Genomic DNA, 144,179 nt, shown 5'->3' with positions numbered 1-144,179 from the left:
CTGTTCAGGGTCTTTAAATGTGGCCTTCAGAAACCTGTTGATAAGCTGCATTATAAAAAAAGAAAAGAATGCAACTTTATAAGAGATGCTTTATCATGCTTCATCCTGTTTGTGTGTCTATCTCTTTTACTTACATACTTTTCTTTAGTCTTTTCATTTTATTTATTTATTTTTTCTTCCTGTCTGACTTTTATTAACTCATGAACCTCTCTATCTTACTGTACTGGACATTTTGGAGGCGGGGGGCGTTTAATGTTTGATGCTGTTTGTATTGTATCTTTTTTGTGGGGGGAAAAAAAGAAAGAAAGAAAGAAAGAAAGAAAGAAAGAAAGAAAGAAAGAGAGAGAGAGACACTGAAAGAAAAAGTAACTCAGGCAAAACAAAGATCTGTTTGCTGCCATCCAAACCTGTCGTCAGTTATTCACTCTGACAGTCCACAACCCATCTGATCTCTGATTGGTCGGCTTTGTTTGCCTTTAACAAACCATTGTGACTGGTGGGTTTTGTTTATTGAGACTGACCTGCTGTTAACATCTGTCACCTGTCAATCAAAGGCCTGGCCCCATGATGGCGGAGCCAAGCTCTCTGTCGAAAGATGTGTGTGTGTGTGTGTGTGTGTGTGTGTGTGTGTGTGTGTGTGTGTGTGTGTGTGTGTGTGTGTGTGTGTGTGTGTGTGTGTGTGTGTGTGTGTGGTGGGAAAGAACAGCAAAATAGAGAAAGACAGGATGACAAGGAAAGAAAGGAGAGCAATGATGGAGGAGGGAAGGGAAAGAGAGAGGAAAGAAGAATGCAGGAAGTGACAAAAAGTAAAATAAGATGATTTAGGATGAAATATTTGTCTTCTTGTGAACTCAGTTGCACTTCTCATTGATCTCATTGTGTTTTCCTCACAGTGTTCAGTAACATTAACATAAATTAGTACACACATTTGTGAGGTCACCTAAATTTTAGGAAGGATAAGAAGAATAAGAAGAGAAGAAGAAAGTGTGAAGGAAAACAATGGAAACAGTGATTGAGGGGGAGGGAATAGTCGAAATATCACATGGCTCAAAGCAGGAGTGGACGAAGAGTAAAAAAGAGAAAGAAAGGCTGACAAGGAGGAGAAAATGATCATGTGTGAGGGTGTGAAAGGAGAAAAATCATGGAGTAAATGGAAAGAAAAAGACGAGAGGAAGGAAAGAAGAAGGCGGGAAAAGAGATTGGGCGTTGAGGGAACGAGGGAGTGACAGAAAAAGTAAAACAAGAAGATTTAGGATGAAATATTTGTCTTCTTGTGAACTCTGTTGCACCTCTCATTGACTTCATTGTGTTTTCCTCACAGTGCTCAGTCACATTCATATAAATCAGTATACACGTGCGTGAATTTTAGTAAAGGATAAGACGAATGATCAGAGCATGATAAGTCTTGTCAGGGGCGTTGGAAAAACATTCTGTGAAATGTAATATATTAAAGGTAATGTAATAAAACATTACTGAAGGACAAAGGTCTTAAAGCAGGTTTGCCAAAAGCTGTTAATCACACTTAAACTGCTGGAAAGAAAAGCTTCATTAATAAGATTTGCTATCGTTTTTCAACTTGTCACTTTCTTTGTTTGAAGTAGATTTTCTGCTTAAGTAATTCGATTTGGTGAAAAGAGACAATCAGCTGTGAGGCTTTAGCTTTAGGCTGATATTCACACTCAATGATCATTATCACACTCGTTAATCATTCTGACAAATTCACCTTTTCTTCTTTTTTTTTCTTCTGATGGTAACCCACTACAAACATTTTTAAATCTTGGTGGCATGATTGCAGACAAAGTTGATGGAAAGATGTTAACATTGAAGTACATGTTTTCAATGTCTTTATCTTTCTGATTCTTCAAACGTTGGTCATTTAACAGTCTTTAAACCTTTTAATCTTGCCCTCACAGGTTCTGTTCTCCAGCTGCAGAAACAGGCATTAATGTGAGCACATCTTTTTGATTTACTTTGACGTCATGATTTAAAGTTTGGCTAAGTGCCTTCTAACAAAGCTTGTTAGGGCAGCTTCAATCCTGTCAAAGCCAAACAAGCTGACAGTTAAATGGGTGAAAACATTAATATGAGCCTCCTTTTTGCCTTAGTAGAGTACATCAACTTAAAAAAAAAAAACCTCAACAATAAAGTGACAGTGACTTCCTGCTCACAATGGCAGAACAAGAGGTCCTCAGCCTGCTGCTGCCTGTATGATCCTTATCAGTGTGCTGTTGGGCCAGGCGTTAAGTGAGGTGGGGGCAAACACTGTAAATCAAAGCTCATCCCAATGAGGGTTGTTACTCCACAGCCTGCAGGGAGCGGAGGAGGTTACTGAAATGTGAAAGACACTGCTGATTAAATTCCTTCCCTGACTTAAAGTTTTATAAAAAATTGACTTGCAATTTAATTCTGCTTTACTTGCTTCTGATATGAAGTAAAGCCGACTTCTTGTTGTTTTTAAGGGCTTTTGAAACACTTTAAACCTATTGCATAAAAAAAAAAAAACTCACCTGCTCAAAGTTGTATTTCTCATATCGTTTTCTGCGTTGTGTATCGTTGCATTTTATCTGAGTTTATTTGCACAGTGACAAGACCTAGAAGTGGTAAATGATAAAAGCTCTAAGCCTCGACGACTGTGACCCGTCACCGATATGCTGTTGTTTGGAGGAATTCAGGCTAACTTTGACTTTGATCTTTATCAATCTACTACTCATGGGAGTTTACAGTTGACTTATCACAGGAACTTAAATAAATTGTGCAGGATACCGCGCGTCATTTAGCACAGAAAATGAAGGAAAAGTGGAGTCTTGTGATTGAGAGGACGACATTGTTTGATTAGTGCGATTGATTCATTATAAATGTCTCACCTGTGCAAGAAAACAGACTCAAGATCTTCTTCGCTTTCCGATACAAACTCAAAAACGTGACTCGGTTGCACAATTTTCCCAGCAGTGTCACCAACACACTGCTGTTAACAGTTAGGACTATTTACTTATTTTCTTCTCTTGTCCTTCTCCCGACCCCAAATTCCTCGTCTTCATTATCATCATCAGGAGAAGCAGCGAAGAAGTGAAGCTGTTGACAGACACTTTGACACGTTTAGAGAAAGGTCAGCTGAGGACCGTCGGAGGCCCTGCAGCCGCGCTCCATTAACGCACCTGCAAAAAAACTGGCGCGGTGGACATGTGGCGACAGTTTTCCTTTCACTAGCCGTCGATCCGGAGGCGACGGGAAGGAACGTGAACAGGACGCATAGCTGAAGCGGTGAACTCGGAGTCGACCTCTGCTTTGGGATGACGGGCAGCCCCCCCCCCCCCCCCCCCCGGTCGCATTTCTGAGATGGTCTGTCATCCTGAAATAGTATATGCTGCTGCTCTGAGATAACCTTTCATAACATTTACAGCTTAACAAATTACCACAACCAGTTATTAAGTACTAATTGGAAACACTTCAGAGAAACACAAATCACTACAATGTACAAGTTCATCATGTTTTTTGTTTTTAAAAGGTGTTAAATGTGTCTTGTCTTCAAATATGCGCCTGATGTTTTAAATGTGAACATCTTGATCTTTCATGAATTGCATCTGCTCCCATGTATTATGCAAGTACCAATACAACTGATTCTGATTCATCAAATAAAAAATTATAATAATAAACTTTATTGCTATAGCACCTTTTCAAACTAAAGTTACAAGATGCTAATATAATATAATATACACCATTTAAGCATGATAAAATGAACAGAATATCATACACAAACTGTTAACCCTAACCCTAACCCTAACCCTAACCCTAACCCTAACCCAAGCATAAATAGATGACCAAAAAAAAGATTTGATTTATTTAAAATGTTTTGTGGTGTCAGCGTCAGTCTCAGCTGGTTGTTTTGGTCCATAATTAAATATATTGACTATTGGATCCTATTGGATGGATTCCCATGTAAGTCAGTACATTCATTGTCATAATTAACCCATAAACCTTTATTTATTCAGGGGAATTTCACTGAGAGCAATGTTCTGCTTTTAAGGAACACCCTGATCAATCAATCAATCTTTACTTACAAAGCGCCAAATCACAACAAAAGTCATCTCAAGGCACTTTACACATGGAGGAGGTCCAGACCCTACTCCTGGTCACATTCACACATCCACACCTGGAAGCTGCTCAGTCTGATCTGCCAGTCACTGAGCAGCTCTACTGGAGCAGGTGAATTTAAGGGCACTTCAGTGGAGGTAATGAAAGGGGAAAGTGCTGCTTTTTCACTTTTCCCACCCAGATTCATCCTGCTGGTCTGGGGTTGAACCAGTGACCCTCCGTTCTCAAGCTCACTTCTCTAACTTTTACGCCGCCATCGCCCCCTTCTAAACTAGCACTACCAACATGTACAAAACGTCACTTGACCAACACTTCAATTCAATCCAAAACTCATCTAAAAATGTATGTTCTCACCCTTTGAAAAATAAATCTTATCTTCTACTGTAGCAGTGAACAAGCTTTCAGCTGTTACGGAGACACTCTCGTTGTAGCTCCTACATGGTTTTAATGCACTTTATATGTTCAGTATATATCATTTTGGACACAAGCCAAATGTATGTAAAGTAGCTTAATGCTTTTTACACATAATATTAGTATGATGTCATGTTAACTGCATCCTCAGCTCTCCAAAATAGGGGGTGAAGCAGCTGTCACTGAACATAATGGATAGTCTTAAGTCTGGAGCCAGGATCTGCTTCCTGTATTATATAATGCTAACATGAGCACGCTAACATTTTGAATGTTACACGCCAAATCACATCAGTGTTTTCAATCCTTCTTACGACTCTAGATGAGAAGCGTTAATGGTTTGTGCTCTTATATCACGATTAATGGGACAGAATTAAAATGGTTCACGGTCCATCGGTTGGAAAAATGACAGCACTTGTACAGACTGGATCCTCCATGTTTTACAAATATTTAATGACAGATTTGAGATATAATGATTATTTTCTTCAATATAAGGCTGTAATTTAAAAGAAAAAGAGTGCGGGGATATGCAAATCTGACAGTCATGCCTCAACCTGAAGTGTAATGTGTTTGGATGCCTGCAAAAATACTAGTGTGTGTGTGTGTGTGTGTGTGTGTGTTGACAGCATGAATGGTGGAGTGAGGTTCATTATAATTTGCAGGGGCTTCAGCGACCAGCAGCACTGTTCTAAGCTATTATTTAGAGTGCATTTCTTCATCCACAGTTTTCATATCTGTCTGTGTGTCTGGCTATTGGTGATAATGCAGCTTTTATGAAACACATCACACATTCCCAATGTGTTTTTAAAGTCAAATACATGATTTAATCCACATATTATCTTTTCCAAAATGTACTTATTTGCTTTATTGTTTTGTCCTGTGAGTTTAATTTAACTGACGGTGCAACAGAGGCTTAACATTCAAGCATCACAGCTGATTTTTGACATTAGTACCCTCAGGGGCCCCTGGGAACTGAAGTTCATCTACTCCAAACAGCTTTGTTTTTAGGCTGTTAGGATAACGCTACTGTCTACTGGAAACCTTGTTACTCCGTGTTTTGTTTTGGACATACTAGGTTCAACAGGTGTGATGTTATGTGCTGACATTCAAATATTCGAAATGGTTTCAAAACAGTATCCTGACTAAGCTTTGACACATGCCAGTTGTAATAATCCATCAACATAAATTCCTCTGACCTTAAATTCAGTTAGAATAATTAATAATGTCTGTTTTTTTAACACAAACATTTGGTATAGTTTCATTTAAATGACCATCATTTCCAAAAATATGTGTAAAACATGTGATAATAAGTTGGAATGAAGCTGGCTAAAAAGATTTAACACAGAATTGGGTGATAATGTATGATTCATAAAGTCAAACCAGCCAAAATTGACCCTGGAGGACAAAAATCACATGGTCAACTGGAAGACAACAGAAAAGTTATGACAATATGAACATTACGTAAAGAAAGCTCACAAATCACTTATACACTTATAATTCTGTAAGTAAAACCAAATGTCAGTGAATTTAAGCAACAGAGATGTAATTCGTTGAGTATTTCCTGCACCTGCGGCTCCAGTAATTGGTCTCTAATTGTTTTCTTCTTCACTCATGGATTTATCTTTACACGCCTGTTGAATATACATATACAGAGAGTACTTTCTGTCTTTTTTTTTGTATAATGAGGGATAAATAAACACCGTCTGACATTTACCAGTTGACATGTTTTTTTTTAAATTGCCGAGACATTGTGCTCCTCGTCGTCCTCGTGGTGGATGTAAATGTGGAGCAGTATGGATCAACAGCATGAGACAGCAGCAGCAGCCGGTTACATAAGGTGGATTTTAGCTTTCATTTCCTCCAGGCTCTCCTGCTCTTTGCTCAGGTTCACCTGCTGCCGGTGGCGTCATGCCCACCTTCTGTTGGTGTTTATTTCTAGACCCGACCTCCTCCCCTCCTTTTCTCCTCTCCTCTCCTCTCTTTCTATTCATCCTCCACCTCCCACCTCCCTCTGTTCACTTCCTCCCCCCTTTTTTAAAATTCATTTCAATGGTCTCTTTATTTTTTTCCATACTGACCCTCCTCCATCTTTTCATATTATCTCCTGCCTCTCCCATCTATCTCTTTCTCCTCCTCCTCCTTCTCTTGTTCTATTTTTCCCTCCCTTCGTAACCCCCCCATCCCCTCCTTTTGTTTCTGAATGTCAGTCTTTTATAATCCTGCATTTGCTTCCCTCCTTTTTTTTGTTTTCCTTTATCATCACCAACATATTTTATTGTCTCCTCCCCTCTGCTGCTCTCTCCCCATTCCCTTTCTCTCTTTATTTCCTTTTTACCGATCCTTTTCCATTTTTCTCTTACCTTGCTTTTCTTTCTATTCATCCCATCTTTCAGACCACTTTTACACTAAGGAGACTAATTTTAATTATGTGAATGTTTTGTTCAGTAAGATCTGTTTGTTTGATCTGTATGTCTTCTTATCTCTCTATATCATCGCCTATACTGTGATTTATGCTTAGTGTTAGTTGCATGCACTTGCATATTTTTCTGTTTATGATGTTTGACCTGCAGTCAAGTGTGCTTTGATTGCAGCTCATAAATATTCTCTTTTAAGCACATGAATATTAATCTATTATCAACAAAGTCATCTGAACAAGCATAAAAGCAACAAGAATTATCTTTTTTTAAATTTACAACCACACAATCTTTAACAGACTCTTCAAAAGGATTTCTATTTAACCCTCCTGTTGTCCTCGAGTTAAGGAAGGAAGGGAGGAAGGAAGGAAGGAAGGGAGGAAGAAGGAAGGAAAGGAGGGAGAAGGAAGGAAAGGAGGGAGGGAGGAAGGAAGGAAGGAAGGGAGGAAGGAAGAAGGAAGGAAAGGAGGGAAGGAAGGAAGGAAGGAAGGAAGGAAGGAAGGAAGGAAGGAAGGAAGGAAGGAAGGAAGGAAGGAAAGGAGGGAGGCAGAAAGGAAAAGAGGAAGGGAGGAAGGAAGGAAAGAAGGACAGAGGAAAGAAGGAAGGGAGGAAGGTAGGGTGGAGGAAAGAAAGAGAGAAGGAGGGACGGAGGAAAGAAGGAGGGAGGAAGGAAGGAAAGGAGGGAGGGAGGGAGGGAGGGAGGGAGAAAGTAAAAGAGGAAGGGAGGAAGGAAGGAAAGAAGAACAGAGGAAAGAAAGAAGGGAGGAAGGTAGGGTGGAGGAAAGAAAGAGAGAAGGAAGGAGGGAAGGAAATAAGGAGGGAGGAAGGAAGGACAGGAGGAAGAAAGAAAGGAAGGAAGGGAGGAAAGAGAGAGGAAGGAAAGAAAGAGAAAAGGAGGGAGGGAGGAAGGACAGACAGAAGGACGGAAAGGAGGAAAGAAGGAACAGTCAAAACAGACAGGGTCAATTTGACCCGGGAGGACGACAGAAGGGTTAAATCAATGTGACTTTCTACATGTGCAGGTATAATTGGAGCTGGGTGATGTCTCGAGTTAATTCAGTTTTTTTTAGTTTTTGCTGTTATATAACACAACTTTATAGTCAGCTTACACTAAAATTCATTTTGTGTCCTCAGGCAGTTTCATTGAAGAGGTTAAGGTACTTTTTTTTATAGCCGTATAAAACACATCAGACAGTAATGACAATCATACATATCACATCATGTCATATCCTCTGGATTCAGATCTCAATTAGCAGCACAAAAAAAGTAACATTCATAAAATAAAGTTACACATTTTGCATCCCGTCAGTCCCCTCAACTGTGACGTAACTCATTACACAACACACACCTACTGCTGTTTTAGGGGACTGTCGTGACTCCAGATGGCGATGACTCTCTCTGGCTTTTATTGTAGTGAATTTAACATTCACGTCTACGAGAGGATCAGACTGAAAATGACTCTGCACGCTGTGATCTGCTCTCTGGGTTTGAGTCAGTTGAAGATGTATCGCCTCTGGTTATGAGATGTGAGGTCCTGCTTTGTTCAGCGTGTGTGTCCCTGAAAGCCGCACGGGGAACGCAGGCTGAAGTTCTGCGCTGAAACAGATTATTACACTGAACTAACAATCAGTAGCTTGTGTATAGTCTCCTGTATTTTACATGTGATGATGACAGCCTTACAGGTGCTGCAGGCCTCTTATTATTGTTGCTCATCTGTTTTAAAATCATACAATGTTTCAAGCTTGTGAATTTGCAAAAATAGCGTCAAATCGTGAATCAACTGAACAATAATCCTTTAGGTTTTAAGAGCCTATAGTGATAATATGCATGGTGATAATGAACTGTCGTGATTGTGTGTTTTTGGCTCTGAGCGCAGTAAAGAACATGTGTGACCTGCACAGCACAGCACAGCACAGCAGTGTTATAGCTCAGCGGAGGACTAAAGCTGCTTCACATTTATCCACTCTGGAGACCATTTTTGTGAAAAGGTCAATTTTCAGGTGAGAAAAATGCAGAGATGATGAGGATGGAGGGCCAAATCTGAGAGAGAAGGAGAGAAAAAAAAGCAATTTCTCCAAATTTAGGCAGCCAAGTGAGGCTAATCACTTCTCTTCCCTGTACTGAACTCCTCTTTTCTTTCTCTTTTTTCCCACCTAACTATCATTCAGTATTATTTTGTCATACTCTCTCCTTCCTCTTCTCTCCCCTCCTCCCTCCCTCTCACTCTCTCACAGACCCATGTGTTCTCTCTCTCCTCTTTCTATCATCAGGTCTCTCTATCTTGGCCTGGAAATGCTGGACTTGGAGCCTCAGGGAAGCTTCTGTTCACCTTCTGTTTCAGCTTTAAAGGGCAAATACAACATTTTATACATTTTTCTTTTTCTGCCTTCTCTCATCTACTTCTTCCTAGATGAGAGTAAACTTGTTGCTCTCATTTTACTTGCACATGTACTGTATCTATATGTCTAATAAAATACAGTGTCCATGCACTTTACACACAACATACAGATTTTGTATAGATGTTTTCTTTTCGTCATGGTGGCAGCAGCGACACAAGAGTATGAATTGATGACCTCATGGAGTAAAAGCAATGCCAGTTCTCTCACATTTGTTAAAAAGATAAAGAGTACAAATTTGAGAGTATAATATTATAAGGTTATTATGACTTTGCTTAGGTGCTCTTTTTAATTTGGGAGATTTATAAGGTCTCAGTCCCTTGTTACAGAAAGTAGTCTAACAACAAAGAGGTTGATAACTTGTTAATATTGATGTGTCTTTTGGGAAATTATAATATTCAAAAAGTCAGATTTCTTCACTTTCTTCCAAAATAAAAAGTAGTTTTATGTTGAACTTCAAACTTTTATGATTCTGTCTCTAAAAAAAAGAAGAAAAAGTTATGCAATATTACTTATTTATTGTTCAAGATTATTTTCTTATCCTTTTTTTAATGTGTATTGTTTTACATTTGTATTTATGCTTTTATGTTTGTGATTAATATACCTCATGTTTTCTAAATACTCACATTACTGTTGTTAATTTTTTTTTTTTTTAATAAAATAAAAGATCTTGATCAGTTAGCAACAACAAAATGGAAACAGAGCAGAGAGCCACAGCTGCAGCTTCAGTAAAATCAGCTCACCTGGTCCAGCTGCACTGAGTTACAATTAGTCCCCTGCAGGTAAGAGACACATATTAGAGACAAATACCATCCAACAGATGACAGCAGCAGTCATCACAAAGATATAAAGATGCTGAACGAGAAGAATAATGATCTGAAAATCTGAGGCTGTACTAAAAACATTAAGATAAACAGTTTATCTGACTTAATGCATGCTCAGTAAATTAGACAAATGTGGTTCTTTTTGCCAACAAAAAGAACTAAAATGCAGATACTCATGACATCAAACTGTTTGAGATACAATGTGTGGAAGCATTTTGGACACTATAGATGGAGATCACGGATAAAGGTAAAACTACACACACACACACACACACACACACACACACACTGTTTAGGCTACGTGAGCTGCATTGAAATTAGTCCTTTAAACTTTCAACAGGAGCACACGGTCAACATACAGTATGGAAAACACGGCTTCTACTGTATAATCTCCGGAGGATAAATAAATCTGTGCATCTGTCACAGGACATCTGGCATAAACATAAAAATGCTATTTAACAAGATTTTCGTTGCCCCAATGTGCTATGACTCACATACTGAGCATCTGCGGCAGGTTTATGTGGCTTTTAATGAGGCCGGCACAACAATCCTTTTTCCAATTCCAAGATTGTGACAAAAAACCAAAAAGATGAAGAATTATGTATAATTAAAGAATGTATAATTATGTGATACCTCTTCATTATACGTGTGTGTGTGTTTGACTGCTGCTCTAAACTGCTATCTCACTTTAACAGCTAATTGCAGCTTTTAGATTTGTGTCAGTCGCAGGCCTCTGTAAGCTACTCCACAGGTTGTTGAGTAGTTTTGCAATCCCTCACACTTTAGATCTTGATAAGACAGAAATGACTTAATGCCTCTTTATTCAGCCACGTAGTATAGATTAGATACCACCACCACCGCCCTCATCATTCTCCCTTCGTGTACCATATACCACATTCATGGCCCCGAGCCAGGAGTTAGAGAGCTGTATGCAGTCAGTTTATTTGTGGTTGTTTACACAACAGCAGCGAAAAAGCCTGTTGAGTGTCTGGTGCAGCTACAAAAAACCATAACAGCTAATTAACTCTCTCCATTAGGCTGTGATGGTTTAGAGCAGTCTTATTAGACCCGGCTCTGTCATATCTTTTAAACCTAGATTAAGTCATCCAGTAAATCATCACACAAGCTACAAAGAACGATCATTGTTGCAGCTTGCAGTCACTTAATTAAAGGGTAAAGCTGGTGTTATTTGATATTTTGCTTATAATGAAGAATTCCCATGTTAAGACCCAAATCAGCAATGTTTTAGTTTGTATTGCAGTACATTCAGACTTCCTTTTGTGAAGTTTGTGGCACTCACTGAGGACATAAAGCAAGTCACGAAAAAGCTTGGTCGCTTACTAAACCAGCTGGGCACTGTACAGTTTAGCAAATGCTACTAATTAAATGGCGCATTGGCATGGGGACTATTTTAAGAAGTGGATTAATACACAGTTGGAGCTGTTGTGAGTGTTTTGGGCAGGAGGATTGAGTCAAAATAAATTACATTACTAATGAAAAACATGTCACCCAGTGCAACGGTGTGACTCATTGAGGTGGTTTTAATAGATTTTAGGCTACAGCAGAGCTTTATGCACAGAGGAATGAGCTAAATCAGCTACATACTGTAGGCAGAGTAATGCATTGGACTGTAAAACCTCTCAACAGCTTTTGTTATTTTTTTTATATATTTATTTTTTAACCTTTTTTAGCAGAAAATCATTCATTGTTAAAAAAAACAAAAAAAAAACTGTACAAGCTGAAGTCTGTAGATTATCCAGAGCAGTACACAGTTTTCTCATTTTTCAATGCTTACAAGCACAATACACTCACACACACACACACACACACACACACATACATTGTATTGGTTTGGCAGCAGGAGTCCCAGAAGTAAATACCAAACACCTCAAAAGCTCAGCAAAATAAAAACAAAACATTTATCTACACGTCCAGATGCCATGAAGGGGGCAAGTGGGGTTTATTTTCTGTCATTGTTGGTGAAGGGGACCCTTTATGTGTTTTTGTCGCTGCAGTTTAGCTGATTGCATTTGGAGGTCTGAACAGGTCACATTACCCCTTTTCCACTGAGAGTTTCCTTCCACACCGACACAATTCACCATTTAATTATTTGACTGAATGTACAGTAAAGCTTAGTTCAAAGTTATTCATTTAGAGACATTTCCTCAATACATTAATATGCTTTGCGCCACACATCGACCCATTTAGTTTAACTTCATCATAAACATATAAAACCTTTTTGACGTTTTGCTTTAAACAAGTTATTTGGTACGAAATACAGTAATTTTGTTTCTCTTACATCCATTTTTTTGTATTTATTGTATGAAAACCTTCCGACAAACTACATATGCTATGAGAAAAAAAACTCTAATTTACATTTACTACAACAATTAATCAATGATTCAATTTGATCATTAAATTCTCTCTTCTGTCATTTTTCGCACCAAGATGTGAAACATTTTCTGCTTCTATCTCATGTGATTGCTTTTTTTCTCTGTCATTCATTCATCGAGCACTTTAATAGGATTATCTGTGCAATCCAATGCAAACATATACAGCAGCTCTGCCATAAATTCAACTTTTTTTTTACGAAACTTTCAGTTTTTAACAGTCAGAAAGGTGTTAATTCTCCTTTATGTTTATTATAGAGGCTGTAGTATTATATTTATATATATTTTACCACCTTCATGTACCTTTATTGCGTTGGACATTCATTTTTTCAGGTGTTCCTAATAAAGTTCTCGTGAGCGTAAATGGCAGTAAATTGAATATCTTTAGGTTTTTAACTGTAAGACAGACAAATCAAGTAAAGTGGAGACATAACCGTTGCCTTCTAAAGATATCATGAATGCATTCTTTCATTACCGTTTAACATTTCACAGACTACACAATTGGTGCATAATAAAAATAATTGTTAGCTGCAGTGCTGCTAAATTTAACTTTATGTATTGCAGAGACATGTATAGCGCACACACACACACACACACACACACACACACACACACACACACACACACACACACACACACACACACACCCGCATACACACCCTACAAGCACAGTCCTGGCTAAGGCCCAAAGGCCTGGGCCCACAGGCAAGAGGGGGGAGGGGGGGAGCACAGCCCACAGTCTGGGCACATGGAAGAGGTGTGTGTGTCTGTGTGTGTGTGTATGTGTGTGTGTGTGTGTGTGTCATAGAAAGAGAGGAGGGACAGTGTGAGAAATGGGTGGAGATGGGACTCCTGAGGGAGTGTTGAGGTGTCTTAGCAGCACTTTGGTTCAGAGCCTTTGAAGGGGCTGAAGTTGAGGTTAGCGGCAGTGGAAACACACTCTGTTTTTACTGTATCCTCTCTCTTCTTCTTCTTCTTTTTCTTTTTTATGGACTTTACACCAAACCACCATGGGAGTACACTGGTTGTCGCCGTCCTGTCAAAGGATTTTCAAAGTTCCTGAAGCGTGAGAGGAAAGGGGAAAAAAAGACAAAATAGACACCGATATTCCTGGAAGAGTCACCGAACTGGACCTCAGGTAAGTTTTCACTGTTACTTCAGCTGCTGCACGCTGCTTCACTGCACTTCACACTGCTGGTTATTGTGGAGAACAACACCACTATTTAGTATTACAATATTACTAAACACTGCCCAGGAGTAGCTTTACTGTTACACTGTAAACAGAGTAGAAGCTTTTCAGAAACTTCACTGAACTTTACTTCCAGTGTACATATCACACATCATATTTCACTTTATATATTTATTTTGCATATTTTGCTTCCTTTATCATGTTCTTGCTATAATCATGCAATTACAGCTGATGGATCACCAAGTGGTTACCAAACAGGAACATTTTAAATGAACGAGTGAATCAATAAAGCAGATGTCTTTATTCTAAACTTGTCCATATTCAAGAAAGAGTTAAATGATTTTAAGTTTGTGTGTGTGTGTGTGTGTAGCTGGTATGTGAGTGTGTGTTTTTATGAGTTTTGTAAAAGAGATTTAAGCCTTACTTTCTGACAGTTTTAGCTCGCAGCGTTTGCATGGGGGAGAGGTAAAGAGCAGCAGTGAAGGCACACATGTCAAAGCATGCAGCTGAGGTCTTGACGTTTGGAGCTCTGGCTAAACACTCCCTCTCTCTCTCTTTCTTCATTTGCTCCTGGAAGCTGATTTCCTCTCTTTCGAATGAAATTGCTCAATCGTATTCTTGCAGCAGCGACGCTTCCTGTACCCAGTCCTCCTTAAATGCACCTTTTTACATTGTGACGACAGCATAAAGAGAAGATGAGCATTTGTCGCTTTTTGGTTGGGGGGCTTTTTTTCTCCTGCCGAAAGTAGCTGCTGTCATTCACCTGTGAGGGCCTGTTTGCACAGTGTGTGCGATGAAATGGAGGATGGCATTTGTGATGTCATTTGTGATGGATTGGTGCCAAGATAACCTTAAAAAGGACGGACCTATTCATTTCTTTAAAGGTGACTTTTCATTAAGAGAAAGCGGCACAGAGGTTGTTGTTTTTTAAAACGGCGTCGAAAGAAAACCTGAAAGTTACCTCAGGCAATGTTGTGTCAGTTGATGCTTTCATTTTTATACGGCCAATAATTGGTTTTCATCATGACCCAGGAGAAACAGCACATCTCTGATAAAAAAGTATAATTTGTAAAGTAGGATTAAGTGTGTTCAGTTTTTCCCCCATTAACATTTTGGAGTGTTTCTTCAGAAAGGCAGAACTATAAGAGAGTCAAGCACATTCAAACTTTTCTATCTGAACTGAGAGCTTTTTTTTTTTTTATTTGATAGTTAATTTGGCAAAAGCTGAGCCTCATTACAGCTGATAACGGGGCTGTTTGGAGTCATTGAGATACAGTCTAGACTTTAGCTGGAAGGATGAATGGAAGTAGCCGCCATTAAAGCAGAGATGGACGTAACCTTCCTGCAATCAGGCGTGTCTGTTAACCTCTTCAGCTGACTCACTGACTGTCTTACTGCCTAAATTACGATCTGACTGAGCGGTTTTCTGCCTGGCTGTGAGCGTAAGCTGCAGAAAGCCACAGAGTGAAGTTGTGAAATTAAATGGAGTGAAACATAGAAAAGCCCATCAAAAAATAGTTTGATATGAGTGGAAAATTGGATTAAATGTGGTCTAATTTAAATAAACACATACCTGTGAATCCCCTCAAGGACACACACACTTATCCCCCCCCCCCCCCCCACCTCCTCCCACCCCATCCCATCCACCCACTTATCCACCCACTCATCCAATACAGTCAGATCCAAATGAACCGTCTAACAGCCGGGATGACTGACAGGCTGAGCTTGTTAACAGAGAATGCTGGTGGGGCATTTCGGACCCTCCCTGTAATTATGGTATTTGCTGTGAGGACTGAGTGACCCTTTGGGTGAGTGTGTGTGTGTGTGTGTGTGTGTGTGTGTGTGTGTGTGTGTGTGTGTGTGTGTGTGTGTGTGTGTATGTATGTGTGTGTGTGTGGAGAGGGGCAGCTTAACTTTAAAGGACACCCCCGACCCCCGACCCCTACACTCAACCTTTCACCCTTCACATAACCTAACCCTGAAGACAGCAAAGAGGATCAGAGGAAAACGCTGTAAAGCAAATTGTCGTTTTTTAAGATTTTAGTTGCACAACATCATATTATTGTATTACAGAGAGGAACAGTGGTTTAGGATATTATTGCAGAGGTTCAAGAAGTCAAATATGTCTAAATGCTCGACTCTGATAACCTAAAATTAACGTTAGAGGGGTTAAATCAATATTTTTTTAGTCCAAATGTGATTTTTATTATCACATGCTGCTTGTTGCTGCGTGTTTCCCACACTAACTTTAAATCTCACTCCCAGAATATTTCCACGGTGCCATTTTAAATCTTTATTACTGAGCTGCTGCGGTGTGATACCACAACTTTTACAGACGCTCTGACAGTAAAAGTTTTTTTGTTGTCGGGAACTTGAGCTTTAACACTCTTTGTGTAAAAAGAAGATGTAAAAGTTCTGAGCATCGGGTGGTTCGTCGAGGTTGTTGGGGGTTGTTCTTTAAAGAGCTAAAAAGAGCTAAAGTTGACACGAGTTCGTAAAAAATATTGTTGTTATTGCACAAACCTGCAGTATGGAGTTGGGATGAAAATATTGCAGACTATTCTGTTATTGTATGTGTGTTTATTATTTTATGGTGCATAACATGAAGCAGAAAATATATATATAATTTAGCACAGTATGATAAAACAGTGTGATACGGTGTTTCAGGCAAAATAAATAATATATATACTGCAACAATATGATGTACCTGAGGCATTTAATAGGCTGGATGAGGCAAAAACTGACATTTCTGGATATTTTATCCATATAGTCTCTCAGTTGATTTTCCAGAAATGTTACTACACTTTGAGATGTATATAAAATTACTTTTTTTTACCATGATAGAGGATTATATTGCCCACTCATATTCTGTAGCAAGCCATATTCTACAGTAGCTTAGTGAAGCATATTTTATAGTAGAGTTAATCATAGCAGAGTAAAATGTAGAAACTCTGAAGTTGGCACCAGAAGAGAAGAGCATACTTAAGTAAATCAGCAATGTTAGAGCATCTAAACTTTGCCAAAATGAAGAAATAAATCAAAGTCTGCTGTCAAACTTCAAGTATTATGAGTGAAACTGCTCACATATTTTGCTCTAATTGACATATATTTACTTTTCACACTTGTATTTTTTCAGACAGACATTTCCAGTCTGTGTTCCCAGAGCTTCTGAGCCCTGACAGGGTTAAGTACGTCAAAAACAGCGGATCCCAGGATTGTTAGCTCATCCCAATATAACCACAGAGCTCCAGTTTTAAAGGCCTCCATGTCCTGGCTTCATGCTGAGGGTGTGAGAGAGGTTAGGTTGAAGGCCGCACCCTTACCAACCCCTGAACCCTTCCAGACTAGGGTTAGCATCGTAACCCCACCCAACGCAATCCATCTCATCTGAAATTATACTCTTGCATAGCTGTGAGTGTGGCTGCTTAATGGTGTTTTGCAAGAATTTAACAGTTTAGATTTAAGTGTAATGCTTTTATGCAGAGTACAGTTAAAAAAAAGAAAGATCTTTTGTTTCTAGATGTAGATTAGATTAGATCAGAATGATCTAGCTGGAGGCTAACAGACAAAAGTTGCAATTAAGGTGGGCTGTGGCCTCTGTATCATTAAACGCTGACCCTACTGTTGTATGAAATGTAGTAATAATGCTCCATGAATAATGTAGGTTGACACTAAATGCATGACATGAAATGAAATGAAATGAAAAGAGGAATGATTTCTGCTGCCAGTCGCACTCAGAGGTTAAGGGTCAGAGTCATTGAGCGCTGATAACAGTCATGCAGGAAATAAGTAATAAAGTGAGAGCAGAGCTAGGAGGCAGTTTTTTTTCCATGAATGAGAACAAGTCAGAGCGAGGAGAGGGGCTCCAGGCTCATCTAGTCTCACCTCTAACCACCCTCCCTGGACCCCTCACGGCATGATTTAATTGGTATTTGGGTGAAAAGCATAGCTGCAAAAGTGAATTCTCTTCTGAGTCACAGTTTGTAGACAGAGTTGTTGTTTTTATTCCTCTCATGGTGGTCTGGCGAAGATGAAAAGGAATCAATAATCTGCTCTGGCTGTGCAGAAGATAATTGACAGATTCTCCTTCTTACATCAACCCTGGTTTTCCGCTAGCTTTTCAGAGTCCTGGTTCTTGCCTGAAGTAGAGTGCCTCCACTAATGTGAAGAGATATCACATTTTTTCTGATATATAATAAGCAGCATTTACCGTATCCGCTAACCAGCTTCCTGGGAGTAACCCTGCAGTATGAATACTCCTTAATCGACTGGTTTACTCCCCCAGAATAGATTGTCGAATTGGTTGAATAGCTCCGGAAAAACGCCCTCTGAATTAAAAAAGGGGGGGGGGGGTGTCTGTGCACGGCCATTTCTCCAACTTTCCAAACGCAGTGAAGCCAACTTTCACACCCACTTCACACAAGGGTTGGCCAGCTGTGCGGAGGTGAGAAAGGAGTCAGGGTTTGAATTTTCTTTGTAGCCCTCCGTTTTCATTCATGACAAAACCGTTCAGAAGAGACTATCTCAAAATATGTGCTGTTATCCTCTTATTTAAATGATATTGCAGCTCACTTTTCCCCCCTATATGACAATCAGTACTTTGATTCCAGTCTTTATTCATTCATTAGTCATTCATGTATATTTTTGGCCATTAGGGGGCAGTGCAATAAGATGTAGAAACAACATTCAAATATTGTGATCTTATGCAATTGATATGACAAACATATTAGCAAACAGTTGGCTATTCACACATCAAGCTGACACAGAGCAGCTTTAGCATTCATTTCTAGTTCTTTTTGTTTCCATTTGATGATTATAAGTCCAGTATTGACTCTTCTTTTTGCCCTGGTTCGGTCTCCTCCTACTCCTGAGGAAATATCTGGCTTATCATCCAATAGATATTTCTCCATTACTAGTCCATAACTATCTTGTCTGGTATTTGTAGCGTTCTGCAAGGATGGACTAGTTACCCCAGAGGCCCCTGGGCACTTAAGCTCCCTCATCCCCATCTTCCAACCTCCTCTTCTTCTTTTTCAGCCCTTTTGAAAGAGCTAGCTATTTGTGGGACTTTTTTTATGTTTATAGCAGCCACTTCTGTCTCTCCCTTTTCTTTTTATTTTCTCTTTCTTTTGGCTGCCCTGTTAGACTTTTGGTTACTGACTGATGTCCATTTTCTGCTACTTGATCATTTTTCCTACATACTAGTTGATACAACACCCACAGTGCATTGTGACCTGCTAACCAATCATCACTTGCTCAGCCATCAAATTGGCAAATAAAACAGTCAATGAAGAGTCTTGATTTTTATTGGAAACAACTTTTATTTTTTTCAAATTGGATCACGCTGCTGTTTGATAGAAACCTTGTTGCTCCATATCTCATTTTGGACATGCCAGGTTCAGCAACCATTATTTTTCTTTTATCACTGAGGGCTCCTTTCTGCTCAAGCGCCCCTGGGCACTTGCCCAGATTGCCCGTATGGTAGATCTGGTCATGCCGTTCTGTGGATTTATCAGACTGTTGTTTGTTGAAAACTGCAGCCAGTTGTATCTGAAAGGAACGCTGATGAAAACCTCGAGAGTGAACTGACACAGTAATGTGCATGCCTGTCTGCAACATATGGCGCTTTTCCATTATACAGTTCTAGCACAACTCTACTCGGTTCGACTCCACTCGTTTTTTTTTGCGTTTCCATTAGGGATAGTACCTGGTACCTGGTACTTTTTTAGTACCTGCTCTGCCGAGGTTCCAAGCGAGCCAAGCCGATAGTAAAATGTGAGGTCAACAGACTGCCGGCCACTGGTTGGTCAGAGAGTCACTGGAAGAGTCATGAGCCGTCCCACACAAGAATCAAACCCAGCATTTTTAAATACCGGCAGCAGCGTTACAACCATAGTTACAGCTATACGGCTCAATTTTCTTGGTTTGTGTGTGACAGAAAGCCACATACAGCAGCAAGTACACCATCACCTCCATGTCCTCCATTGTTTATGTGTTTGTGTCGCGTACAAAATGAAGTCATGGCAGTTTCGCGCAGCGGTGCTACGACGACCCCGCTCACGTTGAATAGGTGCTATGGTGTAATGGAAAAGGTCGTTCCTGGTACCAAACCGAGTCGATCCGAGCCGAGTAGTGCTATAATATAATGGAAAAGTGCCAATAGATTTAATGTTGTTCCTCAACTTTTGGAGTTTCAAAGTCTCCATAATAATGTATACAGGCCCCACAGTTAATCCTTTTGCCCAACATAATTACGTAAAGCTCAATGATTTCTCAATGCATGTTTACCAGACGTGACATTTTGTTAGTCAATGACATACAACCCACCCCCGCCCCAAGAAAATACACACGTAAATGTCTGAATGCCGAATTTAGTCTGTTGCTGCATATTGTCTGAGATCACACAATGTAAAAAAGGATGTTAATCCCTCTGAAGATGTGTATGGGGAAAGAAGTGACACAAAGCTTGCATTGTGTAGAAACTGCAAGATGTACAGACAGCATGCAATTCAAAAAGCTATGCTGACAATTGACAGAATCCTTCCAGCTATGAAGGGATTAGCGTGGATCATACTGTATCATTCTCAAGGATGAAGTGGAGGACAAACTCCCTAAATTCAGTTTACTCACTTTAAAAGACTCGTACAAACTTTGTGTCTTTTCAAAGTGGGTCGAAAGAAAACTTCTTGGTCTGTTTTACCACTTTTTCTACAACCTGCTGTTGCTCATCATTTCTGCAAAACACTTTTCCAGACACCAGACAAAATGTAAAGTGGGAATGAAATGTTAAAGACCTGCGCGTCTCACCAAGTGGCTTCAGAAACAGCCTTTTATCTGAATGGGACCAGCTGCTCGAACATTTTTGTTGTAGCACATAATTGGGAAATTTCACTCTGAATCTTTAAGGAGGAGAGAAAACATGGCTCGAGCTTTGTAGTCAACAAATGTTAGGGTTTTTTTCCCCCCTCAACATAATACAAGAGTGAGCACTTAATAAACTGACATAAAGTAAAGCCTTCCCATCCATCATGGCTTAATACTGCAGCACAGACTCATTACCTTATTAGATTGTACCATGCGGCAGACTATGGATGTTGATGGATTTTTTTATGGATAGGGAGGAAATTGAACTTGGCAATTATGCAAATGAAAGATTGTCTGTAAGAAAGTTTTAGTTTCACATGGAGGGAACGTGTTTGCATCATTGTGTCATTGTTCCAGGACAGTAATCTGGCTTTTATTTAGTTTCATAAGGACGATCTTAAAGGACGAGTTCATAATGTTTCCAAGTCTGCCTTAAAACAACAGTCATGTCCCTAAATGAACACTGAAACCGGTTTTGTTTGCTTTAGTCGTTTCTTCTGTTCAATCTGACCATTAAAGGATTAAAAACACAAATCCACAGTCCTTGTTTTGAGCACAAATGTACTTTAAAGTTTATCTGAAGCTGCCTTATGAGGGAACCCTTTAATGGTCAGAAATAGTCAGAAAAGCATGTTTTATTATTCATTTGGGCTCCTGACTGTTTTAAAACAGACTTGAAAAATTATTTACCTTTCCTTTAAAACATAATATATTGTAATAATACACTATATGTAGTTGTAATCAGCTATAAGGAGTTTTTTTAAGTGTTTATGAATGTATTGTTATATATAACTATAAATCATCCTGTGAAGTATCTATAACTGGTTTATAAATAGTTGAATAATGATTTAAAACAGAAGGTAACAGAGTGGTAACAATAGATCATTTTAAGTGATTATTAATCATGAACAAATACTCATTGTGTGTTATATAATAAAATATCTTTTAACAGTTTGTACATATTTGAGAAACAACTGATAAGTTGAACTGTTTGGAAAAGGGCGGGCACTTTTGAAAAGTACTCTGCAGGTGATTGGATGAACCGTCTCTCTATCACTGTCTTACCTTGCAAGGCAGCTGAAATCTCAACACTGATTGGTCCGACCCACTGGTGGTTTGTAGAAAAGTGTCTATAGCTTGAAGCCTGATAAGATGGATCCTTGTGTGATCTTGTGATGTCACGACTTGGCAAATCCAGCTGCCTCAGTCACAAGTTCATATTTTCAACCTCAGAAAAAATAGCTTGACACCAAAAATTCTTAACTCAAGTTTCACTTACTAGATTTCTTCCAGAGTGACATCTTGTAGCTCCAGAGTTCACTCAGTTGTCACGAAGAATGAAGAAATATTCATAAATATTCATAAATAAGCGCTTCAATATAATATAATTATAACAAGTACATCATTAATAAATATAATGAATGCACATACCATAATTCATATTATACAAGTAGTAAACATTGCATATTACATATTCACATGACATGAACACATTTTATATTCATACAGCTGTGTTTATATTGTCAGTCATTAATATTCACAAACCAGTTAATGATACTTAACAGGAGCCGTTGTTGACAAATATATTAATTTACTTGATGTACTTAAATCTGCTTAGAAGAACACATAAAATGGTTAATATTCTGCTAATTCAAGAGATTAAAATAAAGTGTTAATGGTCAGGGTTCGCTGTAGGTGTGGAGAGATAAACTAAGCTCAGGTTATAGTAGAGATGTGTAATGTCACAGAAGGCTGTTGACAGATGGATAAAGCTGCATATTAATTTACAGAAAGGTTTTGTGTTTTTTCTGGGGTTTTTTTGCTTTTAGTTTTTTTTCCTCCCCCTTGTTTCCTTTGAAACGCCCACATCCAGAACAGCACCTTGCTGCGACAACTTCGATATTATATTTCAGCTGAATCCCAGCAGCTCTCTCTTCTCTCCTTTCTCTTGAAGAATGGAGGTGTAATCACTTCACAAAAAAGACAGGAAACAGGTTGGAGGGATGAATGCATTTGGAGAGAGGGGCAGAAGGAGGAATAATGCTGTATAGTTTTCAGTGAAAAAAGGGAGAGAAAAAACTCTGAAATCCTTTAATTCCCCTTATAAGACCACTTCTGCTATAAGTGTTTTACAGCCATTTACTGGAGAAGAGCCTCTATACAAACATATGGAGATAATTACCTATATGCCACTGGGCCTGGCAGGGCTTGCTGTGTGCTGCCGGTTTTTAGATCAAACCACATTCCCTCCTTTTGTAAAATGCCCCGAGGGTGAAGCCAGATTGGCAGCTATATGGATCCATGATCCAACTTGTCTGTGTTGCAATAGTCATCACACAGGAAATGAGTGACTACCTTTACATTTGGTAAAGTGCTCTGTGTGGTTTAAAGGAATCGCCACGTAAGGCTGAATAAACGGACAGTGATTGTAAAGTGATGAGGAAGAACAGACACAGGAAATATGACTTCCACAGTAATTTATTTTAGCTACAGAATCTACAGTGATACAATATAATAAAGTTATTAAAGGAAAACCAAGTAAATCTGCACATTTAACCAGGAAATATTTGCAATTTTTTACCTACCCACAATTTTCTTTTAATAGATTAATCAGATTAACCTTCATGTCGTCCTCCCGGGTCAAATTGACCCCGTCTGTTTTGACTGTTCCTTCTTTCCTCCCTTCCTTCCTTCCATCTGTCCTTCTTTCCTCCCTCCCTCCTTCTCTCTATCTTTCCTCCCCTACCTTCCTCCCTTCCTTCTTTCCTCTGTCCTTCTTTCCTTCCTTTCTCCCTCCCTCCCTCCTACCTTCCTTCCTTCTTTCCTCCATCCTTCCTTCCTCCCTTTCTTCTTTCCTTTCCTCCCTTCCTTCCTCCCTCCTTTCCTTCCTTCCTGCCTTCCCTCCATCCTTCCCTCCTTCCTTCCTTCCTCCCTCCCTCCTTTCCTTCCTTCTTCCTCCCTTCCTTCCTCCCTCCCCCCTTTACTTCCTTCTTCGTCCCATCTTTCCTTCCTTCCTCCCTCCCTTCCTTCCTTCTTCCTCCCATACTTCCTTGACTCGAGGACATCAGGAGGGTTAAGTTAAATTGATAGATTACCAAACTGATCAGTGACAATAAGATTCATATAAATTAAGATAATATAAGATATATATGATTAATGAAATGGAGAATAAAATAAATCTTAATAGGTGGAATCAGTTGAAGCACAGATTGATGTGCAGGTTAGACAGGAGCTTCAAACACCTGATGAAGCAGAGTTAGTCAAAATGTTTGGTAATTAAAACATTATGAGCAGCATGTTTTAATATGGACAGTTTGGGAACTCATCCATCACACAACTTGTGATTAAGTTTTGAAACAAGCTTCACCTCTTGAATCATTAAACAGAGCTGTGGAAGAGATTAGTGTCTGATTCCTCTGAGTGAGACGCGATTTGGTTTTAAACTCAAAATAGGAGAAACATGTTTGTCTTAGTTAATGAAAAGTGAGGAAGAAATGATTTAATTTTCTGAATCTTGGTTAACATAGAGGTGATGCTGCTCATTGCTGCAGTGAATTGTATTTGCAATTTATGATTATTGAGATGAGTACCAGTCAAAACTTTTGATTTTCTATGTTTTTCCAAATGTTAACAAATCTCATGTGCAGGTGAGTTGATCCTAATAACAAGTGTGTGTGTGTACATATCACTCCTCTGTGATGTTGATGGACATTGTTGTTAAAAACATGTGAAGCCATTTCTAAAAAAAACTAATGTGACCAAACTCTCCATAATTTAAAAAAAACACATCATTTAGTGTAGCGATGTGGCTCATTGATGAGTTTTTAACAGTTTTTTACAAAGCTTTGGATACTCACACAAACACAATATAAAGTACGAGCAAAAGTTTCTCATTTCTAAAGAACAAACTTTTGACTTTGATACTTCATGTACTGTACAATCAGTTCTCTGTTGGTTTGGCTCTGCACAAGAGATTTGTCTACAGTAAGAATATATATATATATATATATTTCTTTTTAAAAAGGTGCCCTTTTCACGTAGTTTAAAAACAAACAAACACTTGAACTCAGATACCTCCCAACTCCAAACTCTATGCAGTCATGAGAGTTCATTTCTGTTATCATATATCTTGACAGGGTGGGTGTGATGGGCTGTAATTAAAACAAAAAATACATAAAGGTGTGCCAACATAAATGATGATAATGATATCTGTGGTAGGCCATTGTTTAATGTCAGGTAGTCAGACGCTACTTGAAATGCTCTGTGAAGAAGCTATCATGTGGCCTCAGCCTGCAGCAGAAAAGCTGACAAACATGAAACAGAAAAAAAACAGCTTGAGTCAAGTTTGAAACCGTGAGTTTGCAGTAGATTTAAACACTTTTGGAGTTTCCAGCAGAGAGCGACGGCCCGGCTATGCTCACACTGACAGAGAGACAGAGGTAATAAAGATGAGGAAGGGGAAAAAGGGAAAAAACGCTGTAGATGCTGTTCTGTCTGTGCTGGGAAGCCATAGGGGTGATGGTGAAATGTGATCCAGGAAGCTGAAGCTGAACATGTGGCTGCAGGTTACCTGGAGCACACACACCGGGAGGGAGGTGTGTGTGTGTGTGTGTGTGTGTGTGTATGATGTGGGTGTGTGTATAGACGTTTATGTGCGAGCTGACCAGTTGTAGCCTGAGGTTTCTGCCCTGCAGCACTGGATGTTTGGATGAAAACATTGATCGTTTCCTTTCAGTCTCAATTTCAGGTTCAGTCGAGTTTACAGACACCAGAGAAAGTGTGTGTGATGCATCAGTTTGCAGCAGAATCATGAAAAGCTTTTCAGCAAACACCAAAAATCCACAGCAGCGATCAATTTTACAAATACTCATCAGCTCTAGTAGTGAACAACTTTGTAGAATAATCAATAGTTCTCTTCGCTCAGACTTTAGATACAAATTATGATTTACAGCTCAGCAAATATATCACCTCCTTTATGGTGCTGCGTGCAATGAATACAGAGCAACACTTCCATGATAACCACCTCCGCACGCAGCGTTTGGGACAAGTATTAACGATTGTGATGATGAGGCAAGTAATGCTGATTTGTAGGTTTCATTACATGTCTGACTCAGCCTCTCATTAGATTCAAATGGAATTCATTATATTTCTGTGTTTTCAATCAAAGTGTAATCCATCCCCCGCTCCCTCTTCAATCTTAAAGGCTCTAACTGCTGATTTAACTTTATTTCAGCCTTCAGGGAAACACTACATGAGCAAATATTTGTACAAGTGTTTCCCTAGACTGTTTTCCTTTCTTCAGTTTGCGATGGCTGGTTTACTTTTAATACATATTACCTGCTCATGACATGGTTTGTGTGTCTACCTGATATCAGATTGTTTTGCTCCTGATAAATCTCATTAAGTTCTTGTAGCTTGCTCATTAGTTGCAGGATATTATCATTTTCCAGTGTTTCGGTGTAAGTGTTATCTATTAGAAGCATACAGAGAATACAGTTGTGAAGTAGGAGCAGCTTCTGCAGCAAAAAAATAAATCCACTTGCATTGATTCAGGGTCTGTTTCAGATGCCTTCAGCAACTGCAGGGACATGCTTTCTTCTCTAAATCAATGACAAAGTGTTTATATTTGTTGCTACTGCTCTGGTTAGTGTTTCAAGGCATTTTTTATAACTAGCTGAGAGAGAAAACAGGATTCCTCAGAGACAAAGTAAAAAATAAGTCAAGTTGACGACCATAGCCTGAAACAGTACTACAAATAATTTGATGTACTTGAACGTACCTGAAAATGCTTAAAGATGCCCAAAGATTTGTGATTTAGCTGTTTAGCATGTGCCAATTCTGTAATGGTATTTCTTATTGTGATTGCATGCACAAAATCACTGCTAGTTACCTTACCTTTTAACATAGTCTGCATTTATTTAGGTTAAGGATTTAATACAACTACATTTTTTCCTATGCTGTTAGGGAGCTATGCAGAGAGCCTCAGTTTTATTTGCTGATGTGCCAAGAAAAAAATAGTCTACATTTTTGGGTGAACTGACCCTTTAAGAAGATCCTGGTTTGCACAGCTAATTCCTGCTCGAGACACTTATATTTAGACAAATTTGTTTTGTCCACAGGAATAAGCTTATTCAGCTGTTTTTCACAGATGAAATCTGTCCTAATCCTATAATTTCTGCCCCGAGGATTCCTTTCACCTCATTATGCCAAACGTGTATATCCATATCCTTCAGACTGAGATCAGGGTGAAATTTAATGTATATGCACGTACCGTAAATGAGAAATATATCACAGTTGCATGCATTTATGCAGCAAGACCTGCCGTATCTGTGTTTCCATTGATATTCTATAGCATAAAAAGAAAAATGTGTCTGATGTGACACATTGTGTGTCCCTGGCTTAAAATGGAACCAATCCCATAGACTAAATTATGCTAAAGCCTATTTTAATCCAGCCTGGCAGACGTAAAAGAATAGTAAAAATAAATATGACACTACTGAAAATCTGGCGAGATTACAAGATTTGATGCCTCAAATCTCTTCTGAAACCCAAACAGTGACCCTGACTCTACTAATCTGATTATCTGTCACCAAGTGCCCTGACTGCAGATAACACCCCACATACCTGTCACCCTCCACTGAAACCTCCAGCGCCAGTCTACCTGGAGACACTGAATGTTCAGTACATAGTATACTCAGGGGGCGACCTGTTTTCATAAACCCATATAAATTGTGAGATTGTGTAAGACACTGGTATTCACAAGCTGTGGCACAATGTGAAGACATCTTTTGTTTTGCATGTTCACACTCATCTAGACACCAACAACGAGGTGTAATGGATGAGGTTTAATTTCCTATTACTGCCTGAACAAGCTTATTTTTTACAGAGGAGTGAAAAAAGGGGGGGGGGGTTGTGACACAGATCTTTTCATTGCTGATCTTGGGGGACGGCATTTCTGCCCTCCAGATTGTTCTGTGTGGATTGCTTTTAGCTGTGGATGGGCTGTCAGAGAGGCAGTGAAGGGCAAAGTGTTCTGCCCTCCAGTTCTCTCCGCTGTCAGGTCTGGGTGTTGTGAAATTCAAGCTGGCGTGGCGTGGCCGTGCATCAGCTGGGCGCGCCGTTAGCTCCTGTATTTCAATGTTTCTTGTGCACATTTGTTTTCCATTAAAATGCGTGAAAGGGGCGAACCTTCGAGCGTGTGTCAAATCTGAATGGAGGGCCTTTTTTGCAATTCATATGCTTTTTACATTTTCACTCCCACATGAGTACCCCAGAAATTGCTTGTTATTGGTCTTGTGTGGAGACACTGATAGTATAGAATCACCTGTGCTTTGTCTCTTGCATGGTGAGTGGTGTTGAGAATGGTGCTGATACATGTCGGCCAATGAATAATCAAATCAACTGGTTCTAGATCTGTATTTTATAAAGTCTCTGTGTAAGAAAGTATGATATTTGAGCCGCTAGTTTTACTTATCTATTTACTGTTTATCTTAATCCTCTACTTTGAGGGTGACCAAGCTTTACCTGCACACAGGAAAACAGTCAGAATAGCCAAGGAGAGCTACATCCTACAGCCATCAAATGAAAGTAATGATTCCAGGGATTTTGATAACATCAGTTATGCAACCACAGCTACAACACTAAAATATGAACAACAAAGATTAAGATACAGATGAAGTTTAAAGGCGGATTGTGGGAATATGACAGGTTTCTCATAGTTCTCTCACTTTCAGTTAAATATTATCATATTATGTCGTCTGAAATACCAACAAGATGACTTTCATTTATATACTTCCTAACATTTCACTGCCATTGTCTTGTATCATGTGTATGTGACAAATTCAAGAGCATTTTATGAGGAAATGTATAGGTTAAAGATAGAGAGCACTGGTTTCCGTCCTTGACTCTCTGTGTGATGTCTTTGCTGTTATTTTTAACATCCTGCAAGCATTTCAGCCACGTCTTCCTCCCGAAACATATTTTGAAACTCATTTCCTGGTTAAATAGAGGATAAGTAACTCAATGAATAACCATTCCAGCATTCCAGATCCTGATCCTTTATAGATTATGAATGCAGCAGTTTGGTGGCTTATGCCTGCAGGGACATTTAATGCACATACAGCAGTCACCAGCACAGACCGACTGTACACATGCAGCCGTTTACACTCGGATCAGGACTGAACCACCCACTGTCATCTGCATGATACTGAATCATCAAACTACAAATCCTCTTCATAGATCTGCGATGACAAAGGCTTAAGAGTAATAATTTCAGTGTTGCTAGTATTTGGCTACTAAAGGAATAATTATGGGGAAGTGTTTAGCCTACCACCTGTCTGAAAAGGCTCGGAGGCAACTTTCTGGTCCTGAAACTGTGTGTTTGCTTTCTTTTTCTTTTTTTGGTTAAGACAAGTTAGAACAAGAAGTCAGATGCCTCACCACAGGCCTTCTCTCTGCTGTTGTGTCATTGTGTACTCTGTGTCCATTTTGTAGTCTTTGTGGAGCTGCAGCTTGAGATGCTTGGTGTATTTACAAAACAGTGCAGGTATGAGTGTTATCTGTGTGCTGTGTGTTCACCTGCAGATATACAAGGTGATAAAAGATAGACGACTAATTACTTACTGTAAGGAAACAGTGTATGTCCTATGAAGGCATTTCCTATTCCTGATTTACATTATATTACAAAACATGTATTTATTTATCTTTGTTTCCTTTTTTTTAAAGGTTTGAGGATCCACATGGAGGCACTAAAGATGGCTGCTTCAGGAACAATCCTCCTTACATTAGCAACAGTCCTCCTAAACGTGGCCAGATGTCAGGGGAGTATGGGAAAAGGAAAGGACAGCTCACCACTGAGGTTCACACACCATCTTTACAACGCCACTATCAATGAGAACTCTGCCCCACGGACGTACGTTGAGACGTCGGTGAAGATGGGCATTGAAGTCACAGATCTGCTCTGGGAAATCACATATAATGTTGTCTCAGGGGACGAAGACAGCCTTTTCCAAGCAGAAGCCGTCAAAGTTGGAGATTTTAGCTTCCTCAGGATCAAAACACGCAGCAGTAACTCAGCTCTCCTCAACAGGGAGGTTAGAGACACTTATACTCTCACCATAGAGGCCACAGAAAGCACTTTTGACTTGCAGTCGAAGACAAAGGTGTTTGTCCAGGTGCTTGACACAAACGACCTAAAGCCCCTCTTCTACCCTGCCTCTTACAACTTGGCTATCAGTGAAGACACTCCCCTTAAGTCAAGTGTGCTCAGGGTTAGTGCTACAGACGCTGACATTGGAAGCAACGCTGAGTTTTATTATTCATTCACCATCAGAGCTCATCCTTTTATCGTCGACCCTTTCACAGGCACAGTCAGTCTCATCAAGAGGCTCAACTACACCCGGACAGAGAGATATGACCTGACCATCTTAGCAGAGGACAGGACAAAGAAAATATCTGGTGTCCAGAAATTCGGTAATGTTGCAAGGGTCACAGTAAATGTACAAAAGATGTCTTCCGGCTCTCCAGTTATCACGCCTCCTCCCAAACCAATAGTTTCTGCAGGCGGCAAAATAACTATCAATGTCCATGTGGAAGCAGGAGTTAAGCCTGTGGAATCCCTTAATATTGTTGGAGGCGATCCCCACAAGGGTTTTGAGATTATCCCCTTAGGTGTGCAGGGCAGTGACTTCCAAGTGATCTCTACAAAGAAGATTAGCTGGTCTCAAACCCCTTTTGGGCTGAATTTGTCCCTTCAAGCTAAAGACAGGAGCCACCCAAGTTTACTCTCTCCAATTACGCTAATCCACGTTCCAGCGTATCATTACAGCCCACTGGCATTTTTGGAAGACACGTATATTGTCACACTGAGTGAGTTTTCCCCCCTTAAAACTCATGTCTTGAAGGTTTCTGTCAACCCAGTCCCTTATAATGTTACTTTTAGTATCAAAAATAATCCAGACAGTGATAATTTCAAGATAAATCCCAAAACAGGGATCATCATAACCACCGGGAAATTTGATTATGAGAGTAAAGATCGATATGAGTTTGATGTAATGGCCAATCATGGCGAAGCGGAGACTCACATAGTGGTCGAAATAACAGATGAAAATGACAACAGCCCACAGTTCACACTGAGCTCCTATCAGGCCACGCTGGATGAAAACACCCCTGTTGGCAGCAGTGTTTTGAAGGTAGCAGCCACAGACAAAGATAAAGGGAAAAATGGCTTTGTGACTTACGCCATTGCCAACTCAGGCCCCTTTCCTTTCACAATCGACCCGTTTACTGGTGTCATCTCAACCTCTGAACACTTGGACTACGAGCTGATGAAACGGCGGTACCACCTGAGAGTTTGGGCCTCTGACAGCGGCAGCCCTTTCAGTCAGGTCAGCGAATGCCCCGTGACGATAACCCTGAATAACATCAATGATAACATCCCACTTTTTGAGAGGGTGGACTGCAATTCCACCATACCGCTAGATTTACCTGTTGGGCAAACAATCGTTGAACTGTCAGCCATCGATTTAGATGAGCTGCAACAGCTGAGGTTTGTCATCGAGTCGGGGAATGAGCTCCAAGTATTTGATATTGACTCAGTGTCAGGAGCTGTCACCCTTAAGGAACCGATCCCCCGGAGAGAGGGTTCATTCAATTTGAGAGTTGTAGCTACAGATGGCAAGCATCACTCCGAATCTTCAGTTGTCAGGGTAACTGTCACTAACAAAGGTGATGAACCAACCCTCCACTGCCGGGAAACAGGCATTTTCAAACAGCTTACTGATAAACTGATAGAGTCGATCAAACCCATTCTAATCAACACAGAGGAAGACACATTTTCCGATATTCACATCACAAACCGTCATTCTCCCAAATTTGACCTGAGCATCCCCGGTTCGATTGATCTCCCTGAAGACCATCCGCTGAATTCCACCATTGTCCAGTTCAAGGCGACAGACAATGACACAGGGTTTAACAGTAAGCTGGTGTACGCCATAACTAGCGGGAATGAGGATGGCTGTTTCTCCATTGACATTTTCTCTGGTGACCTCCAGTTAGTCTGCCCTTTAGACAGGGAGATTAAGGAGTTCTACATTTTGAACATCACTGTTTATGATTTGGGAACACCGCAAACTTCTGCATGGAAGTTCATCGCAGTGAATGTCATCGACGTCAACGACAACCCTCCAGTTTTTGATCAGCCCAGGTATGTGATACGAATCCCTGAAAACACAGAGGAGGACTCTATTATTTTTACAGCTCGTGCTTTGGATCTGGACGCAGACACAAATGGAAATGTTCAATACTCCCTGCTGACATCTACTGACATGTTCAAAATTGATGAATTGACGGGTGAAGTGAGTGTGACGGGTGGTTTGGATCGAGAAACCTCACCCAGGCATGACCTCTGGATCCAAGCCAGAGACCAAGCCAAACTCGGCCCACAGCTGTTCTCCACCGTTGACCTCGTGGTGGTTTTGCAAGATGTGAATGACAACCCACCAAAGTTTGCACCCAAGCTTTACAAAATTAAAGTTCCAGAGGATGTACCGGTGGGAACCCTCCTGGTCTGGGTGGAGAGTGTCGACTTAGATCTGGGCAGTGGAGGTCTTGTCACCTACAACCTCAAGAACACAGAGGGTGGGATCTTTCACCTCGACTCCTCCACGGGTGCTTTGACCCTTGAGAGGGAGCTGGACTTTGAGAGGCGTCCAGCTTACAACCTGACAGTCCGGGCTGTTGACCACGGCCTCCCTCGCTCCCTTTCATCCTCCTGTTTTGTGGAGATTGAGGTTCTGGATGTCAACGAAAACCTCAACCGGCCGGTGTTCTCAGAGTTTGTGTATGATGCCGCAGTGATGGAGGATGCAGCGGTGGGGACATCAGTGGTTACTGTCACAGCTTCAGACAAGGATTTGGGCAGAGATGGAGTCGTACGCTACCACATAAATGAAGGCTCTGGCCTAGGAGTGTTCACCATTGATGAGGAAACAGGTAATTGATGTTGTGGTTATGAGTTTTGTTCTGTAGCACTTGATGTAATAGGCGTAGTATTGTTGGCAATAAGTGGAAAATGAGAAAATGTATAATTATATTGTGGATCTGGCTCAGTTTTCCTCATTTGTGGAGCATTTATATGCATGACTTGAAGGCAATATAAGTTGAAGAAGAAGCTAATACAGAACTTAGATTTGTTGTCATGTTGCTGAAATAGAGTTTTATTTTTATATTCCTTATCTTTATTCATAATTGTTCCCTCTACTGAGCAGAACTCAAAATAATACTTTGACTCATTGCTTCTTATATGTTTATATGAGTGTTGTGATTAATCACATAGTCACGGCTCATCAGTTTCCTTCATTTTACATTATTAAAGAGAACTACAGTAGCTTAGACTGCTCAGTTGGAAAGGGTGATGGATTATGGTGCTTTTTATATGCTGCAAGACTACACGGCAAACTAATTCAAACAGTCTATTGTGCTTATAGACTTAAGTCAAATTTTAAACAGGTCATATATATAATTGGCTAATTGGTAATTGCCTATTTTGGCTTAAAGTTTATTCTTCATCTTGAAAACATCAGTTGACAAAAGCAATCACACCACAAAGTCCATTAATATTTTCTCTGGAGCTTTTAAACATGATGAAAAATGGCATTTATAATTCCAAGATGACTGCATTTTCAGAGGAAGACCATATTATGTGATAGAAATCTCCAGAACAGCCACTTATGGGCCTTGTAGTGACATATTTTTGCTCACTGCTGTTTCCAGTGTTTATCAATCTCAGCATGTACCCCCCTGGAGGCAGGTCAAAGGTCAGATTCAGGTCTTGTCTGCGTTACCAAATACCAATACCCAATTAGCATCTGTGCATATTCAGCGTCACAGACAAATGTCTACACCACGTTGTCACAAAAGATCTTTATAACGGCACATTTCCTCATGTAGTTTCCCTTTTAGCTTACGATAAGATGTGACAAGAGCATGGTTGTACAGCATGATATTTCCTCTGGGGTGGATAAGGAGGTTTGTCTTTTTTTTCCATCAGCATATCCTTTACAGAGGATACCCTGCACCCTCTCAACATGCCATAGTGAATTCCATTAGCAGCCTGCTGCACTCAAGGATCAGATAAAATCAGGGCAAATGGAGTTCTCTGTCATTATGGAACCATGTTGAAATATATCTCCTTGTCTCTGTTGCTGGTTTTTGAACTCTCCCTCCGGGTATCCAAATTTAAACTGCTTTTGGGGGCAACTGTGTGTCAAAAAGTCATTTTTCTTCTGTTTTTACCCCCTTGGCATACCTTGTGGTGTTCTCTTGTGTACTGCAGAAATCTGAATAGTTTTTGGCAACACAAATGTGTCATCTATGCTGCTGAGCAGAGAACACAAAAAAATATCTTCAATCCACCTTTGGGCAGAAATCCAGACTTTTTTTTTTTTTTATTAATCCAAATATGCACCTTAAGCTAAAAAGTCAAAGTGATTGATATATCCTTTAAAGCGGTTACAGTTGTTACATGTAAAACCTATTATCCTGATATGTGATTAATTTCTGAGTCATGTTTGAAACAAGTTAATACTATTTTGCAGTTCACATGTGGAAACGGTGTTTTATTCTTCCTTCCATGTGTCGTAGGTGTGATTCGTACAACAGAGACGTTGGATCGTGAGACGTTGCCTCACTACTGGCTTTCTGTCTACGCCACCGACCTGGGAACTGAGCCTTTGATCTCCTGGACTCACATCTACCTGGAGGTCTTGGACGTTAACGATAACGCTCCAGAACTTTCCCAGCCGATGTATTTTGCGTCCGTCCAGGAGAACGTGGCCAAAGTCAAGTCTGTGGTTCAGGTTTCGGCCACAGACATGGACACGTCCTCCGATGGCAAGCTGTCCTTCCAGATGCTGGAATCTCATCGGACATACTTTGATGTTGATCCCAAAACAGGTAATGAGTTGAAACATTCTTCTACAAAACCATTAAACACACACAACAATAACCAATAATATTAGTGGTTTCCAGTGGTGCAACACCTATTTTTCTACATTTTTTCCACAACCATACAATGCTGTTACATTTGAAATGTATCTATTTTTTTCAGTTCAACATTCAAAACCAATATTCTGTTTTTATTTTCAACATTTTACCTTTACATTTAAAAGAAAATTTGACATAATATTTGCACAGTAATTCATATTAATGACATTAAATCAAAGCTCAACTCAAATTTAAACTTTGAAACTTGTTGGCAACTTCGGTTTAATAGGTCATCATGGCTTAAAACATGTATATTTCATGTATAATATCATATAATCACCTTTTTTCCAATATAACTCAACAGAAAAAGTACACATTTTCTTCAGTATATATTGCAAACATTTCTCCCCTTTCCCTTATGCCCATTCCCTCCTCCTCAAACTCTTACCAAAAGCTGGCTGGCTGCCATTTAAATAAAATAATATCATGTAAGACAATCAGGAGAGCTTGAATAGCATAAAAGGATTTAGACATATCACGATGATCACAGGTAACTTTACATTTTCTAATAAAAATTTAGATCCAATTATGAAATTAGATTCTCTGACCTTCAGCTTTGTGAAGATATAAGATAAGCTATTTAAATATTTACAGTATTTTCACAGCCCTGAAAAATTGTATTTGAAGCTTTTAGCGAGCCGGCATACAGACAGAAAGGCACATATATGAGAACTCAGGGATATGGGGGATGTAATTGGATCAGCATAGATAGTGTCATCCATTTTATGAGATGTTTGGACAGAAATATAGGCTGCATGCTCCCTTGTGTTTGATTTGCATTTTGATTCAAACTTCCCCTGTCAATACAAGACATCGGGAGGACCTCTGTTTCGCATATTGTTGGGAAAGATATTTCCCAAAAGGGGCTTAAAAAATGGTTGATATCTCCTAATGCACTAATGCAAGTCTGAGCAAAGTAAGTGAAGCAGAACCTGGGCGTGTCGCAGAGAGGGCAGAGCTAAAAAAACCTGAACTTCATCAGAAAAAAACTCCTTCAGATAGATCACAAAGTTACTCATCCGTGCCCTGAAAGGATGTGACACTTTTAGAAGAGAAACTAATATAGCACAAAAAAGACCAAAAAAAATAATGCCTGTAGCCCCCCCTCAGGTATCTGAACGTTCATCTTTGACAGTTGCAGTTGTTGACTCTCCTGGTGCGGACTTTGATGTTGAGGCTAATGAGCGCAGCATTAGCTCTGACGCTACATGCTGCTACAAGCCCTGTCCTCTTCTTATAATCTCCTGGTAGCTCTAGTGTTTGTCCACACCCTAAGGCCAGTATACTGAAGGATTACCGAAAGAGAGGGCGAGCTGTTTTAATAGAAAGACGTCACACAAAAGCAGGCAGGACAGAAGGTGTTGAAACAGCCTGAGAGTGTTACGTTAAAACAAGACTTTTTTTGTTGTTTTGTGCACATGCAGGTGTATTTGATATTCATTTAATCATGCATACAAACTCATGATGGAAATATGTGTGTGTGGCTGAAACTGGATTTTAAGCCTGTGTGTACTTTTTACATTCTGAGGATTTCGTAATGTCAAGACCTGGGTGTAGTCTGCAGTCCTGCACTCCACATTAGCCTTCAAAAGGGTCCTTCTGGGGGTCAACGTAAAGTAGAAATGAAAATAAACCAGACAGGCTAAAAGGAAGAAGACCAGAGAGAAAAAAAATACATATGGTAACAGATTTCACATATAGAGTGTAAACCTTAAAATAAAAGTGAAAAACTGTAAAAACAAACTGAATAAGAAACAATGCATTTGAAAAACAATATTGCATTTGGTCATAAGTGCTTATAATTACAAGAACTGGCTCTGTAACCTTATATAAGCCCCAGAAATACACTACAAGTACAACCATGTCCACATACAGTACTCCTGTGTACATTCTTGAGCTACTTTTCATTGATTAATTGCTCCAACTGTGTGATAAAAGTGTGGGGGAAGACTCTTTTCTGTTTCAACTTGATACTGCATCACAAAGACAAAGCCAAGTCCATGAAGAAATGGTTTCTCTTAAGCCTATCCAACACCATTTGGATGAACTGTAACCCTGAACTGAACAGACCTTATCGCCCAAAGTCAGTGGTCAATGCTATTGTGGCTGAATGGGAGCAAATCCCTGCAGCCAGTTTCCCTGCAGATCTTATGGGATGTTTTTAGTGTCAAGGAAGGGAATCAGCATGCAGAAGAAAAGATAATCCTATAATCTAACCTTTTACTCAAAGGCAGCAACGCTTCACCTATTGTCACAGTCAGCATAATGCAGCAGACAGTAAGAGAATACAAGAAAACTGTGATACTGGGAGTGAACTCCACTGATCATATAAATCCATGTAAACGAGGGAGGCTGTGTTACCTTTAACTATATAAACGTGCTGTTGTAACTAGATATTCAGAACATGATCCTTCTTGTCTTATTTTCACACATGAATCCACCATTGCTAATGTACAGGATGAGTTGGTGTAGAAACCTCTCATGCCTCAACAGGATGAGAATGACTCATGGATAAATGCTGGTTTCTAACGAAGCTTTTCATTCTCCTGAGGCGAGCGTGTGCTTTATCGGGCGGCAGGCAACCGCTGAGTCAACCGAGAGGAATTACTGGATAAAAGTTTCAGCAGAGAGGGGACCGAAAGAAAAAAAACCCAAAAACAACAACAACAAAAAAACAACAACCCCAAATTAAATCCGGTCCAATCTGTTTTTAAGTTGTTGTCTGACACTGACTACGGGTGTGCCAAATTGCCAAAATTACTTAAGATCTGTTGTGAGTCCCGGTTATGTAAGTTCAGTGTAAGTTTCATTTTGAGGTTTAAAAAAAAAAAAAAAGAAATAGAAAAAAGCTGTTTGTTGACAAGGCCGGGCATGTCAGGAATGTGCACAACTCATTAGCATTTTGCAACAGCAGATTCCTGAAATTATTACAGAGCCTTTGGCATCCTTAAATTGTTAAAATGGTAAATAAAACTGTTGACATTTATCAGCTGTCTGTTGAAAAGCCACAAACTGATTATCATTACCATTTAAAAGAGAGTTGTATTTCTTATTGTCAACAAATCCAATGAAAAAACTCCAAATACAACAATACTAACCTTTATCTTACTCTTCTGTGATGTCATTGTCCAAAAAAAACTATTAAAAACACATGAATGAGCCACACCGTTTTACTGGGTGACACATTCCTTCATTACACTCACTGTACTTCATTTTCAATCAACCACACACACACCGACCTGCTGCAAGAAATACTCACAAGAACACCAAATGTGGGGACGAGTCCTCTACAAATTTCACAATATACTCCATTGAGAGTTGCCAAGACCTACAGCAGACATGTCGAAACTATTTCATAAAGGGCCGTGTGCAGCGCACGATTCGACCAATTAACTGTCTAAATATTGAGATCAGTTGTTTAAATGAGCCAAGCCTGTTGTGCTCCTGTTTGCTTGGAATAAAAACCTGCAGCCACATCATGGCCCTTTATGGGATAGTTTAGACATCCCTGACTTACAGCGATCAGCTCTTTTAGCGACCTGACTTAGCTTTTTTTTAATGACACTGTATATGTGACTTGTTCAGAAAAATGAAGCTCTTCAGTAGGAGCTAGTAGGGCCTGGAGCATAGGGCCACACATAGGGAAGTCAGTAGATATTGAGTGTAAAACATTGTCGATTTAGATCTTTTCATGGGATTCTTGACAATAAGCAAAGCATATAAAAAACCTCACGCTTTATCCTCCTGGATGTTTCATTCCATTTCCTCCAGGATCTCTCTCAGTTTTGCATCTATCTGTGCATCGATAAAGTCGATTATGTTTACGGAGAACTGAAAAAAATTCTTTTGAAAGATTTTCAACTCAAACTCGGAAATATTCGCCTTAGTTTAAGCCACATAGAGCTCATATGTGTCACTCTTGTTTGCGTCTTTCAGGAAACATTTCATTTCATTTTCACAGCTTCTAAATTTCACACAGAGATACAGAGATAATGTCCATTCAGAGTTTCACCAGTGATCAGATACCATTGCCAGGAAGTCAGTCAAATGAGTCAGATGGAGCTCTGATAATGATAGGTCTTATAGACCCAGAGGTGCCAGTTTGGTGGATTTGTTTTTGCTCAGTTTCCTCTTGCAGTTAGTGCCAAATTAAGTTGTTTGCTTCTCTTTTCACACGACTTGATACATTTATCATTGAAAAGTAACTCTGTTTTCTAAGTTAAAGCTACTTCAGTGCATAAAATAAATTACCTTTCCAAACCGGCCCAGGTGCATCTGGACTCCTGCCTCTGCAATCGTGTTGAGTCATGAGTCGTCTCCTCCCCCTTTCTCATTGATATGTCTGACATATTACAAATATTTCAAGTGATACTCTTAATAATGTGATATTGACACGACTATGCCAAATTAAATAAAGTCAATATTAAGAAACAAAACCATAAGATTGGAAGAAGAATGGCTGACTGGCAGCGGCTCCTGAGAGGCACGAGGAAACAAACAAACCCGAGCCCTGACACGCCAGACTACACTGTTTGTCTTCACGTGGTTTTGACAGCTGTCCAACACGGCTCAGTGAAAAATAGGCAGTGAGAGATAGGCGAGGCTTTACCCCTGATTCCCATGTCTGCACTAATGACAAAAACACACTTTCTAATGTGCCCCACCTGTCCTAATGATGTCCTCTCAGCAGGGCTTGTTTGCACTGTTGTAAAAGGACCAAACGACCCTCAACGGGGTCTCAGACATCATTTATGACCCCTGCTCTGTCTGCAGGGAATAGCTCTGCCACTGGATCTCACGTCTCTCCCTGTTTTCTTTTTTCTTTTTTTCACCTAAACCCCCACAAAACCTGATTCACCCCCAGTGCACATGAAATATACAATGCATGTTGTGGTTTTCAATTAAATGCAAGCTTCTAACTTAAGTGTTTCATATAGAAATATTCAGTATAAAAGCTCCTCACATGTGATTATCCAGCAGGAATGTATGACAATGAACACAAGTAGAAACAGAGCTGTGACCACTGTTTATTGTAAGTGTAAATCCAGCCGCAGTCGAGCTAAATGTCTGAAAAACATCTCTCAGGATTCTTGAAATATCTTCAACACACAGAAGTGTTTGTAAATGACCCTCAGGGTTTTCCAAAGTAGGTAATGTATTCAGAAAAAGGGATACTTAAGGTAACGTTAACATATGAGAGGCATAAAATGGTCCTACTCCAGAATAGAAAGGCCACTGTACACATACACATAAAAAAACACCAGTATGGTCCATAAAGTCTTAAAAGCCATATGGAGTGCAAGAAAGAAGAGCCTTATTTTCTCTGAAAGCAATTTGATTTATACACTGTTGTCAAATGAAACAGTTCTGTACATCCAGTAATAAATACATCGACAACAATTAGTTAAAAAAAAAACCCACACACACACACAACTGTCACTAATTTCATCGATGCTGTTCCCCAAAATCGTATAAAAGAGAGCAACCACAACAGTGAAATCCACAAAAAAGGAGGTTCATTTACAGCAAACAGAAGGTAAATTACACTTTAATTAAAAAAAAAACAGAGCTGGTGTGATTAAAGACATCATTTACCAGCAGTGTTTTATAGTGAGGGAGCCTCACCGCACCTTAAATGAAACTCTAACGTCAGGAGAAATTATTACTCGACTTATTGTGCAGCTGGGAAAACGTGGAGCTGCATCAGAGTACGTTTGCTTTGCAGTGATTAATCAGAGCGGCACATCACAACGTAGCACCTTTGATCTCCAGTTTCCTGAGGGGGGGGGTGGGGGGGGGGGGGGGGCTGAGCTGTTACTGTCACCCTAATAAAGTGACTTTTGGTCAAAGCTGTGACCGTTTTAAAGTGTAAGAAGTTAGTTATTATAATGAGGGAAGGAATTGCAAGATTAAAAAAGTAGTTTTTGGTATAAGAGATAAAGAAAAAAGCGCTAAGAGGTGATAGAGAATACTAATCTTGCTATAAATTACAGGATGCACACAGGAAGCTGCAGTTCCTGCTGAGATGAAAAACAGCAGTAAGATGTTCACTTTAAAGCATGCCAGTGTTATTTTCTCAAGCTCAACGCCTCCTCCCCTGCAGATTCAGAGGTGTTCTGTGTAAGCAAGCAATGAGAAAAAACGGTGTTAACTATTCATATTGTACCTGGAGACTTGGACTTGGACTTTCCCCATTTTCACACCTATGCATGCTTGAACAGAGGCAGTTTGCAGGATGTTTTGTCTGGCCTCATGGAAACCAAATGTGTTTATATTATAGTAGTTGTTTAGAGCGGCCACACGCGAAGGAGGAATGAAAAGCTGACTGTCACAGAGAGGCGTGATAATCATTAATATACGAGGATAAGGGCGCACATTATCCTGACAGTCTCTCCTGTTTGGAAATTCATTCATAGTGTTGCACTTGATACACTTAAAGAAAAACAGAAATGTGAAAAAACGACAGAATAGCCGTGCACAGAGTGAAAAAAAGGAAGAAAAAGGGAAAACTTGACAATTGGAGCTTGAATGTCACATTATCAGTTTGGGAAGTTGCACAAATTGTCGTTCACAGTCCCCCCCCGATCCCACATTGGAAAGGTGTAGGGGGAAGGGGGCGTTTCTAAAGCTACCGTATTTCCTCTAATAGAGACCTTTTATTCATCTCAACTGCTGGGGGGTCTTATTGGAAGCAGGCTTTTATTAGAGAGAGGCCTTTAATTGTAATTTTGTCTGTTTGATCTGTTTATTTGCTCGTATTTTAGTACAAAGCCGCCTTGTTTTTTGATCTGTGTCTGTTAAATTTTTGTTACTGCATTACAATTAACTCCCCCTCCCCCCCCCCCCCCCCCCCACACACTGATGACTCAATAAAAACAGGAACCGAGGAAACGCTATCATAACTCTCACGAATCTGCAATGATAAAACATCTGAGGTAAAAAAAAAAAAAAAAAGATAAGATAATAAAAGATTGCTAAAATGTAATAAATAAATACTGAAACAAAGTCACTATAAAATAAAGTCAATAAAAAACTAGAAATGTGAGGTGGGGTATTAAAAAGATGAAATGAAATTAGATGTAAAATAGGTTATAAAAAGGAAAACAATCAATAAATATAAAAAGAATAAAAAAGATAGACCAAGTAGTAAAACATAAAAATAAAAGACAGATAAATACATACAATTATCCCTGTATTTGAATGATATTGCGCCTCCTCCTCCTCCTCCTCCTCCTCCTCCTCCTCCTCCTCCTCCTCCTCCCTCCTCCTCCTCCCCTCTGCATGACGGCCCTCTAAAGAGCCACACATGTACTCATTGAACTAGAGTTACTATTTATGTTTCACTGACATGAACGTTATGTAACAAGCTCCAGGAGTTTATCCTACCTCTGTTCATGTCAAGCACGCCCCCGGTTATTATCTGAAACCTGGCCTATAATTGACTCCCGCCTTTTTGATTTGATGTAATGTGGTATTCAAGTATACACCAGCGTTAACGACCTCAATGCTTCAAAAGGAGTCCGTGTCAGATTATCTAACATCATCTGACGTCTGTAATCCTGGTTTGTATGATTCATAATTTCACTCCTTTTGTGTGTTTGAGTGCGGTTATGAACGGCTTTGACTTTACACTTGTCCAAACATTGTGTACAAAGTCATAGTTTTCATGTATATTCTAGTCTTAAATAAATTATATACACATAAAAAAACCCACAAAAACTACTTAAACATGTTCACACACAAAAGTAGCATCAGCGCATTCAACCTGAGCTCTAAGATGATCTACTCGGACCTTTCTTTAAATAACATTTTGAATTAAACTTCTCATAAAAGTTCATTTAACACGTTTGAATCAATCATATATGAGGCTGCAACCAATTATTTTCTTCATAAATTACTTCATCAATTTGTCTATAGGATGAAAATAGTTGAATTATATGAATATATATGTTCTAATATCCCAAGGTGACGTCAAAAAACATCACATTTTTCAGTTAATTATTATATCTGACTAAAGAACAGCAGGAAATCGTCACATTTGAGCAGCTTTTGTTCTTGATAAATGATTTAAATGATTAATCGATCATTAAAATGGCTTCCAATTAATTTTCCATTGATTCACAAATCAATTAATGGACTGATTGTGATACTCATGGTCATCCGTGTGAGCATTTAAAGGTTTATCTGATACTATCTACTATCTACAGTCACTTTATTGACCCTACTGTGATCGTATAGTTACTATAGCAACAAGTCAGATCCACATAAAATCCTTATTAGGAGAAGGATCCGTATTCTGTTCACATAAATGACAAACATGGTTTTTCTTCACTTATTCCTTCAGTGTGAAAGAGGATACACACACACACACACACACACACACACACACACACACACACACACACACACACACACACACACACACACATATCTCTCAGCATTAGCAGCCCTCCCCTGTGTCTCTGCTGTCCCTATTAGAGCTAATACCTGCCTTAAGACACTTGACTTAATTTATTTAGATTAGATGAGATAAAGGTCAAAATAAACTCTCATCAGTCCTACTGGGAAATTCTATGCCACAGAAAAAAATTAAATAAAACACAGCAGAGTGGGAGTTTTAAACCTGGAGTGTCGGCAGTGTACAAAACAGATTAATTGTCTTTGAAAAGAAGATTGCTTCGCTTTAGTTGATTTAATTGCAAAAATGGTTTATTGAGTGTCTGTTGATTTGAGGAGATACTTGTACAGTGTGTTATTTAATTATTTAAGTGTTTTATTAAACTATATTTGTGTATATTACTGTGATGCATCAGTTGTGATCATTACCTGGTAGTGATTGAAGACTCGCAGCAATAAACAAACCATAAATATTCTCATCAAGTACAAATTCCCCAATCAACCAAGAGCTTAATGAGTGTGAGTCATGCAATTTACACCAGACAATATAGACAACAGGAGTAGTTTTGATTGCTTTAAGATTTAAAAATTAAACTCCTTCAACACGCTGCTGCTTTGATCAAACCTGTTTAACCCTCCTGCTGTCCTGAGTCAAGGAAGGAAGGAAGGAAGAAGGAAGGAAGGAAGGAAGGAAGGAAGGAAGGAAGGAAGGAAGGAAGGAAGGAAGGAAGGAAGGAAGGAAGGAAGGAAGGAAGGAAGGAAGGAAGGAAGGAAGGAAGGAAGGAAGGAATGAAAGGAGGGAGGAACAGAGGGAGGAATGAGAGAAGGAAGGAAGGAAAGGAGGGAGGAAGGAAGGGATGAAAGGAAAAAAGGAAGGAAGGAAGGGACGAAGGAAAGGAAGGAAGGAAGGAATGAGAGGAAAGAAGGAAGGAAGAAAGGTAGGAGGGAGGATGAAAGGAAGAGAGGAAGGGAGGAAGGAAGGAGGGAAGGAAATAAGGAAGGAGGGAAGAAGGAAAAAGGGAAGGGAGGAAAGAGAGAGGAAGGAAAGAAAAGAGGAAGGAAGGAAGGAAGGAAGCAAAGGAGGGAGGGAGGAAAGGAAAGAAGGAATGGAAGGAAGGAAGGTAGGAGGGAGGGAGGAAAGAAGGAAGGAGGAAGGGAGGGAGTAAGGAAAACAGGAAGGGAGGAAGGAAGGAAAGAAGGAAGGGAAGAAGGAAAGAAAGAGAGAAGGAGGGAGGGAGGAAAGAAAGGAAGGAAAGAAGGAGGGAGGAAGGAAGGAAGGAAGGAAGGGAGGAAAGAAGGAAAGAAGGAACAGTCAAAACAGACGGTGTCAATTTGACACGAAGGTTAAAAACATGATAGGAAAAAGTTCTGTTTTAGTTCAGTTTTTATAGGTTTTTTTTTAGTTTTGCAGACTTTCCCGGGCAGGTTACACATGTAAGATGAGCTGTAATGAGATGACTAGTCCAGGTTTCTCAACAGCTGCAGACAGACACACAGACAGACAGACTCCCACAGCAAACATCTGCACAGCTGCCAGATGTGTCTGAATAACCTGTCGAGCCACATAGTTTAATATCATGTATCGGAAGCAAACTCACTGTTAGAAAAACAGACGCAAATGCTGATTCATCAACTCGACAGTCTGCCTTCTGCAGCTGATCGGGTGACTTTGAGCTTCTGTCTGTGTCTGGCACCGCTGTGGCAAATAGAGAGAGAGCTTCCTGATTGGCTGTTTAGCCTAGTTAATGATAATGGTTTTACATTTCAGTTTTCACTCTCCAGGCAAATATTACCTTCTTCCATAAGTAAACATAACAGAGTGTTAGCAAGAGATTGTCATTGGCTAAAAAAAGACATCTTTAGTTCGTATTGGTTAAGTTTTTATTTGTTTTTGTAGTCTTTTTTGAGATTGTGAAATATGTGGAGATTCGTTTAAGGGTATCATAAAATCCAGTCTTAGGCGATGTGCAGACTGAAAACCGCCCTGTGTTAAAATAGTGGGAGGATGTATTGTCTGAGGTACCACTGAGACAATGAAATATGATCCAAGAAGTCTAGTTGGAGCTAAATATTAATGCATTAAAATACTCATCAGAAGCTAAAACAAAGCGTGGTGGTTTGTAATATTCAAAAACATGATTTTACAGCTCACAGCAGCAACATTTTTATCTTTTATGGCAATGATTGTGACATAAACATGGTATCACCTTACAAAGTAATTGACCAGGAATACGCACTTACATGTATGTGATTGGCCAAAGTAGAGCCATGCCGGATGATGTCATGTTACTTTGCGTTGCAGAGAAATTTGAGCCCAGTTCAACTTTTTCTTGGATGTTCATTGCGTTTTTTCACTGAGCCATCTGCACTGACACCCCCGCTGCGTCAACAACCCCGCTCCATTCAAATAAATGAGAACCGAGGAACCTTTAAACAGAAGGGTTAGGGAACCACATACTGGCTTTCAACCAGTTCTTTTTAATTCAATAAATGTCTCTCTATTATTTACATTAATTTACCGTCATCGTAAATAAATAGATAGATAGTCACTTTATTGATCCCAATGGGAAATTCAGGTTTCCAACAGCTCAAAGCATGAAAATAATAAAGCAACAAACAGACGATAAAAAAACAGTGTAAGAGTAAATAAAACCAATAGCAAGATAATAAACCATATATATTATAAACAGGCCTTTTTGTCCTTTTCCTTGGTTCATTCTTTCTTGTATAAAATTGCAAAGTTCAGATTTTTTGCTCTGGAAAACTTACAAACTTACCTTCTTCTGATTCATGACAACAGTGTTATACATTATATATATATATATATATATATATATATATATATATATATATATATATATATATATATAAAACATTATACGTGTTATACATTCTCATACTGTACATACACAAGAGGATAGAAACAAACACACTTTGTACTATCAGCAGCAGCAGCAGCAGCAATAACAACAGCAGAAACAACGTCCATACACCAAATAGTGTTTACTTAGGTGCAAATGGCTCTGTTAAGGCTTCGGCTACACACACACACACACACACACACACACACACACACACACACACACACACGCACCTACAACAACAGTAGCAGTAACACTTGTGTCAGTGCTTGTTTGTTTAGGTGTAATTATCACTCTCACTTCCCGGGACTGAGACTCGAACACACTAACGCCATTGATTCTTTTGTGTGTGCAGGTGTTATCAGCACTCTTTCAGCCTTGGATCGGGAGGATAAACCAGAGCACAGCATCGAGGTGAGACTCCTTTATACAACAACATTTTAATTTCCCCCTCCGATCGACTCTAAAACAACAGGAAAAAACTAATCCGTGCTGTTCTGTAATGCGCCAGAGTTTCACAGTATCAACAAATCCATAATAAAAGTTCTGCTGGCCGTTAAAGAAAAACTCTTCTGTTTTACACACTGATTTTCATGCCACGTTTATACGGTCTAGAGATAGTACTCCATGCATTTTAACGAAAAATCTGCCTTTTAACACATTGTTAAAGGTTAAAAAAGGCATCCCTGTATTATGGAGGCAGCAAGAGTCTCTATAGTGCAAAGGATACCTCAAAACCTCAGAAAATCTAATTATAAAATAAATCTCAAAACCACTGGGAGTACTTGGAAAACTATTTAGTATTTGATCCAGTCCTTTTATAAATACTGAAAATGTACTGACTGGAATCACATCCATAAATCATATTTGGAGCCAACATTTGGAGCTACATTTTCTGGTAAATTAAAATGTTATGATACACTACTGAAAGCTTTATGTGGCCACCAAGGCAAAAATATGGAGTAGTTTCACTATTAAAACTATCCAAAACCAAAGAAGAAAGCACTATCATTATCTCCCTGATAATGATGGTTGATATATCAGCAAACCAGCTGTGTGAGAATAAACATAAAACAGCAAAATTAGCTTTTAATTCAGTCATTAAGGGAGTTGCATATGAATTAACTGCTGTGTCTTATCAGTGATGCATTAAAGAGCTAATTACTTAAGTTGGAATTAAAGAGGAAAGTTAAAGGAAATATTCAAGACTTGAGGTTGATATTTTCCTAATTAAGTTTCATGTAAATTTACTAATAACTTTTTATCATTATTAACACTCTTATTTTCGTTACTAGGTCATCGTCTCTGATAACGGATCTCCGTCGCTACGCTCCACCGCCACCGTCGTTATCAAAGTCCTGGACGACAACGACAACCGCCCAAAGTTCACGGACAAACTTTTCCACGTTCGGTTGCCTGAACAGCGCCACCAGGCGGGCAAACGGGAAGTCTGCAGGATGGTCGCCCGTGACGACGACGAGGGCCCGAACGCCGTGGTGACCTACAAGTTGCAGGACAACCACGATGAGAGATTTGAGATCGACCCGGTGACTGGCGTGGTGACATCGCTCAGTGATTTCTGGCCCGGCAACTACAGTATAATCACAGTAAGTGTCTCAGAGCTGTTAAACTACAATAAGAGTTGTCAGTTAATATTTTCACACATACTGACATCTTGTTTTTTCTGCTGACAGGAGAGCTGAAATGTGCCTCCTGTCTTTCAGCGAGGTTAATAATGAGTTTTTATCTCAACAGTCTTGAAGAGCCGTGCTTCATTTGCTCTTTCTGTAGAAGTCGCGGAGACTTTAAAGCCTTGAACGAGCCCACCAGCTTTGTCAAAGAGGCTAAATTACCCGTGCATAATACCCTGAATAGCACTTCACCAACACCTGCTCTAAGACCAGTGAAAGCTCTCAGTGCTTGTCATCACTCTGCTTTTTGTGAAAGGCAGGTTAATCAGCTGCAGAATAACATCAAAAAACGTCGTTTTTGTCAGTCGTCCGCTGACACACCGAACAATCATTAAGAATATGTTTCTCTCTTCACGTTAAGCATCTTCACAGTGTCTGTCTAGTTTTCTTATTGTCAATAAATCCAATGAAAAGACCAAAGCTAACGATGTGTTAAAGTGTTTGTTCATCCTTCAACATTTTCACACTCCACTACTCTTTCTGTGACTCAGTGTCATTCATGAAAAGAGGCTCTGTAATCTCCTAAAACAGCTGGCTACTGTAGTTTATAGCTCACTTACTTGCAGTGCAGAACTTGTACATATTAATGAATGATTGTTACATTCAAACCCTCAAATGAGTTCACACAATGCTGATTAAGCCTTATCACCACCAGATAAACCTCTGTATTTCACATTATACAGATTGATTAAGTCTCACAAAAGACTTACAGACTTTCCAAATGTTGGAGTGGATCAAATCTGATAGTGAAGGTTTGTTTGATGCAGCTGCAACAATAGGCTACGGCCAGTGATGTACTTGAATACCTGGACACATTCTGCTGGTCCAGTGGAGCATCAGAAAAATATGTTTTTAGACTGGCGGACCATCAAAACATATCCATTTTGACCGGGTCTCTCTGTGTGCATGTCATTCAGATTGTGCATGAGAGCGTGCTGCATGCCTGTGTCAAACAGTCACAGCTCAGTGGTCCTTGTTTACTCTCACTGTCAGAAAGTGGGGGACAAGAATCCTGCACTCCACCTTTAAACCAGAGTAATGAGTGCATTTGTTGGGGACTATTTCCGGCCGTGGATTTGCACTATTTTGCATGAATCCGTTGCAAAATGCGCGTGAGCTTTTCTGGCATCAGGACAGCGTGTGTGGGATTGAGTCAAAATAAACTATATGGTAATGAAGGAAAAAAATACCTGTTGAATTGCTGAACAAGTATGTAGCTCAAATGAATGATGAATGAATGAAGCTTTATTATATTATGTTTAGTGGGCCACACAACTTTAGAGGCTAGCTGGTTTCACCAAAAACTGTATTTTAAGACTTGATCCACAAAAAAGTCGAGCAGTGACATCCAGTAGAAAACTACACACTAATTCTTCTTCTGCTGTTTGTGTTTCTTCACTTAGCCTGATATATCTGCACAGCTGGTTAGCTAGTGTTAGCTGCCCAATCAGCAGGAACAGATGAGCGATGTAGAATCTGCTCACTTTTTAGGTCTTTTATTAGTCAGTCCTGCTTGTAAATGTGACTGTTAAATTCACTGTAAGAGCAAAGTAGTTAGCTGAGTCACATCAGTCCCATAAACTGAGGCAGGTGCACATAAAGTGTAATTGCTCATGTCTCAGTTAAAGGGAAGTGACTCAGGATGGCTAATGTTGCCTGCTAATATCAATGTTACTTATATTCTTGACTTATATTCATGAAGTAGATATTTTACGTACTCATAATGAAGGCCTCGGATAGTCTCACAGTATCGCTTTTTTAAGTTAAATATTAACTTTATTTCTATGTTCATTTCCAGATTAAAGCTACAGATCAGGGCAGCCCGTCACGCTCTTCCACAGCGAGACTCGACATCGAGTGGATCGCCCGCCCGCCTCGCTCCACGGAGCCAATCACGTTCGACGAGCCCCTCTTCACCTTCGCCGTGATGGAAACGGAGCCCGTCACTCACATGGTGGGCATCATCATGACGGAGACGAATCGACAGAGGTGGTTCGATATCGTGGGTGAGTTGAAAGAAGACACACACGTGCACACACACACACGTGCACGCACACACACACAGAGGGAGCGTCTAAACTCTATTATTGAGCAGAGTATTGATTTGAAGCTGTTTGCTGTTCAGGTGCGGTGAGAAAAAACAGAATAAACTTCAAGCAGTGATGAAAAACAAGCATCACACAAATGAGGGTAATGATCTCCGTAAGCAAGACAAACGATGGATGATAAAAAAGAAAGAAAAAAACTCTTCACAATACAACCAATATAAGCAGAAAGTTGGAAAAACAAGTTGAAATCAGACCGCAGTGATCACTGTATAGTCACTTCTCAGAGATCAGACACTCCTGCAGCCGAGGCAAAAAGAGGACAACGTTTTAGGAAATAATCTCTGACATTCAGCATATTGCCACTTACACCAAAGTGCTGACTTGTAGAGCACACCAGAGAACACAAAAAAACAGGTTACGACCATCATCCATCTTATGAGCCTCCATATAAACAGGAGACTACTTTCTAAAGGTCAGCAAAGTCCTGCAACAGTGAATTATATTAGAGCAAAGCAGAGACAAACAATATGAGTGTGACAGTCTACCATTACATATCATCAATCTGTGAAGTTCAGTGTTTCCAGGAGTTATTTTGTGAGTTATCTCCTCTCCACTCTTCCTAAATTTGCCTTGTCTATTTCAGTCACTTTCCAAGAAAACGTTTCCTGAACTCTCAGAGAGTTCCCCCCACAACTTGTGATATATAAGCTTGAGTGTTTCCAGGCTAAAAAAAGCATTCTTTAAAGAAACTCAACCCCTGTTTTGTAGCTGCGTAGTACACATATATATATATATATTTTTGACTCCGGGGGTTGTAGAAGTTTGACTCTGTCCATCTTCTCGAGTGGATTCCTCCCTGAAAGCTCTTTGATCCCCGTGGACTGACAGAAAGACCTAAGTGTTGGCTTTTTTAACATAGCTGGAACATTTTTCAGGCATCATACTCCACTTATGCTGCTGGAAATATCACATGAGGTCACTGTTATATTATAAGTGCTCTTCTTTTCTTACAATGCTTTTCTTTGTTTCTTGTTCCGGTTGAGAATTGGCCACAAAGTTAACATTTAAAGGACCGTTAAGTAATTTGTTAGACCAAAAAAAGCCTGACGAGAGAGACCGCCAGGCCAAATAGCACCAAAAATAACGCCGGAAATCCATTAATTTGGAAATCTATAACATTTGGGAGCCTAAGCGCTGCTGCAAAATGTGAATAAACCTCTGGCATTGCCTGGAAAACTCTTGATAGCGCAACTCTTAAAAAACAGCAAGGTGTGTAGTGTGTGGGTGTGTGTGTGTGTGTGTGTGTATAGCTACAGTAGTTGAGCAAGAGAGAAAACGGTAGAAAAGTGAAGGTGAATACGAGCGAAACAGAGGAAAATGTTACCTATAAGTTATCAGTCTGGCAGTAAATATACAATACAGGCTGCAGTGTGTTTGTTAATAAAAGCTGCAGCTGTTTATGAGAAAGAAAAAGTCTCATCTGTACTGTAAACCTGCTGTTTGCTGGTGTCCCTCTTCCTCCTCTGTAGTTTAGGGTAAACATAGGCTGCTGCAAAGGTAGTGATTCAAGTGACTGCCAGCGATTTTAAGTGTCATACAGAAAATAAAAAAGAAGATAAAAGAAGAGACAAAATGGGTCTTCTTGGTTGGTGGGCTGTTGTAGAAGCTCCTTGTTTCTCTCCGGGCGATTGTCTGGCATCTAATAAAGGATGAAAAGCAGAACCGTTGAGAATAACAGCAGCGGATATTAGTGCAGAAAACCCCCGAAGGTTTATGAAGAATGTTTAAGTTCAGTTTGAAAGGCAACTGAGTTAAACATTTAATCTACACAATAGTCCCTTTGTCTTTTTTTTAAAAGAAGACAATGACCTTCCTTTTTAAAAGCAATGTAAAGCTTAGCAGAAATGGGTATGACTGCTGGCTCTAAATGACTCTGTTCACTTTGCATGTTGTCACGTATCCCCACTTATATAATCAGTGTACATGCACAGACCTGCACATGAACACAAAAAGATGAAACCATGGACATTTAATTATGTTTCCTGATGATTTTTACAGGCAAATCATCCAAATTTGGCTGTAAAAATAATGTAAACTGTTTATTTAATATAAGTCTGTTATAGTTAATTCCTTGATATTTGCTTAAAGGCGTTGCTGGTTTCTCAATATTTGCAGATAGATATATGGATAGATACTGTAAATATATGAATAGATAAGACTGACATGAATACAAACACAAGATAGTTGCACTCAAACCGTTGAGTGTTCTCAGAGCGATGGATGAATAGAGAGAGGAGAAAAAAAAGGAGGACAAGAGGAAAAAAAGGTCTCGGTGTCAGCGGTATCGGCAGGACGTTTTCTCTCTGTGAGGATAAATCAGCAGCGTTCCTCCTTTCATCACCTGCCAGATCACCACAGGATGGATTTCTAGCCAACCTCTCCTTTCTCCTTTTCCCTCGGTGCCCTCCATTTTGGCTCTTCACGTAAAAAAAAAGGACTCTTGCAAAGAACTGTATGTATAATAAAAATGCGTATTTCCATTTTTTGTCGAAGTGGGAATTAGCCCTCTGTTTCCGGAGGTGTCAGTGTCTCCTCTTCCACCCTTTAAACCTCGTAGGAAAACACATCATGCTTTTTTTTTGCCAGGCTGTTTCCTGCCAGGAGGGGCAGCATGTGCAGAGAAAGACCCAGGATCCTCCTGTTCAGTTTGCTGTGCCAAGCTCGGCCCGTGCCAGAGCGCAGCGGAGCACAGCAGACACTCTGTGCATCCCTGAGGGGACGATGAGTTGCCTCATAGCTGCTGACGCCGGATGTTACATCTGGTGACATTTCTTTGTTACATTATGTCAGGAAGCGACGGAGTCCTGGTCGTCCTGGTGAGACTTTGGGATGGTTTAGAAAAGGACTGTTTTGGTACGACGTGAAATCAAAAGTGTTTGTAGTCGTTCCAAACGGATATTATCAAAGGCAAATAGCGAAAAAGCTGTCGGTCATAGAGAGCAGAGAAAGATGAGATAAGTTAAATATGAAGATAACGATGCACACTCTCAGACTGTCTCACCTTGGAAAGCATCATAGTATAATATTGTTGTTTACATGAAAAGTGCCATAATGGATGTCTGTGAATGTCGAATTGTTGGGTTTTTTGGAAAGTTACAGAAATAGTTGCCGTCCCCTTCCAACATTGTCCAACGTTGGCATTATGTGTGGAGGGAGGAGTGAGTTTCCAAAGCTGTTTGACTGATGGAGTTAACTATCAGCTGCCATTCATTATCACCCAAAATACATGTCACATGAATGAATGAAAGATTTACTTTACTAGAAAAACGTTAGCTATTTTAGCCAACATTGACGCAATACTCACATGTAAAAGTCATTCATTCAAAAAGTGCATTTGCCTGTAAAACTACCAGTGTATCAAAACACAAACCGATCACTCCTGTTGAAGACTGATCTACTTAGATTTAGGATTCATGGTCAGTTTTTAACATATTAATGAATTCATGTATAACCAGCTATTATTACATCATGATGTTGTAATGCAGTAAAATCAGATTACTATATGACATCAGGATTATAAACCATTGTATTAGATTTTCTGATGTTAATTTATACTAACGTGATGAATGGAGTTGAGTAGAAAGAGAGTAGAATACAATTTGGATCATAAAATTGTACTCAGTAAATGTTCATTGTCACTCTCCACCTCAGAGTTGTTATTTATGCTGCAGTCACAGAAGCTTTGGCAGCTCTGTGTTCAATCAATCCTAAACTGAAGTGTTCTTTGTAGTGTTGGATCATTTTGTTATGGTTTTCTGTCTGTGTGGTTTCAGACACAACTCGGTAATTACCACTGATGGTCCGTCAGCCATCAGAGGAACTTCAGTTTCTCTTTTTTCCTCTCTTCCTCTATCCTCTAAATATGTTTTTAATTATGAGAAACATGGCACTCCAATCTAAGTTTTAATTCACTTTCTTGTCTTTGTGACTGCATGAAGAGACTGAAGACCAGCCCCCATATTTCTTCTGTATTTTACCCCAGTCTGCTCCACTTTCGTGTATCACCGACCCACATCTCCGCATTGGGAGATGAGGGAATGTTGTTCTGTCACAGGACTCCACTCCCATGCAGATATGATCAGGTATCTATTGCCCCCCTTTACCGTCGTCCTCTCCGACAGCAGAACCCAGATGCCTATCGACGCTCTCTGCCCGCAAGATAACTCTTTGGAGAGACAAACGAAGACTTCCCTCACTGTCATAATAACTCAAACTCCTTCTGTGAGTCTGCAAAAAAAACCCGACACGCTGTGGAAACCCAAAACAAGCTACAGGATATCAAAGTTCAGACGAGGGGTAGATGGATGCCGTATCCCCCTCCAGCTTCAGTGGACTGTGATCTGTGATCTGTGTGCTGGAGCGAGGCCCAGCTGGGTGTGATAGAGTCGGGATGAGGGTCAGGACCCGCAGGTCCGAGGCCGTGGCTCTCTGCTGGAGGACGAGATTCATGTCCTGCAGGGGACCGTTGAGCATCTGCTCTGAGTGGAGGAGTTCAGATTACTCCGGGTCTGAATCCAGCAGGGGTTCCTGATAGTTTGTGATTGGAATTTGCCTGCATGACAAAAAGTCTTTCACCTCAATTATAGGCTTGGATTGAAATTCTTAAGGAATAGTTTTACATTTTTGGAAATCCACTTATTTTCTTTCTTGTTGAGAGTTAGAAGAGAGGATCAACACCACTTTTATATGTGTCTGGTATATTACAGATGCTGCAAGTATGTTGTTATCTTAGGTTCTCATAAAGATGAAGACCTTAAAGAATTGGCAAATCTAGCTTTATCCAAACTGTAACAAAATCTGCCTACCAGCACCTGTAAAGATCACGCTCAAACCAGAGAATTCTTGACATTTTTTCCTAATAAATGGCACATAAACAATCAATAATCTGTCTTTTTATGACTACCCTAGATGAGTTTTGGAAACCCCTTTTTTTTCATCCTCTTTCTAGATCGAGATATTTAATTTCTTACATCTCTCCCATGACTCACCCTCCCTGACTGTCAAGACATCCAATCATATGACAAATATGAAATTGTGTGTATTGTTGACTTTACCTGATCGTACCGATGGTGATGTATGTTAGATAGTTTGGTCCGAAGTCCAACTGTGACTCTGACAAAAGTGAAGATGAGAAGTGGGAGGGAATGCTGTCTAGTGGATGTTTGGCCTATCTTTGACACCGAGGAATACTTGGAATTACATTTTCATGGGTGTTTGCAGTTGAGGGAATATACACTTTATTGGGTGTTTGCAGAAGTGTTTGTAACTGTCTCAACACAGCAGGGAAGAAGAAAGCTAAGCGTCAAAGAAAAGACTCAGACGATCTTGATTTCTGACTCTCACCTGTTGTCACCTCCTGTGGAGATTGACTGAAAGAATAAGCCTGGAGATGAAATCAGTAAAAAATGTCTTCTCAGTGGGATAGACGACCTGACTCTCTGTAACACAGGGTCATGAAACTTGTCCAGTCCCGTATCTCCTTGTCGGAGTTGTTGAGACACATCAGGTACCTGGAGGAGGAGGAAGATGACATCTGTTTCGTGGTCTTTTCAACTGTCCCTCGAGGGAATGCCTGTTGCCATCCTTAAGAGCATTTCTCTGATATCCAGTTGCACTGTCTGAGTTTGACCCTTTAGAGGATCAGGAGAAAGTGAAAACAAAGTGTCAACTTCAGGAATTCCGAATGCTTCATTATCATTCATCATTTGAGTCATTTCATCCAAATAGCCATCAGTGGTGGACCGAGCAAAATGTTATGCAACTTTAAATGAAAGAAATTTACAGGATTTACTGGACAGTTTATTTGGAAAGCCATGTATTGTTACTATGTGTGTCTTATTTGGCTTAACAGGCAAGGTTTTTTAACTAACTCAGGCTCTTGAAGAAGAAAAAAAAAGCCAAAGTCTACCCTAAAACACAAAAAAATGAGGGATGCTCTTAACAAAGTAGAAAGATTGTTGTCAGGGTGTCTTCTAAAAGAATGGACAACAATTTGAATGGCAGTGATTTGAAAAAAACGTTTAGATTGAGGGAGAAGGAATGCATGACAGGCTCTGTTATTTAGTGGAAATATCGGCTTTGACTCTGGTGCTTGCGGGAAAGATCAGAGTGTAACTGAAGTCAGGATTTATTCTCTTAGGACAATTAATTTATGAGGTTAATATATAGGTCTCACAAGTATTATTCCTTTGCTACCACTTATGTGAAGATATTAAGCTGCATGTAAGCGCTTTCTTTGTGGAAAGACAAGGGTGGCCTCGGTCAGATGGTTATCTGGGTCAGAGCCACCTTGACCCTGACCCAGATAAACATCTAGATGGATGGATGGATGGATAAAAATGGCAGCTAATGGCTGCATTAGTGGATCATTTTGTTCCCTTCTTGTGTAACATGACATTTGAGGTACACTTTTTGTTCTTCCCTAACAGTAGCATGACTTTCTTTCTGGAGATGACCAGCTTCCTATAAATGGTGAGAAACATGTATTCATGCTTTTTCTTTTCATGCAAACATGATTTAAATTAAAGTGGTGGAACCTGAGCCATCACATAATAGAAACATACTGGTCTAAGTGTTTGTGTGTGTGTGTGTGTGTGTGTGTGTGTGTGTGTGTGTGTGTGTGTGTGTGTGTGTGTGTGTGTGTGTGTGTGTGTGTGTGTGTGTGTGTGTGTGTGTGTGTGTGTGTGTGTGTGTGTGTGTGTGCGTGCGTGTGTGTTCAGCCCTTTGCAAGGTGGATATCTTAATAAACACCATCTGGCAGAGCAGGCATGAGGTTTACCTTTTTCACACATGCACACACACAACCTGCTGAGAGACAGAAGAAAGACATGAAGCAAGGGGTGCAGAATAAAGAGCAAAAAAACAAAAAAAAACAGGAGAGAGAAAAAAGAGAAAGGAGGGAGGGAAAGAAAATGAAGAGAAGGATACAGGAATTTAGGGAGAGACAAGGGAGAAACAGATGGACGGAGTGCGTCAGTGTTACTGCAGATTTAAAACGCAGGAGGTGTCAAAGTCAGGTGATATATAACAAAGGGAAGAAGAAAAACAAGCACAAACAGTCGATAAATAATCAGATACATTAAGGATAGAACAGACCTACAAGTACAATGATGCATCATTTAAAGCACACCCACCTCTGAACACCTGGTGTTTTACACCAATTTTATTGGCAGCAACAGGAGCAGAGCAGCATTTCAAAGCCAGACTAAAGCTCAGACACCAATTTTCATTTCAAGATTTAGAGGGATATTGAGTTTTTATCAACAAGCAACAAGCTACGTTTTGTTTATGTATTTTCAGTGTTTCTCATCAGAATGCTTCATATATCCTTAAAGTCTCACAAACACATTGAATAAATTTCCTTTCAGAGCCTGATATGAATTTGGTCAATATTGTCCAATATTAGCTTCTGCGTGCATGTTAGCTGGTAAGTAACAAGAGAATGCAGCAGAGAAATGCAAAAAACGTGAGGTAAATAAGAAACATTCCAGAGAGCACTGACAAGAATATTTTTCAACTTTCAAATATCCTGTTAAAAACATAGACTGTATATAAGGATGAATGAAGCGAGATGATGCGTCAGCCACTACTTTGCAACCGGTGACAGGTTGAAGCCAGTTTATGGTCGGCACCATCTTGTCCATTTGGAGCCAGGATGGATTCATCAGAGCTTTTTTTTCTCATTTTTTTTCTTTCTAAAAATAAGATATTGCAGATATATCAGTATCTGCCTTCATGTTAGCCAGTAAGTAATAAGAAATGCAGCACAGAAATGCAAAAAAAAACATGATGGCGGTAAATAATAAAACATTACATTTCTCCATTATATAGTTTGTCCTCCAGAGAGAAGATTACTGACAAGAATATTTTTCAACTCTCAAATATCCTGTTAATACATATACTGCATATAAAGATGGAGGTGAAACATCAGCATCAGTGCCAGATTGAAGCCAGTTTATGGTCGGCACCATCTTGTCCATTTGGAGCCAAGAAAGGTTTATTAGAGCGTTTTTTTGCTGAAGATAACAAGACAAAACCAAAACGTGGAGCTAAACCTCACTACACAGAGTCCATTGATTCTTTAACATTAAAAAAATATCCAGCCTTTAACATTTAGCAGTCAAGCTTGCTATTAAATATCACTGTGTTACTTAAGATGTGCATATATTTGTGTTTAGGTTTAAGTTTTTAACTCGGCCTCAGCCCATCTTCTCTGACTGTTTTGTCTTCTTATGTTAAAATATTAAAGAAACATAGAAACAATTTATGGAGGAAAGTCAAGGATAGCCTGTTAAATGACGGATGAGCTCCTCAGCTTGCCTGGTTGCCACCCTGGCCCTGACACAGATACAAATCTAGATGGGTGGGAGGATGGATGGATGGACAGATCAAAATATCAGTGAAATTCCTGCATTATTACAGCCTTTTTTCTTCCTGTATAACATGACATTTGAGTTACACTTTTTTTTCTCCTCGCAGTAGCATGAGTAAAATATATTTTGTGCATGGCCGGCCCCGTGGTTGGGGGTGGGGGGGGATTATGCCTCCAACCTTGGCAGGGATATCATTTATTCCTGGAGATGATCACTAAAGTGAAAAATTGCTTTTAGGGTACAGCTTCCTCCCTCTGTGCTGAGACGACAGCTGGTGTTGTACGATGCTGCGTCACATTCAGAAAGACTCGCTGGGTGCTGATGTGTGGCTCAGAGGTAGTCAATCCACAGATTTAGGAATCTAAATCAGTTAAACAGAGCTGTCAATATGGCTGATTACTCTGCAGTCTTTCAGCTCAGTCATCAAGGCGTAACTGACAGAAATAGACCTCTGGACGATCAGGGGTCGGAATGCTCATCAAATAATTGCTCTTCATCTCCACTGGTGGTCGCAAACTCCACAGGGAACCCTTAAGTCTGGATTACATCCGCTGACAGTACATACAATATGTTTCAGACCAATTACTAGCGAAAAACTACTGCTTAGATGGCAACATAACTATGCTCCTCAAAATGACAAGAAAAGCATTTTGAACAAAGTTTAGAAATGAAAAGAAACGTTTATTCATAGTTTAGGAAAAAACAGATATTCAAAAGAGTCCCCAGTTAAACCAGTGACAGTCCACTGAGTCCAATCAGGTGTTGATTTCTGACTTGATCCATCAAAAAAATCTACACATAAGATACTATGTTCGTATGTATGCCCTTCATGTATCTCTTGAATCATTTATCTGATCAACTCCACGCTTGGTGGGGGCATTGCTGGGGACCCAAGGGAGTGCAGTGACAAATATGTTTGGACACACGATACATTTAATATTAATACATGAAGCGGTCAGTGAGCTGCTCCGCTCTGTGCAGAGGCAGGGTGGACATGTGTCAGAGAAACGTGCTCTAAAGAGAGAAAAGTAGGGGTTTGAATCAAGAAATGACACTCTGAGCCCGTGTCTAGGCAGAAAGTGTAGCGTCAGCAGCACGTATAGCAGATCAACAGCAGCAGTGTATGACTAAACAGGAGGCGTTCATGTACATTGTTGAGCGTAGGTCACCTGCGTCTCTGAGCCCAATTTACAATGACTGTAGTTACGTGCATTAAATAGAGAAAATGTTTCCGTGGGCAGTTCAGAACCAGTTTGTCTTATCTGCTCTGAGACTGTGATGATTGTGAAGTGCCACTACAGACAAAGCACATTTTTGGAGCAAACATACCCACTCAAATGTGAACTGAAATCACAGAAAATAGAGCCCAATATGATGGATCCTCTTTATTTTAGGATGCGCATTCTTTTTAAATGCAGCCCTTACTTTACTTTATTTATTTACTATTACCATCTGTGTTTAATAAAATGTTAGTTTCTTTCTTGTTACTGGTGTGTAAACTCATTCACACCTCACACCAACTTTATTAATCTTTCTACGCACTGAAGTAACAGCTGGAGGGCAAAACAATCAGCCTGTTCTGAATAGAGACATGTTTTGAACAGGCGCTGCAATAGTCTACACAAAAGAAAATACACAGATAACAAGATGAGCAAGACTGACAAAGTAAAGGAGGAAGCTGGTGATTGTTTGTTTTACAGCCTGGCGATAAGCAATACCACGCAATTTGTCACGACTGTTGTGGCAGCAGGACAGGAAAGAGAAACAATCAAGGTTAATTGTAAGTCAGAGACAGACAGAAAAGCAGACAGAGTGTTTAAACATGTGATCAGATGGCCAGTGTTCCTGCTGTTTTGGAGGATTTGGATGTCACAGTTGGTTTCTCAGCTCAGAGGATCTGTCTGTAAAATAGGAGACCATCAAAATGTCCTGCTGTGATGGATGGATTCATATGAAGGGAAGAAAATGTATTTTTCTCCCCTGGATTGTTTCTCTAGTGCTCTATTCTAGTTCAGTAACTTTAACAGAGTGACTTTATTGAAAACACTTTTACAAACACACACACACAAAAAAGCAGTAAATACATTCAAGCTAGAGTGAGATGATATATTTTGCCTAGACTGTACAATTAACTTGTTACAAAGGACTGAATTGTTGTGAGAGTGTTTACTATACAAGAGAAGAGTACTTAATTTGCTGTGTAAATATAGAGCATGCACTTATAGAAATCATTTCAAATCCCTTTTCTTCAAACTGTGAGTGGTGCTGAGGGAGTTTTGGCCTTTCAAAGGTGGAGTGGATCATTAATTATCGCGCCCCTCATGGGAGAATCTGTACAATTCTTCAGATGTTGGAGGACGATGCCAAGACGCATCATCATCAAAATCAGAGCAGCCGTGTCTGACATATTATCTGAGATATTACACCTGACAGCTGGACAAAAACTGATCCATAACCCCCATATACTGTACCATCAACACCTGACATGAATAAAAACCTATCTCTTTTCTCCTCCTCGGTCTCTCTCTCTCTCAGGTGGCGATGAGGAAAAGGACTTTGACATCCAGAAGAATTCAGGAACCATCACCATCGCCCGCCGGCTCGATGCAGCTCGACGCTCCAACTACAACCTGACGGTGCGGGTCACTGACGGCCACCATAATGCCACCACACAGGTGAGAAATATGATCTGTACTGCTTTTTCCAGTCTGAAAAACACACAAAATGAGATAAACACAAGCCACATATGTGTGAAAATAAAGTCTGTCTTTATGTATAAAGACAGACCTAGGAAACAAAAGAAGTGAGAGAACAAGAGTCCAAAACATCACTGACAATGAAAACTGTATGATAAGTGTGTGAATGACATGCAAATCCATTTAAAAAAGAACTGAATGGTGAATTTAAAAATTATAATATAAAAATGGTAAAATATAAAATATATAAAAAATGAAAACACTTTTTTTTTCTTCTGATATGTGCAGAGAAGAGTTTCATTTCCCAGTTTTGTTCATTCAGTCTGGTTTCAAACCCCGTCCTCTGGCCCGTTTGGAGTTCATATAGAAAACTAATATTTGATGAGACATTTATCATTTATGTTACACTGAGCCATGAACTGTGGTTTGAGTGCTGACTGAGAAATCCCCTTTGGTTGCACATTTTTCCTTTAGGTATCAGGAAATCCTTTCATGTGACCGAACGCAGTAATTTCTTCCAGATCGAGTCAATTTGGGACAATTAACTCTCTTGATTTAGATAACTGAATCATACCAGTGGCCACAAAAAACATAGTCATGTGTTGGTTTTAGGAAGATAGAAGTGACTAATACTTAGCAATATCAAAGAAACACTTCATGAATCATAATGAAAGTCATCTCACTGAACAACAACAGCAACATTACAGTGTGAAAATCTGCAGCTCAGAATCTAATCTTAAATCCTGCAGGCAGCTGCGGAGGTGATGCGTGTGGAGCCGCCTCAAAGTGCTACCTCCCATATGTAATGTTATTCATGTTGAGCATCCATTTTCTCAAAACCCTGTGTTCTCCGTCTCCAAACTGCAGGCCTACATCCGTGTGCTGGACATGAATGAGCATCGCCCCGTCTTCCTGAAGCCGCTGTATGAGGTGAGACTCAATGAGTTGCACAGATTTTACACATTGAAGTTTATTTACAGGTGTACTGCAGCATATGTGAAAATTGTTGAATAAAGCCCTGTGTGATCTGTTAAATTAGCGTCAGTTGCTGCTGAAGACTACAAGTTTAAACATGAAGAAAAATCTGGGGTTAGAAAGAAGTGAGGTTACCAAACTGCAATCGTTTTTTTTTCTAGGATGGCAACATCATGAGTCACCCTACCTCTACCTCTGATTGGCTTACACTAGTATTCTTACCCTAACCAATCTCATTCCTTATTCCTAATGCTAACCGACCCAACCAACGAAGGCAATGAGTATTAGCCAATCAGAGGCAGAGTAGGGCAAGTCATGACGTCACCATCCTAGGAAAGAAAAATGTTGCTACCACAACCTCTGTAGCCAACTCCTCATATTTGCTGTAGGCCAGCAGCTCCAGGTAGATTAGCTGCTACTAGTATAACACACCACAGTGTTCGACTGAACTGTCAGTTTTTGAGTTGCATTGTGGGAAATGTAGGCGCCAGGTTTTAACAAGGATATATTTGGGTGCATTGAGTTTTGTTTGGTAAGTGTACTTTATGCAGTTTAACAGAATACGTAAAATATATCATTGGTCATTGTTGATTACCTGTTTAGGAACTCCCAGGAGTAGTCTGACTATTTTATAGGAGTGTAAAGCTATATTAGTGGAGTACTCTTTAAATGTATTTGAATTCAGAAGCAGAAGTACAGCAGTATTACCCAAGAGGACAGTATTTGCAGGAAATGATGGGTATGTGAAAGATGCAACCAGGTGCACAGAGCAGCTGAATAATGTTTGTTCTAATATCTCAAGAAAAAAAGGAATAGTACAAGAAATTACTGACTGGATCGGATGAGAAGATAAGACTTGAGAAGACCACACTGACATTTTTATACTTCAGTTTTGGATTTAACAAATGAGATATAATCATACTGTGTTACAGTTATGATAATAATTCTGATTGATTGGTTAGTTATGCTTTATTGATTCAGTTTTTTGTGAGGTTTCTTTTGGTAGAGATTTAAAACCTCTGCAGATAATCTTCACTGTGATCTTCAGACAGTCAGACAGACCGTGGAAGGCGGCTGCATCACTGCTGTTTACTTAAAGACAGTAATCAGTGTCCTCTCTCGTCTCGTCTCTGGTCTTTTTTTACCATAAAAGGACAATTTCATTTCCTCAGCAGGTTTATTGTCCTTAAAACACATTAAAAAAAAAAGTTTTTCAGATTGAAAAGTCAAAGTTGAAGAATTCAGCTTCCACTTATCAAACCCTGTTTTTTCCTGTCATCATCTCTTTCTTCAGTACATTGAAAAACAAGCCTCATTTCCTCCTCTGTCCCTTTTTTTTTTAAGGTGAGGGTTCCTGAGGATACGTCCCCGTGGAAGGACATCCTGCAGATCAGCGCGCAGGACGCCGACACCAACAGTAAACTGGTGTACTCGATCCACAGCAGCCTCCACCCGGCCAGCACCAAGTTCTTCCATCTGGACCCAAAGAGCGGCGTCCTGGTGATGACGGAGGAGCTGGACTATGAGATGATCTCCACCCACACGCTCATCGTTATGGTAATGACGCATTCATATCGATTGGCTCTACCTGAAGAAGAAGTTTGAATACGATTGAAGATTGTGATGTATATTGAAGCTGTCTCATCATGTACTGCAAAACAAAAAACTGTATTAAATCAAGTCGAAAATGAGATTGAACTTAATTTTTTACCTCAGAAACAGCAGCTGACAATGGAGTTTCATCACAAGGTCTTTTAGTAGCTTTTCTGGCACCTTTTAAATGTGCTCTATAGAGACACATACCTGACTATAAATCAAAAGAGAGCTGCTGGTAAAATGCAGATAGCAACCTGTATTTTAACACCTGTGAAAGTCTTACCACCACTGACACAAACACTGATATTTCACGGCTCCCCCTCAGGTACGAGACCAGGAGATTCCAGTCAAGAGGAACTTTGTGAAAGTGGTGATTCACGTGGAGGACTGTAACGACCACTCGCCAGCGTTCCTCAGCCCCCGCTACGAGGCCAGCATCTCCAACCTGGCCCCTACAGGCTCCGAGGTCCTCCGGGTCAAGGCCCTGGACAAAGACATGGGCAGCAATGCCGACATCACTTACTCACTGCACTCCGGTGAGCATTGACTTTAAAAAAAATCTTTATTCATGCCTGCTTTTTTTTCAGCTCCACTCTGCTTCACATTCATTCTGTTACACATATAAACACCTGGGAGCGGCCATTACTCTCTAATACTGACCACTGGGAGCTGCCCCCTTCAACCGCAGCCTTCAAATGTCAGCCACTTAACAGCTCCACTGAAGCAAAGGCTTCAAGGACACAATGATGATATCTGAGAGAGGGCAGAGCGTGTCTCTATTGCTTTCATGATTTTCTGTTAGGGATTTTAATTTCAACCTCCCGGGTTCAGTCCTGCTCTAGTTTTATTGCCTCTGTGTTTGCTTCTCACGTGGATAATTATGCGTATCCTCTGAGAGATTTGTGGAAAAGCTGAGCTACACAACTTGCATCCTCTTACACTAGTGTAAGATTTACTGAGGGGAATATTGCTGATCATGTATGATAAAAGCAGACAGGAGAATGTGTAGCAGAGCACAGCACATGACCCCGACTGCTGCAGAGCAGCACATTATGCCTGCTCCCTGTATGTTTTACTGAAAAGACCATCCATCTTTACAAGTGTAATTGTTCCCAGAGCTGTTAATCCTGTTTACATGAAATACCTTCAGACCAGACAGAATAAGGCTTATTACTGAAGTAGTCTCATAAAAATGTCACTTTTATGTAGAAAAAATGAATTGATATTGTAAACAGATGAAGTTGTCTCAATATATTATTAGATCACATTCATATGGCTTGTTTTAACAGAGCAACATTGGGAAATACACTTATCGTTGTTTCCACTAATAATGGCCGGGGCCTTTATTTATCTGCTGCTATTACTTCTCGGGAAGGAGCAGAGACTTGACAAGAAAGCAAATTTCAAGAAGCCCATTTCCCAAATCGTCCCCCCAACTTTTAAGAACATATTTGAAGACTGAAAAATAGATATATTGCCTGATAAAATGTTTTGTAATGATAACAAACATGTTGCTATAATTAATATGTAATGTAATGAAAGCCACACCTTCAAAACACTTGTGCAAGAGGTTAACACCTAATGAGAAGTGGTGGACTCCAGCACACTGCCTGCATTAAATAATAACAAAACATCTCTGACTGAAGAATAGCAAACCAGGACAAAGAATGATAAAGATTAATCACATTTTGGAGTGGTTTAATTGTGTAACACACTATTTTATTTCTCTCTGCAGGTAATATCGACAACATCTTCTCCATAGATCAAGAGTTTGGCTCCATCAGTGTGTCCAAACCTTTAGACCTTCAACCTCAGGACCAGTTTCACTTAACAGTGAAGGCCACTGATCAGGGCTTCCCTCAGCGCAGTGACCTCTGCTCCGTACACGTCCACATCCGCATCTCAGACCAAACAGCACCTGCCTTCCCTTTGGATGAATACTTAAAAGAAATCAGCGAATCAAGTGCTCTAGGAACATCGGTGGTCACCATATCAGCCTCTAGCCCTGCTGCGGTGTATTATGGGATAGAAAGTGGCAATCCAGACGGGACATTTCATATCAACCAATACACTGGACTCATTTCAATCCAAAAGCATCTTGATTTTGAGAAATGTGCCTCCTACAAGCTGAAAGTCACAGCTACCACCATGGCAGGAGCTGTGTCCAAGACTATTGTTTACATCTATGTGGTTGATGAGAATGATAACCCTCCTGTCTTTCAGCAGAGGGACTACCTGGGCCAGATTGGTGAGTCAGCTCACATAAATAGCATGGTAATGGGAGAAAGAAACACTCCTCTGGTCATCCAGGCTTCAGATGCTGACAGAGAGGCAAATTCTCTATTAGTTTATCAGATCCTCGAACGGGAGGCCCTGAAAGTCTTCAAGATAGACTCAAGTATGGGCACAATCTCTTTAATTTCACCCCTTGACTTTGAGGCTAAGGCTGAGTATCACTTCACTGTGCAGGTAAAGGACTCTGGGGAGCCATCGCTATATGCAGCAGAGCCTGCCACGGTCACCGTTCGCATCCTTGACCTGAATGACTGCCCGCCACAATTCACCACCTCAATGTACGAGCCATCCATCATCTTCCCAGCTGTCAGAGATACAGAAGTCGTGCGTGTCGTGGCCCATGACGCCGACTCGGCAGTCTCATACAGCATCACTGAGGGGAATTTTCACAATGCCTTTTCAGTTCACCCCAATACTGGAGTCATCACTGTGAAAAATGCGTCTGAATTCATGCCATTATACCAACTGGTTGTCAAAGCCTCTGATGGCCTCTATAAAGACTCTGCCATCATCATGGTAAATGTAACAAACATAACAGCAAGTGATCTTGGATTTGAACAAGGAGTGTATTCAGCAAGCGTTATGGAAAACCTAAAGACAGTCAAAACTTTGACAGCATTGAAAGTCACAGGCTGTTATTTAAATGAGCCTCTTTTGTATTCTGTGGTAAATCCAATGGGGAGGTTTGTAATATCCCAAACATCGGGCATCCTTGAAACCACCGGTATCCCTTTTGACAGAGAAGAACAAGATGTTTATGATGTAGTGGTGAAGGTACAAGACATGAGAACACCTCCTAGGACAGCTACCACACAGGTCAAGGTTTTTATAGATGATGTCAATGACAACTCTCCTCAGTTTCTAAACTTGCCTTTTTCAATGATGATTACTGAAGACTCAGAACCAGGAGATGTTTTGTATCAAGCAACTGCCATTGACAAAGATCTGGGAGAAAATGGATCCATCATGTACTCTCTGGAGGAGGACTACGACCTCTTCAGGATTGATCCTGATGTAGGCGATGTATCTCTTCAAAGGCCTTTGGATTTTGAAGCTCTGAATAAGTATGTGTTGACAGTTATGGCTACAGATGAGGGTGAACCCAGTCACAGTTTCGTTGCACAGCTCAGTATTCAAGTTAGAAACCGAACCAACCCAGTTTTCCAAACTCTTCTGTATCCCCTGAAAGTCCCTGAAAACGTTCCTCCATTCACCACCATATTACATGTCCAGGCCAGAAATCCAGAAGGCTATCGGATAATCTACAATCTCGAAGAGGAAAATGCCTCAAAACACTTTCATATTGATTTCAAAACTGGTGTGTTGACTGTCACCAACCCACTCGACTATGAAAGCCAGACCATGCATGTGTTGACCGTTCGAGCATCTGATTCTGTGACCGGGACTTTTTCAGAAGCCTCAATTGAAATAGAGGTAGAAGATGTAAATGACAATGCACCAATTTTCTCAAAGCTAACGTATGCTGTGAAACTTGATGAGGGGCTTCCAATCGGCACTTCTGTGATGCAACTTTCTGCCTCTGATAGGGACTCTGGCAGAAATAAAGACTTGACGTTCCAGATCTTGAGAACAGAGGGTAACGAGACTGATTTCTTTGAGATAGACCCTCAGAGTGGGTTGATCGTCACAAAACAGGTGCTGGATCATGAAAGCATAAATCACTTTAACTTGAAAATCAAAGTTGTTGACAATGGGACTCTTCCCCTCAGCAGTGAGGCCTATGTCTTTGTAAATGTCACTGATGTAAATGACAATCCACCAGACTTTGTCAGCACTGAATACCAAGCCACACTGGATGAAATGGCAAAATGTGGCCACATAGTCATCAAAATCCAAGCCTCAGATCCTGATACAGGCGACCTGAATAACCTTAAGTACAAAATCCTCTCAGGGAATGAAGGTCGATACTTCAACATCAATGAATCCTCAGGAATCATCTCTTTTTCTAATGTCTGTAAAAGGAATCTAGATCCTTACTACAACCTGACAGTGGCAGTGTCTGACGGTGTTTTTCAGAAAACAGCACCGGTCAATATTGACATGATAAACAGCAACAGACATAGCCCATACTTCAAACAAAACATTTACGAAGCAGAGTTGGCCGAAAACGCAGAAGCAGGAACTCGTGTGATCCGATTGGCTGCTATTGACCCTGACGATGGGCCATATGGCAGTGTCGACTACACCATCATCAACAAACTTGCAGATGAAAAATTTGCAATCAGTACTGACGGACAGATTGTTACAACACAACCACTAGACAGAGAAAACCCCAGCCAGAGAGTCATCGCCATTAAAGTGATGGCAAAGGATGGCGGCGGAAAAGTGGCCTTTTGCACGGTCAAGATTATTCTCACAGATGAGAATGACAACGTGCCTGAGTTCAAAGCATCCGAGTACCAGGTTTCAATCCAGTCAACTGTCAATAAAGGCTCCCCTGTCATTCAAATCATGGCTTATGATGCCGATGATGGCAAAAATGCTGACATCACCTACACTGTAGATGAAGCTGAAGAGGTGACAGAAGATGTTATAGAGATCAACCCTTTCACTGGAGTTGTGAGTGTCAAAGAGAGTCTTGTCGGCATGGAGAACAAAATCTTCAACTTCAAAGTCAAAGCTCGTGACGGTAGCCTTCCCTTCTACAACTCTACAGTCCCCGTTCAGGTCAAAGTTGTTCCTGCTGAGGTTCCTCTTCCGAAGTTCTCAGAGCCTCTTTACACCTTTTCAGCTGCAGAGGACATTCCCATAGGGACGGAAATAGGCTCTGTGAAGGCGGACTCCGACATGCCCCTCATTTACAGCCTGGTGAACGGTAACACAATTGAAAGCAATAAAGACAAAGTCTTCAGCTTGGACAAAGAAAGTGGAACTTTGCTGCTGCAGAAGACCATGGATCATGAAAAGACAAAGTGGTACCAGATAGACGTGATCGCTCAGGGGAACCACAATGGGACAGATGTGGCATCACTGGTGTCTGTCAGCATCCAGGTGCAGGATGTGAACGACAACCAACCGGTATTTGATGCAAACCCATACAGGGCCTTCCTGGCTGAGAACATGCCTGCTGGAACCACAGTTATCCAGGTGAGATAAAGATGGTTTCGTTGTGTATACTGTATTAATGTGGTATTGGCTGAAGTATAGACGTGTGTAAAGTCAATAGTTGTTGCTTCAACCTAAAAGCCAAATTATAAAGTCTATAAATTATAGTTTATATCAACAACATCCAACTTTCAACTGCTTTTATGTGGTTTGTGGTTGTTTAAGAAAGATACATTTTCTTGCTTTCTCATGGCTTTCCTAGTTTTATCCTAATACTTCAGTAAACTCACCAATATTTGAGCAAAAACAGCTAAAATACATTACATAGATCTTATCTTACTCCTGAGAAAAGTCTTTCTTTAAAAGCTTCAGTCTGTAAAAAAAAAATGCATGTCTTGACTCCTAGGTGACTGCCAATGACCCGGATACAGACAGAAATGGTATTGTGACCTATATCTTGGAGTCGCTTCCTGACGACACCACGACGGACATCAACGAACTGTTCACAATCGATGGGGAGAGCGGCTGGATCACCACCATTCAGGAGACGGACTGCGAGTCGACCCGGCTCTACAAGTTCAACGTGGTCGCCACGGACCACGGCGGCGACGTCAAGCTGTCATCCAGCGTCCTGGTGGAGGTGACGGTTACGGACGAGAATGACAACCCGCCAAAGTTCTCTGATGACGTGTACCGCGGCTCGGTGGTGGAGAGCAGCAGTCCTGGTGAAGTCATTGTCTCCATGACGACTAAAGATGCTGATGTGTCCCTGGAGAACCGCCTAGTGACATGTTACATCACAGGTGTGTATGTCTAAATGTTATGGGCATGTGTGTTGGTGTTTATGGATTTGTACTGGTGAATGTGAGTTTGTGTGACGTCTGCTGTATATTTAGGCGTTTTAGGAGGTAATAAAGTTGTGTGTGTGTGTGTGTGTGTGTGTGTGTGTGTGTGTGTGTGTGTGTGTTTATGTCTATATTTGTGTGTGTGAGTACATGTGTACTAATATTTAATTGTGCATCACTTGCTTGCTTACTTGCGATCATGTTTCCTGTGAGAGTGTTTTTGTTTGTTTGTCAGTCAAATGATTGTCCCGTTGGTAGATTTGCTACTCTGCGGGATTTATTAAGACATTTATGAGGTGAAATGAAATCTCTTTTAATCGCCCTCAACTGAGTCATGATATTATGTTATTCAGCCTCAGATTAATCACAAAGAGGAGCAGGTTGACTTGCAGACAAGGCTTGAATATCAACTGCATGCCCTGCGGCTAACAACAACAACAACAAAGCCTCAAATTAATGCAAATGCTCCTTTTTTCCCCCTCCAAACAGTCAAACCTGGGCTGTTCTGAAGGAGCTCGCTGTCACAACATTGTTTTTGTGGAAAATGTAACACAGGAATTTGCATTGGAATTATTTATACATGGTAGGGTTAGGTTGACACTAGACTGTCAAAGTAAAACAAACAAACAAACATTGGACATTACATTTGCTCACCATCAACATGATTGACACGAGGACATGATCTTACTTATTCAGAAGTGTCTACAACAGAGCTGCCTCACCCAACAGAATTCAAAATTCATTACTCTGATTTTCAGTTGTTTTTCATCAGGGTTGTTGCAAGGATTTTATTAAAAAAATACTGGAGTCTGGTAAGGACATCAAAAAAGCTTATAAAAGATTCTGATTATGTATTCATTTCATGTATTCAATTAACTGTAATATTAAATATTCAGATATATTTTTCTCAGTACATATGCTCTAAATTTGTTTGTAGTTGTGATATTTAAACCTCCCCTCCAGTTATATAAAACCTTCATCCTCCTCTACTGTCAACTCAACCTTTAATCCCATCCATGCACCATGAAACTGAATCCTTTTTTTGTATGTTTTAATTTACCCATTACTGATTGTGAAATTAATGTCTTTTCATGAGACTTTAAAGGGTAATTAATTATAATAAATTAAGGTAATGTTTCAAAAATTGTTTGTTTTTAAGCAGTAAATCAGTCTTCAAACCATTAAAACCACCCTTTAATTGAATTTAGAAAGCTTTAATTTCTTAATTAAGGGGAAAATTAATGGTTTTTCATCTATAAGCAGCAAAATAAAGTGTCAAATGAAGGGTGAGTCACGCACCCTTTCAATGCTACTTAATTTGATAATTTAGTTTTATTGTGTTTTTAAAGGTTTTAAATTTGCCCAATTTAAGCCCATAAATTAATAATTACGAACTATATGCCCTTTAAATTGTACTTGATAAGCAAGTTAAAGGCTCTTCAAATTATGGTACTCTAAGTACTTTGGTTGACCTTTACTAAAGAATGGATAAATGAAGGGTTTAGTATGTCAATTAAGGTGTAATTATCTACATTTTAAGGGATTTTCTTATTTCATAGTGATTTAAATCATATGAGGGATACGCCTCCTCCTCATTGTGCTGCAGGCTGTTTATGTACAGTAGCACCAAATGAGTGTTTTGTAACTGCCAAAGAAAACAGTGGCTTCAGACTCAGGACCTGTATCACAACTTTTTCCAACCGAAGAGAATTCAAAAGCTTCTTGAAGTTGAAACGCTTGTTCAGCGAGCAGGTTAGATGTCTGCGGCGGCTCCATCCTCACGTCACCTACTGTAACACAGGAGGTGGCTGACTGGCTGTGATGCAATCCGCTGTAACATCCTGACTGACGGCTGTATTCACACACTGGTGTCAGCTGTTTTTCTAAGAGACGGGGGTGGGGGGTGGGGGGGAAAGAGTATTTCAAGTTTGCCAAGTTCAACTTTTTTTGTCTCAACTTGCGAAGATAAAAGTTAGTGAGAAAAAGAAGAAAACAATAAAATTCAAAGTACCCAGGTGAGTCAGCCTAATGTTAACAGTTTTCCCTGCAGTCACAAACTGAAAAATCAAGATGGCAAACAGAAGTTATTGAATTATTCATCAGAAACAAAATGGCATTGGAGCTCCTCAGTATCAAAGATTGTGCTGCATTAAATAGGAAAACTGGGAATTAAAACACTTCCTTTAAACTGCTCCAAAGGCAATTCAGTGTTAGTTTAGTGTTTGTTTTTTGCCTCATTACAGACACTTGGATTTGATATATGACAGCATGAGGTGTGAACTGCATCAGTAATACTTGTATTTCCATAATAAGTATTTGTTCTGTCACCACTTTATTCTTTTTTTTATGAGAACAACAAACATTACAACACAGGACACAAACTAAAAAACATCACTTACACAAACAATACATAGTGGAAAATAAAATAACTCATGTAGGTGGCTTGGGAATAAAAAATCCAAAGTTTGTCCAGTACTCTGGTTTATCAGCTCGAAGCACTTCTGTGCCTGACAGCTCCACAGAGTCATGAGCATAGCTGTAGACTTTTAGTTTAGTTAAGGTCTTTTGTGTTGTTCCCTCTACTTTTTCAGTTTAGTTCATCTCATCATAGTTCTTCTTCTTTCTTCATTATATATATATATTTTTTTCCCTTGTTCTTCATTTTCTGTCTGCTTTTTATTTTGACAACTGTTATATAACCAGATATGTTTTCCTGCAGGGCCTCAGCCAGGATTTTTTTTTTTAGAAATACTGAGATCATGTCTCCTCATTAGTTTTATAAGATTTATCTCCCAACATGAATGTCTAAAGCCTATTTCAAAGCCTCCTCTACACTGTCAGAAATAAAATTCTGGTGGGGAAACACTGTCTCATTTACATATTCATTGATTTATTTATTTATATGCAGTTTAAAAAATTGTGGAGTTAACTTAAAAAACACCATCTTGTGTTAAATGTATATATATATATATATATGGTATTCCTTACCAGAATCCCTGAAAAATATAGAGCACATGTTTGCTATATTACAGCCATGCTTATAATTTGGATAAAATGACTGCACTAATTCATTCACCCATTCACACACTAATGGGGGCGGAGCTGCCTCTTTAGCCACAGTCACCCTTCATCTCACTAAAGACACTTGAAACATTCTTCCTATCCAGTAACTCAGCCCTTCTTTTTCTATGTGCAGACGGAGACCCGCTGGGCCAGTTCGCCATCATCCAGCAGGAGGAGGGCGAATGGGGTTTGATCGTCAAGGAAACTCTGGACCGAGAGACTAAAGACAGATACATGCTGAAAGTCACCGCCACCGACGGGAAGTTCGAGACTCCCGTCACTGTGGACGTCCACGTGCTGGACATCAATGACAACAGTCCTCTGTGTGAACAGGTGAAAGAAAAAAATACAAGTGGCGCTTTTTTATCTTTTTCATTCACAGATTTACAACATCATTCTCATCAGACAGCAGCTTCTCAGTTACACAGATTCCCAGCTGCAAGATGCTTAGTATAAATCTACAGGGTTCAATTAAAGCATGTATAGTTGACATCTGTGGTTGTACAAATAATGTTATCAGTAAATTAGATCTTTATTTAAAGGCAGTGCCTCCTTAATTCTTCCCTAATAAAGAATCACATTAGTCTGGGTTTCACTGGAGTGTTTTAGTGAAGAAAATGTACTTGTGTTTTCTTCTTGGAAATGGTGGAATATTAAGACTAGTATAAACACTTCTACATGGTTAAAACTTGACTACTTAATGAAATATTTGTTATAGAATGAAATCAGGATACAGTACATCCAGCAGTCAGAGCCAGCTCTCCAAAAAGAGAGATAAAAGAATATATTTCAAATAAGAAAGAAGCAGACTCATCTTGTCAAGTAGAGTTTCTTTCATTATATAGCATCAAATGGATACTATACCACAAATGCAGTAAGTCAAAAACTGTTAATTCATTGCTTTCTGATTAGATTAGAGGATGAAAAGACAGGTCAAACTGAAGATAAATCTCTCAGACACTTTTTCAGACAGCCTAACATCATAAAACCATTTCTGCTAAGATGTTTAAATCACTGTCATGACTGGTGTCCGCAGCACAGTTGCAGTTAAATATGATTCTTTTTATTTATCAACTGAGAACAGCGCCGTGCAAATGGACACAAGATTATTGTTATTATCCTGCTGTTCCAGCTGGTGTATACAGAGGCGGTGATGGAGAACTCGCCCTCCAGCATGTTCGTGCTGAAAGTTTCTGCCTCGGATCCAGACGTGGGAGCTAATGGCCAGATCTCCTTCACCCTGCACGGTCCCGACGCAGACAAGTTCCATCTCGACCACAGGACAGGTATGACTGCGTCTGTTTGGGGTCAAAACACAAGAGCTCCCTCTAAGTGAGCGCCGCTGAGTGTTTGAGTTAACGATACCATCGGCACTCTGCAGCTGTTCAAAGAGCTTCTGTGGCGACAAGAGGCGAAACCATTTCTATTGTTATATCTTTTTTTTCCTCCACTTTTCCAGGGAAACTCACTTGACACCCACTGTGCTATATTTATGTCATAACATCGTTGTCTCTTGTCTTCAATGCCAGCTGATTGCCTGTAAGATATTCTTAGTCACGCTAACAGAGAGGCTGCAGAGATGGCAGCATTAGTGCAACACAATGTTTGCTCCAGGCTGAAATATCTTAACAACTATTTTTATGGATTTCAGAGAGACACTTTTACTTTGGCAATCCACTGATTTTCATTTAGAGCCAACAGGTCAGAATATTGACTTCTCCAACACCTCAGGAGTGAACATGTGTCAAACTAAATAGCCGTTTTCCCCAAAAACCATTAAGTTGTAATCATATCAGAAAGAAGCAAAGCAAAGTTCATCCCAAGTCTTTGCAGAATAGGTGGTGCAGTAACTATGTATTAACTACTTATGGACAGCTGGGAACAAGCTAACTGTGGTCAGTCAGGCTTTCAAATGCAATAAATCAATCAGAATAATAATAATTGTAATTTTGCCCTCCTTCCTAACACACTATTAATCCTAAACCACAGTGTGATTGCATGCTGAGGTGCTCAGGTATAAACTGCTTGGCCAGGGACCTTCTCTCCTCCTCATGTTCCTGTAATGTCTTAAATATTGGACTCTCAAAATAAGGACATAAAAATGCCCACAAAATCCAAAAAAGCAAGCTAACTAACTAAATGGTTCATATTTAAGAATAGGTGCTAACTTTATCTTGATTAACACGCTGAATGTTAAATGTTTAAACATCACAATTAGTTAACATAGTTAAAATGCTAATCTTGGTATGGTAGGATGCTAACACATTGGTACCCTACTGTTTTTTACAGCTGGTAGTCCAACTGTAGGCCAGCATAAACCAGCTATTAGCTTAGAATTGGTAGCTGGTTTGAGCTAAGTTTTTGACAGCTGATACCAGCACTGAGGTTGTCAAAAAATCCAGTTTAAACATAAAACTGGTCTGCCAACTGATCACCAGTTAAACCTGCTTCAGCAAACTGACCCAGCAGGTAAATCCAATAAGACCAGTTAATGACCAGCTATGGTTTGAAGCTGCTACTAGTTGGATTTTACAGCAAAAATATGAGTCCAACGATGCAGAGATAAGACTATAAGCTGAGTCTGAGATGCCCTGAAACAACCACCACAGAGGGGATAAACTTTTTTTTTTTCATTTAAGTGCCACTTTCAGGACTAACATCACATTTTTGTGGCAAAGTTGATTTCTCTTTTCATTTCACCCATCTATTAATTATGTTTCTGCTCTTTAATGAGCCTCAGTAGACTCACAGGATGAACCTTTAGTCTTCTTGTTTCATCTAACACAGACAACTGTGAAATAAACTGATAACAAGTGAGACTCTGTAACAAGTGAGACTCATGTGTGTTAAATGAAACATGAAAATAAAAATATAGAACATAATAAGCTGTGTTGGTTTCGTCAAACCACATTACACACACTGTCTTTTCTAATTAGAGTAATATCAAATAATAATTGCATAATCTCTACTTATGTCTCTGAATAAACTTGGTTCTTCCAGCAAACTAAGATACATGTATTCAATGCAAAAAGAAAAGCATGGTCATTTTGATTGAGGTGTATCTCATAATAAGGTACATTTTATTATGAATATGTTAATTGTGACTTCCACCTTTCCCCAGGTGAGCTGTTCACCCTGGCCGTGTTGGACCGTGAACGGGTGATCGAGTACAACATGGTGGCGAAGGCGACGGACGGCGGCGGACGTTCCTGTCAGGCTGACATCCTCCTGATGATCCAGGACATGAACGACAACCCGCCTCGCTTCTCCTCCAGCCACTACGAGGTCACCGTGTTCGACAACACCACGGTCCGGACGCCCATCGCCGTCATCTACGCCAAAGACCCGGACACAGGTAGGCCGCTACTCATGAGTGTTTAACCTTCCTGTTGTCCTCAGGTCAAGGAAGGACAGGAGGAAGGGATGAGGAAGGAAAGGAGTAAGGAGGGAGGGAGGGAGGAAAGGAGGAAGGAAGGAAGGAAGGAAGGAAGGAAGGAAGGAAGGAAGGAAGGAAGGAAGGAAGGAAGGAAAGGAGTTAGGAGGGAGGGAGGAAAGGAGTTAGGAGGGAGGGAGGAAGGAAAGGAGGAAGGAAGGAAGGGAAGGAGGGAGGAAGGAAGGAAGGAAGGAAGGAAGGAAGGAAGGAAGGGAGGAAGGGAGGAAAGAAGTATGGAAGGAGGAGGGAGCAAAGAAAGAGGGAATGAAGGGAAGAACGAAGGAAAATTGAAGAAAGAGGAAGGAAGGAAGGAAGGGAAGGAGTAAGGAGGGAGGAAGGAAGGAAGGAAGGAAGGAAGGAAGGAAGGAAGGAAGGAAGGAAGGAAGGAAGGAAGGAAGGAAGGAAGGAAGGAAGGAAGGAAGGAAGGAAGGGAAGGAAGGAAGGAAGGAAGGAAGGAAGGAAGGAAGGAACAGTCAAAAGAGATGGGGTCAATTTGACCTGTGAGGACGACAGGAGGGTTAAAAAGGAGTTACAACACAATCAGACTGTAGAGAACATTTTATACCTTCTCTCAGGTCAGAACATGTCGTGAAAAGTCCTGTCAGCCCAGCTGTGTGTGTGTGTTATTAGTGATCCTTAACACTATTAAAGCCTAATGCACAGGCTTGCCTTTGTATGAGTGTGGCTTCGATGATCCTAAACACAATAAAAGACTAAGCCAGCAGAGTTTTTCTCTCTAAAATGCCCACCTGATAACTTTCCACAGTGTTGTTGCAGCTGTGTTGGTGATGTTTAGCTGCACACAGATTTTAACCCTTTTAACCCCCCTGCAGCATTAACATCTACTGTAACTCTACTCATTAGATTAAAGTCATTTTGAATTTTGGAGCGTCTCTTCGTCGTGTTGCATAAGTACGTTTTCAACTCCAAATGCTAATATCAAGTTCAGCTGTGATTTCTTTTTTTTATTAATAATTTATAATAATAAACTTTATTCATAGAGGATTTTTCCAAAGTTAAAGTTGCTTCACACAGCAGCAAAATACACAAATCATAACATAATATCATTTTAAAAAGTAGATTAAAACAATTTGATGAGTATAAACCATTTTAATGAAGGAACAGACAAACCATGTTTAAAACTCAAATAAAATCAGGAAAGTATTATCCTATTAAAGCATGTTTTAAGAAGGGAATTAAGAGAGATTAATGATCGTTCCCCTGACTGCCTCACAAGTATCGGGGCTAAAAGTATGGAAGAGACTCAATAAATCAATGAGCATAAACATATTAAGTGGCTGCATTTCTTTGCAATGTGTCTAAAATGTTATGACATTTTTCTAAAAGGAAAATCTAATATGATAAGTAAGATTGATAAGTGTGTTGTGGAGTGTTTCTTACTAAAAATGCATTATCATGTGTCTTTATGGCATACAGTAACAAACGTGTTAAAACGCATTTAATTGCACATCAAATATTTGCAAAGGTAAGGCTGCAACTCACCATTATTTTGATTACTGATAAGCATTAAGTCTATAAAACGTTAAATATAGGGGGAAAAATTGCATTGACACTTTCTTAGAGGCCACAGAGATTTGTTCAATATGCTTGTTTTGTCCGACCAAGCGTCCAAAATGTTAAGATATTCAATTTGCTGTCATATATGAAAGAAATATACAGTACATATACAGTTAATTGTCCAATATGAGAAGGTGGGTCCAGAAAATATTTGGCTTTTCTTTCTTTGCAATGAGTGAAATGATTATTCAGTCACTGATTTGTTTTTTGACAACTGATTACTCGTTACATTTCTAGATTTTTTAATATATTTCGAAACTTTTACTGTCACATGTTGTTTCTTGATATGTTGCCACCATATCTGTCAATCAGCTGCTTGTTTAAACTGAGAGAATTTATCATCAGACTTAATATTTCTTTGCTCTGACTCTTGCTTCAACTCCTCCTGTTGACATGGCTCTCCTCCTCCTCCTCCTTCTTCTTCTTCTCCCTCTTCTTTATGTTTTTATGCCTTTTCTTTACTACACATTCACATCTGGAGTCTTCAGGAATGTGTACATGTGTGTCCTGCACGTGAAAGTAGAGGACGAGAAAGTGTAAATATGAGTAGCTGTGCAAATATTTCTCAATAGCACCACAGGTGGTCAAACACTCGATGAAGGACCGTTTAAAGTTTGTTTAAGGAACTACTGAAGGGACCAAGAAGGATGTTTGTGTGTAAATTAAGTGATAGAACATGGAAGATTTACTAAAAGTCTTTGAATTTGAACATGAAATGAATAGTTGTAAAAGTTTTAACTGGAATTAAATGTAGCTGCTTATGTAGGCAGTTATGAATTCATGTGTTTGGATCCCTAGAATAAACTAAATCACAATTAATTGGTGCCAGGATTAAAGATGAAAAGATAAAAATAAGAAGCTCTGCTCTTGTGTGGTCACATAAAACATTGGTAATTAACGTCTCTGCAAATTTCATGGTAATCTTGCCAGAGGTCTTCAAGAAATGTCAAAAACATACAAAAAACGACCAAATTAAAGATTATTAAGCTTGTTAATTTAAGTTTCTTCTTCTCTTTGTATATTTCTTCATGTCCTCGTTTCTCTGTTTTCTTCATTTCTATCTTTCCTGTGATTTATTGAAACCTCTTGTTTTTCTAACCTCACTTGTAAAAAACAAAAACTTGTCATTTTGTCTGCATGTTTTATCACTTCAGCTCTTAACAAATACCCGAGCAAATCCACGCCGATCTACGCTAAATTAAAGTGAGCCGGGGCCGTCTGGTACAAATTTAGGGATAGGTTGAGGGTTGTGTTTAAAATGTTTTATTCATTTGTTGCCTTTGATAGCGAGTTAGTCGATGTGTTTGAACACTGAAGTCGGTTAAGTAGAATGGACAAGTGTTCCTCATCTGAAACTAGTTGTAAAGCTCAGTCGGTAGGCGTGTGTTGTGTTCGATGTGGCGTTCAAAGGACACACACACACACACATACACTAACACACACACACACACACACACACACACACACACACATACACACACACACACTCTTATACTTACACCTACTTACAGAGCTAGAGCAGACAGAACAGGTCAGCCACTCCTTCGGATGTGCAGCAGCTTGTCCTCTTTCTCTATGTTGGCAGTTTTCTCACAGACAACAATGACTCATGTACCTTTTGGGGGGGGGGGGGGGGGGGGGGGGGGGTAGGTGTGTGTGTGTGTGTGTGTGTGTGTGTGTGTGTGTGTGTGTGTGTGTGTGTGTGTGTGGTTTATTTGCCATTAAGTCTATAAGAGTCAACAGCAATGCTAGCAGCTGTAAGAGTCTGTTGCTGTGTGAAATCACTCTTTCATTCACTCATTCAGACACTCAATAGTTAACTCAATAGTTAACTGAGTAGTGAGCAGTAAACTGAGATTTCAGACACTTATACTGTGTCTCAAATCTCTTCTTCTGTACTTGCACTTAATATTTTGAGTGCATAAGTGCATTAACACTGAGACATATGGAAGAATGCAATGCCCAGATGGTTGCACTCACGGTCAAAAAGTTAAGTGTGTAACTAAGGACACTTCTCACCCTCAACGGTCGCCATCTTGGCTCCGTAGCAGAAGGGAAGGGACCATTTTTCAAACAGGAAATGGCAGCAGAGGATGTTGTAACTACGGTGAACATCGCTGCATTATACAAATGTAACTTATACATGTGTTTTCATGCACTAAGCACCACTATGCTGTTTGTATAAAGTAGGTTTGTTGGGTTAATTTAGCAATTCGGTCGAAATCAGGCGGGGAGTTCCGGTCCTCTGAAATGATGCCAACACGGAAGTAACTTAAAACTGCATTCTATCAAAAGGCCACCAGGGGGCGACTGTTTTGGTGTCAAAAGGACTTCTGTCTCTATACAAGTCAATGGAGAATTCACCAACTTCTCACTTGATTTCTAACCTCAGTAAACGATTTCGGCCTCCCTGATTTTATATTTGACGATAAAGCAGGGTATGCATTAGGGCGTGGCTACGTCGTGATTGACAGGTTGATTGGTTCACAGGTTCAGGAGGGCGCCTCATGCTCCTCCTGATGCCCATATAAGTAGAATCCGTGTTGTTTTGTTTTTACACGGCATGCACCTGAAATTTTCAAGGTGGCGCTGCTCAGATCCGAAACTATTCACTTCCAAGCAGCAGTCCACAAACCAATGGGTGATGTCACGGATGTTACGTCCATTTTATATACAGTCTATGGTTGAAATGTGTGCACAATGCAAATAAGTACATGGTTTACACAGTGTACTACATAGAAGTGAGTGATTTGAGACACAATGTTACTAATCATCATCATAGAGTTGTAATGGTAGGTTTCATTAGTACAGTTCATCCTGAGAGGGGGCATGATTGTGTGTGTACAGTTTTGTACTAATCCATCCAATAGTTGTGAGATATTTCACAATGAAAATCACCAATGTCAACGTCACTGTGGCGCTAAATATAAAGCTACAGAGTATCATCAAAGCTGTTAGACCACATTGTCTGAAAATCATTTTCTATTCATATTTTATAACATATTGTTATAATCAGTGTAGTAGCTGTTGAGATATTTCAGTGTGGATGAAGGTAGTGGACAAACTGACCAACAAATCAGCATCCCTGTGACTTGGTGTGGCCAGAAAATATGGATGGAAAAAAGACCAGAAGACAAACTATATGTAACTTTATAAAAGGGGGTAGAGGAGTAGGGATAGAAATCACAATGCTGTCAATTCTTTCTTTGTGATTAACCTTCGTGTTGTCCTCCCGGGTCAAATTGAACCTGTCTGTTTTTAACTGTTCCCTCTTTCCTCCCTTCCTTCCTTTCCCCCTTTCTTCCTTGCTTCTGTCCTCCCTTCCTTCCTCCCTCCCTCCTTCTTTCCTTCCCTCCTCCTTCCTTCCTTCCTTCCTTCCTTCCTTCCTCCCTCCTTCTCTCTTTCTTTCCTTCCTCTCTCTTTCCTCCCTTCCTTCTTTCCTTCCTCCATCCCCATTTCTTCCTCGCTTCTGTCCTTCCTTCCTCCCTCCCTCCTTCTTTCCTTCCCTCCTTCTTTCCTTCCTTCCTTTCTCCCTCCTTCCCTCCTACCTTCCGTCCTTCCTTCTTTCCGCCGTCCTTCCTTCCTTCCTTTCCTTCATCCCTTCCTTCTTTCATTTCTTCCCTCCTCCCTTCCCTCCTTCCTTCCTCCCTTCCTTCCTTCCTTTCCCTCATTTCCTTCCTTCTTCCTCTCTTCCATCCTTCCTTCTTCCTCCCTTCCTCCCTCCTTTCCTTCCTTCTTCCTCCTCCCTCCTTTCCTTCCTTCTTCCTCCCTTCCTTCCTTGACTCGAGGACAACAGGAGGGTTAAAAACCTATCAGTCTGATTTTGACATAGATAAATATATAGAACAAAAAGATGTCTGTGTATCATTATCGCTCTCTCCACATTGTTTTCATGGTATCCGAGCACTTATCATCTCTCACTATTAGACTTCTGAGAGATAAGTGCCTCAGCAAACATCAGTAGAGACAGAAAAGATAGAAATTACATGTTCAAAAGTTCAACCACTGATCTTCAAAAATCTAAAGAAAAAAGAGAAAAAGAACAAGAACAAAAAGAAATCATAACATTTAGCTGTCACGCCATCTTTATGCTTGTTTTTCAACTTTTGAAGACTTCATAAGACTTGTCAGAACAACCCCACCTGTCAGAAGCTTTGTTCGAGTTAAAAATGTTGACCTCTTATCACGACACTCCTATTAGCACAATTATCCTAAAACGGGAATCTTGAGACCTCCGACAGCAAAACTTAAGACTCTGCCTGCAGATTAATCTCAGTGGTTACGGATGTTGGTGAACTGCAGAGGCGTGCCGGGCATATTTTGTTAACCTGCAACCACAGAGGGCAACAACAGACCTGTGTGGTTTATCAGGAGTGTGCATCAGTGCTTCATGTTTTCATCACTTTTGTAATTACAAACCATATATCCGCCGTAGACAACATTTCGGTGATGCTTCAGATAACAGACGCCACAGAGTGAGCAGTTTAACCAGTTTAACCATGAATGGAGAAGTGAAACACTCTAGTATTCACTAATATATGAAAAAAAGTAGACACAAGTGTTTTTAGTGTTTCTAGATATAACTCCTCACATTCACCGGTTTAAAACCTCGTGTTACCAGCTGTGTGTTAATGGGATTAATGGTGTGGTAACTGTGGGACTTTTTCACCATCTGACTTCTTGGTCCAGTGGCAGCAGGGCCTACAGATGGTGACCTGCAATAAATCTCAAAATCGACCGGCCAGATTGCCTTTAAGTTGGCTTTAGGTTTTCATTCGTGGTCCGAGACTTTGGTGACTCTCTGACTGTTCCTCCAGCTCCACCGGAAGGAGACATCCTCCACTAACTGTGTTTCCATTCCCCTGTTTATTTTATTTTTAAGTTTGGTGTGAAAAAAAAACCTTAGTAGAAATGCAGAAAATTGTGGGGAAAAAATTGAAATATGGGAAATACATTTTTATCCTTAGCTGAGGTGGCATCAGATCTGTGTGGAGCAATTAGGAGAGTAAACATTCTTCTCAAATGAATACAAAAAACAGACAAAAGTGTCATATTTTCATCATATTTTTCACAGTTTGAATAAGTAAGTTTCACAAAGTGCTTCTCAGAGAAGATCAAGTAAAAAAAAAAAAGGTTACACTTAGATAAACCTGAACAAATTGTGGTTTGATTATGGAAATGATAATGACATGGTCTAGTTGGGTTCTCTTCTTCTGTAGTGATTTTAATGGCACTGACTGTAGAATATCTCCATGAGCTGTTAAAACCTTAATGAACCATCTCCAAAAAATGTGCAAAGCGGCAGTGGATGAAAATATGTATTATTCAAATATTTCTTTTGCAGTTAGTCTGAAAAATGTGATTAAAATTTGCATTAATATTACCTTGAAACTTTTAAGAGAGAAATTTCAAAAGCTAAATGTCAGATTGCCATGAAATGAAAACACATGCATGCTCCAAATGTAGTTTTGTGAGTGTAATAAGAATTTCTGCCACTTGTAGGGTTTCATACTTTTACTATTTGTTAGTCATAATCATGTCTGACCATTGCGACATTTGGTTGTTTTTGCAAGTTAAGCTACAAATGTCTGGCTTTATTTACTCAATGCATAACGGAGTGCAGGTTTCATGCAGCAGCACGTCTGTCTATACTAATATGCAGCTCATACTCAAGTCACATGACTGAAACTAAACTATTTTTTAAAGGTTGGTGCTAAAAATACACTCATTGCTCAAAATGATTTATGTAAGGAATGTTTAATGAATCACGTCTGTGTCCTGCAGGTATAAACTCGGAGGTGAAGTATTCCCTCCTGGCTGGAGACAGCGGTTATTTCTCTCTGGATGAATTTTCGGGGATCCTGCGCCTGGAGCGACCTCTGACCTCCGAAACCCCGCCGTCCTTCGAGCTGAAAGTGAAGGCCACCGACCGCGGCCTGCCTCGTCACCTCTACTCCGTCGCCACGGTGACGGTGGACGTGGTCTCCCTGGACGACTACCAGCCGGTCTTCCTGAGCTCGGAGTACACCGCCCAGCTCCCAGAATCCACAGCGGTGGGGTCGGAGGTGCTGAGCGTCTCGGCCCTCACCAGAGACGGAGGAGGGCCGGATGTTATAACCTACCGCATCATCTCCGGCAACGATGACGGACGCTTCCTGTTAGACTCACACACAGGTAAGGATAGTTTTTGGGGGTTTTTTCTACAAACTTTAAATACAATACTTGGTTTTAATGAGCTTAACCTTCATGTCGTCCTCCCGGGTCAAATGGACCCTGTCTGTTTTGACTATTCCTTCTTTCCTACCTTCCTTCTTTTTCTCTGTCCTTCCTTCCTCCCTTCCTTTTCTTCTTTCCTCAGTCCTTCATTCCTTCCTTCTTTCTTCCTTTCCTCAGTCCTTCATTCCTTCCTCCCTTCCTTTCTTCTTTCCTCCGTTCTTCCTCCCTTCCTTTCCTTCTTTCCTCCGTCCTTCATTCCTTCCTCCCTCCTGTCTTTCCTTCCTTCTTCCCTCCTTTCCTTCCCTCTTCCTTTCCTCAGTCCTTCATTCCTTCCTCCCTCCTGTCCTTCCTTTCCTCATTTCCTTCCTTTCCTCCTTTCCTTCCTTCTTCCTTCCTTCCTTCCTTTACTCGAGGACAACAGGAGGGTTAAACTAATGTGAAGTTTCTTTAAAGGTTAGCTCATCACAGTTAACTCATCACACTGAGCTCTTTTCAGACTGTAAAACCAATTATAATAATAACTTATTCTGTGGTTTCTGCAGGAGCTTTATTAAGTCAGACTAAATCCCTCCCTGATCATGTCATATTGATTTGGACAAGGTTTTGGGCTCCGAGATGTCAGATTAATTAAAGAAAGCCTGATTTATAAACTGAGGGTGTGAAATTTGAAAGCTTGACCCACTCAAGGGAAAAAAGAGTCGGCCTTCTGCTTTGAGTTTGACCATCGTTTAACTGTCTTTCACAAGTTATGCAACTTTATAGAAGTGCAACATTAAATCACAGTTTTGGCCACTTAAGGTCAGAACAACAAGCTGTTAAAACAACACGGACATATTGCAGCAGCCTCATTAAGTTAATATGACAAATATGTTATCCAGCATTCATAGAACCAAACATATGTTCACCAGCTAGTCATTAAATCTGCGATTTTGCTGCTTTTTTAAAAACTGAAAACATGTGTTTGAGGAACTTAACAGTAACATTAAAAGTGGGAAAGAAAAGCTATAAAATGCAAAAAGCTGTAGATTTGGTGATAAATGTTTGTCTGACTACTTTTAACGAACACTAAATCATTTAAACCATTATTAAAATAACATAAAATAATAATAAAACTTTAAATTTGTGTTGTTAAACAATTTTTTTCTCCACATTATTAATTTTTCCCATTTGTGTGTTTGTATTTACCGCGGAGGATGAGCATGTCTCATAATTCACTGTTTCCACCATCTCTCCTCCAACTTGCAAAATAAAAAATTAAACTACTCTCCAGCACAGAGAAGGAAACAATACAATAAAAGCATTTAGGCTTTAATCCAGTTTCGCCCCTCCGAGCTGGCCTGAGGCTATGTGTCCACTCAGCAACTGTGTCACAGGTGTGCAGCAATTAGTAACGTCTCTAAATTAATAACTAAGTAATATTTCTTGTTTGTGTCATAATGCAACACCTTCCAGCTCCCCGACGGAGGCCACAGTGTGAACGCTTTAGGCACAATTTTATTATGAATTAGAATGAGATATATGATTAATAAAGGAGGTAAAACACTCTTTTATCTATTTTACTGTGTATCTGTCTGCTTGTTTTTAAAGATTAAAGTTTTACTATTTTTTGCTTAAAGTCAGAGTTAGATGAACAGGTACCCGGTAGTTTTCATTTGTTCCCTCTGCTGCTGGATTTTAAAACTTTGGCCTTCTGCCCTTTGGATTATGTGGGATTATCTCATATCATGCTCCCCAATAAACCAGTAAAGGCCAGCTAGTCAGAAGATCCACATTCATTGATCACTGTCCACTATATTGGCTTTTATTATTAAGGGAGAGCAAAAGGTGGTAAACTTTAAAAAGCTGAGATTTGACGGTAAGAATCTGTAACTAAGAACCAAGAACAGGCCTTGATAGGACTGTGTTAGTTTTGTTTGAGATTGTTGTTGTTTTTCATTCATGAAGTTAAACTAGAAGTAACAAAACTATAAAAAGGCTTATCTAACGGCGTGTCCAGCATAGTTTTGAAGTGTCTTACTGGATAAATACCTCAGGCAGGGTTTAGCTGTCTCTGCTCTAATCTGTCAAAAAATCAAAGGCCAAAAAAATAACTGTAAACAAGACTAAAGAAGTAATGGCAGCAGACTGAGACGGTTGTTAAGAGGATTAAAGTTTTGGTTTTGAGTTTGAGGAATGTATTAGAAGTGAGATATTATTGACTTGTTTTAGAAAAGATGCTTTAAATCCTTTTAAATGTGGAGACAAATTAAAATAGGAGAAGATGAAAAAGAAGAAGTTTGAATCTAGGACATCAGCTGGTCATTCTTCTTCTTCTTCTCTCTGCTTAACGGATCAATAAATCCCTCAACTATCCTCTCGCACACTGTACTCCTTCTTCTTCTTCCTTTGTTTCCTCTCTCAGTGCTGAACACACACACACACACACACACACACACACACACACACACACACACACACACACACACACACACACCTGACACCTTACCCACAAACCTGATGAGCGTCCTCTGCTTTAAACCTTGTATCTAATTCACAGTTGGGTCAAAAATAACTAAAATAATTTACGTCACCGTCATTTTTTTAACACACGCAGACGTCAACAAGCCTGAACCGCAGATGAAAACATTACGCTGAGTCAGCTTTCCTGTAAAGACATGTCACTGGTAGCAATGACAAAACACACAGGGCCCAGTATTACCAGTTAATACACACACACACACACACACACACACACACACACACACACACACACACACACACACACACACACATACACACACACATACACATATACTGTACATGCTATAGAAACTAATCCCTAGATATGAACCTTGTTTTATGGGTAATCAATCTCACTCCTGTTGTGTTTTTCCCCTCAGTTTTTCCCTGTATTCTTTATAAATAACAAAAATCTATCATCTTTACTCTCTAAATAAAGATAATAATAAATGTATTTATTATAGCACCTTTCACTGAAATAGAATTATTGTGTCCTTCACAAGAATAACACTTTAAAAAAGACCATAAAAAACCTGCAAACGTTAAAAAACAAAAGGCAATAAAGCATATAATCAATGAGGAAGATGCAAGAAAATCAATAGTAACCGCCAGTTTAAACAGATTAAAACAATACTAATAAACTTTATTGATATAGCACAATTCATGCATGCAAAGATCTTCACATAAAAGCAGAGAACAGCAGTTTATTTATGATAAAACAATAAAAAAAGAAGGGTTAATAAAAATAAGATAAAACTGGATTAAAAACGACAGGATGAGACGAGATAAAAGCCTCGGGGTTTCGGGGGGTGGGTGGGTGGGGGGGGGGGGGGAGGAGGCTACTTTACAGATGTGTTGAAACATTTCAGTTAAAAGTGTCAACAAACCCTGAGGCCGAGTTTCACAGTGTGATTACTGGAAGCCGCCTCTCTCCACACTATTGATTATCAATAGATGAATGATCGGATGATTGGCTGCAGCTGCAACTGCTTTACTGAAAAACTGACTGTGATAAAACTTTATATTGTTATTGTTTTAATGTAAAACAATCACACGTCTGTGAATAAGATACGATAAAGAATTCACTAATATTTACTGTAATCAGTGATAAATAAGGGTTAGAAAGATGAGCAATTAAAAAATATGTAAAAAAAATAGTTTTAAAAGCAGCATCAGGTTTGTTAAAATGTACATTTAGTATTTTTGTTAGTTTTATATCATTTGAAATAACATTTGCACCATTTTTTTTAACCAAAATTAAGACTGAATGCCCCTGAAAATGTCAAATGGTTTAACCACAAAAGAATGATACATATTAAATATTTTATCCACCTACAGTGTATTTAAGTGGACTTATACTAATAATGACTTCATTTAAATGGTTCCTTATCTCCATGGTTACCCAGATTAAATGTAATATTTAGAACAATTGTATTCCATTACCTTTATTAAATATAAAAAGTTATAATGTAAGATCATGCCAAACTAGTTGATATGGTGTTTTATTGAGAATTTACTGTTTTTAAGCAAGTTGAATTATTTGGTACAAAGTTTTTATGGTTACACCACTTAGACATTTTTGCCATAATCCTCTAATATATTCTCTCAAAATGGATTAAAAGCAGAAATTTGATGCTGGGTCCAAAAAAAAAGAATGTGTGCAAGTTATTCATACGTTCATTTTCACATTTTAACCCCTTTAAATTTGATTAAACCACATGGACAATGTTGAACTGATAACAGGAAAAGCAAAGTTTTATTTTAACGTGATCAGTTGGTGAACTGTCGACCTTATTTTCAGGACTTTATTGGCCTGAAATGTTTTTAATAATTAAGTTATTATTTTTAGATGTCAGATTTGACTAGTTGAAGCTTGTTGATTGTTATGTGAGAATTCAAAGGAAAGTCAGACACACACAGATGAATGTGTTTATTTGGTTTGTTGAGGCTGATGTTTATCTGTATTTAACCTCAGCTTCTGGAGAGCGGTTAAATATTCAAAGATAAAAATGTTATGTTATGTATTGTGGCCTGAATTTGCATAAATGATTAGAATCTAAAGATGGGGGAATCCCTGAAGGAGCAGAGCAGCCATGAGAAACGTTAAAATCCTGTTTGTGTTGATATGAAGATCTTTCTGTTTTAATGTTACTGTGAACTCTTTATTAACATGCTGCTGTTAACACCTGTCGAACAAGCTGAACAGGAACTCACAGATCCTCCTCAGGGAAGTTATGACAAAAAAAACAAAAAACGTTAACACAAGAAAAGAAAAAAAAGCAGTTTAAGAGGAAATGGAGTCACTTAAAACAAGAGCATAATCATAACATCAAACTGAGCATTGCATTTGTTTGAATGATCAGTTTCCTTCTTTGCTCTTCAGGAGAATGACTCATAAGCTCGTTGAGACCTTGATGGATAAATTATGAGTTTTGTTTTTTCGATCTGGACACATTCAGAAATGAACAAACTCAATTATTTATCCTCCAGAAAACATCCTCAAGGACGCCTTTAAGGATCTAAATCTCACACTGGTCCTGGATCAGAAGCTGTCTTCGTCAAATGCTTACAGACACAGTTTTTCAGTTGTTCTGACTGCAGGTGCCAGATGGACGAGGGTTTCCCACTGCGACAAATAAATGTGTTGCTGAGTCACAGAAGAGTGTTTGACGGACTGTAGTTGAAAGTAAAAGTGTCCTCAAGCTGGATAAACTCCACAGAGCAAAAAAACAACAGTGATATTTAAACAGAACAGCGGATTATAAAACAAATGACATTTAAACTGTATAAATAAAGGTGCATCATCATCATCATCATCATCATCATCATCATCACTGTGCACCGTGCATCAAAACACCACATTTCAACTCTACAAAAAGCAGCATTTATTTAACTCAACCGATCAGCCAATCCCTGCAACTAAACCTGAACTACTTCATCTGTATTCAGTCTATACTGCAGGCATATGCTCAAATTTTTAATGTAGGTTTTAAAGTAGAAATATTTGGTTTAAGCTCGATATTGGATTCAATTTAGATTACATTTTAGACCCTTAAAAGTTGCCTCATTGGGAAGAGAAAGTGAGGAAATTGTGGTTTTAGGTTTAGCAGTAAGATCAGGTTCGCAACTAATGTTCATTATCAATTGATGGCTCAGTCTAGGAAATGTCAGAAAACTGTGAAAAAAATTCTGATCTCAAGTTGTCAGAGCCTAAAGCGACGTCTTCAAATTTAGTCTGACAAACCCCAAAAATGTTCAATTTATATGATGATACAGAACAGAAGCAGCAGATCTTCACATTTATCTAAGTGTCAGTTTGCAGCTTCAGTTTGCAGAGCTGCCGGCAGGAAAGATGAATCAGTTGGTTTGACGAGTTTTCTGTTTACTGACTAACGGATTCATTATTTCAGTGTTAGTCAGACTTAAGACAGGTTTGAGTTCAGGTTTGCAGTTGAAGCCTAATTATACGTTATGCATCCATATATGCACAAGGGTCAGTGTGCCATTAATTAGATCTGTGCAGAAACTACGTGCCTACTAACACACACACACACACATACACACACACACACACACACTGTACTTAGAGTGTATGTGTAGCAAGTGTTGTATAAACAGAATATTTTGCAGGTCTGCTGTCTGCATCTGTTTTGGAGTATAACAGTGTCAGGGAATGCATTAGTGCAAAAACACTGAGCTTCATTTTCATCATACATGTTCAATTTTGTGTGTGTCACAATCTAAGAAAGGCATTTTTTTTAATTTAAGGGTAGCAGCTGACGTCAAATTAAATCACCAGCAGCATTCAAAAGATGTTAAAAAGTCTTCAGTTTGAGCTTGTGAACTTGCACTTGTGTGTGTTTCTCTGTGTGTGTGTGTGTGTGTGTCTGTACACATTGAAGCATGTGGGAAAGCTGACAATGACGAATCACCTTCACCCAGTTCCTACTTTCTGAGAAGTCGCTTCACGCTGTGCAGCAGCAGCTCCGACTGCTTTGAGCAAAAACACAGAGCACAGATACGAGCCCTTATTGACAGAAAGCTGGCAGCGGGGAGCACGAGCAGCCGTGTAAGAGCCGCTGTGTACAAACTGTATCTTTGGTTTATATTAAAGGCGCAGCGTGCAATAAGTCAACGCTGTAATAAATCTCACACATTAGCATAATCACCTGCACAAACACGCCTGTTACAGAGAGGAATGTCAGCCTCTGGTGGTTTCTGCTCTGTGGGTTTTATATCGTGTGAATGAAGGAGGAGAAACTGCTGGATGGTGGGAATTATTTACAGTAAGAGTATAAAAGAGTGTTTTTCTTTTTTTCGAGCAAATAGAGCTAAAGCTTGTAGAGCTTGTAGTCGTAGCAGGTGGTAGAAAGAGTTAAAGGCTGATGTAAAAGTCGGTGCCAACAAGTTTTAACAAAGGAGGGAAAAAAAACAAGGGATTTCACATCTTTGCTAAAGACACAAATAATATAAGTGTTTTCATCTATTCTTAATTGGAAATAGAGTTCATTTCTGTCAAAAGTTGGCTCCTAACAGAGATTGCCGGGAAGGATCTTTGTTTGAACTTTGCTTTTTTTTAGGTTGTGTTAACAAGATTTAACATGAGACATGAACAAAAGAACATGAATGTAAGAAAAATACACAACAGACCAGTAAAATACAAAAGGTATTAAAATAAAGTACAATAGGATGGAGAGAAAAAACAAATAAATAAAAATAGAAGAGGAAAAATGGCTCCAGTTGTAACAACACAACCAGATTTCAACAGATTTCCAGTTGAGTCTGATAATCTGTCATTTAGGTGAAGATGAAGAGACAACAGCTGTATTATTGGGCATAAAATGTAAAGATAAAGACTCAGAAACTGAGGTTGTAACGAGGCTTCATGAGGTAGACATCAGAGTATTTTGGAGCTCTGCTGTGCATTGTCTTCAGAGTGACTGAAAGAGCCTTAAAATCCATTTAAAAACATCCTGTGAATCAGTATGAAGTAAGAAAAGATATTATACATGAACTGTTTCAACTATGTAAAACAGTCTGAGGGGGAAAAAAACAAAAACATTGTGAATGAAGATCTGTCAAATGGACACACAGCTGCTGTATATTTTAAGCAGCTCTGGATCAGAGCCTCATAAATGTGCCTCAGATGTGATTTGAATGCAGAAACTTATTATTAAAGACTATCGGTTAAAGTTAAGAGGCTCCTGAGCAAAGCACTGATCTCCTATTGATGCCTAAATATAATTGCTCCACATCGACTCATAACGGCATGTTGCGTCTCTATTAGCAGGATGACTCAGTTTGTTTGACATCGTCTTACCAAAATTGATCCATAATAGCTACTCTGTTAATAAGTTACACACAATATTGACATAACATCACCTTTTTCTTAACACATCCAGCAGTTACTGAGCAACATTATTATTCATTTAGTGTCATGTTTATGTCCATCTGCTGAATGTAAGTCCAATATTCACTCTCTTTTAACTCTAATTCTGCTCTTTACCAACTCCTGAGGGAAATATCTGGCTCTTTAGCTGCTAAATGCTCCACTATGTTCACCAGCTAATCAATCAATCAATCAATCAATCTTTATTTGTATAGCGCCAAATCACAACAAAGTTATCTCAAGGCACTTTACACATAGAGCAGGTTCTAAACCGTACTCTTCAAGTTTTAATTTTAAAGAGACCCAACATTCCCACATGAGCAGCACTTAGCGACAATGGCAAGAAAAAACTCCCTTTTAACAGGAAGAAACCTCAGAACCAGAACCAGGCTCAAAGTGGGAGAACATCTGCCTCGACCGGTTGGGGTAGAGAGGAGAGAGGGGAAGAATAGGAGAGAGAGAGAGTAGCACATTGAAAATAAACATTGAAGCTAGAAGGTCCGGGACTGGAATCTGTCATCCGGACGTCTACAGGCCCAGATTACCTGTGAGACAAGAAAGCACAGACAACTCCGGGGAAGAAGTTTAGGTTACTGAATGCATTAATAGTACATGAATGTCAATGGATATAGATTGATAGAGAGAAAAAGAGAAGAGGAGAGAGGAGCTCAGTGCATCATGGGAGTAGGAGTCCCCCGGCAGTCTAAGCCTATAGCAGCTAATCTACAGCTAACTGTTTGCCTGTTTGGTGCTGAGCAGGTAGTGTACAGCAGGCTTTTTCTCTGATAACAGCTGCCAAAATGACGCCATGAGAGCACTGAGAGTGAACCCGAACAGTAACGTTGCAGCCGGACAACTAAACAATGAGCTGAAACTCACTATAAAGCTCTGTGAAGCTGCAGAGTCGCTGATAATTCTCTGTAGATTCATCACATGGAGCCACACTTCTTTTCTTTTGTCAATTCATACATTGCTATTATAAAAATATTGATTACAGCCACTTTAAAGTTGGGGGATAAATGTGATCATGGGTAACAAAAACCTTGAAAGAACAGACTTGACATAGAAAGTCTTCAAACTTTAAAAGCAGTAAAACAAAAAAGCTTATGTTGGTGTTTTTGGCAGTTTAACCCTCACACACTGTTCATATTCAGACCATTATTAGTCTGTTAATCCTTAATGAGGCTTTCAGAGAGAGTTTATTCTTCAGTTTGTACATGAGTTGCATTAAATGTCAAGAGCATAACAGTATTTTAAAACATTTTTTGAATGAATATGTGTCAAACGTGTATCAGCTGCACACAGATATTTTTAAGAAGTTGGAATATTCAGTAAAAAGGAAAATGTAACATGTATTTAGGATGTTTTTACTGCTCTCAAATGTAAAAAAAAAAAAAATGGGTCTAATTGGACCCTGAACAGTATGTAAGGGATAACTGAATATTATAAAAAATATTATATATTATAGCCACTTTATAGTTGGGGGATAAATGTAATCATGGTTAACAAAAACCTTGACATAGAAAGTCTTCATTCAAACTTTAAGATCAGTAAAACAAAAAGCTTATGTTGGTGTTTTTGGCAGTTTAACTGAATACTGATGCTGTTTCTTTACCCTCGGAGGACAGTTTTGTATAAATAGTGAGCGAACTCATGCAGTATAAATAAGACACTTCATCAAATTGATGCTACAGTCTCATAAACACTGACATAAAGCAGTTTATATGTCACAACCGGAGATATGTAAATGATAACTTTGCATCAGAAACTCATGAATATGACTTAGATTTGACTCAAGTGTGAAATAAATGTAGAAATGCGTGGTAAACACATATAGACTGTCCTGACCCAGTAAGAGGATGAAAAGGGAGGGAAAAATGAAGCTCAGCCAACTTTTTTTTTTTTTTTTTATCCAGTAGAAAAAGCTTTATAAATAAATAAATAAATAAACAAATGAATAAATAACACAGCTTGGATCGTTCTGACTCAGGCCGGCTGTACAAATCTCCTTGATCTCCGAAAAAATCAATAAAGTGAGATCTGTACTGTGCGTGAACGAGGTGCAAATAATTTACTTGTTGAAACCTGGAGGTGTTAAGTTAGAAGGGAGGGTGGAGGAGAGGAGGGATGGTGGATGGTTGTTTTCATTGGATCCCGTTTTGTTTTAATCTTAATGAAGTATGGTTCAGCAGACTGGCTGGCAGCCGCCCCCCCCCCCCCCCCCCCCCCCCCCCCCCTCCCCTCTTAGAAAGCAGGCTCTCACCCACACTCGGCTGGATGAGACAAGCTGGAGCTGACAGATACACTCAGGCTTTGTGCGGTATAATAAGCTCACTAACAGTGTTATCCTGCCTCCTCAGACCTGCTCAGTGCAATAAACAAAAAAAAGAAAAAAAGAAAGAAGTTCTAACACGTTACAGCCAGTCTGTCTCCTCCTCTCCTCTGAAACACTCACATCTATAAAATATATAAAATAAACTGGCTGTACTGTACAAGCTTCACCACAAACACAAATGAGGTGTTTAAGATTTGATTTTGTTGGCAGCTATAACAGAAGTGATTTGGAGTTAATGACGAAGGGGAAGAAGAGAGGGAAGAGAAAATAGTCGGATTGAGACGCCAAAAAGTGAGACAACTGAAACCAGGCAGGAAAAAAAAGAAAGAAAACTGTTTCCTTTTAAAAAGTTAGTTAGTTAAAAGAGTCACAACTACAAGCTGATGAAATGATCACTTTCTTCTTATTGTTTGCTTTTAAATCCAACAAAAAACTGTATTGTTCATTTTTCATTGATGTCTCGTTGCTGCCTCTTTATTTAAGTTTGGACAATCCTCTGCAGCACTACTTTGTTTAATAGATAAAGTCTGCTGTTTTATTTGTTTTTATATTCAGCAAATCCCTCAAAAGCACCAAAAACTAACAATGTGTTCATGCATCTCTCAATACTTTCTGACTTAATTACACTCAACCTCAAAAAAACCCCACTGGCTCCGACTGATGATGGGAATCTTTAAAAGAAACAAAAGAAGCTGTTAGGGACTACTTTTAGCAGCGGATGAATACACATTTGGAGATAATGAAGGAACATGTGCAGCAGTGTGGCTCATTGATGTGTTTTTAATAGTTTTTTTGAAGAACTTCAGAAGTTTTAGTGGTTTGCTTTTAGTCTTTTATTAGACTTGTTGACAGTAAGAAAAGGACAGATTATTTCCAGCCTCGTCCTTTTAAAAGAAACACTTTCAAAGTTGTTAGGTGGTTGAAATTTACTCCTCTTCACAACTATCTGCAGATCTCGTTGGGATTTAAACAGACTGCTAATCTGCTATTTGTAACTTCAGTTTTCTGTCATCGGGTTATTTTCCTGTGTTGTAAAATCTGCTTATTAATAGTAATATATAAACTGCTATATCGCATTATAATCTGCTGTAGATATGTGAACTTTTACTACAAAAAATCAGTTGATACAGAGGTTGTTTGTTTGGTCCGATAAAGTCAATACAATACAAAGTTAATACAAAAGTACAATAGTGAATTCAGTCATTGAAAAAGTTGCAGAACAAACAAAAAACAGACAAAAACAAACCATAAAACAATTAACCAGTAGACAAAAAAAGAAGGTAGCTCCGTATTTACCCCAACAAGTATCTTATGTGTACACTCTTACACAGACATATACATAATCTATTCATCAACATCCTGCACCCTCTCTCAAGATTTTGTAGTAAAAGCCATGAAGCTTATTTAGTTTGAATGATTATTTATAATAATAAAAAACTGATAAAGGTTTTTAAAAAGTCTCCAGAAACTACACTGATGGTCTAATGAGGTGGTGTCGTAAAAGTGAAAACCTAATAATTAACCTGCCAATTACATTTTAAAGACCAAATAATCAGTTGCTTTATCAATTAATCATTTGGTCTATAAAATGGCATAAAACGGTTTCCATGGTGACGTCTTCAAGTATCTTGTTTCGTTGACCAATCATCTAAAATCCCAACATTCAATTAACAATCACCATAAAATGAAGAAAAGCATGAAATCCTCATAACTGAGTAGCTGTAATGAAGAAATGTTTGGTGTTTTGTGCTAGAAAAATAATGTTTAACCCTCCTGTTGTCCTCGAGTCAAGGAGGGAAGGAAAAGAAGGAGGGAGGGAGGAAAGGAAAGAAGGAAGGATGGAGGAAAGAAGGAAGGAAGGAAAGTAGGAGGTAGGGAGGGAAGGAGGGAGGGAGAAAGGAAAAGAGGAAGGATGGAAGGAAGGAAGGATGGAAAGGAAAGAAGGAAGGATGGAGGAAAGAAGGAAGGAAGGAAGGAAGGTAGGGGGGAGGAAAGAAAGCGAAGGAGGGAGGAAGGAAGGACAGAAAGAAGGAAGAAAGGAAAGAAGGAACAGTCAAAACAGACGGGGTCAATATGACCCGGGAGGACGAGACGAACGTTAATTAATTTTTGAGTCTGTATTTAGTTGGCTTTAAAAGACTCGTTTCAGCTCCGACTAGAAATGACCTCACTGTTCCACATCTTTTCTTTTCTCTTACAAATAACACTTTTATTAATCAATGAAGGTATGCACTTCATGAAAACTACAGAACAAAACACACCAAACATTCAGTTATAACCCTCTGTTGATGAAATGGAGGAGGAAAGATCAGGAGGAGAAAACAAGTCTATCTGTTAAAGTTCAACACGTTTACGGCATGTCAGAAAAATGAGGAGCGAGGAATCATCAGAACCTGAAGGAGCGACTCAATAACAGACACAAAGAAGTGGACATGACACAGTAAATCCCTTTAATAACTCTGACGCCTCTTTTATCACCTGCCATATTTTTTTTTTTTTTGGGGGGGGGATAGACTTCACACGCGGATGACGGATAACGTATGACGACGGCAGCCAGCTGTGGAGAGATTTATAGTTCCTCACAGCTTCACTGAGCTGACAACAGCCAGAGTTCATTCGATATGTCACTTGATATACCACACACAAACACTCCTGTATGTATGAGTTTGACTTATGGTGCATATTACCCTCCAAAGAACCTTGCTTATACATACATTTTAAACAGTATATTACATCTGTCACTCTTCATAACACATATATTCTGCATTTTCGGCGTGAAGCTCGTTTAAGTGCTGCGGCTCAACTTAACATGCAGGGGGATGATGTCAGCTCAGATATATATCAGAACCAGCAGTGCTGGTGTGGATGGAAATATGTGAAATAAAGTGTTAAAATGGAGTGAAAACATTGTGAATAAATGAGTTTTTAAAGCTATTATATGTCACAGTACAGTGCTGCACTTCTTAATGTACAATAGTGTGCAACACTCAGGTATATTTTCATTCTGACAACACCAATATTACTTTTATACATAATGTTCCCTTTTTTTAACCCTCCGGTCGTCCTCCCGGGTCAAATTGACCCCATCTCTTTTGACTGTTCCTTCCTTCCTTACTCTTTCCCTCCCTCCCTCCTTACTCCTTTCCTTTCTTCCTCCCTCCTTACATCCTTCCTTCCTCCTTACTCCTTTCCTTCCTTCCTTCTCTCCTTACTTCCTTCCTCCTTCCCTCCCTCCCTCTCTCCTTACTCCTTTCCTTTCCTTCCTCCCTCCCTACTCCTTCCGTCCTTCCTTCCTTCCTCCTTTCTTTCCTCCCTGCCTTCTCTCCTTAATTCCTTCCTCTTTTCATCCTTACTCCTTTCCTTCCTTCCTTCCTTCTCTCCTTGCTTCCTTTCTTCCTCTTGTCCTTCCTTGACCTGAGGACAACAGGAGGGTTAAACTATATGTTTTACTACTGTTGTTTGTATTGCTTGTGTACTTATTTATTGTTATTTATTATTTATATTGATGCTCTTTCTATTTGTGCTATGTGCTGCTGTATTGCAGTACATTTCCCTACAGTGGAACTAATAAAGGATAATCTTCTCTTACAAATAGCCGACATACAGAAGTATTCATATTACTTTAAGCAACTTTTTACATAAATACACAGTATAATAAAACATTAAATCTGACAGTTTGTATAATTTTAATCCTTTGTCCATGGGGTAATGGTTCCATTATCTCTTGTTAGATGCTACAGAATTATATATAAAACTGGTTTTAAATGTTTGATGACCCATCTTAAAGTCATGGATCCAATTAAATGTGACTGTGGGTGACCAGCTAACTGCACCCATTATAAAACCATACTGGAGCACTTGTAGGTTGTACAGTAGCAGCAGCAGCACACAGCCAAGTTATATCAGTGAGCAAAAACTTTTCCAATTTCCCAAAGAAAGTGTCTGAGGTCTAATTAATTCACCTCCCCTCTATTTTACCCTCAAAGTCATTGAAGCTTTACCAGACTTACCTTCAGTTGCATGTGCATGAAATATTCAAACCCAAAACGCCATTTTTTTTTCATACGTCTTAATATTCTCGATGCGCCGTGCATCATTTTATCCGTGTTTTTTCCTGCAGTCTGATGCCTTGAAAACCTTGAAAATCTTGAATTTAAAGTCAAGTTCTGAGGAAAGATTTTGAGCAGTAATTGTCCACGCAGCATGTTTTTGTAATGACGACGCCACATGTTTTATGAATCCCGCTCTGTCTTGTTGTTTTTTTAGCGTATTACCTGGCAGCTTTGTACATTCGCTGAACTTTTCTCACTTTTTCACAATGAATAATTTAACCTGTGATGAATAATTCTTTACTTTTTATGGTCCCTAGGCGCTCTGACCCTCATCGCGCCGCTTGATTTTGAGGTTTCCCATGAGTACTACCTGTCTGTGGAGGGGAGTCGAGGCAAGTCGTCCCTCAGTGACATCACCACGGTCCTCATCAACGTGACGGACGTGAACGACAACGCGCCGGTGTTCGGACGGGGCGACTACAGAGCTGAGATATCCGAGGATCTGTCACCTGGAGGCCTCGTGATGAAGGTAAGAGCTCAAAACCTGTACGTACAGTGTGTGTGTGTGTGTGTGTGTGTGTGTGTGTGTGTGTGTGTGTGTGTGTGTGTGTGTGTGTGTGTGTGTGTGTGTGTGTGTGTGTGTGTGTGTGTGTGTGTGTGTGTGTGTGTGTGTGTGTGTGTGTGTGTGTGTGTGTGTGTGTTCAGATCAGGTGACACTTTGAGAGAAGAAATAGTGAAGTGAAAGCTACATTAAATAGATTTCTTTATGATGAATGCTTCACTCACACACTCACATACAGTACATTACAGAATATAGGGCACATCATACATCAGACACACACACACACACACACACACACACTCTCAGTCATACACACTAAAGACATCAGTAATCTTTAATTAAATCACTGAATCGGATTAGACTTTAAATTAAATATATTTCCAAGGTTCAATTGAACTGAAGGACATTTCACTGTTATCTGTATCTTTTAGAATAGACTTTCCATGTTTTGCTTTTCAGCCCCAACACACACTCACTCACACACACGTTTATCTTTGTATAGTTGTGAGGACCCCACACTGACACAATGCAATCCCCAACTCTAATCTGCCTTAAAAAATCCAAACCTAATATCTAACTTTTATCTAATTCTAACATTAAAGCTGCAGTATGGAGATTTCAGTCATCCCGAGGCACTTTACACATAGAGCAGGTCTAGACCGTACTCTTTAATTTAATTTAAAGAGACCCAACATCCTAAACCTCATATTTGGAGTTAAACCAATAATGAACTGATCTACTTACAAGTATTGTGTTGTGTGGTTCGGCTCCTGATGGTTACGCCGTGTATAATATAATAATAATATATATATGTGTGAATGTGACATATGTGTAGAAGCTCTTTGAGCGGTCGGAAATACAGTCCATTTATCATTTATCCCAAGCCCGATATATCTTATTCGTAGCTCTCTGTTGATGCCCAAAAACTATTAAAAACATGTCATGCACACTGTTGCATGGGTGACATGTTCCTTCCTTCTAAAGAGTTTGGGCAGGTTAGTTTCTTTAGAAATGGAAACAGAGGTTTTGATATGTAGCACAACAAGACTGAAAATATGACCGCTGTGATTAGTCTTTGGAGCCTTTTCCAAACAAATTAATGTGACCAAACTCTTCGATATGAAGGAACATGTCACCCATAGCAACAGTGTGGTTCATTCACATGTTTTTAATAGCTTTTGGACAACAGCAGAGGTTTACAGCACAGAGGAATAAGATATATCAGGCGTTGGATACACACACACATTACTTTATACATGTAAGTAGATCAGTTCATTGTTGCTTTGGATCCAAACAGGAGATTTATTTACAATAAACCAAAAAATACAACATTTCAATACAATCCTATCAAAGAACTGAAGGACTGAATTCGGTCCTTACAAAGACAGCAAAACAAGCTTACACACACACACACGCACACACACACACGCACACGCACACATATCTATATCTACTGTATATAGGTGTTACAAGTATTTAATTTGAGCACATGTTCTTTCATTTATTATATCACTATCTCGGTTCACACACACACACACACACACATATAAGCACAAGATCCACATACGTGTAAGTAATATGACGGCGTCTGACATCTGACATCTGGCATCCAGTAGATCGTTCAGGTAATAAAAAAAAGATTACACACACTCGAACAAGTTTAAGACAAAAACAAACAACAAAAGAAAACACTCATATTGATAATTTCATACACACAGAAACAGCCTTTGAGTGATGAAAGAGTTTCAACACACACACACGTGAGCACACACACACGTGCGTACACAGTTATCCGGCATGTCAGCCGTCATCTGTCAGGCCAGCAGCAGAGATAACACAGCAATAACACAGCTCAGTGGCTCGCTGATGGTCGGACCACGCCTGGATGATGAGTCTGTAATCACACAGTTTCATATTTGACATTTTTCTTCTCTCGTCTTTTTGCTCCCATCTGTCTCTTTTCAACATTTAACTGCAAATATTTTACTGCTTGACGTGGTTGAACTGTTTTCACATAATTGGGGGAGAGAGAGGGTTCTTTTGTAAGTGGAAAAAATTATAGGATTCGTTGTTCCAGTCAGCCTAAAGCAACAGTAGTGAGGATAAAAACATGGAGAGAACGAGATCCGTGGTTTTTATTGGAAGACGTCAGCATTAATGAGTCATCTCTGAGTCCCAAAGTCTTTTCTTAAAACATGTAACAACCTTCCCTTGAAGATTTTTACGCATGTTAAAGTGTTTCAAGAAGTTTCTCTTCTGTTAATTATAAAATATCTCGAAACAAGACAGAAGAAAATGTTCTTTGGTGGATTTTTCTGCCCGTTCCCTCGCCTCTGAAAACCTGAGCTACCCTCCAGCTGCTCCACCACCATCCTCCATCACTGAGGCTGATGTTTGCCAGTTGTGCAAGCAGATAAATCCACACCAGGCAGCATCCCTGGCTGCATCCTGAAGGTGTACGCCCACTACAGCTGGTGGGGGGGGGGGTATTCATGGGCAATATTTAACCTGTCCCTCTCCCTCCGGACTTTCCACACCTGCTTCAAATCCATCACCACAGCAGTAAGTGGCAGAAACTGGCACTCAACGCCCCCCCCCTTCACTACCATCAGCACAGGTAGACAACTTCAAATATCTTGGAGTTGCAGACATGGGCTACCAACACCACCACTGTCATTAAAAAAGCCCAGCGGTGTCTGTTTTTTCCTCGGGCGCCGGAATAAATGTGCCCCGAGGCCTCAGAGCCTCAGAAACTTCTACCTGGGCTACCGTAGAGATCCTGCTGACCGGCTGCTTCACCACCTGGTTCAGCAGCTGCACCAGCACAGACCGCGAGCTGCTGGAGGCTCGGTGGTGCGCCTAGTACTGCAGGAGCCGTAAACCCAGCGGCCTGCCTCAGGAAGTCCCTGAGGGTCATTAAGGGCCCGACACACCCACACAGCAGCCGGTTCTCCCTGCTGCCCTCGAAAAAAAGAAGATCCAGGTCTGTCAGAACATGCAGCAGCAGGCCGAGGAGCAGCCTTTTCCTCGGGCCATAAGACGACTTAATAAATAACACACAGACACAGACAACCCCACCTCCTCCTACACACACACACACACACACACACACACACACACACACACACACACACACACACACGCAGACACACTCAATCAAATGCAATCTTAACCATCTGTGCAATATTTGAGGAAAGATTGTACATGCACCATACAATTAATAGCTTTTCATACTCAGTTTTGATCAACTTTTATTGCTTTTTGTTTTTAAGTTTATATGCCTGTTTTAATATATTTGCATGCCCCAAAGTATTTCACATGAGTGTAGCTGTACAATAAATACCTTAATTCTTGAATCTGATAGTAAAATCATGTTTGATTACTGTAGATTTAGCTTTCTACATTATATCAGATATCAAATAAAAGACTAGAAGATAGAAGACTTAAACAACCTGGCTAGAAATAAGAAATGTGACAGATGTTGAAGCGAGCCATACAGATGTTTCCTGTCTTCCTTCCCACAGTATATTTCCATATGTGGGTGTAAATGTTTTCAATCGAGATCGTCCTTCAATCCAGTGATTTACATTCAGTCCTTTGTGTCTGTAACAAGCGTCAGAGATGCTAACCATGACCTCATTTTACTTGACCTCACAAAGATCTCTTGAAGTGTTTTTTTTCTACTACTTTGAATTTGTTTGGATCTATTGTGTGTGTCTGCCTGACCTCTAGAGTTATTATACTCCTCCTCCTCCTCCTCCTCTTCTACCTCCTCCTCACTTCCTCACCTTCGCTCCTCTCTATCCACAGGTAACGGCCACTGATCAGGACGGTCCTGTCAACAACCTGCTGCGTTACTCCATAGTGAGCGGAGACGCTCTGCAGCAGTTCTCCATCCATCCTCGCAGCGGAGAGATCTCTGTCCGCACTGCGCTGGACAGAGAGGAGGTCAGTGTGTGTTTGTGTGTGTGTTAAATACAGGATCTTAAAACAAGGACAAAAGACAGATGTTGCACTGTATATCTGAAAAGAAAGATGGAAGATGGCTGAATAAAAAAAGACAAAGGGAAATGGATTTAAGTAGCAATATAAAAGCGACATGAATCTGAATGTGATGACATATTTTCTTCCTTCTCTTCAGATCCCTCATTACTCTCTGACGGTGCAGGCGGCAGATGAAGGCGATCCTCCGCTGTCGTCAGCCGTCCTCATCACAGTCACCGTCACCGATGTCAACGACAACCCGCCCGTCTTCTCTCAGATCAACCACAGTCTGCTGCTGCAGGTATGACGGCCTGTTTACACCACTGACTCAGATACTAACAGGAGAGCTGCCAACTCCTCGTCTCTCTGTGAAACGCCCAATTTTGAACATGAAATTGAGTAAATCCAAAGATTTTGCTGCTGCTGCACATCTTTGAATAGTTCGTTAGTAATGCAGAAAAGTGTTTTTGTTATAATTTGCTGCCACTTTAAATGTTTCCTACTCAACTAATTACAGTTCTGTTACAAATCAACATTTAAGTGAGTTATATGTAGCGTCAGCAGCACTTGAACACGGTGCAAACACACAAAATCATAAGCACTTCTTGCACTGAGGGTTGAAGAAGCAGAATTCTTGTCACATCTTTTTCCCAAAGATTGGCTTCAGTACTCAATAATAATAATGAACTTTGTTTCAGATCACCTTTCATACAAAATATGTAGCTCAAAGTGCTTTAAAGAGAAAAATAAAAAATACAATACGATAGAACAACAGCAGGTAAACAAATAAAATGAATAAATTAGACATTTTGTGAAAATTACACATAAGAAATGTAGTAAAAATAAGTTAAAATGACCCTAACTAAAAGCCAGAATACCAAAGGATACCAAAAGCCAGCATGTCTGTCTACATGTATGACATCATCCACCAATTTTCACCCAGATTGTCGTTACATTCATTTAACAGACTATTTAGTGACTTACATTTTCAGTTCTCCTACCAGGAGGTCCAGATTGACTATCATAACAAATATTGGAGGAATTAAGATGGAATTTAACACAAATATTCATTGTTCCTACCTCACCTTCTTTCGTGTGTCCATGAGGGTAACATTTTTGATTCTGAGCGAAATGTCTCGACAAATGTTGGATCGATTGCCATGAAATCTGGTTTATAAATTAACGTTCATTCTGCTGCAGTCATCATAGTTTGCTCTAAAAGGATTATTTGTGTGTCGGTGTGTGTGCAGGACTTCAGCGCCACTTTTTCACCTAATGCATCTAATTACAGAGCAAAATCTGTGGGAAAAGAACTTTTAACAGGCAATTTACCTCCACTTCTGTGTGTGTGTGTGTGTGTGTTTGTGTGTGTGTGGCTGCATGCTTCAGTCTGATGCATGCAGCCACACACACACACACACGTTCATACAGTACGTGTGTGTGTGTCTTCGTTTCTTGTGTATCACACAGTGTGTTGTTTCAGCCAGCCTGTCTGTTGCTCACTGATGAGTTTTCTCTGCCAGCTTCTCCATCGCTCCACCTGCTGCACCTCCGCCAGCTCGGAAAAATTCCATCCAGTCACAGAACATATAGCTCGCGAGCCAAAAGACGTCGACACTGTGCGGCGATGAGTCCAAACTCCGTCCCATCTGCTTCTCCGTCTCGGCAGCCAGCTCTGCCTGATGAAGAAACTCACATAGACTTAAGCAGATGGATGTTTCTCAAACAATAGACAGGAAAGCTTTTTCATTTTCAAACAGGTGTTGCAGGTCTGTGGCGTGTCCTCCCCTCTGAAGCCATTACAGGCCTTTTTGATTCTCTATTTGTCACTGTTGGACGCCCACCTTTAAGACCTGCACAGCTGTTGTGAAGTGAAGGACGGCACCACATTAGGCTGCAGTTTTTTTTTAGTTTTTTTTTTTATTTGAATGTTTCACTAAAAGCGGCAGATGGACAGTTAATTTAGTATCTTCACATGACTTCCTCTAAAGGATGCAGGAGCGCTTGTGGCGCAGCGATAAATCACGTTGCATCTGTGTTGATCTACTCAAAATGCTGACTGAAGTTTGTCTTCACTCCAGCATGAAAGCAGTGACACATGAATAATCCATGTGAACGTGTTTGACTCCCAAATTTAACTCCACTGAGATGATCTGTTTGGCTCTGTGCTGGCCGGCGTCTGCCTTATCTTTCTGTTGAGTAAGGTGAATCAAAGAGGAAGTGACTAGATGATGTCGAAGCTGAAACTGGGTTAAATTCGATTTATTTATTTTTCATTAGACATCAAACTGTTGTTTCAGCTCGACTGACTGCATATTAATGTGCATTTAGAGCCAGTTCACAGGGAAATACAGTCATTTAAAATCTCAGTTAGTAATGCAGGAAAGACTTTTTGTGTTTAGTTATTGCCACTTTGAATGTTTCCTATTTAACTAAGCTACAGTATCTACAAATCAATATTTAAGTGAGCTATCATTAGCAATAATAATGCATTTATTTCTATTGCACCTTTCATATAAAAAATGCAACTCAAAGTGCTTTACAACAGAAGAAATGACATACACCAAATGCATTAAAAAGGGCCTCAAAGGAGCATAAAGCAATGTTTAAAAAAAGAACAAAAAAACAAAAGAGAAAGAGGAAAGAAAAAGAAACACTAATGTAATATAAGATGGAATAGGGTTAGGGTTAACAATAGCAAAAATATTTTTTAAATGGTAAAAACAGTACATAGTAGAAGTAGCTAAAAATAGACTAAATACAATAACAATACAACAACAGCACTCGAGCACTGTGCAAAGTGGTGCTTGACGTGTTTAAAACACCCACATCTTTACTGTTTTTTCTTTAGAAATCATAAGCACTGCTAGCATTGAGTGTTGATTGAAAAAGCAGCATTTATTTTTTTCACATTTTTCCCCCTCAAAATTGGTTCGACTGCTTCTGTCTACCTGTATGACTCATCCAGTTTGCACTACAGGTGGTTCATCTCAATTGACTGCATTGTAATGTGCAGTTAGAACCGGTTGATTTTAAAATATAATCATTTAAAATCACTATACTGTATGTGGCATTTATACATTTAAAAATCTGAGAATGCACCAATTTCCACCCAGATTTTTCATTTTTCTACAAACAAACATTCATTTAACGGGATATTTTGTGAAAAGCAACATACACTTTCAGTCATAGCAGCAGCACAACTCAATACTGATTGATCCAAACTGCAATATAATACATATTGAATGATTTAAGATGTAATTTAACACAACATTAATTGTTCCGACTCGACAACTGTTGGATTGATCGACATAAAAAATCTGGTTTAGAAATTTAGGAATTTAGTTGTATATTTTTGCTCGCTCTATTTGAAATTTAAAAAACAACACCTGAGGTTTTGCATGTTTTAGCTCATTAACTGCAAATTGAATGTGCCTCACTGCTATCCATCTTCTAAAGTGTGCTGTAAGTTTTAAGATGGATCACCTACTTCCAGAGAACCACTGGTTTCCATTAAATCCAGTTTGTTGTGAAAATTAACAGCCTTTTAAAGTGGATTGTTGTCAGTAGTAATCCATCACACTGAACAGTGTCAACACTTTGTTTTTGTCTAAAAGAAATGCTACTTTCCTGTGTTAGGCTACTGAATTTATGAGTTATCATCTGTTGCTCAAACATCTGTCACACAGCTGTTGTATTGAAGTGACGGCGTCGTGTTAGGCTGCAGTTTTTTTATTTGAGTGTTTCACTAAAAGCGGCAGATGGATAGTTAATTTGGTATCTTGACAGAACGTCCTCCAAAGGATGCAGGAGCGCTTGTGGCGTAGCGATAAATCACGTTGCATCTGTGTTGATCTACTCAAAATGCTGACTGAAGTTTGTCTTCACTGCAGCGTGCAAAGCAGTGACACATGAATAATCCATGTGAACGTGTTTGACTCCCAAATTGAACTCCACTGAGATGATCTGATGGCTCTGTGCTGGACCGTGTCTGCATCTCCCCCAAAAAAACTTACAGTCAGCTTTATAATTAAAAAAAAAAGAAGATTATTATTTATTTAAATCTGTTATGTAATCTATAATTGCTGGATCCATCTGATGGGCAGGATCTTTCCTAGTTAAAAGCCTTAGTATGTAAAGTGCTGTTTGTCTGCATGCATTTTGAGAACACTGTGTTAGTAAAGTGAGTTAAAGTGAAGGACAGTTTGCAGGATTTTTTGGGTTTTGTTGCCATAAAGCATTTCATTTACAAGTTGTTGGACACAACAGAATACATGGACTTTTCAATAAGGTTGCAGATACATTTGGCTGCTTCATACACTCAAATCCTCTGATATTTGAGCATCCTTGAAAGCACACAAACAGTGAAAGCTTTCCAGATGTTTTAGTTACCATGCTGTCAACAAACTGACATTTATTTTGAGTGGAAGTCTCAAAAAGTTATTGTATGGTATAGAAAATGGTAAAAATGTGTCGTCAGTTATTATCATAAAAAGTTTGATTTCAGCTGGGGATCTTGTTCAATCCCCCTAATTTACAGTCGTCATTTCCAGAAAATAATCTATAATTGCTGAAGCCTTCTGATTGGCAGGATTCTTCTCAGTTAAAGCCAGTAGCCTTATTATTAAAGTGTGTTTTGTTTGTATGAATTTTGAGAACATTGTGTTTGCAAAGAGTTAGTAAAGTAAAGGACAGTTTGCAGCAAGCATTTCATTTACATGCCAAGTTGTCAGAAAGTCATTTTATTAGAAGACAAACAATATTTGCATAAGTCTTCAAATAAAATTGGCTGCTTCCTTGAATGCACCACTAGTTAAAGCGTTCCTGATGTTTTTTTGTTACCATGCAGTGAGAAAACTAACATTTATTTTTTTAATTTTTTTTATTGTAGAGACAAGAGCGGAAATCGGTCTCAAAAAGTTATTGTATAGTGTAGAAAATGGTAGTAATGGGTTGCTACACAGTAGTAATTTAGCAGTTATGAGCAGCTTTTCATCTCCCCTGCTGTCAATAGTAAAACAATCTTCTCCTCTGAAAAGAAAATGGTAGTAATTGATTGATCTATAATTGGTAGTAGGTTAACGTTAGGGTTAGCTAAAACATGGAAAACAACCATTATAAAGTTTTATACTCTGGATGTAAAATGCAAATGATCAAAGTTGAAAAATGAAGTGAATTAAACTCATCGTCTCCTGCAGGAGGGCGAGTCAGTCGGCAGCGGCTTCCTCCAGCTGGTGGTGACGGACAAGGACACGCTCAGGAACGGCCCGCCTTTCTCCTTCCACATCGTCAGCGGCAACGAGGACCGCCGTTTCCACGTCGACCAGGGCGGCCTGCTGTCGCTCTCTGCTCCGCTGAGGAAGAGGGTCAAACCTCATCATCAGCTCAAAATACAGGTGAGATTTCTGTGAAAACTAACAGAAAGTTTCCTCCTGGCTCTTCCCCTTTTTTTCACTCTCTGACCTCTTGAACTTTTCTCACTCCCTCTTTCACCCTCCCGAGAACTAGAATTCAATTCGTATCTGTCAGATCTCACATTCCACCCCAGGGATTCACACCCTGTTGTATTTGCTGAAATCTCATGACTCTAAAATAAAATCTTTCCGACTGTCACACTGTGAAGGAAACAAGAAAGTGTTCCTTATAATCCTGCTTCAGTGATGAAATGCTGATGCACTGCAGAGTGTCCCTCCTGGCCTCAGTTGCTGTGTTGCTGACAGTGCTGTCAGGAGAGATGGCAAACAGCGCAGGAAGTAGTAACAGTGATTTTCACCGTTGGCTGTAGTTCAGCAGTGATACCACTCAAAGTTTTGTGCTGCTTAAGGCTCCAACAATTAGATGAAACTCAATATTTTGCCCTCGGAGTGCTGATGATTGTCTCTTTGGTTCATTTGGTTGGGTGCAGTGCAGGGGCTCAAGCGTTACATTAATTTATTTTCCTTGTTATCATTATAGTTAGAAAAACAGGTTTTGTTTTGTCCTTCAGGGATCATAAAAATCAAGTCGTATTATTAAGAATTCGCCGATGGGAGTTTAATAACACCACGACTGCCAAGTTTTGACTTCAGCTCAGAGTGAGATTGGTTTTCTTCCTCACCGAGTCATTCCCATCATCCAACACGCCCAACTTTAGTCTCTCATGTATATCCAAACAGGAGTAATATCTGAATAAATTATCAGCTCAAACAAATGTGCATTATAATGATTTGCTTTTTGGCATTTTCAGTTCAAACAGGTGATTATCAGTGTTTGAACAGAAACCATAACCCTGTTACGCTCTACTCCTCAGCAGACAACTTGGGGGGAAAAAACCCAAAAATGTGCTGTTCTTTCGCTTAAAAATCACACATTTTACATCGGAGAAAGCAACGATGAAAAGTTACTAAGTTTAAGTAATACTTAAACCATAGACTGTATATAAGAAATGGACGTAACATCCGTGACATCACCCATTGGTTTGTGGACTGCTGCTTGGAGGCCAATAGTTTCGGACCCGAGCCGCGCCATCTTGAAAATTTCAGGTGCATGCTGGGAAAAATAAAAACACGGATTCTGCTAAAATGTGCATGAACCTGTGAACCAATCAAAAAACGTTTACTGAGGTTAGAAATCAAGTGAGAAGTTGGTGAATTCTCCATTGACTTGTATAGAGACGGAAGCTCTTTTGACACCAAAGCAGTCGCCCCCTGGTGGCCTTTTGATAGAATGCAGTTTTAAGTTACTTCCGCGTTGGCCTCATTTCAGAGGACCAGAACATATTATCAGCTTTGAAGTTGATACGTTGAATTTGTTGGCAAACATTTGCTTATTTTCACGTCCAGCAGTCACAGAGCAACGTTGTGTTTTAATAAAGTTTACTCTGTTAGAGTTTATCTCCTCAGTAGAGGTTGAAAAAAAAGAAGGTCATTTTGAGGTTTCAGCATTCAAGATTATGAACTGAAGGCATTTTTAGTTCAGCTGAATATGCATTGCATGAATTTTTGAGGGCTGTTAAAAATGTTTTTTGACTTGAAACTGCTGATAGTTGACGTTCCGTGTCTAATTGCTGCGTTTTTCATTTTGACCATTTCCATGCTGAAAAATCAGTTTTTCTTCTTGTTAGTGTGAAAAAGCCTCTTACGCTGCATTTAGACCCAAAGTGATATTCATGGACAGAAATAATTAGAATCGACATCTCTCTTTGGACAGTGTTGTATAATATATGTTGGAATGTGTGAAAAACAGATGAATAAATAATTTTCTGTAGAAGTATTTCATTTTGTCTGATCATTTATTTTATTGTGACCCGAGAATCATCTGTTGAACCCTTTTTGAGGCTAAACATCTCTATTTTATCTTCTTTTTTAAGTTTCTAACTGCTCTCTTTGCTCCAATCAGGTGACAGACAGCGGCCATCCTCCCCTCTCGTCCATCTGCGTGGTCAACATCAACGTCACTGAGCAGAGCAAGTATCCTCCCTCTGTGGTTCCCCTGGAGGTCTTCATCACCACTGCTGGTGGGCTGTTTGCAAACCGGGTCATTGGCAAGCTCCACGCCTCAGACCAGGACCTGCAGGACGTCCTCACCTACAAGCTGGTGTCAGAAAACCCAGCTGGAGCGAGGTTCTCTGTTGACATGGTTGATGGTAAAATCTGGGCAGATGAAAACCTGGAGGAGGGTTCCTACTCGCTGAATGTCAGTGTGACAGACGGGAAGTTCAGCGTCTGGACCGGGGTCAAAGTCCACGTGTGGGCGGCCACACAGAGGGCGCTGGACTCGGGTCTGACGCTGCAGCTGGTTGGGATTTCACCGGAGGACTTTCTGGGTGATCATTGGAGAGGCCTCCAGCGCAGCCTGGGTCAGGAACTGGGTTTACCCAAGCAAGAGCTTCACCTGGCCAGCCTGCAGCAGGTACCCAACGCCCAGGTCCTGGAGGTCCTGCTAATCTGGAGGCCTCAGAGCGGACTCGTCCAGCCTCTACCAACCAACAGGCTTGCAGGTGATCCATCAAGATAATAATTGTATAAATCATTTCTTTCAGCTGCCACAGTGCAGTCCTCCCTATAAGATACAACAGAGCCTTGTATTGATTACAAGAGGAAACTGGGATTAAAGTATTAGCACTGCAAGATAAAGAGAAATATGAGATATAGAGGTAGATATATAAAGATATATGAGGCACAGATCTGTTTTTATGTCATTTTATGGAGCAAAGAATTAGCTTTTTTATGGCTGTCCTAACCGTCTGTAGCTGCTTCAAAGTAAATCAGGATTTATACCTCAGAGTTGAGAGGTTTCTCTGTACCCGAGCACAGACTCCGAGGTTACACTGTAGACTTTCTGATAAGTTTCTGATCCCGGTGGAGATTGTTGAGAGAGAAGACAGTATTAAACAGGATGAAGAAAGACTCACATTTTTCACCATCTGAATTTCAGCTCTTCAAATAGTGGGAAATATTGCAGTAAAGGAGCCACAAGTTAAGTGATAGCTCAGCCTTTCACAATGTAAACAGAGCAGAAGGTCAAATCCCTGCATGACATGAAGATTTGTCCAAGTTATGATACCAAATAGAGATTTTATATCTTGAGGGTGGACTAAAGGGACGTGTGACATGAAGTTCCAGATTCAAAACTATGACACTGCAGTAACTCATTTTATACTAAAAGAGGTCCCAAAACACAACAGTAATTAGCCTCTAATGGAGAAATAATTATAAGTCACACCAACGATATCAACTAACTGAAATACAGAGTAACAGACATGAGGTAATCAGTGAGATCAAGAGTCTCTTTGTACGTGTGGTTTGAAATGTTTGAACTCTTTGATTTAGGTATCATAGCAAACATCGAGGACTCGTTGGGCCTGAACATCCGCAGGGTGAGCCACAACGGTTGTCTGGGTCTCGGCTGTCCACCGCGAAGCTGCAGGAACGCCGTCCGCCTTACGGGAGAGAGACTGAGCCATTTCACCACCGCCAGAGCGGGTTACATCACCCCACAGCACAGCTGGGAGAGTGTCTGCCCCTGTAACGGTGCGTCTATGTGTGTCTGTATGTGTGTGTGCTGTACCTTTGCTTTGCAGAGGTCTTAATGAGCCGGCATGTCTGGATATTGATGTTTGTAGACACACTAACGCAACTCATCATCCTCTTTTCTTCTAAAGAGCAGGAGCAGCGTCTTCCTGTTGCTCTGATCCTGTTTAAATATGCAGAGTTAATTTAAGAAAATGAGGTTTAGGTGCAGCCGATTCATTTCAGACGACTCTCCTGACTCTCTTAACATCCACACTAAGTGTACGCTGTCTTTGTGGAAAAATGGTTGTTTTATTTTCATGTGTTTTTTATGTGTGTTTGTTGAAGATTGAGCAAATATTCTCACCTCATGGTCCATTTTAGAAGCTGTCCCTGTGCTTTCAATCATATCACATGATCTTCATTAGCAAATGGAGTTTGCAAAGTTGTCAGGGAGTTATAGGTGTTTGAATTTTTCCTGTGCAAGAACTGCCAGTGTGTATGTGTGTGTGTGAGCTTATTTTCCATTTTGGCTTTACATCTTCAAGGTTCAAACTTCAGAGTCTCAAAGTTCATTTTTGATGTTAGAAACAGCTGCTGTCACTTCCACCACAGCTCGACAGGAAAACACTGTCCCGAGGAAACACAAAGAGGGAGTTTGATGCTAAAAAGACTGTAAATGTGGCAGATATCCACTTGATATGACTAACTCAGACTGCTGAAACCTCATATAAGCTTCAGATAAACAGGATTTTGGCTCCCATCACTCACAGTGGACTGTTCATGTGGACACCTGACTGTTGTTTTAAGGCGGACTTGAAAAATTGTGAACCTGTCTTTGAAAGCAAGCTGCTTTTCAGGAGTTTGTTTGTTCTTTTCCATCCAGCACTGAGATTTCAGCTGAGGGTGGGTCAGAAAATATAATTTCTGGCATTTGTACCAGTTAGGAAGATTATAGAAGAAGAAAAGTCCCCTTTGTTCTACAGGAATGTCCAAGCATGAAGAAGCACCTTCCATCTCTTGCTTGAGATGAAACCCCCGCTCTCTTGTAAGAGAACAAACGTATATGTTCAGGCGACTTGATGAAGATGTCTGTCACAACCAGAGATCAAAAGCCCCCCTCTTCATCTCTCCTGTAAAAACTGAGTGACTTTAATGAGTCTATCTCAAAGATTTCAAACGTTTGGTGCGACTGTGCCCTCAGCGAGCTTCGATTACAGCCGGCAGAACATCTGAAGGGAGCGTTGAGCAGCGGCGCCACCTCGTCCGATCGTCCCCAGTGATTTGTTGTTGGCATTCTTGTGAGGATTAGTGACGTGCGGACAGAATAAAAGTCAGCTCGAGGCTCTGCAGGATGTACACTCATTATCAGCTTTAGAGTCCCTCTTCCCTCTGGAACATCTTAACCTGGTATCGCCATCATATTTTGACTATTTCAGATACCTCTTTGGTCTTAAGAGACTGAAGTTTGCCGATAAGGGGGTGAGATTTTAGGATGAAGAGCAGGCAAGAAAAACACACTTAAGAGCAGAAGTACAGAAGATGATAGACTTCAGTGTGTGCTCTGACTACTTTCTCACTCCTTTATATCTTTTAAATAACCTAATAAAGTTCACAGCGTCATAAGTAATACATTTGAAAACATTGCTGGTAGTGATAGTAATTTTCATCTGTAGAGGATCTTCTCCAGGTATGAAAAAACAATCTTTAATGCTATAAAAGATTAATGGATGGAAATATTGGTCTGCTTTTGTTCACACTGAAATATCTAAACTATTGAAAGGGTTGCCACAAAACTTTGTAGACTTTCATTCATGCTCACAACTTATTGTTCCTCTGATTGTTATTGTAGCACCACCAGCAGGTTAAAAGTGAAATGTCTCAACTGCTGTTAGTTTGTATTACTGTCTAATTTAGTTCAGACCAAACCAGACTGAGTTTCAAACTGGTGATTTTTAAGTCACAAACTACCTTTATCAAACAATCTGGTTTTCTTTCAATCATTATTTGCCTTTTTAGTAATTTTGGTGTGCACTAGTCTCTAAATGTATTTCTAACATCCTGCGTTTTATCCATCACTTGTAAAGCATTTTGAATTGTATTTTATTAGGTTGAAAGGTGCGGTATCAAAGTTCGATTAATTGATTCTGTAGTAAAGAAAACAAATATACCCGGAGAACAGTGTTGAAAACCAAACAGTTGAAATAAAAGTTGCTTGATTGAAATCCAACGTCAGGAAAAGTTGTTTTTCACCAAGAAAGCGAGAAGTTACTTTTTCTTCTCGCCAGACTCGGGGAACATGTTGTTCCTGAGCCTCCCCATAGGCGCCATTAAAGTTTCATCTTAGAAACACGCACACACACACACACACACACACACACACAAGGAAAAGTTTTGTCTGTACAACTAATATGCTCCCTTTTGCTGCTGGGATCACTATTGATCCGCTGATTCACTCATCCGTCACACAGTCCCTCCTTTTTTGTCACTTGCGTTGATGTTTGAACTTTTGCCGGACGTTTCGCTGATTACTTTGTTCTTGTTTTTCTGGCTTCAGGCACTTTTGATTTTCAGCTTTTGGCAGTTAAAAAGATCAAAGACATTTTTTTTAAAAGAAAAAACGCGTTGTATTTCTCTTTCTTCACAGTCTTCTCTGTCAGAAATGAGATTTTGAGTTTAAGCTGTGTTTCATCTGCAGACTCTGCCGTCACATTTGGTGCAGAGTGAAGGTGGCTTGAGGATTGATAAAGATTTGTTAAAGTTTTTAATCTTTTTTTTTTACTTCTCAAAGTTTTATTGCCTTCTTTGGGAAAGTAAAAAGTTGGATTTGATATATTTGAAGATATTCTGGAGGAATTCGGTGCCTCCAAAAGCTCGCTTAAAGAATTTCTGATTATGTAGCTGTCAACAGGCTCCACAGCATGCATGTATTATAACAGCTGGATACCGGACCAAAGATGACGTCCATTCAGTCCAATAAGAATTGCTTGGCTCGGCCAAAAGAAGTCTTTAGCGTTCAGGTTTTCCTTTCACATTATGCGGCCTGCTGAATATGCACAGCAGTGTTTCTCCTGCCTGCGAGTTCCCACTCAGCACATAGACTTTACATTGTGATGACGTTATGGCTTGAGGAAAGTTTTACAAGTATAAACCTCCATGGATCAAAAACTTATAATTAATAAAAAAGAGGCATAATTGACCTTGTTTGCTGTCTCTTTCACAACGGTGGTCTATGGGGAAGAGGCTCTTTGGGACATGGGGATTTTTTGCTGCAATACTGCTGGAAAAAGTTGGCTGCAAGGCTGAGCAGCGGCATCGCATCAGCTCTTATTATACATCAGTGCTCCACAGTCACGTTAAGACTTACAAAGCAGAGATGATTTGCAAGGAATGTTGAACAAATTGAAATTCACTCAGTTTATCCAGGATGTTGTACCAAGCACTATAATAAGTAATTACATCAGCAGATAAGAAGGTGATAAGAAATCTACATTATAAGTAACACAAGAAAGGCATCACTGTTGTTTCCCTTCAGATTCTGTACTAAACATCATCAAACTGTTGCATCTGTTCACTTTTGGTTGTTTTCATGTTTCTGTGTTGCAGAGTCGGCAGTGAGGTTAGATGGGAAGGGATACCTGAAGTACCTTCACAGGATGGACGAGGACAATCAGGATTTCAAGCTGTCACTGAGGTTCAAGACGTTCCAGAAAGAAGGCTTGATTGTGTCCGCCAACGGCACTGACTGGGGAAACCTGCAGGTATTTATCTCTGTGACTGCATTTAAAGATAAACACATGACAGGACTCTTTGTCAACTCGCTGTGGGACATGTTCTGATTTTTGTAAATCACAGCTTTTTGTACACAAACAGATGCAGCATGTTTGTTCCTGTCTAGCCTGGAACAAGGTGTTAGCGCTGCTCTGTCATCTTGCAGATGTTATGCTGTAGCTTGTTTGTAACTTACAGTGTTTTGGTGAACAGAAGTGCCTGCAGTTAGTAAAACCAATCCACTGCTAAATATAACTAAGTAAAGTAAAGCTTTGAGTGTTTCCAGTTTGTGTTTTTAGAAATGATGTAAAAGTTTATACGAACTAAATAACTTAGGAAAAGTCATCAGGATCCTGGAAACAAAGTCTCTTTGATTCAGAGCATAAAACCGTGATTCAGATTAGATTTATACCGTCCAGCTCATATTTTTCGACTAACTAAATTGTGCTCTCACGGGACGTTTATCAGCCTCACTTCTAGCCTGACACACCAGATACTTTGTTCCAAAAAAAACATCAGAGAAGTCGTTTTTGGAGGCTGTTCAGAAAAGGGCAAAAACAACTTTGCAGGTAATTGAATGAACCGTGTGTCTATCACGGTCTTACATGACAAGGTAGATGGATTTACGAGATCACAGGAGAATCCACCGGTGGCTTCAGACACAGGCGTATTACTTGATGCCTGACGAGATGGATTCTCATGTGATCTTGTGTATCCAGCTGCCTCACAAGGTAACATCACTGCAGCATTCAGTCAGATGTAGTTCAAGGACAAACTAATGAAGAAAAGACACGTCAGTCAGTGTTCACATGAGACATAAAGCTCTCAGATCAAATGAAAACAAATTCCAACACACAGGCAGCAGATTCAATACAACTAAAGGTTTTTCATTATTTGAAAGAAGTGTGAATATTTGTTTTCTTTCTCTCCTGAGACAAGAGTTAATTTACTCTTGGAGCCTTGCTGCTGTGGAGAGATAAAATCTCTTTCCTAATTTTCAGATGTTGTTGTTTGACACTAATTTACTAAGCGAATGATAAAATCTGAGAGCCGCTGATTTAATCAACGGGAGTTCTCGCTGGGGAACGCTGAAGTGAAGCTTTTCAATCCAAAACATTAACAAAGGCTCTTGAATGTTTGACTGATATCATCTAATACAGTAATGTTTAACTTGTTTGTTCTAGCAGTAACAGTTCCTCAAAGACTTATATTTATAAAACACAAGCATCAGTATGCACAGCAGTATAAATCTGAACCCAATAATGCATCAGCCTCAGGTGCTGAACCATTTTTCATATTTGTTGTATCTATTTGTCCTTTCTGTGTTTACTGCATACACGATCCCAGAGTAGCTGAACAACCCTGCTGTGTATCTGGGTCAACACTGTCGGCATCACACGGCACCTGTTGACACCTCGAAACTCGGCAAACAAAATCAGGATCATTCTATTTGAATTAGTCTTATTGTGGCAACGCTGACATTTGAGACAGTGAACCCGTCTACTCCACAAATACCAGCTGTGTCCTCCTTTTCCATATTGTCTATTCTGTCTAGAGGTGTGAATCTTTACTGGCCTTTTACTAGCCTCAATGCATCTCAATCTATTGGATCTTACATTTTCTATATTGCTGCAACATGGCCACTCATCAATTAATCAAACAACACCCTGCTGGTTCTCTGCTGGTTGGTGTTAGATTGGATGCGCCGTGGTGGACGATTTACAAAACTCTTGAGAGATTTGTATGCTACCCTTAGCTGTTACCAACCCTAATCTTAACCTTTAACTAATCCTAACATTACGCTTTAATCAACCCTAACCTTAACTATTAACTGAACCTAACCAACCCTAAACTTAAGCTTGAACTAATACTAACATTAAGCTTTAACTTACCCTAACCTTTACCTTTAACTAACCCTAACCTTTACTTTTAACTGAACCTAACCTTAAGCTTTATCTAATCTTAACTCTAAACTTAACTCTAACTGCACTCACAAGAGTTCGTCCCTCTGCTCCATCCACTCTAGTATTTAACTTTCTCTGTTGCCAAATCCAGAGGATTGGATTGAGTGGATGATCACATGTTGGAGCGTATCAACCGTGCCTTCCCTTTATCTCTGTGTGCCAGATTGTTTCCAGTGTTTGTGTGCTTAATGTCTGATTGAATATCAGAGGCGGCCGTAAATTCCCATTCTGCGCACATTTAAAATTCCAGATCGGATTATGAAGCTACCGATGCAGGTCTGGTTTATTATTCCTTTGCTTTTCCAAAGTAATCAGCTGATCAGTGCCCTTTTAACTGGAATAGTGTTGACTGCCGGCTCTGAACGCAGCACGTGAGCTGCATGTTGCCCTTTTCCCTCAAAATGGATGCAGGAATGGTAATGAAAAACTTTGCCTGTCTTCAAGATTTATTGACAGGCTTTTTGGAGTTGTCAAGGGAATGTAGGATTCATCTTGGCGCTACAATACAAGGTCTACTGTAAACGGGCACGTTGAAAGAGAATAATGAATTGTTGTATTCTTTGAGAGACATGAATAATAAACAGATAATAAAAAAAAGTCTTGATATGGACTTGAAATGCAGCATCATGCTTTCCCTTGTGGGTTTTTCTCATTTGTGTGACATCCGTGTGCACTCAGGCAGAATATTCAATCATTTTGATTCTTGGTGAACTTCAAAAGCAACATTCAGTCTTTCCAAAGGCTATACCTCCTGGGTTTTGGCTCCTCGGCTCGCACATGCAAAAATGGGTCCCTGACTGATTCATTGTGAGCAGATATGGCTTCAAAAGGAATTCATGAACGTGGTCATCTGAGAAGTCCCTTTCTAGGTTTTTGTGATGACTTCAGAGAAACTTCCTAGGGAAACACCATTTGTGCACTTCGTTCCCATTGGGGCATGAGCTGCCGTGCATCTGAGCGGCTGCCTATAAATCCATCAAACCTCATCAATATGCTCCCTCATGATTCACGTCTTTGAAAAAGAAGATACAAATTTAAGTTCAGACCTATTTGCTGCTGCTAATCCTCTTTTATGTCTGCACACATCTTGCCCCGAGTCATCACCTTTGAAATGGAAATTGAGGCTGCTCGTGTGAAAAAGCCACTGTGGCAAGCCGTGCAGAAGAAGTAAAGGTGACTTGTCAGAAGCAGGAAAACACCGTCGCTGATGAGGAGTGACAGCTCAGACCTGACAGCAGAGCAGTTTGAGGGTTTGGAGGTGAACGAAGATGTAGAATCACTGAACCAGCATTCATCACTCATGCTACTTGTAGTGACACTAACTGATTGACTTTCATGTCAATGCAGGCTTTTATCTTACCATGTGCGAGCAGGAGAGACTCAAGGACCCATTATATGGAGTTAGGAGAAGAGACCCTTCACTTCGTGGACAGTCTCTAATGACAGAGTTCCTTGCTTTCCAAATTTAAGTGTGTAAGAGCATTAAATCAGCTTACCTACCTCAGGATGGCCATCATTTCTGAGCTGATGTCTGTCATTTCCTCTCAAGTCAAAGCAGCTATTGAGGCCGCTGTAGCTAAACATTCAGAGGTTTATGCACTTCAAATGCCATTTCTCTCTAAATAAAGTTGAAATATTTAGTTTAGAAGTTGCTCCTGTACTTCACCTCCTGTGACAGTCCTTGACGCTGAGTTTGAGAAGATGGAAAGACTGATCTAATGTCCACAAGGGGGCACCAGTCTTTTACTGTCCATCTTTCACCTTCTGCTGGAATGAATGACTTCCATCATGTGAATCCAATGATCATACAGCCTTATTCTCAATTTTATATTATTATTGTGCATGTGCATGTCTCCGTGATGGTGAAGCTATTCAGTTTTATCATGTACAACGGACCAGGCGAGCACATTCAATAAAGCTTTTATCATGGCAGAGATGCAGCGCTGCAATGTAACACCTCTGTTTGTGTGTATGTGTTTGTAAAGCCCATACAAGCAGAATACTCGAGTGCAGCAGCCTGTTGTTTGTCATGTTGAACTTTACCACGCAGCATTAAAGCTCCCTGCAGGAAGCTCACGTTTGCAGCAGCGCTCTGGGTCTGTGATTTATGAAGCCATGAAGCACTGATGTTGTAGAGCCTCGCTCCCTGTGGAGTTTGATTTGATACAGTGCCTGCGCTACTTTGGCTGTGCTGATACTGTAAAATCCTCAGAGCGTCAAACTGCTATCTCTCCTCAAATATCCACCCACAAATCACAGGAGAAGTCACACCAAGTCATGTAAAATAGATTAAAAGACAAGCGATGGGCGCCTTGGATGTCTCCAGGTTTTCACTTGTTCCTCTGCCAGCATCTTCCCATGATAAGGCAAAGGCAAAGCCAAAGCAGCCCTCATCAGACTCCCCTTCCCCTGTGTGCTTTCACTGATCCATGTGAAGAATTTTACAGGTCCGTCCCACCAAAATTTCTTTTCATCGCTCCACTGATGGGGAATCAAACACAAACCTCAGGAAGTGAGAGAAAGCGAACAAGCATCGCCCTGGAGAGCGGCCTGAATGAGCAGCCGTTCATGCTTTATTTTTCAAATGAAGAAGAAATAAATAAATAAAAACAAACTCGCGCAAAAAAAAAAAAAAAAAAGAAAAGAAAAAGCTCATCGTCCTGCAGCAATTAAAGAAGCAGGAGCCGAGCAGATTGGTATCAATAATGCATCACAGCATTTGTTGTCCGATGGGGTGATGCTTGGCAATTTGCAAGATACACACTCCGTCTTTACTTTTAATTGGGGAGCTATGAGGAGCCCTTCCATTACATAAAGAAAACATGAATAGATAAAAGGTGCAGGAAAAAGCTGCTGGCTTGTTAGTTTATAGGAACGCTGAGTGAGCAGAAATGTAAAGAGGCTCCCGCTGATGTCGATGAAATGCTGAATAAATGTGCGCTGCGTGCTGCCGTACAGGGAGAACATCAGCGACACGGAGAGCTGACAGCCAACACAGATTTTATTTGTAACACAAAAGACTTGTCAACAAAAACACAGCAGTGTTTATCTTGTTGATGCCTGCAGTTTCAAGAGACTTAATGTAGAGAAGTGCACCCTGTAGATGCTTTATTGGAGTATGTTGGTATGTAACTGCCGTTTTGAGTTGCCTGAATTTAACATTTATTGTTCACTCAAATGCTTGTTTATGTGACACTTTGGTATATCAAGTTTGGCATCAATAGCGAAGTATACGTCAGATTGTGTAATCTCTGAATATGGATGTTGATGTATTGCAGCAGTGATTTCATGTTCAGACCAGGTTGAACTAAATATTTAAACACTATGTTGGTAATCTGCAAGTCCAAAGACATCTAGATTGGTTAGTTTAAAACTGGGCTACATTTGGTTGGAAAGGTCTAAGTCACATTAGATCATGACGCCATTAAAAACACATTAAAATACTGTAGTCATTGACATAACATTGAAACAACAATTATATGCAATCTAAAGATCCTTACAACCGATTGTGGCAGGTTTTACTCCCGACATCTCCTGACCTGCAAACTACCGATCGATGCTTCCTGAGGGAACGTAATGATTACTACAACAGAAGAATTGCTATAATTGTACAAACAAATCAATACAACAAGCCCCTCAACATGATGCCTATGTAGAAAATAACACAATGCAAAGGGAACATTTTAAATGGCAGCTGTATGCAAACAGATGATGATGAATAAAACTGTGTTAAACTTTTCCCATCGTCTGTGTGTTGAACAGGGAAACCGTGAATTCCTGTTAACATCTGTACGGTTATGTTCTGTGAAAAGAAAGATTTGTGACTTTATTTTAAAATTAAAAGGTGTCAGCTCCATTTAACTGAATAATTATGAAATAAATGAAGAAGACTAAAGTGCATTGGAACCATTTTAATACACTTCAGTGTTTTAAAGTGATGAATATATTTGTTCTTATTTTAAAATACACTGTAAACAGTATTACCTGAGAGATTGCTCCATGTTTCGATTAAATACAAAGTCTATTAAACTGAAGAAGTAGTTTTGGTTTTCTAATAAGCGAGATGAACAACCTAAATAAAAAAATTGACTTTCTTTGTCCTCATCGTAACCCATCCTCCACCTATTAAAGAAGTACTTTCTGAAAAAGGAAAAGAAAGAAAGAAAGACAACACCCGAGAGAACAATACAATACGGTGAAAGTCAAGGAATAATTTAGAGCCTCTACAGAGCTGATAAGATGTTATCAAAGTAGCCGAGTCCATCCTTTATAAAGATTAATTAGATCAATTCATTAAGCCGTAACTCGAGTAGTGAAGTTCTGTTTCTTCTTGCATTTCTTCTTCGTTTGCTGACTGAACTTTGTTTTCTCTCCTCAGCTGAGTGGCGGAGAGCTGCAGTTCAGATACAGCTGTGGAAACACGTCTCCTGGTTCGCTGCTGATCAGATCTGAATCGGTGTCAGACGGCCAGTGGCACAACGTCCTGCTGGAGGTCAACTCCACCTCCCTGAGACTGACCCTGGACCAGCATCACCCAGCCTCCATCGCCTTGTCTGAGCCCTGTCGGGTGATGCGATCCCACGGCGCTTTGCTCTTCGCGTCTGTCGCTCAGGACTCCGTCGGCCACCCTGGTAATTTCATTGGTTGCCTGGAGCGCCTGGAGTTCAATGGGGAGCCGATCAGAGTGGGTGATGCATCGGAGTGGACGGGGCCGGGGAGCAGGAGGATGTTTGGGGTGTATCAATGCTGTGGCACGGTGAGACCCTGCGACAACAACCCCTGTCAGAACGGAGGAGCCTGCGAGGAAGACGCCAGCGGAGGTGAGTGATTCAACTAAAGTAACAGATCTACACACTACTTTAAAACAGGTAGACCTTCCTGTAGGAGAAGCAGGAAACTTTCACAGGCTGTCCACTCCAATAAACCACTGAGTGCCACCAAGCAGCAACTACCACAGCTTGAGGCCACATGATGGCCGCTAGATGTTCCCATGACTCCCGTTTAAAAAGCCTCAACGTCTCTCTAGAAATACTGAGTCAGTCATGTTTACCATTGAGTCATCTTGGTCTTAATCACTCAATTCAGGCGTTCTCATACTGTACATATGCTGGTGGTCATTTTGAAAATGATGGCTCCATTAATAAGACATGAATACTTACAGTAGCTTTGATGCCTGCTGTGTAGGTGTTAATTGACAGCTGTGATTGACAGTTGGCTCACCCGCTGCTCTCCCCACCTCTTAGACTCATGCTGAGTCAGATAATTGTCACAATATCTCACTAATTGTTATGTTACTTACTTAAGTGAGCAGGGCTTGGTGTTTCCAGTAAGCTAAGCTAGTGGGGAGTGTTTCCAGAACATGAAAGGCAACACCCAGCACTCCTTGTTCGGAAGATCCTGGCTCCAAATGGAAAAGATGGTGCTGACTAGGGCTGGGCGATTATGGCAAAAATTAATTGAACTTTTAACCTCGATTATGATTAATGAACAATGATATATTTTCACAGTTTCTTTTCAGCCCTAGTGCTGACCTTAAGCTGCGACTCCAATGCAAGCCAAGGGGCGACTTCACACCTCGCTATGTCCGTCTTCATATACTACTAGACTGTGAGGGCCACAGGTAGAGAAGGGAGCTCAAAGTGTTGCTTTATCTGTGAAACAAGAGGATGTTTTGAGCAATATTGCTTCAAGGAGCCCAAAAGCCAAACCCCAGCAGATCAGTGATGTCTGGATCTCGTTATTACACACAAAAAAAAGAAGCAAGGAACTTGAAACATTTTCAATCAACACAGTGAAAAGTTCTTCTTTTTGCTGCAGTCATTCAAGGACAAGCCGTGATGGATTTGTTCGGCCTCCAATCCTTATCTCAGCTTTTATGTCACATGCTCGCTTATTATTGGGCTTCCCCTCAATTTTCCGAATGCATCAGTTCTTCGCAAAATTTAAAAAGATAACAAATTGGTGTCTCAGAGGCTTTTTTTTAAACATTATGTGTCATAAAAGAAAACATCTGGCATCTTGACTTATTCTTTACATAGAAAAGCAGCCGATAAGCAAACCTGCAATTTTATAGATAAAAAAAAAAGAGCAGCAGCTTTAAAATAATATTATTGTCATGAGTCTCAGTGAGACTGAGGCAATATGTCATCTTTTCTATATGACAGAGGATACGAAACCAAACATATAGCTGGAGGAGATACACATCGCTGTGTTTTGGAAGAACAGTGTAAACAAACAAACCCTAAAGCTGTTATCAAAAACCTGCCGCCTGTTGATTTCTCCTTTACTGCAGGTTTAGCTGCCGGGTCACTGAGCAGCACAATTTCTTATTCTCCTTCAGTGCAATAAGAGAAAGGTTCACTGTGGGCTGGACAGAGGTATTACTCTTCTCAGGACTTTATTCAACATCATGTCAAACCACATTGCAGTTATGCTCCGGGCTCATATTCTCGGCTGTGATGTTGAAAAACAGATATTATTTCCCAAAAGATCCTTCCAGGTCAAGGAAATGTAATCAGACAGGTGGCAAAAACGTTGGATCTGGATATTTCATTTTTTGTTTGTTTGGTTTTCTTTGTTTTCTGACACAAGAATGTAGAAATGTAAAGAGTACGAAGGCGAAAGAAGAGAGATTCTGCTTGTTTTTCTTCTTCTTCTTTCATCCATTTAAGCCTTTTTTTAAGTTTGTCATGTCAAAAAATGGCAGTTAAAAAAAAAAGAAAATTAATAACAAATTAGCATCAAAGCTCAATGTTTCACTTACTAGCTTTCAACCAGTAAATGTGTCAGGTGTCGTCACTTAACCCACATTTGGACGGTAACACCTGTGTGTGTGAGTGTGAGAGTGTGTGAGAGAGAGTGAGTGAGCGAGTGAGTGAGTGAGTGAGAGAGAGAGAGAGAGAGAGAGAGAGAGAGAGAGAGAGAGAGAGAGAGAGAGATGACCCTGACAACTGACTGAACAAGACAAACAAGACGACATCAGCTGTCCGTGAACTGGGGAGGGGTCAAAGGTCATCGATCAGTGGGCGACCAGAGAGAATCAGGGAGGACATTCACGTGTTTCAGCAGAGACAGAGGTTATCAACCTGCTTTATAAAACCACCTGTTGTTATGTGACTTAACTTTACTGCATAGATAACATGAAGTCGACTGAGGCAGCTTCATTTTTACTGAAGCTAATATTAATATCAATAATTGATTAAATACAATTAAATAATTAAGTTCAGTTCAGTTTTATTGTCATTCATGCATGTTAAAAACATGAAGGAACGAAATGTGTTACTCAGGTCCAGCAGATAAATAAATAACATTAAAAATAGACCCTAATATAAATAATTAAATAACCTAAAACCCTATGATAATAAATAAAAATCATAGTTATGTACTGAATGGATCATTTTACAGCTGAAAAATGAACTTATCAATTCTCTCTGGTGGACAAACTATACAATAATCACTGTTTCTAGTAAATTACTTAGATATATATTTACTTTAGCACACTTGTACAACAGTTTCTTGTTACTTAGCAACCACCATATATTGATGCAGATGTGATCACTTTATATCTGCATGTGTAACACCTCAGTTTATTGGTAAAACTGTAGTTAAAGAAAGTTTAAAAAGCTAGTAAGTGAACTTTTGAGCTTTACTTTGTTACATTTACTTTTGCCAAAGATCAATAATAAACTTGGAAATGGCAAACACGAAAAGAAAGAAGTGTTGTCGGTTTGATCGTCAAAATGTCCTCGAGTAAGATACTGAAACAACCAGATTGCTCAACATGTGCCAGAACGTGGAGGCTGACAGTGATAAAACCGGTTAATATCTGCTTTCATTTTAAAAAACACCATCAAAATGTTTCCTTTTGGGGACATTTGTGCTGTTTTAATATTCATTGGACACATTTATACGCACGATTATTCTACTGGCAAAGCAAAATAAGGATATGTGCCTCTGGGAAAAAAAGTGCTTAAGTGACTCAAACCTGTAATAAAAACAATATTATGCCATTTCTTGCGACAATGAGATAAAGAATGTGTCAACTTCAGGCTGTTTAATTTCGAGTAAAACACCTCTGTGGTTTATTTGAACTTCAAAAGGAACAAATCCACCTTTATTACTCTATGATTATTATGTGTTTGGTGAGTTATTCAGAGGAGGAAGAAGAAAAAACAAACATTTTAAAAAGTGAAGGTTTTTCAGGGTGATTTTTTTCTCTTTAAATATCAAACTGGTTGGATGATGTTGACCTTTGCTTTGATTATTTACTGCCTGTGGGGGGAAACTCAGCGTGGCTTTGATCAGTCGCTCTTGTCTCAGACGTGTGGGTGTGTTTTATTTACTCTGCAGAGTTGCGCTGCAGGTGTGCGGGACTCTTCCACGGCTCCCACTGCGAGCTGTCCGACAACCCGTGTGCCTCCCAACCGTGCGGCCACGGCAGGGTGTGTGTACCCAAAGCCCAGGGTTACATGTGCAACTGCTCCCTGGAGAACGCTGATGCACGGTAAACACTAATACACACACACACAAACACACACACAACACGTTGTATTTATTCACCTTTTTAATGCATATATTTTGCATATTCTTTATGTGAACATGTGTGTTAGATTATCCTTCAAGAGCTGATAACAAAAAATGTGATTAGTCTGGTTTCACTGGAGAATATAACATGTTTTAGAGCAGAGGTGTCAAACATAAGGCCCAGGGACCAGAACCGGCCCACCGAGGGGTGCAATCCGGCCCACTTTCCTTCCTGTGTTCTTTTCCTTCCTTCAATCTGTCCTTCCTACCTTCCTTTTTTCCTTTCTTCGCTCGTTCCTTCCTTCCATTCTTCCTTCCCTTCTGTCCTTCCTTCCTACTTTCCTTTTTTCCTTTCATCGTTCCTTCCTTCCTTCCATCTGTCCTTCCTTCCTTCCATCTGTCCTTTCTCCCTTCTGTCCTTCCTTCCTACTTTCCTTTTTTTCCTTTCATCTTTCCTTCCTTCCTTCCATCTGTCCTTCCTTCCTTCCATCTGTCCTTTCTCCCTTCTGTTCTTCCTTCCACCCTCCCTTCCTTCCTTCTTTACTTCCTTCCTTCCTTTTCTTCCGTCTGTCTGTCCGTCCTCTCTACCTTCCTTTTTTCCTTTATTCGTTCGTTCATCCCTTTCTTCCATCTGTCCTTCTTTCTTTCCTTCCTTCCTTCCTTCCTTCCATCTGTCTTTCCTACCTTTCTTCCCTCCTTCCTTTTGTCTGTCTTTCCTTCCTTCTCTTCTTATTTCGTTCCTTCCTTTCCTCCATCTGATACAAATGGTGTTTGCACAAAGTTTCCCGTTTACACATCCAGTAGTATGAATATTAAATACCTACAGTTTTGGACTTTATGGTCCAGGTAACTATGATGGGACATCTTTCACCATATTCTGGCGTTTTATAGTTTTATAAAATAACCAATGATTAGTTGCAGCCCAACAAATCTAAAAAGAGGGAAGAGACTTCTCACTGTTGAAGATAACTGCTGTCACAAACAGATGGGACAAACCCACAAAATAATAATTACACACACTGAGGTATTATCATGTTTCAATGAGGCCCAACTAAACACGAAAACCCGCACAAGCCTCATTAAATGCAGCACCACTTGCACTGAAGCACGCACTCGCATACCGAAAAGTTTGAATTTGCATGTATATGTGATTGAACGCACTTATTAAAACTGTGCACACACACACACACACACACACACACACACACACACACTTTCATCACCGAGCAACCGGCTAGTTGTATTCCACTCACACCACCGACGGCCGGCAGAGAAGAGAGTCACGTTCAAATAAAATCACGGCATCATTTGCATATTGCTGCTTTCATTAAGGTCGCCTGTGGTATTGCGTCGTTCCTCGCGGGTATTAAGGCCGGGCGTGTTCCAGGTGGAGCTTTGATTAACTCTGAATGAAAAATGACTGCGGCTGGTTTGTAATTGTGAGAGGTGGGAGTTTGCGGGGTGACAGAAACACACAGATAGATGTTTTATCATGCTGTGTGCGTTTTCTTATCTTTTTTAATTGAATTATCTGAACATGTGTGTCACATTTTAATCAGTCTGAGTGCAGCGGACAGCATTACTTCACACCAGTGCTGGAACCTCAACAGCAGTAAAATACCAATGTGCATCTATCCAAACTCCACTATCCAACTACTTCCAATAAACAATTATTTCCGTTGATCATTATTTACTCCATTAATCAATTAACAATAATAACTTTTATGAATATAGCACCTTTAATATTAAGTAAAATGCAGCTGGAAGTGCTTTACAGTCGAAGCGATAAAACAAGAGCAAACAATTACAGCAAGTTAAATTCAAAAGCATACATGTAGGTAGAAAATAAATAAATAAAATGCCAGAAAATGGTGGAAAATGGTAATCAATGTTCCCCAAAGTCCAACAGGACATCTTTAAATGACTTTTTTTTTTGCCCACAATTAAAATATATTCAGTTTACTATCATTGAAGATTAAAGAAACCAGAAAACATTCAGATTTAAGAAGCTGAAACCAGAGATTCAAGCCTTTTTTTATCTAAACGATCAAACATTGACTATTTGAATCAATCTACTCATCGATTTATGTTAATTGTTGCAGTTCTAATCCAAACAGACTAATGAAACACAGAAAACTCTCAGCTTTAAGAGGCTAGAACAATAGATTTTAGTGTGTATTGCAAAGAATAAACTGTTCATTAGAAAAGTTTCCTCTCTTTGTAAAGTCCTTGGTCAAAGAGAAAATAATGAATGCTGCATTTTGCTGTGTAACTGCTGGAAAACACTTTGAGCTCAGCGCAACGAGGGGATTGAACACCTGGGAAATGAACGTCCAGAGCTGAACACCAGGCACTTTTTATGTAAGACAAAATGATAGGTTTTTGTCAGCAGCGGCGGCACTTAGCAATCAGAGCTCTTCCAGCCGATCCTCTGGGTCATGTTTCATGCATGGGCCTAAGGAGATGAAGGCCGCAGCGAGTCTCCGTGTCAACAGCCAAATTTAACCTCCACTCTCCGGCCAAGGTGGCAGCCTTTGTGATGCTCGCGTTCCCACGCTGCACTCACAGATACAGCTGTGCACACAGACACTAACTCTGCAGAGGGAAGCTGCCTGATTGTGGCCCAAAATGTAGACAATTGCATGAGTTGTAAAGTCCAACTGAGGGAAAACACACAAAGGCTTTGTGCTGCTGCTGTTATAGAGAAACTTTTCTAACTTTTAACCAGTTTATTTTTTCATATTTGAATTACAGCTGAAGGATAATTTGATTCTTTTGTAGCCTGAGAAAACAAAACGTATGCTCGTTGAAAGCATGTTGGTTCCTCGTCATCCTCAAATCCTTTTAAACCCGGCTTCTTGTGTTTCCTGCAGGTGCCACAACCAGCTGGAGGTCAGTCTGTGTTTCCCCAATCCCTGTCCTAACGGATTTGACTGTAAAGTATCTAAGGGCGTCTTCCACTGCGACCCGCTGCCTCAGGTCAGTCACAACAACAAATAATGAAGATTCATCAATCGTTACAACTGAGTGGGATAACACTTAACATCCATCCATCATCTCCTCCGTCTTTCAGGTTTCTCCTTTGTTTGGCTCCACGGAAATCCTGCAGATCAGTGCCAGTGTGCTGGGATTACTCTTCCTGGTTGCCATCTTTGTTTGCATCAGGAAACGTTACGTTCAGCATAAAAAGAAGAAGCCCGTCTGCGTCCAGGACTCCAACGGGTAAGAGATTAACCCTTACATACTGCTCCTATTCAGGCATTTCACAGTTTAAACTCATAATTAGCTTCTATACATAATTTTGGAACCAGAAATCATTCATAAATAACCTCATTAGTCATTAATAAATTGGTGATTCATGCAGAGAGAGTGTATTCTTTAGGTTTTTTAAAATAAATATGAGTTAAAACCTCAACAAAAGTATGTTAAGCTGCACAGAAACATTTTTAGAAAGGTGAAATATTTCTAATGTTTGTATATTCTGGGTCAGATGAAGATAAGCAATCAAATATATGGCTAAAAGAAAAGTTTTTAAGGTGTTAAATTAGACCCAGAACAGTATGTAAGAGTTAAAGGACAAGTTCAGTTTTTCAAGTGTGTTTTAAGAGAGCAGAGAGAGTTCATTCTTTAGTTTTTCTTAATAAATATGAGTCAAAAACTCAACAAAAATATGTATTCGCTGCACAAAAGCATTTTTAGAAAGAATAAATACTTCTATAATTATATTTTGTATATTCTGGGTCACATTAGGATGATTAACCAAATGTTTGGCTACAAGAAAAGTTTTTAAGGTGTTTTTTTTTTTGTCAAATTAGACCCTGAACAGTGTGTAAAGGTTCAGTTTCTGTGTCTAAAAATGAAGCTCAGAGTCCCTCAATATATCTGTGGGTCTGAGTTATAGTTTACTTTCTCTGTTACTACACTGAAACTAAGAGGTGTACCTACCTCGACCGTAATGGCTGTAAAATCCCCAAATTCCTGAGCCACTTCCTCCACAGGATGTTTAAATGCTGCTCCTTCTTCTTCTTCTTTATAGTTTCTTCTGCCCACAAATCAAATGTTACAACTTCTCAAGAGTCGATTTTGAACTGAGTACAATCAGGGAGAGTTTGTCCTGCAGCGCTCTTGACTTTCTGCACTGTGCATGGTGATAAAGCTCTCATGCATCCAGAGGAAAGCTTGAAGGTGGAAAAGGGGGGGGGAGTAGTTATCAGGAAGAGAAAGACACTGGAGGAGATTATTATTATTCTAGTAGTAACAGAAGTTCTTCAATTATAAGCAGTGTGAAGTTGAGCGGGGATGCTCGGCAGAAAAGCTCCCTCTTGGAAAGATGTTTTACTAAAAATTGCTCGGCTCCTCGAGTCTTAAAAACTTTTGTCTGTCCTTTTTCTTTTTTTACTCGTTTTGCAGTATTGATTTAGTTTAAGCCACTAAAGAGCAAAAGACGGATGGACAAACTGTATTAATGTTGAGTATCCAACTCTTCAAAACAAAGATGAAACATTGAAAAGTAAAAAAAAAAGGAGCTGGATATTAAAGGAAGTTGAATTTATCTCTACAAAGATTAATTTTTAAAACTTCTCTTTTTTCACCTGCACAGATATTTCCAGCCTAGTTTGGCCAAGAGCCTCAAACCCGACAACCAGGAAATTAACCCCATCGAGATGAGCTCGCTGGTCGGTACCAACCACAACGACCTCGACCACACGCCGTTCAGATCGCTTCGACCGCACAGCCAGATCTGTTCGTCAGGAGGCGGGGTTTCCTTACCCAAGACGCAGGGGCCGGTTGTGTGCAGCGTGGCTCCGAACCTTCCGACCAGGCCACCGTCGAGCTCCGACAATGACTCCATCAGGAAGAACCACTGGGACATGGACTATGAAGGTATGTGTCTGTGTGTGCGTGTGTGTGTGTGTGTGTGTGTGTGTGTGTGTTGTTAATTTTGGAGCTCACCACTACTTCTATCTGATCTACAGGTAGAAACAACTTTCATAAACAGTAACAAGATAATCTTTCAATATTTATGTTGCAACTAATCATCATTCCTGTGATGAATTTATAGGCTTTGAGTGACATTCACAATTTCCTTGAGCTTAAAATTATGTTTTTTTAATTGCTTTTAGCCCAAAATATTAAAAGAAAGACAAAGATCAGTAATAAATCTTCACATTATCAGCAGCTGGAACCAGTACATTTTTGGCATATATGCTTGTAAAATGATGATTGATTGATGATAGCAGCAGATTAATTTCCTGTTGATCAAATCATTTTTTAAGCTTTCATCATAATAAACATTAAAAAACAGGTTTTACCTTATTTGACCGTCATGATTCATATCAGTGAGCTGAAGCCTGAAGGGAGAAAAACAAAAACTCACACTCAATATAAATAATTAATACACTATCAATCATATATGATGTACAATAGAAAATGAGAGAAGACCTCTACGTATTATAGACAGTAATCGCTCTGTGAAGTTACTGCCAAATTTTTGTAAAAATGTAAGAAAATATTCTAACCATCGTCAGAATTGAGTTATTTTGATATTGTGGTAAATATCAAGACTTAAAATGGTGAAAAAATGGCTGAATCAATGGTCTCCAAAGTCTAACAGAACATCTTTAGTCTTTTTCTTTTTTTAAAATCACTGTAAATAATCGATAATTGATTATTTGATAATCGATAATCAAATCTAATTGGTGATTCATTCTCTGTCAATCTACTGATTATCATTGCAGTTCTAATCCAAACAGTGTTTCTTGAAAAAAATGCAAAAAACACTCAATATAATGAATTAATACACAATAAATCATATTATGTACAACAGAAAATGACAGTGATCACTTTGTAAAGCTGCTGACAAATTTTTGTAAAAATGTTGAGTAATTTTCATATTGTGGCGTAACGTCAACACTTCACAAATGTAGTGATTTTAATCGACATGCTGACATTTTTTTTTTAATTTTAAGGATGCTTCATGTTGTCATTTTTACCGTCTCTAATTGAGACAAAAGAAAACTGTGCTGCCACATTCATGTCTTTGTTACTTAGCAAGTAGAGCTTTTCCTTTCAAGCCAGGTTTAACAGTGTTGATAGGTGATACTGTAAAATATAAACCCTGATATCAACTGACATTTTGCATCTACAGTGAGGTAACTATCACTTAAATTGAGTAATTTTAAGTTTTAATTGATTTTAATATCAGTTTTGTATCAGTAGTATTGAGATTTATTTTATTGTATTGTGAGACTTTAACTGAAAACAGGCTGAATCCCATCATATATTTATATTGTGATATTAAATGAAATACCTTGAGAGATGACTTGTATCCATAACATTCCCGAGGGTTGGAAAAAAAAAAAAAAAAACTGCACACAACAAAGAAAAATCTGCCAATGGACGAGACGATAAATCAGAGCCGTGCACTTAGACAGCGACACAGAAGGTCAGAGCGGGCTGAGCAAGTCGAGTCATACAAGGGCATCGTAAACAATTATTGAAATGTCGCGTGGAGTGAAGCATCATGGGAAACACCTGACTGCCCGTACAGTCATCCATCAGCAGACACGGACGCTGATTAAACTGTGGAAGATGAAACATTCACAGACGATAACATCAGAGAATAAAGTGATTTCTCTGTTTCATCTCTCTGCACATCTTTACTTTCCACTTTCTCTTTGTGTGATTGCTTCTGCTTTTCATCTTTGTCTCTCTTCATATTTTTTTCCATGTGACCGTCTATATTCTATACTTCTATAATGCCCTCCTTTATTCAGTTTATTTATTGCCGCTCTCCCGTCTTCCTCTGTCAATCTTTTTTTCCATCTCTTTCGATTTTCTCTGCCTCCTTTCATTATTTATATTTCTTCCCCCTTCACATCTCTTTCATTCGGCCTCATGCAAGAAACCACTCATACAAAACACATTTGTCCTAATGTGCGATGTGCATCACGTCCTGTCGTATCGCTGAGAGGAACGACGGCTGGCTTTTACGATTGTCTTTACAATATATTGGAGTATTTTGGCGTGACGATTTATAAATCAGTTGTTAGGAAAACTCTCACAGTACAACAGCTGCCTCAGGGTCTTCATACAGGTTATTATTCTGTTGGTGAACATATTCTGTTATAACACCTGACAGCTCTGTTTAAAAAAACACCTGTAATGTAAAGTCTCATCCATCTCTGACTGTGAAGCTCCCGGGAAAGCCTCGTTTTTTTGTTTTAGCGTCTAACTTTGTCAAAACCCAATAACACAACTGCTTAGTCATCACCAAAATATTGTTAAATCTTCATCTGCAGATTCCCAACAGCCCCAGATATATAATATATGTCACAGCAGAATGAAGGCACATTCAGGCTAACAATTCAGGCTTGAAATCAATTTAATATTGATGTAAATATAAATAGAGATGTTTTTGTTTCTGTATATAACTATAATTAAAATCACAAAGTAATTACATTAATGGCAAATGCAATAAACTGGTCCACTGTTATGCTGAGTTTAAAAAAAAATCATTTTAATTCATTTTTAATTACAATTTGCTTGGAAAATGCTAATGTTGACAACACTCTAAAAGAAGAAGTTTAATCACACTCACATTGTTTATATGTGTATTATATATCTCATGCAACCAAGGACGAGCTCAAAATGTAAGATATACCTTAACTTAAGGGGCGGCTGTGGCTCAGGAGGTAGAGCGGTCGTCCTCCAATTGGAAGATTGGCGGTTCGATTCCCGGCTCCTCCAGTCTACATGTCGATGTGTCCTTGGGCAAGACACTTAACCCCTAATTGCTCCCGTTGCTGTGCCAACGGTGTATGAATGCGAATGAATGGTTAGCTTCCACCTGCATGATAGCTCCTGCCATCAGTGTATGAATGTGTGTGAATGAGTTGTAGTGTAAAGCGCTTTGAGTGGTCGAAAAGACTAGAAAGGCGCTATATAAGTACAGTCCATTCACCATTTAACCCTTCTGTTGTCCTCGGGTTAATTTTGACCCGGGAGGACATCAGGTGTTCACTCAAAAATGAGGCATACTTTAATTTAAATGACGCCTATGGACCATAATTTCCAAATAATATGTGTAAAACCTGAGGTAATAAGTTGGAATGAAGTTTAGCTAAAAAAGTTTAACATAGAATTGGGTGATAATTTATACCTTATTCTTTATAAGCAGTCAAAACAAACCAGGTCAATTGTGACCCAAAGGGGACAAAAGTTGCCAATCGATGTGAAGACAACAGGGGGACGATTTAAAAACAAGACTTTTTCTGCAGAGGCAAATTCTGAAAATCCAATCCAATACTTTTTAAGACTCCGCAGGAATCCTGATGTACACTTATTTTTGTCAAATTTATAAAACATTGTGTCCAGATGGCTCTGTTTTGTAAATCTCAATCATGGTGAAACCTGAGCTCCATTATCACTCCCACAGTCACCCATAAATTAATGTAGACAAGCCATTAATCACCTTGTCCTTGTATATCAATAATTCTGCCCGCTCTACACTTACTGGACCCGTTAATGAAAGCAATTTTACTGATCTTGTTCTCCGACAATGTCAGAGCAGCTGTCGTTAAAGCACGGCTATAGCTATTTTTAGTGCCTGTGATATCAATTCACCGCATCTGTAAACCGACGTCGCCGTTGATGTCTCCATCATCATTTTAGACGTCAGAAATAATCTGATTTAGTGAAGTCTGTCTCAGTAATGGTGCCATAAACTAAGTGCTTCACAGTAAGGGATACAATTAAGAGAAAATTAATGTTGTACTGAGCAGACTAAGGATAAAAAAAACCCAAACAAACAATGTGTTATTATCTAGATTCAATCTCTTACCTCTTACTTAATCTTCATCTTTTAATATCACCCTCAGATCACAGTAGAATATGTCTACACCCATGGGTCCGCTCCTTTTTTATAAATACATATTTGGGTGGTATGTGTGGTTTTTGGGCCTTGAACATACACTTCCTTCTTTATACTCTCGGTTGAAAATGCAGAGAGTTGAATAATTATCCTTTAATAACAGTTTTGGGAGCGGAGGTGGTGATGATAATGAGTGGCAGGTTGTTTTCGCCGGGTTTAAATGACAAGTTAATACACTTTAATTGTTTTTTAAGGAACAAGCAACAACAACAGCAACAGTTGAGAAGTTCAGACTAAAGGATATTAGCTCTGCATGAGAAATTGTAGAGCTCGAGGCAGAAAAAAAAGTCAAACTGGGTTCAACTTTTGCAGGATGTGCAAACCGTCCTGATGGATTGATTTGTATCGTGAACGCTGCATTTCTGCCGTTTACCTCGCGATAATCATCCCAACGAAAGATAAAATGCCGCCGTTTTTGACGTCTGATAAGCACGTAAACATGAATCTGCAGCTTCCTGGATCATATTTCATTGGTTCGCTGGTTTCCTTCGCACTGTTTTAATGCAGAGCTGCTTTTCTCAAGAATAAAGTTGTTCGTCGCTGTTCTTCTTCTTCTTTTCTTACTTCCCTTAATTTCCTCTTGTTTTTTTTTTTATCTTCCCTTTCATTCTCCAAATCACAGTTCATCTTGGCTTTCTTCATTCATCATTCATCATTCCCTCTATCTCTCTCAGGCCCATTTGTCTTTTTTTCCTTCCCTCTATCACACTCTCACTTCTCCTCCTCTTTTGTTCCCAAGTCACACTTCCTGTCTCTCTCTCTCTCTCTCTTTCTCTCTCTCCCTTTTCATGTGCAGCTTTTTCTCTCTCTCTCTCTCTCATGTAACGGATCAATACCGCTGAGCCGTGACTCATACATCCACTGCTATGTTGAGGAGACAGATGAAGAGAGGCAGATCATGCGTTCTTCATGCCATCGCTCCCCAGGCAACGCCAGCCTGGCAGGTCGTTCATCTGCTTGACCTTATCACAGAGAATAAAGGACACATTCCTTTAGTTCCTCACTTGTTATGTGGCTCGTCGTTAAAGGCGACGGCTGCTTCGCTTTCGGTTCGTCCTTCGACCTCGATGCTGAATCTCTCTCGCTCTTGACCACACCTGAATCGCCGATAAGCAGAAAAAGGTGACGCTCCCTCTGTGATACAGTAGATAAAACTAGATAAAAGATAGTATCGGTTGGTATAATATATAATAAGAAGTGTATAAAAGAAGTGGTTGGTCTTTTATCACCACTGCTATTATTTGATTGGTGATAAAGCGTCCAATCACTGCTCATCACCAGCCATTAACCTTCGTGTCGTCCTCCCAGGTCAAATTGACCCTGTCTGTTTTGACCTCTTCCTTCTTTCCTCCCTTCCTCCCTCCTTCTCTGTCTTTCCTTCCTCCATCCCCCTTTCTTCCATCCTTCTGCCCTTCCCTCCTTCCTTCCTCGATCCTTCCTTCCTCTTTTCCTTTCTCCCTCCCTCCCTCCCGTCCTCCCTCCTTTCCTTCCCACATTCCTTCCACCCTCCGTCCTTTCCTTCCTTCCTCCCTCCCTCCTTTCCTCCCTTCCTTCCTCCCTTCCATCCTTCATTCCTCCCTCCTTTCCTTCCTTCTTCTTTCCTTCCTCCCTCCCTCTTTTCCTTCCTTCTTCCTCCCTCCTTTCCTTCCCACATTCCTTCCACCCTCCCTCCTTTCCTCCTTTCCTTCCTTCTTCCTCCCTTCCTCCCTTGACTCGAGGACAACGGGAGGGTTAAGCGATTAACGGCGATCAAATGTCAAGATGTTGAAATGTATGTGGTGATTGGGGGAAAAAACGGTTTAATTTAAAGTCTGCTACTATTCAAAAGAAGAAAACATCTGTAGAAAGTTTTATGACTCTTAACAGTAAAATTTTAATAATACTAAAAATGATAAGTAATGTAATATATAAAGTATTAAGGCTGGCGATATTGTAAATGCAAACAGGATTTTTATTTAAGTGAAGAAGATCATCAGATTTATCCCTTAAGATGAATATGCCTTTATGTGCAGAGCTGTATATTTATAGATGAATTCCTAATTTAGATGATCCATTTCGAGGGATTTTCATTTGAGTATTTAAGTTAGAAAAGACCTTCCCACACTTCAATGAAAGGGACTGGCACTGTATCTGTGGTTGTGATCTCACCAGAAACCTCAAATGCAGATTCCTCACAACTGCTGGGTTTAGTCTTTAAGTGCAGGACGATGAAAGTTGGCATCAGATCCTTCTTTCATTTTCTGATCTAAGAAATTCATTAAGACTCAAAGTTGAAGAGTGCAACTTAAAACTGATCTGCAGTTCAAACATGAACAACGTTGCCCCCTTGATCAGGGATGTCAAACATGTGGCCCACTTTCTTTCCTGTGTTCTTTTCCTTCCCCCCTTCCTTCCATATTTCCTTCCCCCATTCCTTCTAGTCCTTCTATCTGTCCTTCCCCCCTTTCTTCCTTTCTTCATTCTGTTCGTCCATCCTTCCTTTTTTCCCTCCTTCCCTTCCTTCCATCTTTCCTTCCTTCTTTCCATCCATCTTTCCTTCCTGTGTTCCTGTCCTTTCTTCCTTCCTTCCCTTTTCTTCCCTCCTTCCTTCCTTCTGTCCTTCCATATGTCCTCACTCCCTTTCTTCATTCTGTCCTTCCTCCCTTCCATCATTCTGTCCGTCCATCCTTCCTTCCTTTCTTTCATCTTTCCTTCCTCCCTTTCATCCTTCCTTCTCTCTTTTCTTCCCTCCTTCATTCCACCTGTCCTTACTCCTTTTCTTCCCTCTCTCCTTCCTTCCCTCTTTTTAATGTTCCGGCCCACATGAGCTAAGCTGTATACTAGGCCCTTGAATGTAAATGAGTTTGACTCTCCTGCTCTAGAGCTTAAAGTGTTAAAGGTAAAATATAAAACTCGTCCACTCAAACAAATAAAAACAAAACATTTGCATAGAAGATAATTTTATTCACCTTTTCACGAGACCTTGAATTACTTCTAACTGCATTTTATTCTCACCAGAACTTCAGTTGCTCTAGAAATCTTTAAGTGACATTTATAATCAGTAGCGGAGCCTTCGGCAAAGACCCGAGACGTCGTCTTCTGTTCTCTGCAGCATCAGAAAAAAAGAAAAGAAAAAAAAACAACTCTTTTTCTCAAAGACGAATTGAACTGAGCAAAGTGCTGAATACTTCTTTGATGTCTATTAAGCCTACAGAAGGATTACAGATTTAAAGATTTGAAGTCAGATGTTTTTTTTCCTCTCTATCGTTCTCTATCTCGCTTTTATTCATGTTTCACTTCATCTCTCTTTCTTGTTGTCTGTCTTTTACTTTAACCTTCATCTCTCTTTACATCGTCTATCATTCGCTCCACGTTTCACTCTTTCTCTCTCAAACTTTTTCCACCTGATTGTCTCTTACCATCTTCACCCCTCCCTTCTTTCCTCCACCATATGTCCCTCCATCTCTTGTCTTTTGTCTTCTCTCTCTCCTTTTCTCTTTCTAACTCCCTGTGCTGCTTTGTCTCGTTTCCTGTCTGTCTCCGTGTGAGCAGCTGGGAGTCTGTTTAGTATTCTCAGTAACTCGAGTGACAGCAGGAGAGATTTTCTTTTTCTTTTTTAATGTTGTATTGTTTGAACAAACTGTTTAATGCGTCTGCTTTGTTAGTTTGAGATTTTTGGGGATGAAGGGCAGGAATTTGAAGTGGGAATCCTCATTTTTTTGTCAGATTTTTCCTCCCATTTCTGCAGCTAAGTGCTCATCGCTGCAGGGTGTTTCCTGTCAGTCAAACAGTGTGTGAGCTGAGCCGCTTCCCTCCTTTTGGATCTTTTTGTTTATTATAATCATTATTGCATTATAATTATTATTATTTAACTTTTTTTAAGCCTAACCACCCACTGTGGCTATGACTGCTCGTACCAAATACCCAGTTTTAGCCATAGACTGTATATAAGAAATGGACGTAACATCCGTGACGTCACCCATTGGTTTGTGGACTGCTGCTCGGAAGCGAATAGTATCACGGATTCTACTTATATGGGCATCAGGAGGAGCAAGAGGCGCCCTCCTGAACCTGTGAATCAATCAACCTGTCAATCACAACGTAGCCACGCCCTAATGCATACCCTGCTTTATCGTCAAATATAAAATCAGGGAGGCCAAAATTTCACAAATGAACATCATACTGCATTGAAGAAGGCTTTAAACTAGCGATTGAGACCATAAACACATTTTGAAAACGTTTACTGAGGTTATAAATCAAGTGGGAAGTAGAGATAGATAGAGACGGAAGTCCTTTTGACACCATAACGGTCGCCCCCTGGTGGCCTTTTGATAGAATGCAGTTTTAAGTTACTTCCGTGTTGGCATCATTTCAGAGGCTCCTTGAATGTTAAACGTTTAAACACAGGCATCCATCCAAGAAGTTTGACAGAATAAATAATAAGAGTCAAAAAAAGGCAAATGGGCAAGATTGGTGAGCGTCAGTAGCTGTCTGGTTTAACTGTTTATAAAGCATAAATTATATATTATCGACCAATTTTGTGTTAGACCTTTTAAGCCAGACATGACCAAGCTACTCTATAAAGGGCTGTGTGCCTGCAGGTTTTTGTTCCACCTAATCAACCATCTGAAGACTGAGATCAGTTGATAAATTAGTCTAGCCTGGTTGAGCTGCTGCTTGGTTGATCAAATGAAAACCTGCAGTCACATTATGATCCTTTAATGAATAGTTTGAACATCCCTGATTCAAGCCAACTTCATTCCACCACAGGTTTTACACATATTGTTTTGGAAATTATAGTCAATAAGCCTCATTTAAATGAAATTATACCTTATTTTTGAGTTAACGCTTGTTGTTAGGAGGGTAATGACTCATACCACATAAACGTTATGTTTGCAGTTGGATTCAAGCATTCTGTGGACGTTTGATATCATCTCTCTCTCTTTGTCTGTGTTTCCTTTCTCTTTGCACTTTCATCTGCCAAATAAAAGCAGATGATGTCAAAACAATGTTGAATTATGTTTGAAATCTGACACTGTTTGGTCATAAAATAAGTCAAGAAGACAATAAGTCAAACATTCAGTGCCAACTTTCAGTGATAGAAAGTTTTGGATTCTCAGTAAAACATACTTATTATAAACTTATTATAAACTCCAAAACTGTCAGTGATTATTGCAGAAATAACAGCATCAGTTGTGTATTCAAGTCATAATGATACCAATATATATATTTAACAGTTTTAAAAGTCTGGTAACGATGTATGAGTTTAAATCATCAAATAAACATGAAGTAACATTTGTGAACTTGGCTGTGGAGGAGTCGTGATAAAGACACGTATTCAACTGGACGTTTTACATACCGTCTGCAGCTCCGACAACTTTGGCATTTCTGTGCTGACATTTCTTGTTCCTGTTTAGCCGACACACATCGTCTCATTTTATCCTGCCGCTCAGTCAGCAGGATCATCGCCATGGTAACAGCCGGGGGAACTTCAGTTCATTTGCAATGCACACATGCCACCAAATTCTCTCTCTCTCTCTCTCTCTCTCTCTCTCTCTCTCTCTCTCTCTCTCTCTCTCTCTCTCTCTCTCTCTCTCTCTCTCTCTCTCTCTCTCTCTCTCTCTCTCTCTCTCTCTCTCTCTCTCTCTCTCTCTCTCTCTCTCTCTCTCTCTCTCTCTCTCTCAAAGGCAGGGTCTCCTTTCCACATGATATGAAGCAGAATCTTAAAAAACTTGTAATTTGTGATGTCGCTATAACTTTATTTAAATCCTCTTTTTTTCTGCTTGGAGCAATTTCAACTGCATCAATTGACATGATCACAAAATCAATTTGGAGTTTGGTTAAAATTCAAACATATTAATATTTAGTTAGCAGAAAAACACCCTTTCTATTTCATGTTAATAAACACAGGCAGCTCTTTGTCAACAGGTTCATGTGCACTGCCCACAACATTATTTTCACTGCCGTCCTCGCTGACACGTTGAACAATCCTGATTTAAACCGTCTATGCATGTACAAACATACAGAGAACAATGACATCTGAAAGGGAAAATGAACAAGAGTGACTCACCTCAAAGCCATCAATGAGCTGCTTCCTCCGCAATCAAACTGACACCGTTCACCCACCACACAGTGCAGAGGCAGGTTTCAAAAGTCTATCAGGTCTGACTACACATCCAGGATTATTCTTATTGTTAGAGAAATACTTCAAGGTTGCTTTGAGTTTAGTTTCAGAGAAATATGTATGGATTGAGTGCACAAAACAGCTGAATGAGCTTAACCATCAGGGTTAGCGTTGAATTGTCTGAATATCAGTGTGATTGTAAATTCTATAGAAACAGAACAGGTGGATTTTTCTACTACTTTAGTCACTAGAAGTCTGAATGTGTCATCTGCCTTTATAGTAAATGTGGTGCTCTCTCCTCTTCCTGTTACACTAATCAAACCAACGCTACTTCAAATCTACACTGAAGGATTTAATGCAAAATAGATTTTTTTACACCTTCAAATTGCTCAAATTCGTCCGCAGCAGCATCTCTGTGTTTATGAGTATTGATCTTTCAGTGACAATAAGTATTGATTGACATATATAAATATACTATATAATATAAGCAATAAAACTCATCCAGCAATCCTCATATAAAAGTATACCAGTGAGGCTCACAGTCACGTACACACATTTAATTTGTGTTTAAATTATGTAAAATGTTATCGACTTGGTACTCCGTTGGAAGCAGTTGGAAAGATGGATTCCTAATATCAAAATATGAGCGTTAAAAATAATAAAATTGGACGATAAGAAGATGAATCAACACATTTTTTTACACGTTTAGTTTTTTTTGTACTAAGTGGAAGATGTATAGAATATGTAATGACGATACTGTTTATATGATCTTATGCAATGCAATAAGATGATATATCGGTCAAGCTCTACTTACAATTTCATCTTGTCGGCAAGTAATAAGCATTTTCAATCATTTATTCTACTCCAACTCTCTCTAATGTGTTTATTATATGTGATTTCATATGATTGTATTATAATCTTAATGTTTCTTCCTGTCCTCAGTCTACCCAGCAGATCCCGACTACTACGGCCGCCCGGCCATCCAGGAGTTCCCGCAGTTTGACATCGTAGAGGACACCTACTCCACCTCCACCATGGAGTCGAGGAGGAACTCTCGATTCGGCGGCTTCCCGTTCCCGCTGGACCGCTGCGACCGTCGCGCCCCGCTGCCGCCGTGCTACAGCAACCAGAACCTGGACGACTTCCTGGGTCCTGACGGGCTTCCTCTCCCCAGCTCCCAGTGCCCCAACGAGTACACAGCCATCAGCTACTACCCCACCCAGCACGCCCGCAGCCTGGACAACGTCTCGGGAGGCTATAAGAGACTCAGCATGCGTCTGAGCGTTGCCATGCCGTCTTACGCCGAGCAAACCAGCCCGACGCCGCCGACGACTAACACTGCTCAGCCTCAAACGCGACCGGCCGGGGGGCGAAACCCACGAAGCTACGACGGCTCCAGCATGGTGGAGAGCGACTACGGAAGCTGCGAGGAGGTGATGTTTTGAGACGAATGTCGGGGTTTGAAGGCTATAAATTTGCGTCCCTGCCAGTAATTATTCACTTAAAGACTTTATAATATGGGGCCATAAAGACTGCGACACATGCTACCCATCCTCAACTCCTCCAATGTAAGGCAGCTTCTCAGATGGGACTTTGAAACTACTGAACAGCAGCTCCGCAGTGTCTCGCTGTGAGATCTGAGTATTCCCTCCCCCGCTCTGATGGAGATGAGAGACGCCATGTGAGACAACGGTTCAGATATCTCTCATTTGTTTGATTTTTTTTTTTTTTTAAGTAGTGTAGTCTTGCTGTGCCAGACTAGACAGGAGGAGAGGGGCGGAGGAGCGGGGGGTAAATTCAGGACTCCTCGGTTACTTTAAGCGGAAGAAGTTCAAGAAAAGTTCATGTTTGTCAAAAGACGCTGCAAAGAGAGAGAGAGAGCGCTTGTTAAGTTGTGAAATCGTGAACAGTATTACTGACTTGACTGGACTGTTTTTTTGTTGTTTTTAAAGTCAGATCAAGGCGAAAACTCAACACTTAAAAGTTTCAAAAGTGGAGGAGAAGAAGAGAGTCCATCTACATAGATCTCCTGCATTTCACTTATCAACCACCCACTCTTAAAAAAAAAAAACCCTAAAAAGCAACAACATCCATTTCAGCTCTGCCAAACATTAATAAATGGTATTACTTTGCACCCTGTGATGTGATTGAATGTGAGACGGCAGGAACGTGGAGGGAGGGGGAAACAAACAAAACCCCAGCTGTTGTCATGACAATGCACCCGCGTGACATTCACATGACGCCACTCGTTAAGAAATGTCTCACTGGATCAAAAATCCTGATTAAAAGAAAAAAGAAAAGAGAGATTTTAATGAGGACGGTTGCATTGTGTGAAAGGAAAATGGTTGTGTGTTCATGTGAAATGTATTTGGTTATAAAAAACAGTCACACTCATTTTCATGTTTAACGTTCAATCACTATTTCAAATCTTTAAAAAAAACAAAGAACAAAAAAAGGTATTAAAAATGACGTTTAGCACATTTCATGCATTTCATTCAACTCTTTAAATGTGCTTACTGTTGTTAATTGTTGCTGTCATGTTATAATGAAGGGGGCTGGATCCTCATTTAAAAAAAAAAAAAAACATTATTAAAGCCATTAATGAGTGATGTAAGTCGTGACGTGTATTTTAACTCGAGCTCATTTCCATAAACTGTAAATTGTGTACATGTTTAATTAGCGTGAACTAGATTTCAGTACGTTTCTTCGCAGGAGGAGTGATAATTTTAGTGTTTTTGATCAAGTTCTGCCGTTGGATGTCGGAGCGAGTAAAGAAAGAAATGTCTATGCAGCCATTTTAAATGGTGTAAATATACGAGCCTCAAGATAAAAAGATGATGTTTGTTGTTTGGTTTGAGAGCTTGTTGTGAATTATGCGGCGTGTTAACAAGTGAATGTGTCGTTTAGCCTGAAAAGCATCTCTTAAATTAACTGTGTGACAGTTTAAAGCCACGATATTCACAACTCAATCTGACTAAAATGCTTTGTTTTGTTTTTTTCAAGGGGAAAACAAACTTCTTTTAAATAAGTCATTCACATCTTGCAGGATTGTGATTACCAATTATTGTCTGTATCAATTAATCTGCCAAATATTTCTCGTTATGTTGTTGATGCAACGTGAGAAAATCACCATCATGTTTATGTAGAGTACAATGTGACTGCTTCCTGATTGCTTTTTTTATTTTTTTGGTCATCGAAATCTCCTGCAGTGTCATGTAAGATATGAAAAAGAAGTAAATCCTGACATTGTTATTACTTCTGAA

At 39.8% G+C, this 144,179-nt stretch overlaps 1 protein-coding gene across 1 annotated transcript; it reads left to right on the top strand.

Annotated features, from left to right (window-relative positions):
• Window positions 1-29,330: 29,330 nt before the first annotated feature.
• fat2 (FAT atypical cadherin 2) lies at window positions 29,331-142,556 on the top strand. The gene is made up of 28 exons (XM_062425028.1): window positions 29,331-32,568; window positions 34,219-34,530; window positions 46,234-46,292; window positions 47,174-47,485; window positions 49,368-49,575; window positions 60,585-60,724; window positions 61,613-61,675; window positions 63,065-63,277; window positions 63,642-63,852; window positions 65,052-68,719; window positions 69,084-69,480; window positions 72,719-72,918; window positions 73,718-73,871; window positions 75,707-75,940; window positions 83,381-83,770; window positions 98,405-98,616; window positions 102,460-102,597; window positions 102,791-102,934; window positions 107,832-108,029; window positions 110,011-110,611; window positions 111,444-111,644; window positions 115,230-115,384; window positions 121,737-122,178; window positions 125,708-125,861; window positions 128,755-128,860; window positions 128,955-129,103; window positions 130,482-130,765; window positions 141,859-142,556. The coding sequence occupies exons 1-28, from the start codon at window positions 29,331-29,333 to the stop codon at window positions 142,359-142,361; spliced, it is 13,086 nt and encodes a 4,361-aa protein (XP_062281012.1). The 3' UTR covers window positions 142,362-142,556.
• The last annotated feature ends 1,623 nt before the right edge of the window (window positions 142,557-144,179 follow it).

Source organism: Scomber scombrus, chromosome 9 (genome assembly GCF_963691925.1).
Source record: "Scomber scombrus chromosome 9, fScoSco1.1, whole genome shotgun sequence".
Classification (NCBI taxonomy): domain Eukaryota; kingdom Metazoa; phylum Chordata; class Actinopteri; order Scombriformes; family Scombridae; genus Scomber; species Scomber scombrus.
Note: the sequence above shows the minus strand (reverse complement) of the source record. Positions and strands in the feature narration are given on the sequence as shown.

Excerpts from the sequence above, each read along its gene's own strand:
- fat2 (XM_062425028.1), top strand. The coding sequence starts at position 29,331 with ATGGCTGCTTCAGGAACAATCCTCCTTACATTAGCAACAGTCCTCCTA. Across the intron at positions 47,486-49,367 it reads GCAACTACAGTATAATCACA|ATTAAAGCTACAGATCAGGG; the intron begins GTAAGTGTCTCA and ends GTTCATTTCCAG. Across the intron at positions 72,919-73,717 it reads ACAGTCCTCTGTGTGAACAG|CTGGTGTATACAGAGGCGGT; the intron begins GTGAAAGAAAAA and ends CTGCTGTTCCAG.